The sequence below is a fragment of the Sapajus apella genome, unplaced genomic scaffold (assembly GCF_009761245.1).
Source record: "Sapajus apella isolate SASKATOON/1434 unplaced genomic scaffold, GSC_monkey_1.0 scaffold3, whole genome shotgun sequence".
In the NCBI taxonomy this organism is placed as follows: Eukaryota; Metazoa; Chordata; class Mammalia; order Primates; family Cebidae; genus Sapajus; species Sapajus apella.
This window is the reverse complement of record NW_022436943.1, coordinates 40590845-40735023: the sequence shown is the minus strand read 5'-3', so window position 1 is coordinate 40735023 and position 144179 is coordinate 40590845. Positions and strand designations below refer to the sequence as shown.

Below are 144179 nucleotides of genomic sequence, written 5' to 3'. Positions count from 1 at the left end.
CAGGGTTTTAACAGTTTTGAGTTTTACATTAAGGTCTTTAATTCATCCTGAGTTAATTTTTGTATATGATATAAGGAATGGGTATAGTTTCAATTTTCTGCATAGGGTTAACCAGTTCTCCCAGCACCATTTATTGTATAAAAATTCCTTTACCCATTGCTTGTTTTTGTCAGATTTGTCAAAGATCAGATAGTTGTAGGTGTATGGTCTTAGTTCTGGGTTCTCTTTTCTGTTCTATTGGTCTATGTGTCTGTCTCATACCAGTACCATGCTGTTTTGGTTACTGTAGCTCTGTAGCATATTTTGAAGTTGGGTAGTGTGATGCCTCCAGCTTTGTTCTTTTTGTGTAGAATTGCTTTGGCTATTCAGGTTCATTTTTGGTTCCATATGAACTTAAAATCTTTTTTTCTAGTTCTGTGAAGAATGTCAGTGGTAGTTTAATGGGAATAGCATTGAATCTGTAAACTGCTTTGGGCAAGATGTCCATTTTAACAATATTGATTCTTCCTATCTGTGAGCATGGAATGTTATTGCATTTTTTGTGTCCTCTATGATTTCTTGGAGCAGTGGTTTGTAGTTCTTTTTGTAGAGATCTTTCCATTCCCTTGTTAGCTGTATTCCCAGGCATTTTATTCTTTTTGTGGCAATTGTAAATGGATGTTCTTTCATGATTTGGCTCTCAGCTTGGCTGTTGTTGGCATATAGAAATGTTAGCAATTTTTTCACATTGATTTTGTATCCTAAGACTTTGCTGAAGTTGCTTATCAGCTTAAGAAGCTTTTGGGCTGAGATAATGAGGTTTTCTAGATATAGAATCATGTCATCTGCAGAGATAGTTTGACTTTCTCTCTTCCTATTTGAATGTTCTTTATTTCTTTCTCTTGCCTGATTTCTCTTCCAGAGCTTCCAATACTATGTTGAATAAGAGCGGTGAGAGAAGGCATCCTTGTCTTATACTGGTTCTTAAAGGGAACATTTCTAGTTTTGCCCATTCAGTATAACAATGGCTGTGGGTTTGTCATATATGCCTCCTATTATTTTGAGGTATTTTCCTTGAATACCTAGTTTATTGAGAGTTTTTAACAAGAAGGGATGTTGAATTTTATCAGAAGCCCGTATATTTTCCCCAGATAGTCACTCATCTTCCGTGTTCTTCATTTTCACGGAGCATCTAGAGTAATCTTATGAACTTGTAAATCTGATCTGATCCCTTCTCTTCTCTGCTTAAAACTGCCACCCATTTGCCATTGAAAGCCAAGTGTAATCCATCCGTGTCAACCTCTATGTTCTTACCCAAGCCACTTTCTTCCTGGCTCCCAACCTCAAGTCATACCTCCCACACGTCTTCCCTCCCTTCTTTAAAAGGCCACACTTATGTCCACTCTAGGGCCTTTGTTCTCAACACTTTATTCATGATTTTCCTAGAGTTGTTCAAATATCTGTTCCTTCTTATCTCTTAAGGCTATAGCTTAAATACTATGTTGGCAGAAAACCATTTGTGACTATCCACTCTAAAGTATCCCTCATGGCAGACACTGTTGGCTTTCTACCCAATATTTTATCTTCTCTTGGCTTTCAAATGAACAAAACTGCATCTTTTCACTGGACAGGTCACTACCCAACTTAAAGACTACCTTTCACATCCTCTTGCAGGCATGTAAGACCAACTGACTTAGCTCAAAGTAATGAGATGTGAGAATAAGTGTCCTGTAGGAATACTAGGCAGTCTTCCAGAGCGATGAGTTATTTCCTTGTCCTTATTATTGCCTATCTTGCTGCTTGGAACAGAAATGTGATGGCTAGAATTCTTCAGTCATCTTGAACCATGAGGACAAGGTTGGTAACTTAAGGATGAATTAAAGACTAAGAAGCTGGAAAGATGCAAGATTCCTCATGATCAGGCCTGAGCTTTTCAGCTGTGAAATATTTGTTCAATGAGTTTAAAACATTATTGGGTGTTCTTTTTTCCTATCTCTTTTTCTTGAAGCTCCAATTCTTCACATTATTTCTTCGTTTATTTTTTTCATTGTATTTACCACTATCTCAAATCATCCCATTAATGGATTTGTTCAGTTATGCATCACTTTTCTCCCCTCACTGGAGGACAAGGCTAATATCAGTCATACTCACTATGTTATCTCCAGCCCCTAAAACAGTACCTGATGCAAAACACAGGCATTCAATAACTACTTTGAATTAATGAATAATTTTTCTTTACCTTAGCTTTACTGCAAATAGGAATGTTTACCTTTGAGTCCAATTTTCTTAATGATTTTCTTGTTCTCTATTGGAATGGTTACAGTGAAGAACTCAGCCACTATGACTGTTCAGAATCAATGTAAAAAAGTATTCTAAAGTGGAGTGACTTTATATTTGCTTCATTGAAAGGCCAGGACTCTGTTGGAACCTAGGACCTAAAACTAATGTAGTCATATACTGTCACTGTTATCAATCGGCAGCCAGAAATTAAATGTCTGTATTAAGTTGGTCTTACATCTTTTACAAGGATCAATTTGAGACTTTTTAAATATAGATTCTTAGAGGAGGAAACTGCTAATAAAAATCTACAACAACTGCCTGAAGGTCAATACACATGTACATTTAGGATTTAATCCTGTGCGGCTCTTTTGCAATAATTAATACTATGGGGATTTTTTTCCTTCAAGATAAAATATTTCTGTAACTCTTAATGAGTATACTCTGAAGCTTGTCTACAGTGCAGTCTTTTCAACCCCATAATCATGTAATTCAACTCTTTGTTCACTCAATTTCATTTTTAGTCTTCTGGTGGCAATGAGGGAAGGAATGTGTATTTGTTGATTGTTTCTGAGTCAGAGGCTCTTTAATTGTCTGGATCGCTCTAGCTAATTTGGTTTGGTTTCGGTTTGCCCCCACAAACTATAGGGGCTATTGACAGAGGTGCTTTGGATGTGGATTTGTGAATGTGGCTGGATTCTCAATCTATACCCTTCATTAATATATATTTAGAGGTATATTTATAATAAGATTTGCGAGAGCTAACACTTAGCATGTATTAGGCACTCGTCTAAACCCATTTCATATGCTGTCTAACTCAACCATCTTACCAAGAGGTACTATTTTCATCTCTCATTTTACAAATAAGAAAATTAAGGTAAAGAGAGGTACCTGAAAAAATGCTGGTCAAGGTCATAAGGAAAACAAGTAGCAGAGCTAGGTTTTCAACTCTGGTCTATGCTCTCCATCACCACACTATCATTCCGTCTAAAACTAAAATCTTACTTTGTGAAACACTTTTATATGTGAGAACTTATTTGATTATTAAAAAGCTATGTTCAGGAGAGCAAGACAGACAGTAATGTCTTCATTTTGAGAAATCAGACGTGGAGATACCAAGAAGTCAAATGTTTTACTTATGGTCATAGAAAATTCAGGATCAGTGCCTGTAGTGGGACCAGCAGAAACTTTCCAGCCAGTTAATCTGTGTCAAATGTAGGCTCTGTTCTTACTGGTTGTGTGCTTGGAATGTCATCTTACCTCTTTGAGCTGTAGTTTCATCATCTCATCACCCATACAATGAGATGTAGAGCAGGGTTTCTCCATCTTGGTGCTATTACCATTTGCGCTGGAGATAATTATTTGTTGCGAGGAGCTGTACTGTGTGTTTTAGGAAGTTAAGCAACATTCCTGGCTTCTATTTATTACATGCCAATAGCATAACCTTTTCCACCTTTTCACCCCCAGCTATGACAACCGAAATGTCTCCCAGTATTACCAAATGTCACCTTGGGGGTAAATAGCCCCTAGTTGAAAACCGTTATCTCTGCCTCACAGTGTATTTTCAGGTATTAAAGACAATACATATAAAGTGATGGGTGCATAGTGTGTCCTTTGTGAATGTGAACTAGTAGTAATTATACTTGAGCTCATCTCATTCTTTGACCAGTCTTTTTTCCATATTAATAAGGACAGCACTTTCACAGATTGTTGGAGTCATCAAATGAATCAGTGTATATGAAAACAACTGGTTGTTACTTAAAACTCATGTGCCATATTTGAAGCAAGATTGAACTCTGAAACATAATACATGAATTGAAATGCTTCATTCTTTGCATTGCTCAAGTCAATATTCCATGTTGCACTTGCTTAAAGCAATAGAAAGTCCAGAATATACACACATGTACACACACCCAGCCCCAAGCTAATTCTCTAGTTTACATTATGGGCACAAGTCTTGGCTCTGGACTGAGTACTCTTCTTTTAATTACAATTACAGTGGTTTCTAGTTTATCTATTATTAGAGATTTCAGTTCTATGGAAACCAAAAGCTCTTGATCAGTTTTTCAGATTCACTTCCTATCATAGCTTCCCAAGAGGTGTTTTTACACAGAGCCGTCTATCTGCCTTTGGTCATTGTAGGATTTCAGGCAAAGACTGTTGCAAAGTATTGATCCTGGTCTAGCTATTTCTGGTCTCCTTTCTCTACCAGTAGTTGAACAAAATAAATAAGGACAGTTTGTGTCACAGGGAAAGATGGAAGAGAAGAAGACCTATCTAGCAGCACCTTTTGCTGACAGAGCAATTGGAGACTCCATTCAGCAGCCTAAAAAAGTTTTGAGTAGGTTATTTTTTTTCCCCACAACTTTCTGTTGTAACAGCAGTGTCTCTGTTTGAATACCTTCAAGGCTCTTTTCACTTCCCATTTATTTAACAGACAAAGTCAGAAGGGATCCCCAACTGCACTGGCATCATTCCTTGTGGATTTTCCATTTCTATACTTTGCCGTATGAAGAAACAAATGAAAGCACCCATGCCCAAAACATTTTAATAGTTTGCATCATAGACAAAGAAAACCTTGCCAAGGTGCGGGCATTTCTGGCTTGCCTCTGCTCCTCAACAACCCTCATTTAAAATATTTTTGTATGTTCCCTATTTTATTCCTTACAAATGTCTGTCCCAAATTGGTCCTTTGGTAATTGCAGTCTCTTCCTTTCTGCTGGCTCCTTTTCTCTTATTATCCAGTTGTTTAATTCTAATTACTAGAATGTCACTCACTTCTAACCTTTTGAAATTTAGCCTCCACCTTAATCATCCTACTAAAATTGATCTCTCAAAGGCTATCAGTTAATAGACTCCTACATATAGCCTGAAGTCTGCCGAAACTGAGTCATCCACCATTCCCTTTGCGTGGTATCTTACATCTGCAACTTTTCCTAGAGTGTCAGTACTGTCCACATGCTTATATTGCATTCTAATTCACCAAGACTATCATTAGCTGCCAGGGTTCCTTTGTGCAAATTAGAAAATGACAGCTCCTTCTCTAAGTCAATGGTTCCCAAACTATGGATCCCAGTACTAGCAGTGTCAGTTTCACTTGGGAACTTTGTAGAAATGCAAATTTTCAGCCCTACTTGGACCTACTGAATCAAAAACCTTAGGGGTAGAGACCAGTAATCAGCTTTAACAAGCCCATTGAGTGATTCTGATGGATGCTAAGGAGGGAGAACATTGCTCCAGGTGAATGGTGCCAGAGTTGCCAACAGGAGAGGAAGGTGGGATTTCAGCTTCTGTTGGCACCCCTTAACCAGGCTCCCTCGGTGGAATGGTCCTCCCTTACCTCTGCAGATACATACAGCCTGCCTAATACATTTTACTTATTACTCCAATAGACATTAAAATTAATATTTTAATAGACCCAAGAAGAAAAACTGTAAAAGGATCATCATAAATATTGGAAAGCATTTTCTAAAATGTATACATTTCTTTTTTAAAATAAAAATTTACAGTAAAATGGGAATAAATATTTTCTAAAGACATTACTTTACAATATAGATTCTGAAATAAGTGAAGATAAGACACCACTATATTTTTACCGAGTTTTGAAGATGCTAGCCCTTATCATTAGATAAGAAAAAAGAATGATGTATTAAAATTAAGAATAAAGGGACAAAGTTACTATTTTCAGTTAGTATAATTTTATGTCAGGAAACAAAGATTAATTTTACAAATTAAGTAATGCTACTGGTTACAACATTAGCACATACAAATCAATAGCTTTCCTATGTATAAGCAATAACTATTTGAGGAAAAATTGACAAGCTGTGGTCTGAGCACCAAATCCAGCAAGCTAAGGATGGTTTTTACCATCCTTAATTTTTCTTTTTTTTTTGAGACAAGGGTCTTGCTCTGTTGCCCAGGCTGGAGCGCAGTGGCATGATCCTAGCTTACTGCAGCCTCAAACTCCTGGACTCAAGCAATCTTCCTGCCTCAGACTCCTGAGTAGTGGGGACCATAGACGTATACCTCCAAACCCATTTTTTTGTTGTTGTTTCTTCTTGTTTTGTAGAGACACAGTCTTGTTATGTTGCCTAGGGTGGTCTAGAGCTCTTGGCCTCAAGCAATTTTCCTGCCCCTGGCTTCCAAAGTGCTAGGATTACAGGTGTGAGCTACCGTGCCCAGCCCCTAAGTGGTAGAGTGATTACAAAACACACACACTCACATACGTATGTGACAGAGTCCTGAAAAAACTGCAACATTTACTATCTGGACTTTACAAAAAAAAATGTGCTGACCCCTGATTCAGAGAATATGATGTTCATATTTTGTAACAAAAAGCAATAAGAATATCTAGGTAGAGACGTAAGAAACGCGTACTATCTAAATAAAGAAGACATAAAAATCAGATTGAGGACTAAAAAGAAAACTTGAATAATTGGAAAATAGAAGATTTTTGTTTTTGAGTAAGAAGACCCAATGACATCAGTTCTTTCTAATTACATTTGTAATCCCAACTACTCAGGAGGCTGAGTAGTTTATCTATTTAATCAATAACATTAATTAATTTTGATTTAAATTTTGAGTTAGGCATATTTTATCAAAAAATCATAAAAGCCTGTCTCATGTTTTAAATGTCACAAATATACCAAAATCCAATAAATGTACTGATCCACCTCAGACGTCTCCTCAGACTCCAGATGCATGTGTCCAACTCCCTACTTAATATCTTCAATCAGATGATGAAAGATATTGTAGAAGAACACATCCAAGCAGAGCCCTGACTTTCCCCAAGTAACTCCACCTGCAGCCTTCCTTAACTCATTTAGTGGCAATTCCAATTATCCATTGGTTTAGACCAAAAATATCCTTAGAGTTTTTAAAGGTTTCTTTCTTTTTCTAGTACTCTACATCTAATCAGTCACAAAATACTTCCAATTTTACCTCGAAAATATATTCAGACTCTGTCTACCTCTTATAACCTCCACTGCCATCACTCTGGTCCAAGCTACCAGCATCTCTCTACCTGGATTACAGCTGCAGTCTATCAACTGCTCTCTTGTATCTGCTGCTACCTCACAGTATTCTTTTAAAAGAGCAGTCAGGTCATTTCTATTATTTTTTATTTTAATTTTTTTTTATCATGGGATAGGGAATGAAGTCTTGCTGTCACCCAGGCAGGAGTGTAGTGGGTGCAATCTTGGCTCACTGCAACTTCTACCTCCTGGGTTCAAGCAATCCTCCTGCTTCAGCCTCCCGAGGGCTTGGGATCACAAATGTTCATCACCACGCCCAGCTGATTTTTATATTTTTAGTAAAGACAGGGTTTTACTATGTTGGCCACACTGGTCTTGAACTCCTGGCCTCAAGCAATCCACCTGCCTTAGCTTCCCAAAGTGCTGGGATTACAGGCGTGAGCCACCATGCCCAGCTTCATTTCCTTTAAAACCTAAGGCATATCATGTCACTCTACTGGACAAAATCTTCTCCTAGTTTCCCACATTGGGCAGAGTACAAACCAGCATCTCTGCAATGGCCTTCAATGTCTGACACCATCTGGCCTCCATCCCTCTCTGAACCTGGATCCTGATGCTCTCCCCTCCCACTTTTTCACTTTAGACCCACTGGCATCTTTGTTATTTTTCTAAGAAACAAGGTGCATACTCACATCAACAACTTTGTGCCTCCTCTTTGTTCCACATAAAATATTCATCCCCCAAATAGCTAATTTTGCCTCCTTGAAATCTCCATTCAAATCTCACCTCAGTGATGCCTCACTTAAAACCACGCCTCCAGGGCCCCTGGCACCCTGCTTTCCTTTGCCCTTCTCTAGTTTTCTCCAAGTTCTAATTACCTATAGATTGTCTGTGTCCTCTTCCAAAAATATAGGCTCCACAAATGCAAGGACTTTTTCTGTTTTGTTTTCTACCATATCTCCAGGGCCTAGAATGGTGTATGGCACATGGTAAAATTTTCAATAAATAGTTGCTGAATGAATGAGGAATATGTGGGAAAATTCTGTAAAACAGTATTAAGGAGAATTAGCTTTACCAAACAAGAGGAATTACAAAACTATGCTATATAAAATATTTTGTACGACACAGGAGTATCAGTTTCAATGTAACTGAAGAAAATGAAAAACTGGAACCAAATACAAGTAGAAATTTAGTACATGGTAAATGTGGCATTTTAAGCCAATGGGAAAGAGATGTAAAATTCAAGAAAATGTTTGGGAACAAATTGAAAGAAAAATCAAGCTGGGTCTTTATTTCTCTTTCCAAGATAAACACAAAACTTTGAAAATTTTTGAAAAGAATTTGAAGGCTTTTAAAAGTATATATTCTGGTGGTGATTCAGGCAGAAGCAGGCAGAGAAGCATGGCTGACAGAAAAATAACAACAACAAAAATAAGCCTTCCGGATGTGCAGCAAAGCTTCTAGAGTGGGAATAGAAACACATTCAGAGCTCTCAAAATGAACTGGAGAAATTACCAAGTGTGCAAGAGGGAGAAATTTTGAATTGTCCAGAGGATAAGATAACTAATGAGACCTTATCCATTTCTTTACTGTTTCTTACTTTGACAAGGTCTCACTCTGTCACCCAGGCTGAAGTGTAGTGACATTATCTCAGCTCACTACAGTCTCAACCTCCCAGGCTCAAGCGACCCTCCCACTTCAGCCTCCCAGAGGACTGGGATTACAGGCATGAGCCACCGTGCCTAGCTTTTTTCCAGCTTCATTGAATTATACTTGAGAAGTAAAAAAATTGTATGTACAAGAAGGGTACAATGTGATGTTTTGAGGTATGTATATAGACATTGTGAAATGACTATTGCAATGAAGCTAATTAATATACCACCTCACGTAGTTAAGTAGTGTATGTGTATGTGTGGTAAGAATACTTACAATCAAACTTCTTGAACTCCTGACCTCAGGTGATCCACCCACCTCGGCATCCCAAAGTGCTAGGATTACAGGTGTGAGCCACAGCGCCCGGCCCACAATCAAACTTCTTAGCAAATGTCAAGTATACAGCGTGGTATCATTAGCTACAGTCACCATGCTGTACAGTAGATCACCAGAGCTGATTCATTTCTAATGTCTGAGTCATTTTCCAGTACCAGAGCCTTTGGTCAATAGTTTCATAAAAGGTATATGAGAAGAAGGTCTCATTAAACAGGATTTATATGCAAAGTGGATTTTGACTACATTTAGAACTAATGCTTAGAAATAACTAACCTGAATCGGAAAGCAGTCCTTTCTCTGAAAGAATAACTTTCTTATCTCTGAGCAAAAAAGCTTTGCTAATTAATATCTTAAGGACTGCAGTTTCCCATTTACTGGTCAGCAAAATGAAGTTAATTTTCCATCATTGAGGATGAAGCCATTCAAGGGAAACCACAAATACTCTGGTCTCTGGCCTTCTTGGGAGAATCAAACGAAACAACTGGCTTTCTAGAGAAGTGCTAATGTCAGTAACCGGGGGCTACTATGAAAGTGACAAACAAATCAATTAGCTTGGTGTAGAGCACGACCTTAGGCTCTGAAACAGAGAGACTTCTGAGAACTGCCAGATGAGCCTCCTTCTGTGAAAAGCGGAGTTTTTGGAAAGAGCCAGGCAGGCATAGGTTCTAATTCTGGCTGTGACACTCAATACTTCTGTGGCTGCAGGCAAGTGGCTGCCTATCTACTGGACTTCTGAAAATATTAGACAAAATAGAATATTCAATTAATTAACCTCTATTTATTTAGTGCTTTCTATGCAGCTGACGTGTTTGGTGCTAGGAACACAGGGATGAGCAACAGAAGAGAACTTTGTGGAGAGTTCACATATTCAGATATTTCACAAGTAAACAAATAAATGGTATAATTATGGATGGGGGCTGAAGTCATGAAATAGAGAATAACTGGTTAGGAATAGTAGGGGCACCACCTGACATAGTATAGCTGTAGCTCTGCTTAGCATATTCCAAGCAGAAAAAGCTGTAAGTGGAAAGATGCCCTGAGGAGACAAGAGCTTGCCACATGGAAGGAAACAAGTGTGGCTGGAACATGGGGAATGAGGCACAGAGTGGTGTAAAATGCAGTTATTGAGGCTGACACTGACTGACTCCCATTCCGCCCTTATGGCTCCTGACAATAGCTTTGATTACCTTGCATTAGGCTGGCCATGTGACACAGCTCTAGCCAATGAGATGAGGCATAATTCCCAGTGGAGAGCCTTTCTTTCTGAATTGAAAACAGTATCAAACTCTTACATTTGCCTTTTATGCTTCTTTCTTCTTGCTTGGAGCAGTGATGTAGTATCTGGAGATGCAGCAACCATCTTATGACCATAAAGACAAAAACTCCATGATCAAGAGAGCATAGAAGAAAGACAGAAGGGGCCTGGGTTCTTGGATGAGTCTCTTGATTATCTGCTTGGACTTCCTACTTTAGAAAAAACTATTACACAAGAAAAATTGGTTTCTTCATTTACTGACTCATTTTGTTGAATTTTCTTTTACCTAACACATAACCACTATTCCTAGTTATAGAGGTTAACAGATGACAGACCAAGCATGGCAAGCAGTGTAGAATTTAGGAGTTATAAGTAACCAATTACATTCAATGGCACACTTTAGGTTTTCGATAAATGATTATTGCTACTATTAAAATGGCAATATTTACATATTTGATACTTATTTAGAAAATAAAAATCTTAGGCCAGATTTTCTACAAATATTTCTACTACAAATATTTTTTTTTCTCTAAAGTCTTCTGTATTCTTTTCTCCAAAGCAAAATCTCAGAAAATTACCCGTAATGTACATTGAATCAACACTAGTGCATCATGCTACATTAGGTGCCAATGATTAAACTGACACCATCTGGACTGAAACATGTTGTCTTTGCCTGATGTCAAAAGAGCAAAGACAGCAGAACTCATATTCAGTGTGCTGGAAACTTCTAAGTATCAATCCACAGAAGGCTGCTGAGGTTGAGAAAGTACAATCCTAATAGTCACAAATAACTCAGAGTCCTGGAATTGGCCAGTAAGCCTGAAGGAAGAAACAAACAGCTTACAGTCTCAGGACGTATAACTTCCTAACAGGTGAGAAGTGAAAAATTGGCATCTCTCTTCTGCTCCCCAGAACAGACAATCCTCAAATGGAATGCTGTTTGGGTATTTTAAACTGTCTATTTGGGTATTTTAAGGTACCTTTAACTGTAAGGTACTTTTAACTCAATCCTCAAATGAGAAATGGGATAAAGTGGAAATCTGAACCTCCATAGTTGTAATGTGAGGCCCCTAGCAACTTGCATCAGAATTATCACCAGGCTGTGATATATACAATACAATGTAATATACATATATAATTTGAAGGTTTAGATGCAGTGGCATAGGAGAATATCTGCAGAAGATTGTCTTCCATCTCTCATCTGGTCAAGAATAGCTATAGAAATATTATTTGTAAGTTGTAAGATCCATAAAATAAGTTTACAAAACCTGAAGTTTCTTCATTGGACAGCATAAATATATACATACATATGTATATGCACACAGATATGTATGTTTGTATACCTATTTAATGTATGTATATGTTACATTTACATAGATATAGATACCTACGTGTGTATGTGTATATATGTTCATGAATACATATATTTACAAGTATCATAAATTCACCTCTGTAAATTACCAAAGATGGCGGCAGATGTTGTTTAACATAAGTTTGAGAATAAAATTCTGCTGAGATAAAAGTTATCTGTATAATTAAGTAAAAATCATCATGGCAGTGGGCCCCAAGTCCAAAGAAGGTGAGAAGGGAAGACTCATGGGTAGATAAAGTAAATATGACCGTACCTGGAGTCTAATATCTGGAATTCAAGACTTGGAAAAATCACTTTATCATCTCACCCATGCCCAACCAAGTGGGTTAAAACTTCAAAAACACCCCTCTACCTTGAAATTTCCCTGGAAACACCCTACAATCAATTCACCTGCCAATGAGCCTGATGTGCTGCTTGTACTTAAACCATCACAAGGAAAAGATCCTCCATGTGAAAGCTACAAGGGTGTTGGGGAGAAGGGACAATGACCACCTGTACAGAAGCCACCATGCCTCTTTCTCTGTTCTCCGCCACCTTTAGTTGCCCTGGGGCAAAGCTGTCTAGTGTTGACACACGGTAATTTTGAAAATCAGACTCCAAACAGGCTCCTATGCATTTGTACATAAGGATATATTACACATGTGTTTATACACTTTATGAAATGACTTATTATGAATATGCAGTAAGCATAAGAAACTCACCAAAATCTTGCTTCCTGCTGACTTGCTAGCTAGGAAAGCTGAGCTTTTTGGAAATTTAAAAAGCAAACTAATTTGCAAAATAGATAACAAGGGCTTCCACGTGATTCTCAAGTTTAACTTTCAATTTACAAGGCTTTCATCTGTCCTCACTTTTCATCTGCCCTTCTTATCTTCAACATGATTTGAACCTAAACAGTTCTCTCTGCATGAAGATTCTGAAGAATTGCCTAAAGCCTTCCCAAAAGTACAAAACTGTTTATTTGGGTATTTTAAGGTACTTTTAACTGTAAGACAATGGTCTCTGGACATCTGCCATAGATCATATGGATTAGTGAAATTCATTCAGCTCAGGCATAACCTGAAATATGAATAGTAGCGGTAGTAATGGTAATAGTCACAGTAGTAATAGTTACCATGTTGATCACTTTACATACATTTTCTCACTAAATTATTTTTACATTCTGCAAGATCGTCATTTAAAAGCTGATGAAACTGGCTCAGATTTATCAAACCACATAACTAGTACATGTCAGTGACAGAAATGAACCCAGGTTCATCTCACTTCACACTTCATGCACTTACCTCCCTCTCTACATTGTTTCTAGAGAGACAAATCATGCTAGCTTGCAGGTTGCACAAAAGCTATTGTGGAAACCACTGGACGAAGATTATTGGTGCCTTTACCTACAGATGCTGAAGCCACAGCTCAGAGGGATCCAAGAGTAGACAGACAGGTTGAAACACTGATACAGGAGAACAATACACCCTCCTTGAAGCACAGTGCAGCTAAGACACTTCTGTGGCAGAAAGACACACTGGCATATGTGATAATGAGATAGACTGACTCTAAGCAGGAAGAACTGACAACCACTGGGGAAAAGAGCAAAATAAAGTGACATTTACATCCAGGTGTAGACAGAGATGCTTATCTGGAATGTGGCACAGAGAGGTCAGGTGCCACATGCATAACCTTGAGCATTATCAGCACTCAGATAATTGTAAGTAACAACACACCCACCTAAAGTGTCAACTTCTAGGTGAATTCTTACACATGATGTGTAACAAAGAATGTTGTTCACCGGACCAGGTGGGTTTGTAGAACACAGAATAACCAATCTCTTAAAATTATTTTTAACTAAATAATTTCTGCAGATTTTATGTTAGATTCAATGAATTTCAACTATCAGCTTTGTCTTTAAAAACTACATAATCTTGAGGGAAGGTAGGCACATCAGCAGCTACTGGGATTTAAAACAAAACATGCCACAAGTATTGTCATTCAATATTCTCCAAGACTTGCACATCAGGCTCGTATTGATAAGCTTGGAACTATATCTATTACTGTGTAACACAAGTTGCACAATAGGTTTGCATTCATGCATGCATTCATTTATTCAGCCAATATTTCTTGAGCATCTATTAAATGTCATCACTGTACATATACTTACAGTCCATCTAGGGTGGAGAGAACATTTTAAAAATACAGAAATATATGTTTAATTGCAAATGTGATTAGTGCTACAAAGAAGTCCAGGATGCTATGGGAATTCAATGTAGGGGATCTAAACCATGCCTAATTGTGTGTACTTTAAATTAAGACTCGAATGGGAGTTTTGCTTTTGGTCTGTAAGGAAAAAGGTGAGAATCTTTGAAGGAGAGAAATAGAATATGCAAAGTTCTGGAAGGAGAAAGTTGAGACTTCTGATACATGGAAATGTGGCTGGAGTGTGAAGAGAGGGAAGAGTGGTGTTAGATAGACTGGAAAGATGGATTAAGAGGAAAGCCGCCATCAATCACATTTGGCATTGCAGACTAAGGACACTGAGAGGTCACATGGAGGGTTTTAAGCTCAGGTATGACATAGTAATAATAAGCCAGGTGTTTTTCTGTATTTGTTAACTTTACAATCTGTTACCTCTACAGTCCTCCCTGGTAGGTAAACTGATCACCTCTATCAGATGGGGATGTTCAGCCTTAGAAAATTTCAGTAACTGATGTTGGACAACCAGCTAAAAGCTGAACTGGGATTCACACCAGGCAGTCTGGCTCCAGAACCGAGCTGAGGTGTTACCTGACACTGCCTCTAATGAGCAGCTTTGTGCTTCAGAAGGCAGCAACTTGTTAAACATGTTCCGTACATATTTCTTCAGTTGGATGTCAGTGAACGAGCGTAGAATAGGATTTCAAGAAGAAATCACTGGGCATCTATTTGCCTTGGCTGTGTATAGCTGGTGGAGGCCTTTTGACAATGTGAACATCACAACCAGAAGTACTTTCTGCACCTATTAGACATTTTGCACTTAAAAACCTCTGCAAAAAATGGAAGGCAGTCCATATTTCAGCAGCTTCCATTAAGCTGTCATGTACCTTTCCCACATTTTCTGCCATATGGCAAACCAGATTAATAAGATCTTCCTTACTCGTGATAGTGCACCTCTCTCATCTACCCAGTCATCCTGTATTCTACTCCTGATGTCATAGTGCAATAATTTGAAGGTGAGTTGTACAAGGTCAAGCCCAAATCTTGGGCCCTTCGGTGGTTCTGAATCTTAGCAACTGTAGCCAATGTTTAATAAAGGCTAGAAACATGCTGAGATTTTTGCTTTCCTGGAAAACCACCCACTATGGAAAACTCTTCCGCACCTAACCCCTCAGTGTGAGAAACAAGGAGAATATAATACAAAAAGCTAATTATTTAGTTGTGTTTTATGTATTTTTGTGTATTTCAGTATATGGAAAATTCAGGGAATATAGATGTTGAACTCTACAATAAGTCTATTTTAACTAAGCATTTTAAGCTGTTGAAAGTTTTTTCTAAATCTGTTTTTTAAATGATATATTTGCAATACAAATATAATTTTTCACTCATCCTGCTAAAAATTATATGCATATACACACATGTATACATAAATGCACATGTATACATATGTGCATATATATGGAGATATGTGTGTACATGTGGGCGACGGAAGATCCGCCGAGGAGTCTTGGCCAGCAAGAAGGTCCCGACCTGAAAGAGGGGTTTCACAGAAATAAAGAGAGACAGAAAAGCTGGGGTCTGGAGGACTGAAAAGGCAATGCCTAAACAGCAAATTTATTTTTGTCCAGTGTCTCAATATACACCTTAAGATCATAGGTGTTTAGGTGTTTACATAATCAACAATGGAAAGTTACAAAATATAAGATCATGAAAACAATCTTAAGCATGACATTCAAGGATCATAAAAGTGGGCAGGTGGTATGCTTTATCTGTTTTTACCAAAACACACTTTTGTAAATAACAATACCTAAGAGTCACAAGCTAAGCCATAAAGTCATTATCTAGGGTTCAAGGCAGTCATGCGGATAAGGTTAAGCTTCTTGAAAAACAAAGTCATAAAGGTCATGCAGAGGCCTAGTGGAGACATAATGTCTGACAAAACCACACAACCCTTGCCCAAGCGTCATTGCAGTCAGAAGCAGAAACTTTTGCAACAGTTTCTCAGTCATTTCTCAGTTCCTTCTTTCCCATAGCTCGACTACCTCCAGCAGGAAACTGTGTTTGGGCTCAAGTTCACCGTCCGGTGAGGCCCACACATTAGGGGGTCCTCTCACGGGAGCGTTCCCCACATATACATACATATGCACACATACGTGTGTATATGGAAACATAGTTTCAATTATTCCTCCTACTCTAAGTCACTCATTCTCACCAAACCTCTCCAAAATAGATAAATTCTGTTAGTTTCTTCTGTATCCATCCAGAGATTGATTTTTTTCCTCATTTTTACACAAAAGAGCATGCTATGCACACTATTCTGAAGTTGTTGTTTTTCATATAAGTATTTAGAAAGCTTCTTCACTTTTCTTTAAACTATTTGTCATGTGTAATTATTGAGCATGTGGCTAGAACAACTTTTTTGTCTTTTAATAGCTTTATTGAGATAGTATTCACATCACATAATTCACTCATTTAAATTGTATAATTCAGGCCAGGCACAGTGGTTCAGGTTTGTAATTTCAGCAATCTGGGGGAGGCTGAGGCCAGAGGATTGCTTGACCCAGGAGTACAAGACCAGCCTGGGAAACATACAGAGACCCTTTCTCTACAAAAAATAAAAATAAACAAAATTAGCAAGGCATGATGACATGTACCTATAGTCCTAACTACTCTAGAGGCTGAGACTGGAGGATCTCTTGAGCCCAGGAGTTCAAGACTGCATTGAGCTGTGATCACACCATTACACTCCAGCTTGGCCAACAAAGCAAGATCTCATCTCTAAATTTTAAAATATATATATATATATATAAATTGTACAATTCAATGTTCTTAGTATATTCATAGAATTAGGTTTAATCGCCACAATCCAATTTTAGAATATTTTCACCACCTCCCCAATACTCATTAGTAGTCAGTTCCCATTCACTCCCTCAAACTCCTCTCCTTTAGTCCTAAGAAATACTAATATATTTTTTGTCTCTACAGATTTACCTATTCTTTACATCTAACTTAAATGGAATCAACCCATTTGTAGCCTTTTGTGAATAGCTTCTTTCATTTAATATAATGTTTTCAAGATTCATCCATGTTGTAGCATGTAATAATTCACACATTTGTGTTTGAGCTTCCATAGATTTCATTTTTCTTGGGCTTATACAAAGGAGTGGAATTGCTGGGTCATATGGGTAACTCTGTGTTTAACATTTTGAGAAAATGCCAAATTGTTTTCCAAGGAGACTTTACTATTTTATACTTTCACAAGCAATATATGAGGCTTTCAACTTCTCCACATCTTCATCAACACTTAATATTGTCTCTTTTTTATTATACCCATCCTAGTATATGTGGAATGGTATCTTGTGGTTTTGATTTTCTTTTTCCAAATGACTAATGATTTTGAGTTTCTTTTCATGTACTTATCAGCTTTTTGTATGCCTTACAAGTAATGTCTATTCAAATCCTTTCACTATTTTTAAAATGGGTTATTAGTCTTTTTATTATTAAGTTGTAATAATTTTTATATATCCTAAAGTCCCTTATCAAACACATAATTTGCAAACATTTTATCCCATTCTATTGGTTTTTCTTTTCTCTTGATTGTATCATTTGTGACACAGTTTTTTACTTTGTTGAAGTCAAATTTGTGTATTTTTATTTGTTTGTGTTTTTGGTGTTGTATCTAAGAAATCATTTCCTAACCCGGATTCATGAAAATTTACTCCTATGTTTTCATCTAAGAGTTTTATAGTTTTAACTATAGGTCTTTGATCCATTTTGAGAAAATTTATGTCTTTGATTTATTTTGAGTGAATTTGTATGTATGGTGAATGAAAGAAGTTCAACATCATTCTTTTATGTACATGGATATTCAGTTGACCCTATATCATATTTTGAAAAGACTCTTTCTCCCTTAAATTGGCACCTTTGTTGAAAGTCAATTAACCATAAATGTAAACGTTTATTTTTAGATTCTCAATTCTCTCCCACATTGAGTTATATGTCTTTTTTTTTCCATTTCTTTATTTTATTGCATTTTAGGTTTTGGGGTACATGTGAAGAACATGCAAGATTGTTGCATAGGTACACACGTGACAGTGTGATTTGCTGCCTTCCTTCCCATCACCTACATCTGGCATCTCTCCCCTTGCTATCTCTCCCCAACTCCCCACCCCCCACCGTCCCTCCCCTATATCCCCCCAACTGACCCCAGTGTGTAGTGCTCCCTTCCCTGTGCCCATGTGTTCTCATTGTTCAACACCCGCCTATGAGTGAGAACATGTGGTGTTTGATCTTCTGCTCTTCTGTCAGTTTGCTGAGAATCATGGTTTCCAGATTCATCCATGTCCCTACAAAGGACACAAACTCATCGTTTTTGATGGCTGCATAATATTCCATGGTATATATGTGCCACATTTTCCCTGTCCAGTCTATTATCGATAGGCATTTGGGTTGGCTCCAGGTCTTTGCTATTGTAAACAGTGCTGCAATGAACATTCGTGTGCACGTGTCCTTATAGTAAAACGATTTATAATCCTTTGGATATATACCCAGTAATGGGATTGCTGGGTCAAATGGAATTTCTATTTCTAGGTCCTTGAGGAGCCGCCACACTATCTTCCACAATGGTTGAACGAATTTACACTCCCACCAACAGTGTAAAAGTGTTCCTATTTCTCCACATCCTTTCCAGCATCTGTTATCTCCAGATTTTTTAATGACCACCATTCTAACTGGAGTGAGATGATATCTCAATGTACTTTTGATTTGCATTTCTCTGATGACAAGTGATGATGAGCATTTTTTCATATGTTTGTTGGCCTCATGTATGTCTTCTTTTGTAAAGTATCTGTTCATATCCTTTGCCCACTTTTGAATGGGCTTGTTTGTTTTTTTCTTGTAGATCTGTTTTAGTTCTTTGTAAATTCTGGATATCAGCCCTTTGTCAGATGGGTAAACTGCAAAAATTTTTTCCCGTTCTGTCGGTTGCCAATTCACTCTAATGACTGTTTCTTTTGCCATGCAGAAGCTGTGGAGTTTGATTAGGTCCCATTTGTCTATTTTGGCTTCCGTTGTCAATGCTTTTGGTGTTTTGATCATGAAGTCCTTGCCTACTCCTATGTCCTGAATGGTTTTGTCTAGATTTTCTTCTAGGGTTTTTATGGTGTTAGGTCTTATGTTTAAGTCTTTAATCCATGTGGAGTTAATTTTAGTGCAAGGTGTCAGGAAGGGGTCCAGTTTCTGCTTTCTGCACATGGCTAGCCAGTTTTCCCAACACCATTTATTAAACAGGGAATCCTTCCCCATTGCTTGTTTTTGTCTGGTTTGTCAAAGATCAGATGGTTGTAGATATGTTGTGTTGCCTCCGAGACCTCTGTTCTGTTCCATTGGTCTATGTCTCTGTTTTGGTACCAGTACCATGCTGTTTTGATTACTGTAGCCTTGTAGTATAGTTTGAAGTCCAGTAGTGTGATGTCTCCTGCTTTGTTCTTTTTGTTTAGAATTGACTTGGCTATGCAGGCTCTCTTTTGGTTCCATATGAAGTTTAAGGTGGTTTTTTCCAGTTCTGTGAAGAAGGTCATTGGTAGCTTGATGGGGATAGTGTTGAATCTGTAAATTACTTTGGGCAGTATGGCCATTTTCACGATATTGATTCTTCCTAACCATGAACATAGAATGTTTCTCCATCTGTTTGTGTCCTCTCTTATTTCATTGAGCAGTGGCTTGTAGTTCTCCTTGAAGAGGTCCTTTACGTTCCTTGTTAGTTGTATTCCTAGGTATTTTATTCTCTTTGTGGCAATTGTGAATGGCAGTTCATTCTTGATTTGGCTCTCTTTAAGCCTGTTATTGGTGGATAGGAATGCGTGTGATTTTTGCACATTGATTTTGTATCCTGAGACTTTGCTGAAGTTGCTTATCAGTTTGAGGAGATTTTGGGCTGAGACGATGGGGTCTTCTAGATATACAATCATGTCGCCTGCAAATAGAGACAATTTGACTTCCTCCTTTCCTTTTTGAGTACTTTTTATTTCTTTTTCTTGCCTGATTACTCTGGCTAGAAATTCTAGTACTATATTGAATAGGAGTGGTGAGAGAGGGCATCCTTATCTAGTGCCAGATTTCAAGGGAAATGCTTCCACTTTTTGCCCATTCAGTATGATATTGGCTGTTGGTTTGTCATAAATAGCTTTTATTATTTTGAGATGCGTTCCGTCAATACCTAGCTTATTGAGGGTTTTCAGCATAAAGGGCTGTTGAATTTTGTCAAAGGCCTTCTCTGCATCAATTGAGATAATCATGTGGTTTTTGTCTTTGGTTCTGTTTATATGATGAATTACATTTATAGACCTTGCGTATGTTGAACCAGACTTGCATTCCCAGGATGAAGCCTACTTGATCATGGTGGATAAGCTTTTCGATGTGCTGTTGCAATCGACTTGTCAGTATTTTATTGAAGATTTTTGCATCTATGTTCATCATGGATATTGGCCTGAAGTTTTCTTTTCTTGTTGAGTCTCTGCCAGGTTTTGGAATCAGGATGATGTTGGTCTCATAAAATGATTTGGGAATAATTCCCTCTTTTTGTATTGTTTGGAATAGTTTCAGAAGAAATGGTACCAGCTCCTCTTTGTATGTCTGGTAGAATTCGGCTGTGAACCCGTCTGGACCTGGGCTTTTTTTGGGTGGTAAGCTCTTAATTGCTGCCTCAACTTCAGAACTTATGGGTCTGTTCAGGGTTTCGGCTTCTTCCTGGTTTAGGCTTGGGAGGAGGCAAGTGTCCAGGAATTTATCCATTTCTTCCAGGTTTACTAGCTTATGTGCATAGAGTTGTTTGTAATAATTTCTGATGATGGTTTGAATTTCTGTGGAATCTGTGGTGATATCCCCTTGATCATTTTTTATTGCATCAATTTGGTTATTCTCTTTTTCTTTTTTATTAATCTTGCTAGTGCTCTATTTTGTTGATCTTTTCAAAAAACCAGCTCCTGAATTTATTGATTTTTTGAAGGGTTTTTTGTGTCTCTATCTCCTTCAGTTCTGCTCTGATCTTAGCTATTTCTTGTCTTCTGCTAGGTTTTGAGTTTTTTTGATCTTGCTCCTCTAGCTCTTTCAATTTTGACAATAGGGTGTCAATTTTTTATCTCTCCTTGCTTCTCATGTGGGCACTCATTGCTATATATTTTCCTCTAGAGACTGCTTTAAATTTGTCTCAGAGATTCTGGTATGTTGTGTCTTCATTCTTGTTGGTTTCGAAGAACATCTTTATTTCTGTCTTCATTTCATTGTTTATCCAGTCAACATTCAAGAGCAAGTTGTTCAGTTTCCATGAGGCTGTGCGGTTCTGGGTTAGTTTTTGAATTCTGAGTTCTAACTTGATTGCACTGTGGTCTGAGAGACTGTTTGTTATGATTTCCGTTCGTTTGCATTTGCTGAGGAGTGATTTACTCCCAATTATGTGGTCAATTTTAGAGTAGGTGTGATGTGGTGCTGAGAAGAATGTATATTCTGTGGATTTGGGGTGGAGAGTTCTGTAAATGTCTATTAGGTTTGCTTGGTCCAGGTCTGAGTTCAAGTCCTGGATATCCTTGCTAATTTTCTGTCTGGTTGATCTGTCTAATATTGACAATGGGGTGTTAAAGTCTCCCACTATAACTGTGTGGGAGTCTAGGTCTCTTTGTAAGTCATTAAGAACTTGCCTTATGTATCTGGGTGCTCCTGTATTGGGTGCATATATATTTAGGATCATTAGCTCTTCTTGTTGCATTGATCCTTTTACCATTATGTAATATCCATTTTTGTCTGTTTTGATCTTTGTTGCTTTAAAGTCTAATTTATCAGAGATGAGAATTGCAACTCCTGCTTTTTTTTGCTCTCCATTTGCTTGGTAAATCTTCCTCCATCCTTTAATTTTGAGCCTTTGTGTATCCTTGCATGTGAGATGGGTTTCCTGGATACAGCACACCGATGGGTTTTCACTTTTTATCCAATTTGCCAGCCTGTGTCTTTTGATTGGATCATTTAGTCCATTTACATTTAGGGTTAATATTGTTATGTGTGCATTTGATACTGCCATTTTGGTGCTAGCTGGCTGTTTTGCCCATTAGTTGATGCAGATTCTTCATTGTTTTGATTCTCTTTATCATTTGGCATGTTTTTGGAGTGGCTGGTACTGGTTGTTCCTTTATATGTGTAGAGCCACTTTCAGGAGCTCTTGTAAAGCTGTACTGGTGGTGACGAAAACTCTGAGTACTTGCATGTTCACAAAGGATTTTATTTTTCCTTCACTTATGAAGCTTAGTTTGGCTGGATAGGAGATTCTGGGTTGAAAGTTCTTTTCTTTAAGGATGTTGAATATTGGCCCCCACTCTCTTCTGGCTTGTAGTGTTTCTGCTGAGAGATCTGCTGTGAGTCTGATGGTCTTCCCTTTGTGGGTAACCCGACCTTTCTCTCTGGCTGCCCTTAGTATTTTCTCCTTCATTTCGACCCTGGTGAATCTGACGATTATGTGCCTTGGAGTTGTTCTTCTTGACGAATATCTTTGTGGTGTTCTCTGTATTTCCTGGACTTGAATATTTGCCTGCCTTGCTAGGTTGGGGAAGTTTTCCCGGATAATATCCTGTAGAGTATTTTCCAGCTTGGATTCATTCTCTTCCTCGCATTCAGGTACGCCTATCAAACGTAGATTATGTCTTTTCACATAGTCCCACAATTCTTGGAGACTTTGTTCATTCCTTTTTACCCTTTTTTCTCTATTCTTGCCTTCCCATTTTATTTCATTGAGTTGATCTTCGGCCTCTGATATCCTCTCTTCTCCTTGGTCAATTTGGCTGTTGATACTTGTGCATGCTTCACGAAGTTCTCGTGTTGTGTTTTTCAGCTCCATCAATTCACTTATATTCCTTTCTATTTTGTCCATTCTCGTTAGCATTTCATCAAATCTTTTTTCAAGGTTCTTAGTTTCTTTGCATTGGGTTAGAACATGTTCTTTTAGTTCACAGAACTTTCTTACTACCCACCTTCTGAAGTCTGATTCTGTCATTTCATCACACTCGTTCTCCATCCAACCTTGTTCCCTTGCTGATGAGGAGTCGTGATCCCTTGTAGGAGGAGAAGTGTTCTGGTTTCGGGTGTTTTCATCCTTTTTGCGCTGGTTTCTTCCCATCTTTATGGATTTGTCCACCTGTCGTCTTTGTAGTTCCTGGCTTTCAGATTGGGTCTCTGAGTGGACGTTCTGTTTGTCGATGATGAGGTTATTTCTGTTTCTTGGTTTTCCTTCTGACAGTCTGGCCCCTCTGCTGTAGGTCTGCTGAGGTCCACTCCAGGTCCTGCCTGCCTGGGGATCACCTGCAGCAGCTGCAGAACAGTAAGGGTTGTTACCAGTTTTCTTCTGCTATCTTTATCCCAGAAGGATACCCGCCAAATGTCAGTCTGATCTCTCCTTTATGAGGTGGCTCTTTGGATATACAGGGGTCCGGGATCTGCTTGAGGAGACAGTCTGTTCTTTATAGGAGCTCAAATGCTGAGCTGTGAGATCCGTTGTTCATTCAAAGCTGCTGGGCAGGTACGTTGAGGTCTGCTGCAGCAGAACTCATAAACCGCTTTTTGTTCCCAGGTGCTCTGTCCCTGGGATTTAGGGCTTTATTTATGAGCTTCCATTATGCTGCTGCCTTTTTTTTTTTTCCTTCAGAGCTGCCCTGCCCAGCAAGGAGACAGCCTAGTCACTGTCTGCCCGTAGAGGTTTTGCTGAGCTGCTGTGGGCTCTGCCCAGCTGCCAAGTGAACTTCCCTGCAGTCCTGTTTATATGGGTGTAGTTAGAACTGCCTGAGCAATGGTGGCTTGCCTCTGTATTGGCAGAGTCTCTCTGTAGTGGCGGGTTGCCTTGGCAATGGCGGGCTGCCTCGGCAATGGCGGGTTGCTTTGGCCACAGTGGGCTGCCTCAGCATTGGCTGACTACCTCCGTAGTGGTGGGCTGCCTCGGTAATGGCGGATGCCCCTCCTCCACAGAGCTGGACAGTCCTGGATTCAGCTGCGCTTACTGTGAACCTCTCCATCCAGAGAGTTTCTGATTGCTCTTCTTTTGTGGGGGTGGGACCAGCCGAGCCTGACTGCCTGGCTCCCTGCCTCAGAGCCTTTTTTTTTTTTTTTAAGTTGGTGTTCCAGTTGCCTGTTGAAGAGGCACCGGGATCTGTGTGTTTTCCCTTGCAGCGACTCACTGCGCTGGCTTAAACAGAGGCACTGAGATTCATGGCTCTCTTTTTGCCCTGGAATCTACTGTCCTGGTTCCTGTTTAGTCCCCTTTTTAAACAGATGAATGGGCAACTTCCTGTGGCTCCAATCGCCAGCCAAAAGGGCACCCGGACCAGTGTATTTTGTACGGAGAACCACTGGGCCAGGGCGCTGACAAACAGCCATGCGGGGCAAAGCAGCGGCATGGCCGACACAGCCGTGCTGGCTGAAACAGCTGCGCTGGCGACCAGTGGAGCTCCTCCACCTGGGAATTTCCTAGTCTGTGGGCAATAAAAATGCGGGATCCACTCACCCTCTGCACTTTCACTGGGAGCTACAATCCTGAGCTGTTCCTAAATGGCCATCTTGGATCCACCATTATATATGTCTATTTTTAATGCTAGTTCTATACTGTCTTAATTACTATTTTCTGGTAGTAAGTTTTAAAATTAGAAAGTGAGAGTCTTCTTACTTTATTTTTCTTTGTTAAGATTGTTTTTGTTATTCTGGGCCCCTTTCATATGAATTTGGAATTGGCTTGTCAGTGTCTGGAAAAAAAAAAAATAAGCCAGGTGGGATGTTGTCAGGGATGGCATTGAGCCTGTAAATCAACTTTCAGAATAAGCCTTCTAAACAAAAGTAAGTCTTCTGGTCCATTTACTTAGTCTTCTGTCTCTATTTACTTAGATTTTTAATTGCTATCAACAGTGTTTTTATTTTTCACTGCATAAGTCTTACCCCTGTTTTCTTTATTTCTAAATATTTTATTCTTTTTGACGCTATCATAAATAGAATTGTTTCTTAATTTCATTTTTGAATTATTCATTGCTAGTCATAGAATTACTGTTAACTTTTGTATATTGAGCTTATATACTGTAAACTTATTGAACTCATTAATTAGCTCCAATACATTTTCAGTTAATTTCTTAGGATTGCTATATATGAGAGATCATGCCATTTATAAAGAGAGAGAGTTGTAATTCTCCATTTCTAATCTGTACATCTGTAATTTCTTTTTTGCCTGATTTATTTCCTTGGCTAAAATGCACAGTGAAATGTTTATTAGAAATGATGAAAGCAAACATTCTTGCCTTGATCCTGATCTTAAGAAGGAAGCATTCAGTCCCTCACCATTAACTATGATGTTAGCTATCAGTTTTTCATTAGATATAATTTATCAGGTTGAAGAATTTACCTTCTATTTCTAGTTTGTTTAACATTTTTTTGATCAAGAAAGGTTGTTTGATTTTATGAAATATTTTATCTGTAAATATTTGGCAAAGTCAAACACTCTTTCATGATTAAAAAAAGTTTTTCGAGGTAATCATGTGGGTGTGTCCTTAATTGTATTAATATAGTGCATTATACAAATTGACTTTTGGATGTTAAACTAATTTTACATTCTTGGGATAAATTCCACATGATCATGGTTTATATAATTCTTCTCATACATTGCTGGATTTGGTTTGCCTCTCTTCCTATTTTTAGAGCTGTATATCATTCCAGTGTATGAATAGTTTACTTGTCCACTTCCATATTGATAGACATTGGAGTTTTTTAATTGGTTACTGTTTGCAAAGAATGCTGCAATGAGTCAGCCCATATGTATGTCATTTCAGAAGTAGAATTGTTATTATCAAAGAACTATTTTGATATATATTGTTTAAAATCCTCTGTAGAGCTGGAATCCATTTATATTCCTGCAAGCATGCATGAAATTGATCATTTGATCACAAGTTTGGCAATTGAGTGGTATCAAAATTTTGGATACATATCTTTTTAATAACTCCACATTAGTAACCATGAGCACGTTTTCACCTTTTGGGAGCCATTTTCAGGGTCTACTGTTTTCAGTGTCTATTCCTAGGCCTTGCTTATTTTTTAATGAGGATACTGATGTTTTATAATAGATTTAGTCATAAAAACTCTTTTTTAAGTTAGAGAAAATGCAACTTGGCTTATTTTTTTACTTATCCTTTTGCTATGCAGGATTTTAAAAAATATTATCAGGTAAAATTTAGAGATTCTTATATATGGTTTTTGATTACTAGCAATAAATAGAAAGGTCTGTTTCATGGCAAGGCAATAAGAATTTCCATTGTCTTTTTCCTAGAACATTTATGCTTTTATTTATTACATGTAAGTAATTGATCCATTTGAAGTATATCCTGAAGTAAGATGTAAAAAGGATTTACAATGAACTTTTTCTAATTTTTTTTTGGTCTATCAAACTTATTGTTTTTATTTATTTGAAATGTCCCATTTTACATACCATAGTTGCACATTAATGTGAATTAGTATCTACATAATAAAGTCACACATTAATAGTTTTAGATTTTTCTTTTCTCTTCCACTGGATTGTCTTCCTGTTAATGTGTCAGCACCATGCTTCTTTTCTCATTGACTCTTCAAAATGCACTCTATTTTTAAATACTATAATAGATTGATTCCTCAAAACCACTTTAAATGTTTTTCCTATTCCTGGATGTATTTATTTGCTTATATTGCTATATGACCCTAAAAACAGTCTATCTGGTTTTTGCAAGTGATACTTTTGTCAGGTTAGCATATATTTATAAATTAGCTTGGGTAATCTTGACATTCTTCCTGATGTAGACTGTTTTCAAGTCATAGTATCTATCAAATTTTTCAATTATTTTTGATGTTCTATGATGTTGTATCTTTTTCTTCATATATGTCTTGCATATTCCTAACTGTTTTTTTCTAGGTATTTTATCTCTTTTGTTGCTATTATTTATGTTAATAAGATTTTTAATCATATCTAATAATTTATTCTAGCTTTAATATATAAAAACACCAATCTAATAATTTTGCAGTATGTTTTTCTGAAAACTTGCATTGTTTTCAATCGTTTTTAGTTGATTATCTTTGGTTTCCAAGGTATATACATTTTCTTTGGTTTCCAAGGTCTATACATAATCATTATCTTCTGGAAATAGTGGTAGTTTTACCTCTTTCTAATTTTTAAAATTATTTGTCTTAAATATTTGGGTTAAATTATATCTACACAAGTCTAAATAATTGTGTATTTCTGTGCTTATATAAAAAGTGAATTTCTTGTAGGTAACAGTTGGGTCTTTTATATCCAGTGTGATAATTTTTGCCTTCTAAATTGAGTTTTTAGGCCATTTACATTTAATGTGATTTGGATTTGATTACATTTAAATCCATCATCTTGTTTATTTGTTTGCATTTGTTCTATATGTACTTTGTGTCCTCTTGTTCATTTTTCTGCTTTCATTTGGGCTAAATGAATATTTTCTAATGATTTCATTTCATCACTTGTTGATATATTAGCTACAACTCTGTTGTATTATTTTATTGGTTGTTAGGACTTAGGCTATACATCTTTAACTGATCACAGTCTATCTTCAAGTGATAGTCTTCCACATCACATGTAGTATAAACATACTGTGGCAATTTACTGCTATTCTTTTATTCTGATATTTCAGCTATTGTTGCCTTTTGTTTATGTCTGTATATAGTCAACCATCTTTCAAAAGGAATTTAATAAGAAGAAATGTCTGCTTTTTATTTTCTAACTACCATTTTTAGTGTGCTTCATTATCTTTTGGCTTTTTGTCTCATTATTTTTCTCCTGCATGAATAACTTTAAAAATATATGTCTCGTAGTACAGGTCTACTTGTGATTAATTCCTTCAGCCTTATTATATTTGAAATGTTTTATTTTGTCTTTTTTAAAAGATATTATCACTGGGTAAAAAAGTACAGGCTGACAGAAAACTTTTTTTCATTACTTTAAAAATGTTTTTCTGGCCGGGCACAGTGTCTCATGCCTGTAATCTCAGCACTTTGGGAGACCAAGACAGGCACATTACCTGAGCCAGGGAGTCGAGACCAGCCTGGCCAACATGAGAAAACCCCATCTCTACTAAAAATACAAAAAATCAACTGGGTGTGGTTGCACATGCCTATAGTCCCAGCTACTCGGGAGGCTGTGCCAGGAAAATCGTTTGAACCTGGGAGCTGGAGGTTGCAGTGAGCCAAGATTGTGCTGTTGCATCCCAGCCTAGACAACAAGAGCAAACCTCTGCCTAAAAAAAAAAAAAAAAAAAAAAGTTTTCTAATGTCTTCTAGCTTGCATTGTTTCAAATGAGAAATACAATATTACACTTGTCTCTGTTCCTCTGTGGGCAATGTGTTTTTTCTCTTGATACTTTTAAGATGGTTTTTTTTTATCATTGGGTTAAACAATTTGATTGTGGTAAGTTTTGATATAATTTTCTTCATATTTTGTGATTGGCATTTGTTGAGCTTCTTGGACCTGGGGAGTTCATTGTTTGAAAAATATTTTGGCTGATATGTTCACAAATATTCAGTGTGCCTTATCACCCCTATTCTCTCCCTTAAGTACTCCAGTTACACACACATTTGACCACATCAAGTTGCCCCACAGTGTAATAGTGCTCCATTCCTCTTTTTCCAGTCCTTTTTCTCTCTGTTTCATTTTAGATAGTTTCTACTGCTATATCTTCAAATAAACCACTTTTAATTTGCAATGTCTGTTCAGCTGACAATCTCATCCAGTGCATTTTTCATTTTAGACACAGTTTTCATGTCTACAAGTTTGATTTTAGTCTTTTAAAAAAAATCTCTTGTTTCTGCTTTACATGCCCAACCTAGCTCCTCATAATAGCTGTTTCAATCTCCTTTATTAATTAGATTCCTTTAAAAGAATTTTATCCTTTTGGGTCTTGGTTTTTAGCTTTGTTTGGCTGAACACCATTTAGTCTATGGTTGATTTTCTCTGCTGTTGAATAAAGACTCATTTTTACTACTCTAAGTAAAGTCTCCTAACTTACAAGGTTTTCCAGTCTCAGTGTTGGGAACAGGCACTATTTCCAGCCTTGTTTGAGTTAGGAATGATTCCCTTTTATTCTCTCAGTTGGTCCTTTCCAGAATTAATTAGTGTTCCCACTCACAGACACTCATCACTCCTCAGCTGAGGACTGGAGGAGGTCTTTCTGCAGAGCTCTGGCTCTCTCTCTGTGCATCTCTCTCACCTCTAATACCATGTTCTGTGAACTCTACCTAGTGTGGCATCCTCAGACTCTTAGCTTTATCTCTTCCACTCAGGGAGACTGCCAGACTGTCTGCAATTCCCTACCCTGTGACACAGCATGGGCACTTTTTCGACACAATAAACTAGGGAAATTATTGGGCTCACTATTTTGTTCCCTGACTCCTGGGAATTACTGCCCTTTGACTGATGTTCAAGGTCTTGAGGGTCATCCCTTCATTGATTTTGTCCTCATTTTATTTGTTTGACATGATGGTCTCTGGTAGTCCATTTTGGCTAGAAGTAAAAGTCTTAGATCTGCTTTTTGTGTTCTGGTCCTCTCTCTGTGCATCTTCATTTTTTCACATGCATCTTCTGCTCAGTACTAGCTAATGTTGAAAACTTTATGCATATACTTGAATCAATATTACATCCATCTCCTGGAATGACTGAAAATGGAACATAATGGTTTTAACTTTCCTAGTCTACTTGTTTTTCCTGATAACCTAAAAGAAAATGTGAAAAATGTTGACATTCTCAAAGCATTTCAGTTTCTGTTTCAACAATAGCTAACAGCATGCACAAATCCTAGATACTCATTCAAGTAGAATAAATTGGGACATATTTAATGCCAATAAGTTTCTTAGGCCATTTGATGCTTCCAGGTCATCATATCAGGGGCTGCATTTACAATTCTATAGCTAGCAAACCTTGATAATAGTTTGAGTACTGTTCAACAACAGGGAACATTTTCTCTGAAGTTTTGTGGCCATTATAATCACCATTATTATTGGTATGATTGACCTTCTCTAATGAGGCAAAATGCACTATGCCTTCAGGTAGTGGGTTCAAGAGACAGAATGCAAAAAGCATAATGTGACTTTACCTTCTTTATTATTAGTCTGTTCACTCCAGCCCCAACTCTTCACCTCAACTTCTATTACTACTTAGGAATTTTGCTCTTTTGGTGCCAAATGAGGGAGTTGGAGACCTACTCTTGCCATCCAAATTTATTCATATATTCATGTAGCCACAATAGAAAATGGGCTAGAGGAAGAGTATAGAATAAAGTTTTAAAGCACATGATTTGGAACAACACAAATCAGAATTTGAATCTTAGTTTTATTACTATTTATTAGATTTAGGCAAGTCACTTAAACTCTCTGAACTATTTTCCATCTGTAACATGGAGGTTATCACAATACATCATTGTTTTGTTGAGGGTTAAATAAGTATGTGAATTTAATTTCCCAGCTCAGTGCCTGACATCTTGCCAAAGACTGCTACTACTATTATTATTATGTTAATTAATAATATATTGCAATTATAATTATCATTTCTACTATCATTATTGATATGTTAATAATATATTGCAATTATAATTATCATTTATAATGAGAAAAGGTTAGGACTGTCTATATATATACACCCTCCAACAGCATTACTTGTCTCCTGTCCAAGACTTCTACAGGGATGTGCCAAGCTCAATATTTATTGCCATTTTGATTATTTAATATTCACTGAGCACTGAGAGAGTGCAGCATTTTTGGGAACACAAAGGGAGGCAGGGGCAGCCTCTCCCACTCTGAGTAGAGAAGGAAACCTGGAGCTGGATGGATGTGTGGCTGAGAACAGCACAGCCAAAAAAGACTATCTGAACCAGTGCAACCAGGGCTCCCAGGAAATCTGTGGGGCCTCTGACTAAACTTAGTTATTTGGCTTCTAATTAACTTAACATTAAAATTCTCCAAGCCATCCCATCTAAGATGCTAATTTCTCCTAAAGAGGTGTGTAATGTATAGGCACCCACATCAATCAAGCTGCTCTTTTCTTCTGCCTCATCTCACTTCTGTCAGCTAATATTGATCCGTTGGAAAACAGAGACCTTCCCCTTAAAATAAAGTAAAACCTTAATTCGAATAAACACCACTGCCAAACCCTCACTTTAACAGCCCTGAACACAGCTGGGGACTTAAGGCCTTGCCAGTCGAATAATAATTCTACTGGAAAAATGCCAAACTCTCTTTCTTTTTAGAGAAAAAGGCCAAGCACTGCTTCTAGAATTGCCCAGTCCTTGACCTCCTAACCTTCCAAAAATTTCCTGAAGGCCAAGGGTGTTCTAAATTCTGGACATAACATTAGTACAGAGGCTGTCTCCTCCAACAGGTTGGTGAGTGACAGGGTTCAGTTCTAAGTCACAGAATGCATCCTATAATTGCTTTCTTTGCTTCATTTATTGTTTCAGCCCAGACAAATGGTATTCAGGGAAGCCTAAGGGTATCCACTTTCCCACAGAGAACTGAGGAAGACCTTCTTGTTAAAACTCTATATTATAAGCTGGGCGCGGTGGCTCATGCCTGTAATCCCAGCACTTTGGGAGGCCGAGGCAGGTGGATCACGAGGTCAAGAGATTGAGACCATCCTGGTCAACATGGTGAAACCCCGTCTCTACTAAAACTACAAAAAATTAGCTGGGCATGGTGGCGCTTGCCTGTAATCCCAGTGACTCAGGAGGCTGAGGCAGGAGAATTGCCTGAACCCAGGAGGCGGAGGTTGCGGTGAGCCGAGATCGTGCCATTGCACTCCAGCCTGGGTAACAAGAGCGAAACTCTGTCTCAATAAATAAATAAATAAATAAATAAATAAAACTCTATATTATAAATTTGACCCGTTTCACCTACATTGCTGAGGGAAATTTCAGAGCAGACCCCCTGCCTCATTTTTCATGGAATTATCTTTACTTTCCCAGATACAGTGCCAGGAACACAGAAGGTGCTTGGTCCAATGTCTGCTAAATTCGGTACAACCAAAAGAACCATTTCTCAGCTTTCATGCATTTTTATTTGCAAATTTAGCTCCACTGATATTTATCTCCAAACCTCATGGTCAGGAGTATTACAGGAAGGTATCAAGAAGCAATCCTGCACAACCAGGCAAGCAAATAGTCAATGTGTGTATGAATGTGTATGTTCTAGACATGTTGGAAGTTGGGGAGGAAGGAGGAGTATCTGTAGTACCATGAAAAGAGGTAAATCTATTGTAAAATTTCTACCATATATTACAGGAAGTTCTCAATAAGCAGTTCTGCACAATCAGACAAGCCAATAGTCAATGTGTGTATGAATGTGTATGTTCTAGATATGTTGGACGTTGGATAGGGGAGGAGGGCTATCTGTAGTCCCACGAAAAGAGGCAAATCTATTGCAAAATTTGTACAATATATTGCTATATAGGAATCATTTTCATTAATAATGATACTAACTGCTGATTATATGATGGCTGATGGTTCACAAAAGGCTTTTGCCTATCGTATCTCATTTGATCTTCGTAACAATTGAAGGAAGTAAGAAGGATTATGATTCTTATTCCTGTTATATCCGTGGGGAAGGAGAGCTCCTAGAGTCAGCTGTGAGCAGCTTACAGTGACAGAATTGACCATGTTGACACCTCTCCTGCCACACTCCCTATCACCTATTCTCAGCTCCTCCTGATGCTTCACTTTCTTAAGGGCTCAATCTGGGATCACTGAACCCACTCTTGTATTTTAAAAATTGACATATTGCATGATTATTTATTCAACAAATTTACCCAGTGATTACTTAGTAGGCATCATAATGGGTTTTGGGGGAAGAGAAAACATTAAATAAGATAAAGATCATTGTTTTTGCAGAACTCAAAGTCTACTTGAAGAAGTCAAAATTGTAAATATTTTTGTGTGATGCGATAAGTCCCTACAAAGTGTTCAATAAACGAAGAAGAGAGAAGGATAAACTTCTCTGAGAGTGGAAGTCAGAGAAGCTTCAGAAAGGGTTTATCTTTGTCGGGGCTTTAAAGGATGGATAAGAGTTTCAAGGCAGAGAAGAAAAAGGAAGAGAAGGGAGGGTATTTAAAGAAAGGGAAATGAGCACAGGCATAGTCATGAACAAATACCGCCTACTTGTGAAAAGATGAGCAGCTTAGTGTGTTACATTATAGGCTATTTGGGAAAAGTGGTAATAGATGAGACTACAGAATAAAATCAGGTCAGATGGCTCCATACTGAGAAATCTAGTTCCTAAACCTGTGTGTTATATATATTTTCAGGATTTAATTTTTTAAAGACAAGTTTGTAAATAAGCATTGCACCTAAGTACTTGGTCAATACCAAGTACCAAGTACATCAATATTTGATATGCCTTTCCTGGAGGAAGGCCAAGTTTGTTCTAAGACAGGTGTAGATAGGATATGGGCCTGGAGATCAATAATGGAGATTGTCTGGGTGCCGTGACTATTTCTTGGTGGCTGCATGAAGAAAAGGGACAGCTCCTGCAGACCCAGTGAAGTAAGCCATGTCTTAAAAGAAAAAAAAAAAAAAAAAAACAAGTATGGGTCTAATTTATTATAATCTTATTTAAATGTTGGTGATGGCAGGTAGCAGAAAGACTCCAAGGAACAGATGTGTCTCAAGAGTGTGGCGATGCGATGGACTAATTCTCGAGCCTCTCCCCTCTCCACCTGATGATTCTCCTATATTCACTGTGGGTTATATTTCTCTGTGTACTGCTTTGCAGTGTGTGTGTGTGTGTGTGTGTGTGTGTATGGATGATAAATATTAAATACCAAATAAATATGTGAAGCACTTCTTTACAAAGGATTTTGGGGTGCTTGGTAAATCTTTGATGAATTTATTAGAAAATATATTTTGCCAAAATAATACAAACCTAACTAAAGAATTGCAGCATGCCAAGCTTCAGCTATGGTTCTTCTTCTTTTCAGTAGAGAGCTTTGTGCTTACCGTAAGATTCTAGCTCCTTCTCATGGCCTACAGGGCTTTTGCCCAGTCCAGCCCAGATCACCCCTCTTCCTCCAGCCTTGCTTGCTACACTCAGTACATCTCCTTCCTTTCTTTTCCTCAAGGCTGCCAGGTTCTTCCTACCTGGGCCCTCTGTCCAAGCTATCCTTCCTTCTCCTTCTCTACTTTGCACAGCTGGCTCAGTACAAATGTCACGTCTTCATAAGGGTCATGCAGATGTAGCTGCCTCACTCTAGCCCTTTCCCAATTATACCACATCCATTGGCTTCATTTCTATCTTACCACGTATCGCTATCTGGACATGCCTTATTTTGGTCTTTGTTTTTTGTCCTTATCTCCCACTATAATGTGTCATTATCACCTGGATTCCTATGTTCACCACAAGGCCTGGCACAAAATAGTCACCCATTAAATGCTCATTAAATAAAAAAGTGAATGAAAAAGCAAAAGTAGTTTTGGAGAGAGTTAAATTCTGCCTCCATAGGCATCAATATTTCAAATAGCTCAATTTCTACTTGACTTTTCCGGCTATGGAAAGAAACAGCCATATATTATTTCACTTTAATCATATTATTTTAATATCCTTCATCCAAGTAACTTGTGAATCAATTTTATTACTTCACCCCTAACTCCTGATCCTTTACTCCACCCTGTTCTCCTCTTCATGCTCCTATTTTCCCAATCTATTCTATTTTTGTGAGTGACAGGGAAGGAATTTAAGCTTAGCTCATCATCCGGGATAATGCCCTACCATACCAGGTACCACACTAAGCACTTTTAAAATATCTCTGGACGTGATTGATTTTAAACACCTTCTAAATATTGCCAGACCCTACACATTTGCGTTATAAGTGTCCCACCTACCTACATCCTTTAAAAAAAAAAAAAAAAAGCTCCTTTTTCCTTCTATCTTTTCACCTATTTATTTCTACCAGTTCCTTAAAATAGTTGTATCTCCAATAGAATGGATCTAATTTTAAAGGTCCTCTGATATATGCCAGAACAATTTTTATGGCATATTTTGATCACTTGATTCTTCAAATAGTCCATCAATCTTTCTTTTTAAGTTAAGAACGCATGCCTTCTATGACACCATCAGTGCTTTCTAAGTTAAGAACGCATGCCTTCTGACACCATCAGTGAGGTTTTAAAAGCAGGGATTTATTTCAGAGAAAAAGAAATCTTAATGCTCTCAGTCCACATTATATACCAGCCATTGTGCTGAGAGCAGCACATTAGTTATCTAATGATTACAACAACCTTGTGATATAGGTGTCGTTTTCCCCATTTTATTGTAAGGAAACTGAATCCTGCTTCACAATGTGGCCAAAACCATGCAGCTAGAAAGATGATGTACTGGATTAGAAGCAGAGGCTGAGTCAATCTAGGGTTAGAGGTTAGACACAGATGTCTAGTGTTGACAATGAAACATCTGAAAAAATTAAAATGCTTCACTATCTTGCTGGTAACTATTGAGGTCTGCTATATGAAGGTGTGTTACTGCAGGTAATGTAATAATACTACTCTCTGCTGGGCCCTGTGCTAAGGGTTATTATTCAAAGTTAAGTCGAAACTAATACTTTAAGGAGGGAAACGTAGAAAAACAGAACAGACAAGACACAAAGTGACAAAAGCAAGAACATAAAAAGGTGATTGCTTGAAAGGCAGCACTGAAGATGGAATGATTGGCATTGGGTAGAATATTGGGAAAAGCTTTCTTGACTAGGGACCTCTGAGTGGATTCTCAAAAAATGATAACAGAATTTATTGAGAACTTACTATAAGCAGTGAATTGCATGAAGTGTTTTACATGCAGCTTCTCATTTAATCCTCACAATACTCTAAAATGGGTATTTTTATTTCCTTCACTGAGAGAAAGACTGAGACAGGTTGACAAGGTTGCTGGTGCTCAGACAGCCACTGTATTAAACAAGGTGCAATGAGATCACATCAATTATTTTATATTTATATTTTACATGTAAAAGCCAGATATTGAAGAAATGAAAAGCAAAAAGAGAATGCAAAATAACAGAAATAGAATTGCAGAAAGCACTTAACCCTCCTAGGGCTTAGGGAATTAATAGAACTCAGAAGCTTGAAGAAGTAAACCCCAAGCTAAAACGGAGCTAAAACACTGAAGCCAAAACACTGCCCTCTGAGGAGGAGATGCTGATTAATTGATGCCAATATCTTAGCCTGGGGGGAGACACAATGGAATTGGGATCTAGACCTCTAAGGAAAGAGTACAGCAACCTGGTGCTTTTCTCTGATGGGAGGTGATGAGGCTGGTTCTTTGAGTTTGGGGTAAAGTATTACTGGGTTGACACTGTTGAGAGAGGATCAAGCAGGAAACAAAACAAGAAGAAAGTCCCCTTTTCCTTTCTCTAGGCTTCTGATCTCCCTCTAGGGCCTCCTAACAAGGAGCAGCCAGCAAAGGAGAAATGCAGTGAACACAGTCCCTGCCCCCAGCATCATGAAGCCAAGAATACCAGAGAGAGTTGGGGGTTGAGAGACAGTAGCTTAAAAACTGGCACAACCAGGCAATCTTACTCTCATTGTGATCTTTTCACTCTCCTAGATGATGATTTCACTCTTGCTCCTTTTGTTTTACATCACTAATACCTCCTCTTTCATTGTCATGCTTCCTACTTGACTTAAAAAAATGAAGCAATCAGAAGAGAATGCCAGATTGCCTCCATCATACCTAGCCAACTACCAGCAGAATTCTGTTATTGTAAAAGTTCTGTGTTGTATATAAATGCCTCCATCTAAAACCAGGTGCATTACTTGTGCACTAGATTCCATCATTTCTTGCTTCCTCATGTATACCACTTCAGCAATTGTCTCCTCTCTCTGTGAATTGGTGGTAGTTAATACACGTCAGGAATCCGTGTGTTTCTCTATATTTCCCAGCTTCCCTTGAGTTAGGTTGGGGCTATGTGATTAGTCTTGGTCAATGGACTCCAAGCAGAAGTGAAAAGCATGTATTTTAAAAGGCACTGTAACAAGTTTAAGATGTGGCTTCTCTGCTCTCTCTCCCTGCTATCTCACAGGCTAAATGTTCCAGATGGCACAATTACAAGATGGAAGGGACTTCATCACAATAAACACCTGTGTACTTGTGTGGCCTTGAAAAAATGATGACTTTTGTAACTGCAGCCCAGACTTCTCTCCCAGGATGAGAATACTATTTTTGTAACTCTAGCCCACATTCATATAAACAACTGCCTATTTGACATCTTTACTTGCTTGCTTAATAACTCAAGTTGCCTAATACCAAACTCCTAATCCTGCCCCATGTTATAGGCATCCTCCCCTCTAACCTTTCCTGGCTCTGCTTCTGAGATCTATTCCAGTACTCCTAACAGTCCAAGCCTAACACAACCACTCACATCATTCCGCAATATTTACCATTGTACAATGCAGTAAGTGGCATCTCAGTAATGAGAGAAGGAAAATGAAGCGAAATACCTACCAACTTCTGGAATAAACAGGAAAATTTCATCAGGAAATGTAAATTATTCCATGATTTGATTACATCTGAACAGTATCTTTATGAAATATATTTGTCAAGAGAGAAGAAATGCAGGTGTGTTGACTTCCTAAAGGTAATGCCTACCATATCAGTATTGACTTTTTCAGGATCCTTAGGATTTAGCAATTTAGTAATTTTTTAATCTCAAATATTAATAAAAGTCTTCTGGACAAATAAAAACTTATCTAAGCAATATTGTACTCCCTGATGTTGTTTTGACTTGCAGTTGATTGTTGAATAAATTTTGAATTAATGAACTAAAAGTCTCAGGATATAGGATTTGAGGGTTTTTTTTCCAAAATTTATATATTGCAATATCTGTACTATTGTGCAAATGTTTATTCTCAGATAAAATATTCTATTGTTGAAGGATAAGTGATAAATTCTACAGTGTTTAAGAGCTACCAAGATGAAGGGAGAAGAGAAGGAGGAGGAATAGGAAAGCAAGGAGGATAAGGAAAAGAATAAAAATAATTATATGTTCTCATCAGCTATGTTTGATCACAGTGCTCCCCTGAGAACTTTCTTATTAGAACATGAAAAGTTATCTAATCTAAGATCTTGAAAGATCCTCTCCACAGCTTTATCTTTATAAAGGATTAGAAATTGAATGGAAAGGGAATGTGATTCTTGTTTATAAATTCAGAGCTTACTGAGCCAGGGAAATCTGAACTCTCGTTTCCTCACCCAAGTTGATACAAGGTGCTGAACTTTATGAGAAGGTGGAAACCAGAAAAAAAGACTTTATCTTTCTGGGCCATTAATTATTCATAGAAAATATTGCTGTAAAGAAATGCCAATACAGAGTATTCTTACTTTTCTGACCATGGACTTTTACCATGTCAGAGGCAATTTTGGAGAGGAGAATAAGGCAGTAACAGAAATTCTTGTTCATCATTGTATATGCCCAATAAAGCTCCCCTTCATCTCCATGAAAATGGAAGAGGAGTTAGGAACAAACCAGAGTATTGGTTCATTAAATCTTTACTGGCTCCCATTTGAAGAATGCAATTTAACTTCAAAGGAGACCCTAAATTCACATCTGATCCTAATTCCATTGTACAGGTTAACTCACCATGGTTTACAATATCTTTAGTACAGCTGGTGCCCTTTCTTCTGCAATACCCCAAAACACTCCTAAACTCTACAGATCCAGGGAAATAATGTTTGGTAGTACTATTAGACTGTGTATAACCACCATATGGTTTTAAAGTAGGATAATTATGTTTTTAACAAATGGGCACCCCTTTGAAGAAGGGAAATATATGGCAATTATAGTGATACATTGTTTCCAGGACATGATTGACACTGCTGAAAGGGCTGCAATTCAGCTTGACATCACATCACTTCCTGGCTTTAAGGTTAGAGAAGCACAAGTTTGTTTTTTACAACTGTCAAGGGCTCCTACCACCTCTGACCATCATCTCCTTCCCCCCTTGGGGTTTTATGCCCATGACCAGGATGATTTCAAAAGCACTCCTGATTCTAACACATTATCTTCCATCTCTCTTAGACAAATATGCTCCCCAAATGTGTTATTTCTTCCAACAAACGATTGAGAGTGAAAGAGTGTATTCTCATTATAGTCCTCACTGGTGTCATGAAAAACATATCCTGTCATGATTTTGGTGATAAAAAGATGATGACTTAACCCAAACTCTCTCTCTCTCTCTTGATTTTGTTTTAAACAACACACACTAACATTTTAAAATAGAATTTAAACAGGTGCTCAGTAACAGAATGACAAACGTTAAGTGTGAAATCAGAAAGTTAAAAAACTAAACCGCAGATGGTCACCTTTTTATTTTTTTTAACATCCGCCTGCGCTGGACTGTTAAGTGGCCTCATCACTGTCAAGCCAAGCAGGATTTGTAAAACTTGGGACGTATGTATTCAAAGATGACATTTGCTCGATGCCTTTAATGATTTCTGTAATTAGTCATTTAAACAGATTGCCCTGTGATCCAAAACAGGGGATACAAAGAGATGAGCTGAGAAAATCATTTCCTGGAGGCACTTTAGAGCTAATTGTGGAAAACGAGGATTGTCTCTTTTGTAAGGCTCTCTGGATCATATTTCGTTGGGTTGGGTTGGAGCTGGAGAGCAACATTCTTTAGTAATCTGTAAAATGTATACGCCCAGGAGGTGTTTTTCTTTTTGACACCACAGTGTTAAAAGACTTTGTTGGGTCACAAAATGTAACAGTTACTAAGTGATCCAAATTTGCCATAGGCAGCTTAGAAACCAGAGAAGGAAATGCACCTGGTCAGAGAAAGTTGAGGCTACCTGATAGAGAAAAGCCAAGGACGTGATATTTCACAGGAATAGAGTAAGACTTGGGAGACCTATGACTTTGCCTTCATTGAACTGGACAGTTGTACTTTTTGTTAATAAATGTCCTTGGAGTGACAATTCTGCTCTTCAAAGATAAAAGTGGAAGCTTTCAGAGACAGTCAGAAAGGGATTCAACTATTTTAATTAATTCATTACTCCCACTAGGTAACAGCCTCTCAGTAAATGCCTTCATCTCAACAAGCCTCCATTGCTTTCTCAGAGAAACAGCTGTTTAATTTTCACCAATAATTTTGCCACTCTCATGGAACTGTGTTGATAACCCAAATTTCTTAAAAGTTGAGATGATTTAAAATTCTGTGCTCACTCATGTTTGTATATCATAAAAAAAACAATATGTACTGAACGCTAACTACATGCTATGCACAGCTCCAACCTTTATAAGTGTACTAATTTATTAAACTCTCACTCATTTGAATAGGGAGGTTTTACTGATCAGGAAATAGAGGATCAGAGCATTAAAGTAACTAGCTCGAGGTCACAGAGCCAATAAAGGGAAGAGCTAAGATTCAAACTCAGGCAATCTAGCTTCAGAACTGATGCTTAATGTGTAAACATTGTTTCTTTCCTGTCCTTCAACATTCCCATTTCCCATCTGTAACCAAACATATGGAATGCATAAATTTCTTTTATGGGTCCTAACATCACCATAGAGCCCTAGATAAATCTTAAGTGGGTGCTGGGTGATGGTGAAGTATATTAAAAATGAAGGGTGGTGATAAAGTTGACCTGATTTCACTACTCAGAGGAATAGAGTGTTGCTGTGAAAGACATAAAAGATCATTAACATTTTGACGGCTGGAGAGAATACAGTGCCATGAAGTAAAGAATTCAACTACATTATTCCACTAACTTCTGGTGGCCTGGAGCTCTGACCACACCAGGGGAAGAGTAAGGGAAGAGTCAGAACTTCAGAATTGATGGATGGTGCATAAAGCCCCTTAGCAACATCTGCTTTTCCGTCTCAAAATCCTTAAAATCTCCATTGGAGATTGTCTTGCATTTTGCCACAAAACATCTACTGTTTGGATTTTTCAATCTAGCTGACTTAAAAAGCAGAATTTCAGGTAAACAACAGAAACATCCTGGGGCCATGGGCCAATTCCTTTGGTTGATATGCAAATCTCCCTCCCAGTGACCTATGACTTTGTGAATTCTTCAGTGAATTTCTGACATAAAATCAAATCTAAACATTATTTTCAAAAGGAAGCAGAAGCAAAAAATTACTCTAAAATTTGCGTGTTTGCCAAGTCACCTGATCTTTAGGGCCTTGTCCTGTGCAAAATAGGGAAAAGCAAAACCATTCAGTGGTCCTTGAGACAGGAAAAACAATTTGGCATAAACCATTCTTTCCATTTTGAGAACCCAGTGTGGCAGGAGACGTTGGGAACCTCAGCGGCTCTAATCCTGGTTGCCTAAACATGCTCATGGAGGTGGGGGATGAGTATATTTGTCTCAACTGAGCAGGGAAGGCTCAGCAGAATGCTAAGTAGCTATTTCAGTGGTGCTGATTGATTTACAGTGATGGCACAGATGTGACCTCCTCAGTCAAAGTCAGTGTTTTCTTGGCTCTCAAATTTCAGAAGGAAATACAAATATAAATGATAAATAATGACAAGCCCCAGATATAAGCCTCAGAGTCATTGCCTCCACAATTATTAATGCCTGCTAGGTTTCTAGCACCCTGCTAGAGACTGACAACAACATAAAAATCACCTAAGACCTATCTCCTGTTCTCTATACTATTCATAATCATAAAGTTGCAAAAAGTATATAGTTTTAAAAAATCATAAAACAGTTTTTGTTGCACCATGAATTTTGCTTTTCCAACTAAGAGTTAACAGACACACATAAGTGTGCCTTGCACATAGCCTTCCTCTTGTCTTGAATGTCCTTCTCTTCTTCGTCTGCCTGGAAAGCCTTCATATTTAATTCAAAGTCCAGCATGGCTGTCACCTCAATGACATGAAATCTCACTGGCCATGCCCATCCAGCAATATCCATCACTTTCCTTTTATACCCGAATACATCATTGCAATTCAGGATACTATTGTAGCTGCCTGTGTATGTGTCTAGCTGTCCCACTCAACGACCTCCTGTGGTTGACAATCTTCTACACCATAGCTCATCTTTAGAAGTATCTCTGGGTAAATTTTTTTAAAAAAATGCAGAAGTCCAGGTTCCAATCCAAACCCATTGACATAGGATTTCCAGAATTTTGGCCTGCACATCTTTAGTTTACTCTCCACGGATAGTGTTGAGTTGCTACCAGGACATAGAAGCACTTGGTGCATTTGATTCTTCCTTATAGTTCTGATGCTAGGCACAATGTCTAGCACAAAGCAGTGCTCAGATCATGCTCATGGACTGAATGAATTGGTTTCATCTGCTTTATTCCTTCTTGCAGGTAAATATCTAAATTATCTGTGGCAACAACTTGGTGGGGTCAACTCGAATGCTTTTGTCGGCTGTTCTTGAAGATTTCTGAGTCTCTGCCACATTCTTTGGCTGTTGCTGGTGTTTAAGCACTCCAGTAGGTGAAAATATTTCCTTTTGAACAGTGATTATGTAAAGTTTTGAAGTAAACAGGTTAGAATTTAGAAATGAGAGGGATTTATTGCCAAAATGTGACAATAAAAATTAGTTGTACCTGCCTCTCTGTATATTCATACATATGTCCAATTAAGAGTAGGAAAAAAAATTACATTATAGCTTGGTGAGAGAACCAAGTTCTAATGGGATGTTAGCATACAGAGTCACTTTTATTCCTGAGTTGACTCTCTTTATTTTTTGTTTTTCGTGTTTTGGGAAAATTTTTTGACTATTTGTCCCTTCCACTGATTTCTGGTAAGACTTTCCTGAGTTCAAATTTACCTATGTGTTCTCAAGAGACATTATTGGAAGGGAGATGAATTTTGATTTGCCAATAGTTACAAACAGCTGTTAGTTTGGCTCCACTCAGGAATAATCTATATACACGTTCCTGTAATTAACATAGCTACTGATCAGTATATAATCCAATTGACTGATGGATCTCAGTGCCTCTTCCTTCATGGTGGATGGAGCTAAATAAATAGATAAAATGCGCATTGTGCCATAACATGACTTCCTTAAATTTCTTCCTTTGATTCCTTATTTTCTGTGATGTAGAAACTGCATAGCAGTATGTTTGGAGGTGGCCTGTCAAATATGAGAAGCTGACAGTGTGACTGAGCTAGTCACGGGGGTCTTCACAGAAAAGGCAGTCTGGGTCCTGGTCCACTGGAGATTCCAACTGAATGGTGAGTGAGTGTATCATAAAGCTTTTGCTGAGGGCTCTAGCAATTTCTCTCCGAACCATCTGGCTGTCCCGGCTGGCTGCTGTTGATAAAGAACCACAGGGAGATTAGCACTGATTGCACACACATGGGTGACTGCTGTGACTCCAACTTCAAGTACTTTGTCTTTGACCTTCCGGGGTAGGGAAGAGGCAGGGCACTCAGAGGAAGCCAGGTTGGCACTGATAATCAGCGACGTTCACACAGACAAGGCAGGGGAAACTCTAGTGCAGCAAAGTGCCCTGTCACTATGGGAACTCTTTCTGTCCACTGTTATCTCAGGAGTCTGTCATTGCTAGGAGCTTTGGATAGAAAGAGAAACAAGCCCTGGAAAAAGCCAAGACAGAACTATTATTTCTTATACAGCCCTGCTCACCAGCTCCCAGGGATCTCTGGGTTTCAGGCCTTGTAAGTAATCAGAATTTATATCAAGGATAGTGACAGGAACCAGGAAGCATTTAGAGCTCCCCACAGACCTTTCTTAGAGAAGCAACCTCACTACCATTTTTTTTCCTGTCACAAATGCTATCAGCAGGCTGTAAAGTCCCCTCCATGGCAACCTGAGTGTTTACTAGATTCTTCCATTTGCAGTGAAATATTGGCATAGTGAATGATGTAAATTCCCTAAAGTCAGATCTGAGTCCCTTCGAGAAGATGAGGATGTCTGAGAAAGCACAGTTTTCAAATGACTGTCACTGGTGTTCCTGCCCCCTGTCCCTAAGTAACTTCTTGAGTCATTTTTTAGCAGTCTAATGTATTATCCTTGGCCTGAGCTTTCTCTTGAGGCAGTAAATGCCCTCCCACTGCCTATCCTCCCAGCTCTAGGATATATCGGAGACAAAATTAACTTCTTGAAGAAGTAATTTTTACTATAAGTCTAATATTATAAGAATTATCTCACATGGCTACAGAATTTCTAACCATACAGTGTGGGACACACCACAATTCCTATTAGCACTTCCATTAGCTTGTTAGAAATTTAAGAGTGGGGCCTGTGTTTCTTTCATCTTTCTACTTTCAGTGCTAGGAAAAACATCTTATATAGGAGATACTCAATTAAGATTAAGTTTTTCATTCATTCCTACTATTTGACTGATAGGGCACCAAGCCAAACAGATGAAGTTGAATTTTCAGAGTCCCAGGCGTTGAGGTTGGGGTCACATTTTAGCCCTTTGTTCTGTCTGTCCTCTGCCCTCTGTAGTCAGTCCCAAGGTTGTCAGTTGGGTATCATTGTTGCTATGACAACATCAATAAGTGGGTTGGTTTCAAAGGCCCTTGGGAATAGAAAACACTTTATAGTGTTTCAACAGGCAACAGACAATAAGGGCAGCTCTACAAAAAGGAGGGAAATTACTGACTTTACAAGACAAAGACTGAATTTTTTCCAGGGTGTTTACAAAACTCACTGACCTGTAGCAACATGAGCTGAGAGAATTACTTGATTCGTTGTTAGAGACCAGATATGCAGGCTGTGCACAGACACCACTCCATCGACTGCTAAAATAAGCTCTTTCACGCCATTGTAATTCAGGCTCTTTGGCACACCTGACAAAAGGTAAGAGATGGAGGCTGTAGTTATTCAACGAAATACAGCTCATTGAGTTACCTAAACAAGTGGCAGAATCCTCACCAAAATTTCCACATGCTCATCTGTGCTGGTTTCTTACTTCAAATGTTTACAAATAAGATTTACCTGAGTGCTTCAAAGTTTACCATCAATCAAAAGTTCCCACTCAGAATGCTAGCAGAATTTACTATGCAGTAATCAACAACAGTAATTATCCTTAGTTTTTATGGCATATTATTAAACTAACTATGCCTTTCCCAACTATCTTTATATACACTCTGAAAAGCAAAATGAAGTAATAACATGAAATTTGACATCAAGTAATCATGAGTTAGCATCCTGATGACAACATTTGTCAGTTTACCCAAATCCCAGATCTCTGATCCTCAGCACATCTGTAGTAAAATAAGGGTGATAAGAACAACACATAGATCACAGAGACCTTTGAGGAGCAATTCAGAAAATATTTAATCATTATGAACGGCAATGTTGTACAAATGTTAGTTACCCAACAGGTCATTTAGTGAACTGGGCTAATAGAGGATCTTAACATTATATAATACTCTTATTTGGTTTGTAAGTTTTCCATTATTTTAGCTACATTGGAGGATGCTGTAGCAGAGATATCTAAGTACAGCCCTTTTTTAGCCTCTACTTCAGTTATGTACAAACAACACAAATACCTGGGGTGTTAATTAAAAATAAATATACTATGACTCCATTCCAGACCTAAAGGAAATTTCCATGAATGAAGTTCTGAAATCTAGAGTCTTTCAGAGTGGTTTTCAACCTTGGATGCACATTAGTATTACCAGAGGAGATTTTGGAAATCCTGATGACCAAGTTATACCTAAGACCAATTAAATCAGAATTTCTGTGGATAGGCCCAATGTCAGTGCTCATTTGGTGATTCTATCAGGCAGCCAAGATTGAGAACCACTGCACTAACATTCATGAGACACTGCACAGCTCTGCTTTGCAGTGGTTCTCAAGCCTGACTACATGTTTTTAAAAATACCAAAGCCAGCCCCAAACCCAGACAATTAAATCAGAATCTCTGGGTGATAAGTTTGCATGTTTGTCCTTGCCAATGTCTCATGTTGTATTTTAATCCTCAGTGCTGGAGATGGGGCCTGGTGGGAGGTGTTTGGGTCATGGGGCTGATCCCTCATGGCTTGGTGCTGTCTTTGCAATAATGAGTGAGTTCTTGCAAGATCTGGTCATTTAAAAATGTGTGACACTTCCCTGCCCTTGCTCCATTCTCATCATGTGATGTGCCTGCTCCCTCTTTGCCTTCTGTCATTATTAGAAGCTTCTTGAGGCCTCCCCAGAATTCCTGTACAGCCTGCAGAACCATGAGCCAATTAAATCTCTTTACAAGATACCCCATCTCAGGTATTTCTTTATAGCAATGTGAGAACAGCCTGATACACTGGATATGGAAGGCCTGAGCATAAGTATTTTTTAAAAGCTTCCCAGAGGATTGTAATGAGCAGCTAGAGCTGAGAACCATCTACTTAGAGAAATGAGGAATCCTTAACCCTCCTTTTTAAAAATTTAACCCATTTATGTCTGAGATTGCAATATTTTGAATTTTTACAATCAGACCTTGGCAATGACCTTGAGCAGTAGGATATAAATAACTCCCACATGCTTAGCATTCCAATAATGGAACACTAGGCATAAATAACCTTGCTCATGGGGGATTTCCTCCTTGGATTTAACTCAAAATTCTCTACAGTATGAGCTGAGTTTTTACTCCTACCTCATACTGTTTGGGGAAGTAACAAAGAGCTAGTCGTCACACTATTTTATTCTATGAGTGGCAAAAGACCTAGGCTCCTAGAAGCAGATGAAAGAAGTTCTTGTCTCAAATGAACCACACAATTGGAATAAAGTCATGGGTAAAATTGTTATAGTAATAATAACAAACTTTTATTGAGGACTCACTATGTATAAGGTTTGTGCTAAGTACTTTACTTATAGCAATTATCTCATTTAATAGTCCTAAAAACTTTAGGAGCTAGCTATTAAGGTTACAATTCTTATTTAACTATAGGAGAGGAATTGGGGTCAGTTAGATTAAGGAACATGGCTAAGGCCACACAGAGAAGTGGCAGAATCAGTGATATCAGATCCCAGCATCTGTGCTCTAAGTATAAGGTGTTATGCAAATATTAGAGTCTAGGAATTGCAATCAAAATCTCATTTATTATTCCTAATGTGTATCTTCTCTTTGGGGAATTTCTGTTGACCAACTGAAGACCCGCTGTCATTCATCTAGGACCTTTGAAATTAAGTCATGATCCTACTACCCTTTTTTTCTCTTGTCTCCATCTCATTACTATTACAGAGAACACAGGTCCACCATGACTTATTTTATTATAAGAACTAATGTTGCTGCTGGGTGTGGTGGCTCATGGCTGTAATCCCAGCACTTTGGGAGGCCAAGGCAAGTGGATCACCTGAGGTCAGGAGTTCGAAACCAGCCTGGCCAACATGGAGAAACCCTGTCTCTACTAAAAATAGAAAAATTAGCTGGGTATGGTGGCACATGCCTGTAATCCCAGCTGCTAGGGAGGCTGAGGCAGGAGAATCACTTGAACCCAGGAGGCAGAGGTTGCATTGAGTCAAGATTGCGCCATTGCACTTGGGCCTGGGCAACATGAGCAAAACTCCATCTTGGAAAAAAAAAAAAAATGAAAGAAATAATGTTGCCAGCTAAGAGGCATGGCCCCACTGGCCTCAATGCTCCATCACATCTAGAACTTTCTTTTACTTGGGGAAGAGTCTGGAAAAATATTAATGCATCCAAGAAAATATCTAAAATCATGTTTAATAAATAACATCCTAGACTTGTAAGCGTATTTTAAAAACCACTGAACACCATTCATAATTAAACAATTGCATTTGAAATCAATAAGATACAATATTTCACCTATCAGTAGAAAAGAATGAACAGTTTGATAATACTCAGTGGTGATGATGATGTAAGGAAAGTGGCACTTTCATATGCTGTTGGAGGGAAAGAAATTGATACTGTATCTTTGGTAGAAATGGTAATATCTATCAAATTTTGAAATGCATGTGATACGGTTTGGCTGTGTCCCCACCCAAATCTCACCTTTAATTGTAATAATCCCCATGTGTCAAGGGGCCAGGTGAAGATAATTGAATCATGGGAGCAGTTCCTCCATACTGTTCTCATGGTAGTGAGTAAGTCTCATGAGGTCTGATGGTTTTATAAATGGGAGTTCCCCTGCATAAGCTCTCTTGTCTGCTGCCATGTAAGGTGTGACTTTGCTCCCCCTTTGCCTTCTGCCACGATTGTGAGGCCTCCCCAGCCATGTGAAACTGTGAGTCCATTAAACCTCTGGTTCTTTATAATTACTCAGTCTTAGGTACATCTTTATGAACAGTACAAAAACAGACAAATACAGCATGTAAGGTTTGAAACAGCAATATCACTTCTAGGAATTATTCCACAAATATATAAGTGCTAAAAATATATATGTACAAGAGTGGTAATTACATCATTGTTTGTAATGTCCAGCACAAGCAAGTATTTCCATGCTGTGGAGTAACTGCAGCTGTGAAAAAGAATGGGGTATATCTATATGTGTGTTAATACAAAAGATCTCCAAGTGAAAAATGTCAGGTGTAGAGAAAAATGTGAATCAATATGTAATCCACTTTTATAAAAAAAAGATACATGTATACATCACATACACATATACATGTATATATATGCAAATGCACAAATATCTTTGAAAAAATAAATATCAACTTATTAATAGGTATTACCCCTGAAGAATGGGACTGAGAAATCCAAGATGAAAATATGAGGAGACTTTTTAAAATTATTTCATACTTTTTATATTATTTTTAAATTTTTCCAAGTATTATACTAATATAATTTGAAAACCTAATTTAAAAAGTAAGTGTCTTCCAGAAAGGAGTTATCTGCCAGTTTCTATAATTAGCTAAGATAGCCCAGTCTCTGCACTTTTCCTGAAGTAAAATAAGAAAGATAATCACCAGGGAAAAGTTGTAGTGAGACCAAAAAAAAAAAAAAAAAAAAAAAAGTGGCATATAAGTCATTTCCAATTGTACACCAGCTTGTCTTTTATCTTCCTCTAAGTCAATAACTTCCATAATAGCAACAACAGCTGCAGCTTAGCACTTGTTCCTCAGGAAAGAAAATGGATGCTTCTGTGACTTGACAAACCAAATATTCTCATGTTTAGAGCCAGAAAATTCACTGTTACTCTGTGACATTTGACTCCATTATCCATTTCATTGTTGTTAACACTCTCATCTTTCAACAATTATAGTGCCCACCGAGAACAAACCCTTAAATGTATACTTAGCAGTGAACGCTGATGAAGTGTGAGCTGTCACCGAAGGCAATTGCACTCTGAGACCAGATATACCTTATGTCAAAATGTGCTGGACAAAAAAAAAAAAATTCAGCTAATGTCAGGATATTTCAATCATCTGGATGTTTGATGTGATGTAAACCTCAAGCTCTGACTGAATTTACAGGTGCCATTCCCAGGGCCAGCATGTAGGAATCCCTTCAGTGGTACAAAAAAATTAGTCCAGTGGTTCCTGAAGTATTATACTGGGACCAGCAGCACCAGCGTCTTGTTAGAAATTCAAATTCTTGCCCCTCCTACTCCTCCATAATACTGACTCAAGAACTGTGGGAGTGGGCTCAGTTATCTGTGTTTTAATAAACCCTCCAAGAGATTCTGATGCCACTGAAGTTTGAGAACTGTTGGGTTAATCCAATAAGTATTTTAGGCAAGTTCTTCATAATACCTATTTTCCTAGAATATAGGATAGAAAATAATATCATTTGTTAATTACAAATGATCAGTGTAGCAATGATAAATCACCTTGTAAATGTAATCAATTACCTTAAGTCTATAATATACCTCAGTTTTACATTTTAAACATTTTTAAATTGACATGATAATTGTACGTATGTATGGGACGCAGTGCTGTTGCCATACAGATAATGTATAGTGATCAGATTAGGGAAATTAACAAATTCATCATCTCATACATCTATCATTTCATTGTGTTGGGAACATTTAACATCTTCCTTCTAGCTGTTTGAAACTATATATTATTGTTATCTATATTCTTGTCATCCTACGGTGCTACAGAGCACTAGAGCTTATTCCTCCTACCTCACTAGAGCTTCACATCCTTTAACAACTCTCCCTATCCTTCTCTTCCTCTTCCCCTTCCCCTTCCCCTTCCCTGCCTCTGCTATCTGTTCTACTTTTTACTTCTATGGGAACAATTTTTTTTTTTTTTAGCTTCCACATATCAGTCAAAACATGTGGTGTTTAACTTTCATTTCCTGGCTCATTTTCCTTAGCATGATGTCCTCCAGTTCCGTCCATGTTGCTGAAAATAAGACAATTTCATTCATTTTTATCGCTGAATAGTATTCCATTGTGTATATATACTGCCCTTTCTTGATCCATTCATCTATTGTTGGACACCTAGATTGCACTCCCACACTCTCCCTTTGACACTCCGCTCAAATCTTCTTTGGTTATTTGTTGCCATGGTCCTTTCTTGTTAGGGGGACTAGTCCCAGACATCTCTAGTGAGCCATCTTGCTGATATCACTCTCTGACATACTTTAATATTCTAAGATAATGTCAATGGGAGTCAGTAGTTCTCCCATTCCAAACACCACTGAATAGTTCTTCTAGTAATGAAAATAGATTTATTCTGATCAAGACTCTCTTATCTGGCCCTTCTGAGGCCATCAGCATCAACGGCTGACCAGGGCTATGGCCACAGTCTATAACCAAGAATTGGGAATTTCTTGGGGTGCAGATACATATGCAGTACAGTGTTCAACTCTACAATGTAGCTTCATATTTCCTATATTCTAGTCAACCCAAAATACTAGCTGAGAGTTTATATTTACGGAGCTCCTACTGTGTTCTAGACATAATGCCATTTATCTCATCTAATCCTCCTAACAGCACTGTATTGTGGATGTGATATTCCCATTTTTGAGTTGAGAAATTGAAGTTCAGAGGAGATTGAGGTCACACAGCTAGAAACTTGCATGACTAGCATTTAAACTGAGGTGGGTCTGATACAAAGACTTTGCTTTTTCAACTGTATGATGTGTCTCTCTGAGCTCACTCTTCTAGTAAGCATGTAGCCTAGAAAGGGCAGAAACCCGTAGTTTCTCAACCATTTTATGCCAAATGAAAAGAAAGTCACTAACTGCCAAATGGGAGAGAAGAGGCAGGCAGTAAGCTTTAGGCCTAAGGACGACTTTCTTTGCAGTGAGGGTTATGTCATCTATCCCTGGAGAGTTGGAAGACTCAAAGAGCCAGACAAAAATTTCAGAGGCCCAGGAAAGTAGTCGAGGATAATGAAAATGAGGCTGTAGATGATGAGGTTAATAACATAAGATCCTGCTCAGGGTTAAGAGTCGGCCTCAGCAAAGCGTCTGGGATCACCCTGCTTCCAGCCACGTTAAGATCTCTAATAAAAGGCCCACACCTCTTCTTTGTAGCACTTCCCACTATTGTATGTCGTGTCATTTTTTGAATAAACTCTTTCTCCCCTTATTAAAGTATTATACCCATAAGGACAGAGCTTTTATTTTATTTATTTTATTTTCTTGAGGCAGGGTCTTACTCTGTCACCTAGGCTGGAGTACTGTGGGACCATCTCAGCTCACTGCAGCCTCTGCCTCCCAGGCTCAAGCAATCCTCCCACCTCAGCCTCCTGACTAGCTGAGACTACAGGCATGTGCCACAATGCCCAGCTAATATTTTCATATTTTTTGTAGAGATGAGGTTTTGTCATGTTGCCCAGGTTGGTCTCAAACTCCCAGAGTCAAGCAATCATCCCGCCTCAGTCTCCCAAACTGTAACTCCTGGTATTACAGTCATGAGCCACTGAGTCCAGCCTATATTTTATTTTACTATACTTTAAGAGATGGGGTCTCACTGTGTTGCCCAGGCTGTTGGGCAGTGGCTATTCACAGGCACAGTCCCACTTCTGATCAAGAGCTTTGACCTGCTCTGTCTCTGATCTGTGTCAGCTCACCCTTCCTTAGACAACCTAGTGGTACCCTGTTCCCAGGAGGCCATATTGATGTTGAACTTAGTGCAGACACCTGAACCTCATAGCACACTACGGCCCAGAACTTCAGAAGAGAGCTATGTTCTGCTTTGCTCGTTTCTGTAACTCTAGCTCTGAGCACACTATCCAGCACAGAGTTGAGGCTCAGTAAACACTTGCTGGGCAAATAAATAAAGGGTGACCCTGGTGTTCTTCCACTCTGAGATACAATTTGATAAAAATGTTCAGTTCTAATGCAGCCTGAGGGGTAAGTTTATGTAATTTTTCGTTGGTCTTTTCCAGGTATACTTAAGAAATAATTTATATTTTCCCAGTATCTCCTCATGATGTTTGTACTTACTGTTTTCACACTGTGAGATAGTTCATAACAGTTGCTAGAGCAAAAATAGAAGCCAGTTATTTTTATTTGTTCCCATATGAAAAAAAGAAAATGTTTGTTTTCACAAAAATTCCTTATCACTTTAAATTTTTCCCATAATACAAATTAACAGTGAACATGCCTTTCCTCTGTGATTCTAGGGAAGAGAAAATATTGACTCTGGGAGTAATAATAAAATCACTCCTACCTTCCATGAGTAAGATGGAGAAGTCCTTTAAGATAGTGATGGTGCTGGCCAAAACCAGGATGGAAAAGATAAATGTGCAGATTGGGTCGGCTATTTTATAGTCTGGCTAGAAAAGACAGGGATTTTGGTTAACTGAATTCATACCTCTCTTCCAGAAAGTCTGACTAATAAACTAAGTAAACCTCCCTGTCTTTCCTTCTCCATGACTCATTCACCCTTTCAACATGTGCCATCCAACTCAGAGACAAGACTTGGTTTCTGAAGACTCAATCCTTTCTTTTAGCTTTAAACTACCAGCATATAAAGAAGTGAGACTACAAGACATGCTCTCCCCATAATTTAAGAACTAAAAGGAAGAATATTCTTAAGTTGTCTCTCAGGAGTCCTGATTTAACTTCTTACAAATTAATAAAAGCATGGAGTATGTGATGAAAGTATGTACAAATATGCCCACAAGATCCAATGACTTTTTGGCCTTAATTATAATGAGCAGAAGAAAGGATATTATTTGTTCAGGAATTGCATATGGCCAACATACAGCTGGACTATGCTCTTGGTTGACTGGGGTGAGTTTATTTCTTTGCCTCTCCAGTGTTGCACATACTCAAGGCTGGCATCTTTGATGCAGTCTTAAGGGTGTGAACAAAAGTGTCATCCTTGCTCAGTCTCCTCACTGTAACCCTTAGCCTCAGAGTGAAACGTCTGCCTTTCTACCCTTGATGAAATTCTATGCCATAGAAAAGTTTGTGCCCTACTATTTTTAAGAAATTCATCATCAACTCAACTTTTGTAAGTGGACTCTCAAACTCCACTTACCCTTACAATTTTGAACTAGTTTTGCCTTAGACTTAAAGCTTTCAGCGATCATTTTGCTCAGCTGAATTTAGATATGTCTTTGTAATTTTTATTTACATGTTTTCACTTTTTTAGGAAAAGCAGCAAGCCTTTGCAAATTGAATAATTGTGATGCAAATAGGCAGAACTAAATGCTCTTCTCCATTCTCTGCCCGCCAACCCACCTCTGTTATCAGTATTACCAGGTAGAGATCTATAGTGAATATTTATTTGTTTAGGGTCAGAGGCTTACCAGGGATTCATTCCAACTTTTCATTAGCACCTTGGCTTTTGGGGGAGAGGTTACCTCTCCCCCACTGTGGGCAATACAGGTGGAACAATAAATCAGGTACTCTAACCTCCCTCCAGCCAAGCAGCAGATACAAGACACAACCTAGGTTGATTGGACTCACATTCACAGAAATATCAATCTTCAGAAGTGACATAAACAGCAAAAACATTTGTTGAGACACATATACTTCAGCATGGCGTCTAGGACAGAAGTTGGATCGTTTCTAAACTCTAAATACCAAAATTTGCCCTTATTTCTACTTTGATATCTGTCTAGGAGTACATCCAGTCGATTTTGGACAATAAATATACTTTTTGCTAGAGTGAGCCAGAGATGTTTCCTATTGCTTATAACCCAAGAACCCTAAGGTGTTCAGTTTCGTTGCTGTTCATCTTAACACCATGGTTGAGTGTTTGTTTGCTTGCTTTAGCTTTGCAAAGTAGTTTGTATAGGTAAACATAGGATGTCCATTCTCTTTTAAGTTAAGTACTATGATGGTGGGTAAACTCAAACAAGCTCACCTTAAAGTAGATAATCAGTGCACTAATGAGCACACTGATACTCTGAAATAGATCTCCGAGGGCATGAACAAAAGCAGCTCTGACGCTGGCATTGCCTTGCACTTCCTTGTGATTGTGGCCAAGGCATCTCTGGTGCAAAACCACAGTTAGTCTGAAAGAGAGAACAATGTTCTTGGCACACATGAGATTAGTCTTAAAAATGTAGGCAGCATATTGAAAGAGCTGGCAATAACATGCATTATCCAAAATGATGGATAGTTAAAATATTTATCCTTTAAAAAGAACTATTTTTGACTAATGTTTAAATACACGTCATAGAATTTTAATACTTTTATACAAAAGAAAACTACAAAGATGCACCCTGTTTACTCATTCATCCTCCTAATGTTTCTCTTTTCACATTGAAACTGGAAAGCATCACTTCTTAGATGAAAATCAAGCATTTGACAATAAAGAGAGGAAATCTCCTTTATTGAAGGTCTACTAACTGTCAGGCACTGAGTTGGCTTACAGCCAAGCTTCATCAGGAGCTTAATTAAAAGTATTGGTTTCAAATGCCAAAAAAAAAACACAGGAAGGAATAAATAAAATAAGAAGTAGTGTATTTTATTGAGGTTGTATTTTATTTTGCTTAATTTTGTGCATTTTCTTAAGAATTTGAAATTTGAATGATTTCTTAATGTCCAACGATGAGAGTATTGTGCTCATGTATAAAAAGCTATTTAGCCAGAAGTAGAAATATATTAACATATTAAAATGATCTTGGATTTGTACACACATATATATATATATATATATACATATATACATATATACAATATATTGCAAAGCCAAGCATCGCTTCTCTGAGTCAAAGTGATCAGCAGTAGACACTACAAATTATGTACCTAATTCTGTTTATCTATAACTTTAAGAGGTATTAGACTAGAGATAAAATTAGAACATTTTCACTGACAGATAACAGAGTGTTTTGCCTTCCTGAACTTTTTGTAAACATTTTGGAACAAAAGTTTAAAAATAGCAACATATTGTTCAATACCATGTATCCCATTCTGTTTTCAGGTAGAGTGTCTGTTAAATCTCAGGCCATCACCACAAAGTGGAATGACCACTAGCCATCAAGATCTGATCACTACAGAATGTACAGTTTTCAGATGTTCAGTGTTTGGGTAGAAATTTACTCTCAACTAAGAGTTACCATTTAAGGTTCTTTAGACAGCCTGATATGGCTGACAGATCATAGACCTTCATCTGATCTGCCATGTGTGTTCATCATGTTGTCATTCATTTTTTTTCACATCTTATTGACAAAAAGAGAGAGAGACAAAAAACTTCTGTACTCACTCATATGCAGACACTTGTAAAAGCTTGGGCCCTAAAGGTCAGTGAAAACAGATGTGGTCACTCCCCAATGTAGTTTTAAATGTGCCGGAGAAGGTAAAGATTACACACACACACGCACACACACACACACACACACACAGATATAAATAGAAAAATCTAATTTCAGTAAGTCCACCAAGAACTGGTACTATGAGTGATACAACAGAGGAGTCTGATTTAGTTAGAAAGACATAGCAGCTGAGTTTAATTCAAAAGCTTAAGCTACAGTTAAATATGCTGAGGGGAGGAAATGTTTCATGCAGTGAAAACTTAGCAGGCAATAGCCTTAAGGCTCTATTTATAACCTTCATCCTAGAATCTCTTCGCAACTCCTATTGGAACTTTCTGTCCTGATTTTGGGTCTCCAAGGAATAGATTTATTCCTGAGTCACAGTTCTGATATCTCTATATTCAGACAATACAGCATCTAGCAGCATTTGAAACCTGTAGTCCCAATTCTTGGACAAAATATTATAGTCACTTAGCATCTTTATTCATAAATAACTATCTACTTGCACAAAGAAGGCAGAGCTTTCCAACTGCCTTGACTTTCTGAGTGTAAAAAGCACCTACAATGTTAAGGTCAATGTTTAAAAGCAGTTACAAGAAAATTTGGATGATATCTGTTTAGAAAATCAAACCTGATCTTTGAGGCCCCAGATTAATGTGATAGTTGGGTAGGTTTTTAGCCTTCATCTTTGTGTAGCATCAAGACAATCTGTGTGACATATGACTCTCAGGAAATTAATACTTTTATTCTTCCTTTTGCCTCAAGATCATATTGTTCTCTCTATGCAAAGATGACATTATTGACCTGTAGTCAGCAGAATGTGTGCACTGGCATATTTGTCTTCTAGAGGTGATAGATTTACATTGATCTACTCACACTTTTTCTCCCAGTGCCAATGTGAAACACATTTTCAAGTTAACTGGCAGAAGATGGGGATCTAGTTAGTGACAGCAGATCAAACACCATTCTTCTAATTATTTAGCTCAGAGATTTTGCACAATGGTTCACAAATTGAGAGGTGATTAAGACAGATGTCAAGAGTCAAGGCTATTAGAATGACCTGAGGACTTTTTCTAAAGTGTACATGCTCAGCTATTCTTGAATTCCAGACATTCCATTGTGCCTCCTCTTAAAATCCACTTTTTAAAACTTCATTGTACAATCACGATATTCTTCACCTTCATGTAAAAATCTACCTTGTAGCATATATCAAGTAGAATTGCAAGATAGACAGCCAGATGATAAATAGATGCTACTGAGTTTCCTATTGCTTCTGTAACAAATTACCATGATGCTTTAGCAACTTAGAACAACACAGACTTATTATAGTTCTGGAAGTCAGAAGTCTAAGTGGGTCTCTGGAACTGCATCCTTTCTGGAGGTTCTAGAAGGGAATTCATGTTCCTGTCTTTTCCAGTTTCTGGAAGCCACCTGGGTCCAGACAACTTTCTCCATTTTCAACATCAGAAATATAGTGTCTTTCTTCCTCTCTGATCTCCTTTCTCTGTCTTATAAGGATGCTTGCCATTATGTGGGCCCACCAGGATAATCCAGGATAATCTCCCATTTTAATATCCTTCATCACATTTGCACAGCTCCTTTTGCCATGTGATTAAACATATTCAGAAGTTCCAGGGGTTAGGATGTTTAAATCTTTGTAGGGGAGTGGGTCATTATTATGTCTACCAGCATAGGTAGATGGGTAGGTAGGTAGGTATGAAGGTAGGTAGGTAGGTAGATAGATATATAGATAGAGTTTTAAGTAGAATTGCCCAGAGTTAGACCCTCAAATGGGAAGGAGAAATTTGACTCGAGATCAAAGTCCAGGCCTCAAAACCCCATTGCTGAGCAATCCAGTAGTTCATTTTGGGAAAGGTAGACTCATTTGGCAAAGAACATGTGCTCTTCTCCTGTAAGAATGATTTAAGACTGCCTAGATAAAAGAATGGACCAAATGGTTGAAACTAAAGGGAGAATTTAGCTAACACAGCACAAGGAAGAATTTTCATGCAGTCACAATGCTGCAAAGATAAAATAGACTGTTTTTTAGGGAAATAAATTTCCTTTTATAAGTTCTATTAAAATATATGAAACCAATAGCCATTTTATGGAAATGTTGCTAAAGAGAATGCAAAAGTAAAATGAGGACTGAAATAAATACATTTTAGAGTCCGTTCCAACCCAGCTCACTGGGAGCCATCATCTGCTCACCTCACAGGAATGGAACAGAAGTAAGTCACACCCCATGTGGAACCATCAACATGCACAAGAGCAGAATGTAAAGGAGCTCAATTCTGGGTCTGTGAATCTGGATTAAAATCCTGGCTCCATACTACTTAATCGGCAGTGTATTTAACCTCTCTGAGCTTCAGCTTCCTAATCTATAATATAGGGGAGTTGTGAACATTAACTTGGTAATGTATATCCAAACATCCTAGCCCTGTCTCTGGCACACCAGAAGCTTTCAAAACATGGTAGCTAGCAGAAGCCAATATTAAAACACACTTTAGCTTAAAAGAAAACAGTCAACATTATTTTCAATCTTGAGCCATTCAAACACTCTGTCAGGTCTCTACCATCTTCTCATGTACTGAGTTTTTACAAAAAGTCTTTGTCCAGATAGTTACAGGTGAGCCTCATGGGCACTGTGCAGGGAACAGGGGCTGACTTACACAATGTTGGCTGCCACTGCACAGCTGGAAACGATGATCATCACGGTCGCCTGGATCTGGTAATCGGGATACAGCAGGCGCTCACATGCCAGGTATACCAGCACACCAGTCACCACCCAGATGCATAGGATGGAGAGCAGGGCACCAAGGATCTCTAGGGATTCAAACACACACAGAAACCCACACATAGATAACTCCATCACCTACACCCCCAAGACTCATAAGACTCTTTGCCACTCCCTACAAAAAGAGGCTTCACACTAGTTCACTCAGTGATTCATAAAGTAAAAGTATGGATGGTTTTTAAAACTAAGAGAAGGAATTTTAATATTGCATTCATGAAACACCAGCATCTGAGTCATTATGCTCCATCTTACTAAGTAATTTCCAGCAAATTTTTAGAACATATTAATTGCTGCCTGCCCCCACTGTTTTCCTTGGGGATCTTAATTTAAACAGGTGCTAAAATGATTGAAACTTATTAGGAGATAAAATAATGAGACATAGAGAGTAAAATGTGTTTAGAAACTCTTAATTTCACCATAAAACATTTACAACCTGCCAGTGCTAGCACCTTCAATGGAATAAAATAGTGAAAAGGGAAAGCTTCAGAGAGTACTTGAAGAAAATGAGTTTTATTTGCCAATGCAACACATGATAAACACAGAGGTGAGCTCAGAGGTTTACTAACACTCTGACTGCATTTTAAGAGCAATAGTAAGAAAAACAAGCATCAGAATGGAAATGTTGACATCAGTATGTAAAGATAAAATGGTGTTCAATCTGCCCACTGAGGAAAGTTCATTTGCTCACTCAGAAGTTCTTTAACACCTCACTCTGACCTTTAATTCAAACTCGTACATAGATTCTAAAACCCAAAATGGTCTAGAAACATTCTGTGAGTCAGTGATCAGGTACAATCCATCATTTAGTCCTTCCCCACATTAAGCTAATCCCAGAGATTATTTCCTTTTAAAGCGGGGCTTTGTAATGTATTACTACCCAGTGTGTGGCAATTATTTCCCTGACTTCAGCCATTTATAGACAACCATCATAACGTTTTCCATATCCACATGCTACCTGTCTTATTAGCTGCTCAATGTTTTTTTCAAATAAATTCACTTTTTACACTTAGCTTCTTCACAAACAATGTTATCCATGAAATTACATATTTGATGTGCTAGTTTATTTTGTAATGTGTATCAGGATGTGTAATTATTGTCTATGTGACACTTAAAATTATCTGACTAATCAACTGTGAAACATTTCTCACACTATGAGAAATGCTGATGCAAATATTTAAGGCATGAGCTCAAGTGTCAGATGTACATGGCCTGCCAGTGACCGGCTATGTGACTTTAGACAAGTCACTTAACCTATTTGAGCCTGAATTTTCTTATCTATGTGCATTATAATAATAGAATATATGTATAACAAGTTGCCATTTGTTATAGGTTGAATTGTGTTTCCCCCAAATTTATATGTTAAAGTACTAATCTTTGGCAGGGCACGGTGACTCACACCTGTAATCCTAGCACTGAAGCAGGTGAATTGCCTGAGGTCAGGAGTTCAAGACAGTCTGGCCAACATGGTGAAACCTTGTCTCTACTACAAATACAAAAAAATTAGCCGGGCGTGGTGGTATATGCCTGTAATCCCAGCTACTCCGGAGGCTGAGGCAGGGGGATTGCTTGAACCAGGAAAGGGGAGGTTGCAGTGAGCCGAGGTAGTGCCACTGCATGCACTCCAACCTAGGTGACAGAGCAAGATTCTATAGAAGAAGAAGGAGAAGGAGAAGAAGAAAGGGAGGAGGAGGAGGAGGGGGAAGGAGGAAGAAGGAAGAGGAAGAAGGAGAAGGAAGGAAAGAAAGAGAGAGAGAGAAAGAAAGAAAAAGAAAAAGAAAGAAAGAAGGAAAAGAAAAGAAAGAAAGGAATAAAGAAAGAAATAAAGGAGAGAGAGAGAGAGAAAGAAAGAGGGAGGAAGGAAGGAAGGAAGGAGAGGAAGAAGAAGATGGAGGAGGAGGAGAAGGAAGAAGAAAAAGAGGAAGGGGAGGGGGAGAGGAAGGAAGAAGAAGGAGTAGGAGGAGGAGGAGGAGGAGGGGAACTAATCTTCAGTTCTTCAGATTGTGACCTTATTTGGAAATAGGATTATTGCAGATGAAGTTCTTTTAGATGAGGTCATACTGGAGTAGGATGGGTCCAATATGGTTGGTGTCCTTATATAAAGTGGAAACCTGAACCCAGACATACAAATGGAGAAAATGCCATATAAAGATTAAAGCAGAGATCTATAAGCCAAGGAATGACAAAGTTTGCCAGAAAACCACCAGAAGCTAAGGGAGAGGCCTGGAACTGATTTCCCCTCACAGACCTCAGAAGGAACCAATCCTGCTGACTCCCTTGTTGCAGACTTCTGTTTTTCATAACTATCAGACAATGTCTGTTGTTTAAACAAAACTTTATTCAAATTTGTGTAATGTCATGTATTATAACCCAGTGTGTGGCAATTATTTCCCAGACTTCAGTCATTTATAGACAACCTTCATAATTTGTTATAAAAATAAATAATGTACCCAATAATGTACCCCCCAAAATAATGTACCCAATTTGTAGTACATTATTAAGGCAGCCCTAGGAACCTAATACAACATATAGCAAACACTCAAGGAATTGTTATTTTATGAGTCTCCTGAGGCTACTTAAAACTCACCTTTGCAGAGGTTTGAGGACCAGGCCCAAGAATTTCTAGTTAGCCGGAAATGAAGATTGACTTGTGGCTGTCAGGTACTGTGCTTCCTACCCATGAAAATCCAAATCCACTTTCATAAAATGGAGCATGTCTAACTCAAAACCCATGGTCAGGAAGCACGGTGGGAAAACAGCTGCAGGGGTAAAGCTCAATACCAAGGGCAAGAGTCAGGAGTCAAATCTCAGGACAGAACGAAGAGTCAGAAACCCAAAAGTAACTAATTAGAACAGGAGACCCGTGAGGATCGTTGGTAAATGCTACCATGATTATTTAAAAAAAAAAAAAAAATTTAGCTAAGCTGGGATCATTGGGTTGGCCAGATTAAGGGTGTGTTGGATATGAATGTGTTAGACTCACCTCTATATTTATAGAGGTGCCATTTAATATGGTAGCCACCAATCATGTATTGCTGTTTAAAATGAAATGAAGTAAATTTAAAAATCTCATTCTTCAGTAGCACTAGCTGCATTTAAAGTGCATGGTAGCTACATTATACTGTGTATTATAGAATATTGCCCTTGCAGCAGAGAGTTGTATTAACAGCTCAGGGTCTGCCATGGCCATGATGCCGAAGTACAAGCAGTGATCTAAATTCTGCGTTCACCCTGTTTTCACACCATCCTACGTTTACAAAACTGCTTTGACAAATGGCATCAGAAAGGGTCAAGTACATGTAAAACTTCATACAGACAAATAATGGGTTCTTAGCCAGAGGTTCATGTTTTTCAAGTGTAACTGTTGGACTAGCAAAAGCATTCTCGGATCACATGGTCACTAGCTCTCTTTACTGCTGTTTATTGCCTCATCTCCTGAATGTTAAAGGAAAGCAAGTCAAAACACCTGTGATGATCAACTGTTTCGTATGAAATTAGGACTTCCTGCCATTCTAAACTTGAAAAACCACAGTCCACAGGTGTCAGTCTACAAGCTGTGATCTGTGTCTAGCAGCTCTTTCAGTGAAGGCTGGCCACCCTTGCTCAGCTCTCTTTCCTCTTCACTGATATTCTCAACCGCTGTGAAAACGTTGGAATTGTGGGCACAAAATATTCAGCCAGAAGCCCTAGCTAATAGAATAACACAGAGAGGGAGAATTGAAGTTGCAGAGTGTGGGATTGTGGGGGCGGATAAGGGAGGGATTGTAAAAATGAGTCAAAGTAAAAACCCTCATCAATACATAGGTGATGGGTTGGTAGATGCAAAAACCACAATGGCACACGTTGACCTATGTAACAAAACTATGCTCCAGAACTTATTAAAATTTAGATTTAAAAAAGCATGCAGCCAAGTGATTACGTACCAAATTTAGAGACCTCCAAGTTGTTTACTTATGCTACCTCATTATTTCTGTCTGCTTTAGTGCATACACGTTATTTGAAATCGCCATAATTATTAGTTGAGAAGGCTGTAATTTGCACTAGACTTCTTCTCTCCTTTTCTTCATCAGAATGTTGTCCATTGTTGTGAAATTATTTAAGGACGAACATATGAACCACATTCAATAAATGGCAGGCAAGGCTCAAGCACATGTTTCAGCATGTTTGCTTTCATCCTTTTACAAGAATCAGTTGAGCAATAAAGAATGAACACACACACACACACACACACACACACACACGTTATGGTGACCTTGGCTACTTCCTAGGCAAGAGTAAGCAGCTACTGAGTGAAGAAACCAGCTGCAAGAAAGGAGAAAAAGTAAACTTTTATCCTCTCCTCTTCCTTCTCCTCCTTCTTTTTTGCATTATTATTGATTGAGTAAGATATTCAGCTGAATCATTCACTGAATGGCTGAATGCAATGTGTGAGCAGGAAAGCCTATATTCTATTTCTGAATCCCCTATCAGAAGTTCTTCAATCTCTATAACTGTCTTGGATGCTCTGTGCCTCATTTTGCAATATGGCAGAAGCTTTAACCTTATCCTCTCTTCCAGGGATACAGAGTAATTTAATGAATTGTGTCATGTCTGTCACCATGTGCAGAATCCCTGATGCTGGGGTGGTTGCCGAAGTGATATACGTGTTCCTGTTGTCCTACAGATAGCACCATTAATCTGTCTGTTACCTGAATTCATACTGAAAACACACATTCCCATATACACGGTTGTTTTATCCTGTGCGTTAGAAATGTTCTCTAAGGGATTTTACAACAAAGTTTTGCTTTGTATCTTCCATTTTTACCCTTGGGATGACTTTGCAGCACCCTCCTGGTGTTATTGCTCACTCTGTGAACTGTACCTGCTCGGTGCCATCCAAACGTCAGCCGCTTAGAGGGAGGCTTCGATGACAACCACAGGGAGAAGAGACTGAGCAGGAAACTGGTCAGGTCAATTAAGAGGTGGGCAGCATCTGTGATGACGGCAAGACTCCCAGCAATGTGTCCACCTAGAGAATGCAAAATGGTACACTGTGTTAAGGCCCCAGAATGCAACTAGAATCAGACATGCTAACCGTCATGGGTGAAAATGCCACAGACTCACAAAACTTTAGAGGAGAAAGAGATCTTAAAGGTGATTTAGTTCACTACTTCTGAGACTCAGAAAGTAGATATGATTTGAACATGTAAAAGTGAATTTCAAAGGAGAAGTCATTCCTGGGGTAGCAAAGACAGAAATTAGAAAGTATGGGGCAGCACATCTGGAGAACACCTTAGACAGAGGTATAAGGATTCAAAAGAGGAGAATACAAGAGGATCAGGCTGAAGCAGTGTGGGCCAGATTCAAAGATTCCCATAACCAGAATGAGGACATGGACTTTGGTTTACAAACTAGATGTTGCGATCTGGCCCACAGGTGTGTTTTTATTTGACTTATAATTTGATCATCATCTTTACCCTTTCCTTTTTCTCTATTAATTTATATTATCCATCTGAGCTTAAAACCCCTGTAATAAATAATAGGGAGCAGAAAGGAGAAAGGGCACATACCTTCCAATGGCCGTCTTGAGTGCCACAATCCAATAAAGCATGGGGATGCGATCTGAGCCATGAGAATACTGCCTTGCTTTCCTCTCTACTTGATGTACCCCCTCTATTTCCCTCTAATTTTTTGAGAAAAGACCTCCAGCCTCCAAAATAGAAGTTAAAGAAAACCTTGCCCTTTCCTCCCCAGACATGGTTTGTTGTTTGAGAGCAACAACCTTTATTGCTTTTACTACATCTTCCCAGCAAAGGGCTTTTGCTGACTGATTAGCTCTCCCTGCAGCTGTTTATTGCCTCATGTACCACAAAATAGCAGAGACTGTCAGCCATCAGCCCCGCCATCATGAGACTCACCTTGTCTCGCCTAATGATTTTTTTAAATTACATAGATGGCTCATAATTGCGATAATCCCCACAGGCCATTGGCTCTAGCTGTAGTTAATAACTGGTTTGTCAGGGTTTAATGGGCTGAAGCAAAGTAATCTTCAAGCTTGTTACTGAACAGTCAGTGCAAAAATCAGAATGATTCATTAGCCAAAAAGCAACATTTTGCTAACAAATCAGCTGTCCTTCCAATTATCCTCTAATGTTGCTCTATCTGCCAAACTTGGCCCTGATGATAAAACTGTATTAATAAGGCATTATTTCTTGCCTGGAGAATAGTTCCATGCAGATAAGCAGTATGCTGCAATCACAGCAATGAGTGATGGTGATTCTACATGCTGGGCTGAAATACAGCCTAAGTCAAGGAAATGAAATCAGTCTTACAGAGTCTCAGCTGAGGCAGGAGGCACCTGAGAAAGAAAAAGGGCTTGCTTTGGAAGAAGCATGTTACTATGGAGGCTTAGAAACTGAGAACCATTTTGCAACCATCAGAGCTACTTATGAGAGCCATCCAGAAAACTGTGGTCAATCACTGATGAATAGAGCAAACTGCTTGCAAGAGGTAGTTTGTGACTAATCTTGCATTTGCTTCTGAAAGCATGGCATATTATTGACAATTAATTCAATTATCCAGCCAATATTTATTGAGCCCTTACCGTGCATGGTACCAGGGATTGGGTATACAAAGATAAACAAATCACAGCCTGTCGTCAGTGATTTTCTTGTTTAACACTCCCTGTACCAGAAACAAGTTAATGGGCTAAGGGATCAGAGAGCTGTTCTCACTGGGAGGAGTGAGAAACTTTTCACAAAGAGAAGGGTAAGAATTAGCAAAAAGAGAAGGATTTCTCAGGAAGAGATAAAAGCATGGACAAAAAATAGAGAAGTGAGAGAACATAGCACCTTTCAGGAAAAGCTGAAGGTATGGAGTGCTGGAGGAAAAATGGGAAATGAGACTGGGAAGGCAGGCTGGAAACACATGTGTGGGGTATTATATGTCGGGTTTGAATGTGATTCTATGACTAACGGGATTTACTTACTATTTTTAGGCAAAGCTGTGGCATGTTGAGATCTGTATTTAAGAGAGAAGTCTTTGCCAGCAATATGAAGGATGACTTCGGAGGGAGGAGGAGCTAGAGGTTAAGACTCAACAGTGTTAGCCAAGGGAAACTATGATAAAGACATGAACTAAGGCAGTAGCAGTCATAATTCTGGAATGCTTGGCAAGATGTGGAGAGCAGTACACTTATAACCAGATAAGAGACATACAGAAAAGACTCCATCCTGGAGACTTTACTTAAGGCCTGTGTGGTGAGGTGACAGCAAGAGAACAGAGGAACTGTGGGGCGTGGGTCTCACAAACCACCTCTGATTGAGATGGTGTTAATTCCCCATGCGGGTTTCCATGGAGAACAGAGACTTACTGGCAGCAATGAAAGAAGTAACTCTTTATCTGACAATGTTAGCCGTGTGTCCCATTGCTGGGCTACACAGTTGTATGCTATTAATTCACATTTTAAAAATTCTTTAATTACTTTGTGAATAGTATTATGATACTATAGCATATGTTGTGTTAAAAACCCATTGAGTTATTCAATAAGTACAACAGGTCCTCAAATAACATCATTTCATTCAACTTCCTTTGTTTATAACGTTGATAAGTAAATGAAATGGATTCCTGACCAGGGCCGCTGTCTGTGTGGAGTTTGCATGTTCTCCCCATGTCTGCATGGGCTTTCTCTGAGTACTAGGGTTTTTCTCCCACATGCCAAGGCTGTGCACATAAGGTTCACTGGCACGTCTACATGGTCCTGGTGGAATGAGTGTGGGTGTGGCTGTACCCTGTGATGGGAGGCTTCCTGTTCAGGGCTGTTTCCCACCTTGAGCCCTGAGCTGCTGGGACAGGCTCCAGCTATGAAACTGGAATAAGTGTGTTCAAAAAAGATGAATGAAAACAAATGATTGTAAAATAAATATATGTAAGGTAAATGGTCATCATACGGACGCCCAACAAAAAGGACATGGTATGAAAGTGCTCAGCAAGCCCAGCTCATTTTATCTTTTTGGGTTTGAACTGTGTGGCGGCAGGAGGCACTCCTGACAATTTCCACTTTGCAAACATTTATTCCTTGATGTAACCACCACCATTATAACCACCCTCACTCACTGATGAACCCCATACGGCATAATTATCTCACTTGTGTTTATCATCTTTCTTAGATGTCTGTACACCTCATGTTTAATTCAGTGTTTAATAATCGAAGTGTTTGGGCCTTTATTTAGAAGTTTGAGGGTGTTTTGTGACCAGTACGGCATGGAAACTTAACTCGTTTCTCTCAATTGGCCTATGGTAAAACTGGTTTTTGTTATATGTCGTTTCATTGAGTGTCAAAGTTTCCAAGAATCTCTCCACAATGTTAAGTGAGGACTTACTGTGTTTAAAATATATTACAGTTCTCGCGGCCATGATCTGACATTTCTTAAAATGTTAATACCAGGACCTACAAAAATGTAAGGGTCTTAAGTTACTGAAACCCCCTGGCTGTAGAACAAGGTAAGTGCCCTCATCAATAAAACTTGTATCACACCACCCAGCAATATCTTTCTCTTAGTAAAAGAGAAGTTTTTCACTCAGATACTTACCGTCTTCCCCAGCCTGCTCCCTGCTCTGAATTCCTGTCTGATAACCTAGTGTTTTCTCTGTTCTTGCTCAACTCTGAATAGTCCTGCTTCAGCTGTCTCCCCTAACCACTCTCAACTTCTTCCAGCAAAGGCCATACCTGAGGTTATTTTTCTTCTGCGTTCTCAGCATCTGAGCATGTATCCATTCAAATAGAGACAGATGTTTACGTCTGCAACATAACCCCTCTTTTTGGCCTTTCTACAATTAGGAATTTTCACAAGCAATCAGAAAGAGTCCCAGTTCAACAGGTTCAAAGGTCCCTTAAGAGTTATCCTTCTTTAGTTCCTTCTCCAAACTGCTCTATACTCTGTTGCAAATTATCTTCCTAAACACAACTCTATGACCTGCTTCTCCCTCATCCGAAGTGTCAGTTACTCCCCAAGGTCTATGAATGAATCCTATCCCCCAGCTGAGCCTCAGCTCTTCTTGACCCAACTACCATTCTAGTTATGTTCTTCATTAATCACATTTTACCTTACACCCCTGCCTTGGATAGGCTTTTGCAGTTGTAAGTCATAAATGCCTAACCCAGACTAGCTTAAACAATAACAATAACAATAATATATCAGTATATTGGCTCATATAACTGAGAACAAATCTGGATGGGATTGGATCAGATGCAGCCCTGTCCTAAGGTTCAAAAAATATTCTTGGGGTCCTGCTCTGTCTCTTGCTATTGCTATTGATTGTCCAGTTGAAGAAAGACTTTTCCTCCACTTCAGCAATAAAGGTAGCACTCTAAAAGCTCCAGACCTGTATCACTTCAGCTCAGTTTTTATAAAGGAAAGAGAGAAACCTTTTTTCCATCCTCCTTATATAAAGACCCAGAGACTCTGATCTGTCCAGCTTGATATCTCACATCCATCCCAGCCTAAGAGCATGAGGTTCTCAGACCAGGAGGACCAAAATTGAAACCAGAGAAAAGAATATGAAAAAGCTTCTGAACAGAAAATGCCAGTCTACTACAGACAGTGGCTCCCAAATTTCTAGGAATATGGATTTCCTGTCCTGTTTCAAACCCACCCACTCGGAATCTTTCAAGGCAAGCCCTGATAAATATGTATCTCCTGGATCATGGCAGTAAGTAGTATGCTGTTCCTTCAGGCTACTCCATCTACCTTTTGGCCATCTCTCAATTCCTGTCCAGTTTTCCAGGCCTTGCTCAAACCCCATCTCCTGCAGGAGGACCTCTCAGATTTTCAAAAGTGATCTGAGAGTAAAAATTGCTTTCTCTAACATAGGTACAAGTGGCTTTGGGGAGGAGGCGAGCTATGGATCAGGGTCTTGACTAATGGCCAGTATTTTGATGAGTATGGAGAACGAAGAGAAAGCTTTTCTAGTCAAAGAAAGAAAGCATAAGAATGTAAAGTGCAAAGATTATTTTGTAGAGAATGAATAAATAAATTTGGCTGAAACAGGGTAGCCAGGGAAATAGCAAGACAAGAATATTGATAGTTTTGCCACCAGATTATGCAACGTCTTGAAAGCCGAAATAAGAATTTTTTATTTTGTCCAGGATGCTAAAGCTTTTCAATATATTGATCTCTTTTCACTTGAGGCAAGCAGTTAGGGTGTAGTACAGTGGGAGCTTCTGAAGCAGTCTCTTCCACAAACACCCTTGTCAGTTTATCCCAGTGCTCAGAAAAATGTGCTATGCTTGTCACAAGGGGGAAAAGGTTATAAACCCTGAATGAAGCAAAGGGGAGCCAATTAAAAAAAAAAAAAAGGTTGTTTTTTTAGATACAGTCTCACTTTATCTCCCAGGCTGGAGTGCAGTGGCGCAATCTCGGCTCACTGGAACCTTTGCTTCCTGGGTTCCTGCACAATTTTTGTGCTTCAGACTCCCACGTAGATGAGATTACAGGCATGTGCCACCACATCCAGCTAATTTTTATATTTTTAGTAGAGATGGGGTTTTGCCATGTTTGCCAGGCTGGTCTCAAAACACTCATCACAGTTTCCAACACGTAGTGAGCATTAAATAAATAATAGCTATTATCATAATGCCAAAAATGCAAAGATCATATTATGTCTGGAAATCTCTTAATATAATACACCTCAACCATGTGTCAAAAAGCTTTAAAAAACAATACATTTAAAATAAAAGGTATTTGATTAAAAGTCAACATTCATCCTTGATTCTTTGTTAGTTATTACAAAACTGAAACAAAGAGACGTTTCATTAACATAATTCAAAACACTTAAACCTTCAAGAAGCATTTTGCTTAACAGCCAATTGATCAAACATAGATTTGATTTAGCATAACATATTGTTTAACATGATAAAAACATGAAACATACAAAAGAGATATAAGTATTGAAATGAGGAGAAATATGTTTTCTGCACAAGAGAGGGTGATGTCCTGGGATGGGGAAGATGCATGAGAAGGGAAAAGGAAAATGCACTGAAATATATTTAGAATTGACAATAATTCAAATACATAATTGAGTAAAAAAAGATACAAAAATCAAAACTTCAGAATACAAAAAGTAACTATCTAGAGAATAAAACATGAAAAATGGTGGACTTCACTCACCCCTGCAAAGAATAAGCCAAACACACATAATAATCAGAAATAGCTCTTGCAAGAAATAGACTGTCCGTGTATTAAGATGAATACTGTAAAACCTTGATGAGACATGTAAAATATTTGGATAAATGGAGAAACATAACATATTCCTGGAGGGAAAGCTGAATACTTAAAGATATTGTGTTCCAAATTAACTTAAATATTAATAAAATCATAATTGTATGGGGGAGAACTGAACAGAACAATTCTCATGTTTAATCAGGATAATAAACAGAGATGAATAGCTTTGCCTTTTCTTTGTTAAATTAAAAATCATGAGTAGGAAACAACAGATATTATAACATATAAATCTACAGTAATTATGTCCTTGACAGAGACCAGAAACACAGATCAGTGAAACACCTTAGAAACAGACTCTGCTATTTATAAAGTTTTAATAAATGATTAAAGAAATATTAAAAATCAATGGGGAAAATAATTATTTCATAAATGATGCTGAAAACTGTTTTCACTATTTAGAAAAAAATTCAGTTTTTAGAGCACATGGTGTATCTAACATCACATTAATTTAAAAATTAAATGCAAAAATTAACAAACAAGCTGTCTTCACAGTAGATGAAAAAAGATTGTTAAGCACTAAAATGGTAAAAGAGTAGTAAAAGAAATGAGCTCAAAATGAAAAGTTTGAAACAGCTACCTGTATGAAATTTAAAACTTCTCTAAGTCAAAACAAACATTGAAAGGTTAAACAGCAAACTGGAAAAGCACTTATAATTAATAAAACAAAGGTCTAATATCCTAATATATAAAGAGCTCCCAGAGATCAATATAGAGAATTTAAAAATTTTTAAAAAAACAAATGAGTAACAGACATTAAGAGGCAAGAAGGAAATGCATTAACAGAGGGAAATATGGATCACTAATAAGCATGCAAAAAATGGCCTAACAGTAACAATTAGAGAAATAAATATTAAAATAAAATATTCATCTATACATTAGCAAAGCTTTTTAGAGATTAAAATAAATTGTAGTTAAGATTTGGAGTCAGAATCATTCTCATGTAGAGCTGGTTGACATGAATTGTTCAGCTTTCTGAGCAGCACTCTGGCAATATGAATCAAGTCGTAAAAATATTCATGTCCTTCAACCAATTATTTCCACTTTCAGGAATCTCTTTGAAGGGCTTAACCAGAAAGGCAGGCAGAGTTCTCTTTAAGATTTTGCATTGCAGCATTGTCCAGAAGCAGGAAAAAAACTCCCTAAATTTCTAACAATAGAGAAATGGTTATGTAAATTAAAGTGGAGCATATTAGAGAATATTATTCAGGCATAAAAATGTTTTTGAAGAGTATTTGATGGTATGGTCAAAAGCATTCAGTGTGCTCTCAGTTATGTTTGAAAAATAAAACGTGTGAGCTATGAATAGAAAATGCCTGTACAAAATACTCCAGAAAGTTATTGAAGGCTATTGCTTGAATATGGAATAGTGATTAATTTTATTTTGTTTCCTTCTATTTTTCAACTTATCTACAGTGAACATATTGTTATCTTATACTTACAGAAAATATTAATTCTTTCTTTAGAAGAACTTAGGTAACCCTCCCATAATGATGCAGTTTTGTTTGCTTGTTTAATCAAAAAAGTCTGCAGAAAGACTCACCTACGACCTCTGCAATCATGAAAATGAAGCATATTGCTGAAGCAGCACAGAGTTTCCACTTGGCATAGGCGTGCTCATTCACCCTGTTCTCTGTGTGCCTAGAGTCACTGTGGCAATGGTACATGCCTCCTGACTCCAGCTCCTCTGGTCTCTCTCTGGGAAACTGATCTTTATTCACTGGTTTCTGTTGAAGTTCCACACTATGGATGAGTTTGACAGAAGCAAGAAATGAACATAGTTAGAAACAAGCAGCTCACTGACCACCCTGCCCATACTTGGAACCACTATTAGGACATTGCCTAACTTGCTAGGAAGTGTTAATTTGCAACTCCTTCTACAAGAAAATGTCAAGTGTAAGAAGCAAGCAAGAAATTTCCTTCTAAACCCCAACTACTAAAGTTTTAGTTTTATTCAGTCAAACTCTTATTCAGTCAATACACCACCAATGATTAATTAAGAGACAGCAAAGGAATAGGAGAAAAGAAGCAGACTGATTTTAAAAGGATTTCTTCCCAGTTATTTCACTCTTAAAAGACATTGGACACTGTGTTACAGAAAAATAAAATAAATCAGGGTACATTGTACAATATGTGTATATGACCCAGACTGAGGATTCAAATACACCTCAGTGTCATTGATAGATCATAGCACTTTTTCCTGCTGAGACTGTATGTACTCTGAGACCTTCTTACCACCACTCTGCAGACGGTGGCAACCAATTAATCAATGTTATCATGAGAGTTGAAACCTACTTATACTTCCCAAAGCAGGCAGGGAGTATCAGTTCTGCTCAAATATAAAGCATGATCTAGAGTCACTCATAGAATTTCACAGATGGAAAGGTAGACATTTGTTCCAACCCCTTTTTTTTGTTGTTGTTGTTTTAAACAACTTTTATTGATGCATAATAAATGTACCGAATTTGGGGTGGTGATAATTTAATACATTCAAATGATTTTAAAGATCAAACCAGTATACTTGAGATGTCCATCACCTTAAATATTTGTATTTTCTTCATTTTAGAAATATTTCAGTTATTCTTTTCTGGCTATTTTGAACTATATGATAGATAATTGCAAGCTATGTAGCCACCTCACAGATCTGTCAAACACTACATCTTTTTCTTCTCTCAAATAATTTATTTGTACCCATTAATCATCCTTCCTTTATACCTTCCTCCTCTCTACGCTTCTCGGCCTCTTGTAACCACCAATCTACTCTCTATCTTCATGAGTGCCACTTTTTTGGCTCCCATATATAAGCGAGAACATGTGATATTTGTCTTTCTGTGCTTGGCTTATTTCACTTAACTGCAACCCCGTATTTCTTGGCTGAGGTAACCTAAGGTTCGGGGAGTTTAAGTAATTGACTGAGGTCAAATATCCAGGAAATGGTGGAGTGGGGATCCCAAGCCCACTGTTTATTCTGTCATGCCTAAAACCAATTTTAGGTGTCCTGATGGTGGGGCAGGAAGGCAAATGTCAATCTCCATGGATCTTGAACTAATCAGATTTTTAAATTTTTAAAAATATACTCATGTACAAAATAAGAGTCTTAGAATTAAGAACTTTGCATTCCTGGCTTTGAAAGGTAAAAAACAAAGAAACAAACAAACAAAACTAGCAATATATTTCCCTTTATTTCATTTAGGCTGTCACCATTCAGAATTAAAATTCTGATGGTTTGAGCTTAGATGACAATTATTATTCAGACTCTATTTATTATTATATTTGATTTTTCTGAATAAAATAATATATATTCATCATAGAAAATCTGGAATCACAAAAAATCACAAAGCATAGGGAAAAATAACTGGTAATCTTATCTCTAAGGGACAGTTATTATTGATATTTTATTGTGTAGCTTTGTAATATATGAATACACTTTTTTAATAGAGTCCCTATTAATTAGGATGCTTTGGGTTACAAGTGTGGAAAACAAGACTCTTGCTAGGATAATTAAAAAGTAAGAATTATTGGTTTTGCAACTGAAAACATCTACAGGGGCAAGATTTCAGATACTCTTTGACCAGGTCTCCAGATTCATTTCTCTGTGGTTCTCAGCTATTCTTCAACCTTACCCTGGTCTTCCTCATGGTAGTTGGATGGTTGTCAAAGGTAATCAGACTATGTACTTCTTTTTTAATATATATGTAGAGAGCATATCCCATATCAAACTGCTAATCAAGAGCCTTGATGTGCATATGGATTTAGCTAAATGAGAAACAACCACTATACCCAGGAGAATATGGACGAGCTGATTGACATCAGCATTGCCACACTCAGAAGACTGGCAAAACCCAGCCATGCTGACTCCTAGAGCTGAGAATAGGGAACATTCTACCTAAACCACATGGCTGCTCCTTAGTGGGGAAGTGCTAGAATGGATGTGAATAAGGTGATTGTATCACAAGAGGATCCTACCAAAGATACAGCTTCTGAACCTGATTCCTAGCTATAAATATTGTTAATATTTTCTCAATTTATAAAATTTTTATATCATTATGTTTAAAATATTAAGGGCATTATTTATTTAATATAACTATATCATAGCATAATTAACTGATTTTTTATTGTTGGACAACTCATTCTTTTCCAACTATTTGCTCATATAAGCACTACTATGATTACATCCTTATAGTTACTCTTCACTAAATATATTATCTCCTTAAACTGGAATCTCAAAGGGGAAATTACTTGGTCAAAAGGTACCTACATTTCTAAGGAATTTGATATATATATTGCCAAGTTGGCTTTGGAATATACATCAAGGCCAATTTACATCATTGTTTTTTACCAATGATGTGAATAGCACTCAAGATTTTGAGTAGTTTTGAATAATCTTCTTAGGTGGAATAAGAACAATTTGGAAAGTAGCAAATAAAGTATTTATATTTTAAATGAGTAGATTTTTGCCTTTGTTACATAACAATATTCTAACAACAAATAACCATAGAATTTGGTAGAGTGGGTCCCCAGTGGACATCAACTCAGAGGAGCCTGAGTGCTAACATGAACACATTGCTGAGATTTACTCTTTCCTTGGACTGAGAAGCCAGCATAAGCAAAGCAGGCTCACCAGTTGTTCTGGAACTACCTGATGTGCTGTGGTCATATGAAGCAATGATTTATTTTATGGTTTTAATGAATCTTATGACCAGGGAAAGCCAAGTAGTCAGTGATCAGGAGAGAGAATTTATCCTGGAGCAACTTAGAAGCCAGATGAAGACAAGAATCAAACTTGGGGGTAAGGCCCTTGGCAATGCCACAAGGAGGAAAGTGTGAAAATGTGGGCAAATTTTACTTTTGTGTGTGCCTCCCTGTCTTGGATTATAAGATTAGCGAATATGGATATGCTTTTAGCTGAGACTGCTCCTTGAAGCACTAAGCCAGAAATCCAAAACTGGGCTTCATAAGGTCCGTTGAAATTGTATACGTTGTGTTCGTGTGTGTGCATGTCTGTGTGTGTTATGTGTGCGTTTTATGGGTAAGGCAAGAGTACAGTCTTCACTTGGCTACTAAAAGAGTCTGTGACTTCCAAGAAGGTAAAAACCAAAGTTAAGATACATTCCTTATCATCTCATTAAAGCAAAGTTATCTAAGTGTCTCTAGATGCAGAACAGACTCTTGATCTGAACAATGATGTGAATTTTAAGTATTATTTTAAGAACAAAGTTATAAAAAGAAAATGCTATGATGCAACAAACAAGCCCACTGAAATGTGAATTTACTGTTAATGCACAAATCCCAAAAGATTCCCATGCATTCAAATATGGCCAAAGCTTTAAAAATTAGGAATAATAAGCCAAAGAAATTTACTGTAGCATCAAAGAGAAAAAAGATGGAGAAACAGAGATGCAAAAATATGGAAATATTAGAAAATTTGATGTCAATATCTAGAACTTTGATTTCATCTCCAAAAATAGGATTTAGAAAATGGGACTTTATTTTTGCAATCTTGGAGAAACTTTGATTTTTTAATTTTGTTTTTGTTTAGTGGTACAAGTTACATTCCTTTGCTTCTATTTCCAAAATAATGTTGGTAAAATTTTTATTTTTTACCCTCTTATTTCAAGTGTTGAGTACATAAAATCACGGTGCTTTTATACTTTCATATCACTTTTCCCAAGAACCTCAAATTGCTATTCTACTTAGAAGGGGAGAGAAAAACCTCAGTCCCACCATGAATTTCTAATATTTCATTAATACATCATTAAATATTTATTGCATACCTACAAAGGTCCTGCATCATCAGAAGTGTTAATGAGACCATGTTGTATGAGACAAAGTTTCTTCTCTAAAGAACTTGTATTTTAGTAGAGGGAAACAAAGAATGAATGAATTAGTAGTAACAGAGGCTATATAGTATGATGGATGGTAAGCAGGAAAGGGAAGATGAACTGCCTTAAATGGGGTGGGAAGGGAAGACACCTCTACGGAGGTGATATCTCAGCGGCAAGTTATAGAATTACCAGGAAAAAAACTATGTGAGTGAAGGCTATCAGAAGTAGAGGGCATTTGCTGGAGCAAAAGCCCAAAGGCAAGAAAGATTTTCTTGTTCAAGCACTTGTCTCGAACAGCAAAAAACTACATAGGTTGTCCTGTGGCATAAAGAAAGCATGAAATGGAAAGAGGTCAAAAAAGTAGACAGGGGTCAGATTTTGCAGAACACGGCAGGCCATCATGAAGAGTTTGATTTAATTCAAGGTCTAAAAGGAAAAATGTGGCAGGTTTTGAGCTGGGAAGTAATATTACATGGTTCACATTTCTAAAATGATCACTTTGGGTACTGCCTGGAAGACTAGAGTGTGGAGGATCAAAACATAGAAACCCTTAGGAGGTGGCTATAGCCAACACATAGGTGACTTGGATCCATGTGGTGACAATAAAAATGGAAAGAAGTAGACATATTTGAGGGACATTTGGGAGGTGGAGTCAACAGGACTTGCAAATCAATAGCATTAGTTAAGGGAGAATAATAGAGAAAGATGACTGATTGGTTTCTGGTTAGAGTAAGGAAGAGAAGGGCATGCCAGTTTCTGAGTTGGGGCTGAGTGGCAGGCAATGCAGTACAGAGGCTGAGAGCTTGGGCTCTGGCAACCCACCACCTCAGCTGAACTCCCAGCCTTACCACTGACTAGTCATCTGACTGTATGAAAGTTACTTAACCTCTCCGTGCCTCAGTTTCCTCATCTGAAAATGGGAATAATGATAGCATCTCTGTCATTGGCTGGTTGAGAGATTTTTAGCTAATTGATATAAACCACTTCAAATTGTGACTGGGACAAGATAAGTGCACAAATTTTTTAATTATTTTGCTATATTCATTAACCACATTACATTATTATTGTTCTTTAGGAAGGATAAAGTAGGCTATACTGCAAAACAACTTTCAGGATAAACATTTTTATAACAAGACTTAGATAAAAAAAAGCAAACCAATTTTTTGTTTCTCTTTTGCCCACATCTACTATTCCAGATTTTACTCCAGTGACATCAGCTTTGTATGAATTGACCCTGGAGATTGACTGTCCATTCCTAGACAGAAGATAAATATCAAAGAGAGAAAGAATATTCCTGTAATCCCTTAGCAGTTCTTCACTTCTGTTTTCCTGCTTCACCATTCTCCCTGTCTGCCCTAGAAATAATCCTGTATGCTCCATCCCTGACACCCTGTCTTGAATATAGTAGATGTTCAGTACATATTCTTGAGATTATATTTCACCAGTGTTTATGAAATAGATGAGTGATGTGAAAGTAATAGTTAGAAGGGTGAGAACTACAAATGTTTACAGAATCAAATGTCATGTTTTGTCCTAGACAAGCATTCAATCACCCACCCTGTTTTAAGCAACTTCATTAAGCTATAATTTGTGTACTTTGGGAGGCCAAGGCAGGCAAATCACTTGAGGTCAGGAATTCAAAACCAGCCTACCCTGCATGGTGAAACCCCATCTCTACCAAAAATACACAAAAATTAGCCAGGTATGGGGTGGGTGCCTGTAATCTTAGCTACTGGGGAGGCCAAGGCAGGAGAATCACTTGAACTCAGGAGACAAAGGTTGCAATGAGCTGCGATCATGCCACTGTACTCCAGCCTGGGCAACAGACCAAGACTCTGTCTCAGAAAAAAAAAAAAAAAAGATATAATTTGTAATATCATGGAAATGATCTATTTAATCTGTATAAATTAATGGTTTTCAGTATATTCACACAGTTGCGAAACCATTACCAAAAAAGAAACCCCATATTCATTAGCAGTAATTTCCCATTCTCCTTACACCCACTCCCAGGCAACCATTAATCTACTTTCTGTCTTTACAGACTTGCCTATTCGAGACATTTCCTATAAACAGAATCATATAATATGCGGACTTTTGTGAATAGCTTCTCTCATTTAGCATCATGCTTTCAGGGTTTATCCATGTTGTAGCAAATATCAGCATGTCGTCAGTACTACCTTTTATTTCCAAATGATATTTCATTGTGTGGATACACACAATTTTACACAGTCAGTTGATGGATATTGGGTTGTTTCTTTTTTGTTGTTTTTGACTATTCTGAATAATGCTGCTATGGAAATATGTATAAAAGTGTTTTGTAGAAGTGTTTTCACTTCTCTTCCAATCTGGCAATGGAATTCCTGAGTCATAAGATAACTTTATGTTTGACATTTTGTGGAACTACTGGACTGTTTTTCAAAGCACAGTACAGTGTATGAGAGTTCCTATTTCTCCAAATCCGTGCTAACACTTATTATTGTTTTTTTTATTATAGCCATCCTAGTGGGTATGAAGCAGCATCTCATTGTGGTTTTGATTTACATTTCCCTAATAACTAATGATATTGAGCGCATTTCATATGCTTATTACACATTTGCATGTTTTCTTGGAGAAATGTCTATCAATATTCTTTACATATTTTAATTGATTTATTTCTATATTTTTATTAATTATAACAGTTAGTTTATATATTCTTATACACATCCCTTGTCATATATGTAATTTGTAAATATTTTATCTCAATATGTGCCTTATCTTTTTATTTTCCTGTATTATTTACAGAACAAAATATCTTGATGTTCTCCAATGTATATAATTTTTCTTTTATCACTTATGCTTTGGGTGTCATGCAAGTAAACCATGTCCTAACCTAAGGTCACATGTTTTCATTTAAGGGTTGTATAGTTTTTGCTCTTATATTTGGGTCTGTAATCCATTTTTTTAGTGAATTTTTATAGTATGGTGTCAGAAAGGTCTACAAATTAATTCTTCTGCTTATATATCCAGTTGTCCTAGCAATAGTTGTTGAAGGCAATTTTCTTTAACCATCGAATTGTCTTGGATCTTTGTTGAAAAACAATTGACCACACATATAAGAACTTATTTCTGCACTGTGAATTCTATCCCATTGCTCTATATGTCTATGTTTATGCCAGTATCACACTTTTGTGATTACTATAGCTTTGTATTAACTTTTGAAATCAGGAAGTGTAAGTCCTCCAAAGTTACTCTTTTTCAAGATTCTTTTGCCTTTACTAGGCTCCTACTGGTTCCATATAAATTATGGGACTAGCTTAACTTCTTCAAAAAGTCAGTCAGGATTTTAGTAGTAATTGCATCAAATTTCCATGTAAATTCTGAGAATAATGTCATCTTAGCAATATTAAGTTTTCTAATCCACAAACATGGGATATGTTTTCATCGATTTATATCTTTTAGTCTTCCTTAATGTTTCTAATTTTGTAATTTTTAGTGTAAAAACTTTGCACTTAATTTGTTAAATTTATTCTAAAATATATTATTATTTTTATACTATGGTAAATGAAGTTGATTTCTTAATTTCATTTTCAGATTTTTCATTGCTACTGTATAAAAATACAATTACTGTTTGTATATTGATTTTTTTTACTGTGACCTTACCAAACTTGTTTATTAGTTCTAAAAATTTTTAATGGATCTTTTGGAACTTTCTACATATAAGATAATGTCATTTGAAAACAATGATAATATTAATTCTTTCTTTCTGATCTGAATGTCTTTTATTTTGTTGTCATTCCCAGTTGTTCTGGCTAGAACATATAGTACCATGTTGAGTAGAACTCATGAGAGTCGACATTTTTATCTTGTACCTGATATTGGGGGAAAGCTTTCAGACTTTCACAATAATTATGATAAAAGACTACACATTGGTTCAGTGTATACTGCTCAAGTAATGGGTACACCAAAATCTCAGAAATCACCACTAAAGAGCTTATCCATGTAATCAAACACCACCTATTCCCCAAAAATCTATTGAAAAGGAAATTATGATATGAGCTGTAGGTTTTTCATAGATGCTTTTGAAGAAGTTTTATTCTATTTCTAGTTTAGCAGGTGTTTATATAATTAAAGGGTGGTGTTGAATTTTGTCCATTTCTTTTACTGCATCTGGTGAGATGATCATGTGGGCTTTGTTCTGTATCCTATTAATATGTTGTATCATTGTGATTGTATTTCAGATGTTAAATTAAGCTTGCATTACTCAGATAAATCCCATTTTATCACTGTTAATAATTAACTTTTATATGTTGCTGGATTCAGTTTACTTGTATTTTTTGAGGATTATTGCATCTATGCATAAGGGATATTGTTCTGTAGTTTTATTTTCTTGTGTATTTCCTCCTTTTTTTACTGTCAGCAGAATATTGACCTCATAGAATGAGTTAGGAAGTGTATTTACATCTCTTCTATTTTTCGGAAGAATTTGTGATGAGTTAATATTAATTCTATTTTAAATTTTGGTAGAAATCACCAGTGAAGACATCTGGACTTGGGCTTTTTTGGGCAAGGTTTTTTGAAATTTATTAATAATTCAATATCTTATTAGATATTCTATTTCTTCTTAAGTTCATGTGGTAGTTGGTGTCTATGAATTTATTCATTTCATCTGTTATATAAATTTTATTTTTTGTAGTTTACTATTAAATCAGTTAATAGAAGAAAGGAGAACAAATTGTTTGTCTTTTATAATTACCCACATTATTACCTTTATTGGTGCTATTTTTTTTAGTATTGATTCAACTTAATATCTGGCATCATTTATTTTAATATTCCTTCTTTTACCATTTCTTTCTTTACTGTTTTTTGTAAAGTATATCGAGCAACAACTTACCTTAGATTTCATTTGTCTTTATTTAACCTTTGTTTTAGGAAGATAGTTTAGGTGAATATAAGATTGTTAGTTAATAGAGATTTCTTTTTCTTTTACCACTTTAAATGTCATCTCACCTCCTTTGCTTCTGGTAGAAGTTGGCTGTTTCTGATTGGGATGCTCTCATATATAAGTCTTCTTTTTCTTTCTTGCTGCTTTCAAGGTTTTTTATTTGTGTTTTGCTTTTAAAGTTTTACTATAATGTGTGAAGGTGTAAATATATTTGCTTGATTCTTCTTAGAGTTTGTTGTCCATTATGAAAGTTTAGATTAATATTCAACAAACTTCAGAAGTTTGGGGCCATTATTTCTTTGACTATTTTTCTGCTCCTTTTTCTCTCTCCTTCTGGCCCTCTTATTATGCATATGTTAATATATTTAACAACCTACCAAATTTCTCTGAAGCTCTGTTGATTTTACTTCATTCTATTTTCTCTTTTCTTCATGCTGCATAATATCTTCCAATCTATTTTCAAGTTCAGTGATTCTTTCTTCTTCCAGCTTCTATGAGTAGAGGTCTACTGTTGAACCCCGCTAGTGAAATTTTAATTTCACTTATTGTATTTTTCAGCTTCAGAATTTTCATTTGGTTCTTTTTTTAAAAAAAAAAATAATAATCTATAACTCTTCATTGATATCCTCAATTTTATGAGACATTTTAAATCTTACCTATCTTTAATTCTTTGTTCTTTGATTTTCTTTAATTCTTTTAATGTATTTATAATCACTGTTTTGAAATATTTGAATTCTATGTCCAACACCTGGACTGTTTCTACCGACTGCTGTTGTTCATCATGTATAGGTTATTCTTTCCTTTTTTATATATATCTCAAAAAATGTTGTTGCATTCTGGGAGTTTTATATAATATATTGTAGCAATTCTGGATACTGATCTCCCGTGTGTTTTTTGTTCTTGTCTACTTACTTGATGTTTTATTTGTTTGGTGACCTGGCTTTTCTAGTGGACATTATTTCCTCTGACTTTCCCTGCATGTGGAGCCTCTGTTGCCATTCCTCAGAGGATTCATCATTGGATAGATGCACAGTCATTCTTATCCTCTACAATTTCCAAAGGATAATAATCACTTTAGTTGTGTTCACTTTGACTGTTTCTTTCCACTGTCTCACTGTTAAGTGATTGTTCTGCTTGTATTGGTATCACACTCAGATTTTGGCCTTCTTAATTGTTTGCTGAACTGTTGCTCTACTGTTTTCAATAAAACTCTGAGGTATGAAATGACCAACAATCTGATCCAATTAAATTTGGTTTCTTTATGAATTACTCTGCTTCAGCTACTATAATAATATTTCACAGAATGGGTGGCTAAAACCACAGAAATGTGTTTCCTCACAGTCCTGGAGGATGGAAGTCCATGATCAAGATACTAGCAAATTCACAGGTGAGGGTTTTCTTTCTGCCTAATAGATGTCTGCCTTTTCGTTACTTCCTCACACAGTCTTTCCTTAGTGTATACTCACAAAAAAGGAGAGAGAGTGAGCTATCTAGAGTCTCTTCTTATAAAAACATTAATTCTGTCAGATCAGGACCCCACTCTTATAACCTCAATTAACCTCAATTACTTTCTAGGAGGCCCCATCTCCAAATGCAGCCACACTGGGCATTTGTGCTTCAACATGTAATTGTGGTGGACATAAACATTCGATCTATAACAGGCTTCTTTACAGGGGTAATATTTGAGGCCAAATTTTGTGGCTAGTGCCAAATCCAGGAGGGCATTTCTTCCCTGTGTTTTTTCTGCCTGTCTTGTTTAACTTCTAGCTGGTCTGCCACTAACTCGTTGCTATCATGAAGCAACAAGCCTACTCCTAATTGCTCACCAGAAAAATCTTCACTGTTTTCAAGTGTCCCTATGCTTGAAATGCCCCCATGCTCTCTTAGAAATAAAATTTCACTTGTGTATCATCAGTCTTCTAAGGGAAAGATACATAGCCTCTATACTTATGGGCTGCCTCTCCCATGAGTGGTACCTTTACACCACTGCACCAGAGCAGGCAGAAGAGACAGTGACCTACTTCTCCTGGAGCACTACTCTTGCTCCACAAGTGGAGCACTGAATGTGGATAGTAGTCCCTAGTCTTTTTTACTTGTGCCTCCTGGAATATATCCTATGCACTATGAGTGATCCAGGGATATTCAGGACCTTGCTGCTCCTGGGCCAGAGATTATACCCTATGAGAGGAGGCTGGGTGGAGGAAGGAAACCATAGTCCTCTTGGCCATGTCTACAATGAATAGAATTTCTGCAACCTGAAGTTGGGGCAATATGAGATTCCAACAGCCTTTTGCTCCAGAGGTGAACTATGATCTTCAACTAGAAGCTGGGAGGAGAGAAAGCCCTGTCTTTTGACTACATCTACTCAGAGTTGAGCTCCCATCATACTGTGCTTGGGGAAGAGGAGAGGTTAATGGAGCAGATCCTGGCTCAAATGCCATAGACTCACTTCTTACTGAGATTTAGTTTTCTTGAATAAATAATTCTTAATTTTCTGCATGCCCTTAAGACAACTTCTAGAGATTTTCATATTTTTAAAAATAATTTTCACCTGTTACATAGTTGTTGAAAAGGTTCTAGCACTATACCTCTACCATCTGTCCCTGCCCTTACTTCCTCTGCACTTCTTCAACATGTGACTTAGGAAAAAGAGAAGCTTGATCCCTCCCATCTAGAACCAACTTTTTTTTTCTACAATGAACCCAAAGTACACATAATCCAATCAATATAACAAGACTTGGAGGGAATGCAGAGGGTGAAAAATATGATTCATGGCACCTACTAGGTCCAATATTACTACTTCCTGTGGTAAAATGTCTGTAAAGATTACCTCCAGCAATTCCTGTCATCCTATATACACATGCAATCAAGAGGTGAAATCTATTTCCTCACCCATGAAATCTGAGACTTGGGACTTGCTTTAACCCATAAATTGTGATAAAAATGATACTGTGCCAGTTCTGGGCTTAAGCTATCTGAGAACAGTCAGCTTCCACTATTACTCCCTTGCTACCCTGGACTGCCATGTAAGGAATTCCAGGCTAATCAGATAAAGTGAGACACCATACAGAGAGATAAGCCGTGGGAAGAAGAATTAAGACCCCTGCCCCAGGCAAAAGCCAACACTAAGATCTCAGTCTTGTGAGTGAAGCCACCTTAAGACTTCTAGCCTAGCCCAGATATCAGCAGAATGCAGCCTTCCATTCCAGCTAATCCCACATTGAATGCTGCCCAAATCCTGACCCAGAGAATCATAATAAAACAGTTGTTGTTTAAGCCACTACCTTTTGGGGTAGCTTGTTTATCTATTGCACAGCAATAGATAAATGAAACACTCCACTTGTGGAATTCGATAATAAAGTTTTCTTCTGATTAAGTTTTGTAACAGCTGGTAACAATTTAAATAGAAAGCCAATAAGTGGGGAAAAAAAAAAAAAGAGGAAGAAGAAGAAAAGAGGAGAAATAACAGGGGACAAAGTTATCTATGATTAATAGGGACAGAACAAAATAAATGAGATAGACTGGGATAGGTAAGGAAAAAAGTGATTAAGTGAGGGGATTCAGGGACATGTGACCTAAGGAAGAAATAGATTAAGGATTCAGGAGCCCACATGGTGGACGTATGTGTACAGGAGATGTAGAGGGAAAAGGGGAACAACAAATTAACAAGCAGGGGACCTGGGCCCATAGCCCAATTCTGTTGTAATTAGCCACCTGCCCTCAAGACAGGCATTATTCTAACCTCAAGAAAGGCATTTGTTCTATCTGGCATTGAGTTTCCTACATAGTCAAATGAGGGATAGAGATAAATAATCTCTTGCAGATTTAATTTCTTTCCCTTGACAAGAAAATACAAATGACTTTGACAATTCTTATAAACACTGTGTCCTGAAAACCACACCCATTTATGGGGTGAATGAGACTTTGTAACTCTAAGCGGCTGGCTTATTTGTGCAATAGCCTATGTTGATAGTCTATGTTAATGAGAAGGAAAATATTACTATTTCAATAATTTAGAGATGCTGTATTGATAGTGTCTGTAGGGTTAACAATTTCTTATCCAAGATTTCTGCCTGACTTGCCATGAGGCTTTGTTTTTTATGTTAATAACCTCAATAAATCATATCTAATATTTTCTAAGAAAAATATTCAAATGTGAGACTGCTAGATTCTTTGTTTCAAGCCAAGTCATAAACATCCTTTTTATAAAATCTCTTTGCTGTTGTTAAAATATTTGATGCTATCAAACATAGTATCACCACTCCTTAGAATATTAATTTGGCTTTGTGAAACAAGAACATTACACGTATTATTAATGGGTGAGTGTTCTCTTAAATTCTTCTAACATGAATTCTTTTCAGATTTTTATTAGCTTATTTATATTCACTGAATATGTTTCTTTTTTGAACCCCATTCAGATTCAACTCCTCAAACAAACCAAGCTCACATTCTTATCTATGTGAAAGTATATTCTCTGTCCAATTATCTCAGTCTGGAAACTTTCCTTAAACCTACTTCTATGTAGGTTATCCCTAACCCTACTTTAATTCCTTTTATTTTTCAGCTCTTAGCCTATTACTTCTGAAAAAGCTTCCTTTGATTCCAAAGTCCAGTTATTCTCGTTGAACGCCCTCAGTATGACACGATTACACTCTGTTATAATTGTCTTGTTCTAATACGTATTTCACATTAGACTAAGTTTCAAGAGGACAAAGATATGAGGCTAGATATTTTTTTCTTTCTCATTATAAGTCCCACACTTAGCACAGGTGTGTTCAGTCAATGATTGTTAACCAAGTGAAAAATGAATGAACGTATTGCATGTGACACTGTGGGAGATATAAAAAAGAAATGGAATACTTTGTAGAACATTAAGATCAACTGTATTTATTATAGGTATGTATGTTAGTAATGATATTTTATGAGTAAGAAAACAATTCATTTTAAGATCAATACAACCACAATTTTGCCATATAGTTGAAGTCTTAATTTTTTCTAAATATAATGTAATAAAATTTACTGTCTATCTTAAAATTGAGAATAATTGAGAAAGGAAAAGTAAACACATTAGATTAGATAGGTCTGTTTGCTGGAAGAAACACTACAGATGAAAAGCACATCAATAAAATGTGTTCTTTATGCACTTAGGAAATTTAAGGAATCAAATCAACTATATAAAGTATTGAATTTTTCAGAATATAAAATACATGTCAGTCAACAACTTACAAAATGTTTCAAAGTGCCTCCAAGTTGCAGAGTAAAAGTTTACAGTTCAGAAACAACGAGGTATAGGAATTAATTAGATATTCAAGAGAGAAAATTGTGAAGCAGACACAGACATCTATTACCTTTCTAGTGTGAAAGCGTACATCTTGGCGGCTTTATCGTTCACAAGATACGTTCTTTCAAGAAACTCCATGATGGCCAGGATCAGAATTGCTGCTGTTATTGTTGAACTTACTGCCCAGCTTTGGAAGCAAAGCAGCACTGCAATTATTTATGCACTTTCTAAAGAAAAGAATTAAAAGTCTCCAGAAATTAAAATAATGAGCTTCCTACATCAGTGTTGTTGGTAGGTCTTCTAAAATTATAACCTCCTTGGAATTTTACCTGGCTTCATTGTTTTCACCTACAAAAACTGCTTTTCTAGGGAGACTTGCTGGTGGCATTATATGAAGTGTGCATGTCTTTCACATGCTATCGGACTCAATTGTGCTTTCTAAGAGGTCGAGGAGCTCAAGAGTTTGCTACTAATTGCTGATGTAGGGTTTTGACCTTCAGAGCACACCTCGGTGAGCTGCAAACAGCTGCTCTTCTGTACACTCATCTGTTTTTTTCTTTTTCTCTCCCTCCTCCTTTTTCTGGACTCTTTATCAGCCTAAAAGTATTTCTTTGGAATTTAGTTCTAAGATGACCTCTAAACAGCTATCAGAATTTACTTGTCTCTCCTAGGACTATTTTGGGATTTCACTATTGAAACAGAGGACAAGGGTCAATAGTTTCCGAAACCAGTAATCTGAAAACAGTTCTTGGTACAGCAGCTTTGAAATCCTTTTGACCGGCAAGAGGACAGATTCTGCTTCTACATAAATAACAGCCTTCCAAAATACAAGAACCAGAGTGAGCTTTGTTCTCCCTGGCCAGGGTACCCTCTCCTAAGGATCAAGGATTCACCCAAGGAAACCCTATCAGGCATGCCAGTTCCAACTCTCAGGAATGAAGCCTCTGAGTTTCTCCTGGGAGACCTCCAACTCCTCAACTCCTAGGAATCAGCATTTTCCTTCATTACAAAGCACTTTGCTTCCAAAATAAGAGAAAGAACTATAGCCTTATGGCAAAAGCCTGGACAAACAGTAGGCATTTGTGTGTGGGCAAAGGTTTTAAGACCTATACACACATACACAAGGGCACAGAGGGAGGGGGTTGCGTAGACTGCAGAAGTAGAGGAAACCCCAGACCACTAGTTTCTTGTCGCCTTTTCCTTCCATAAGCACTAGCCTTCTAGTGAGAAAACTCAGAGTAGTTAAGTCCCAGAATAACTCAGTGGCCCAGTGTCACAGGAAGTTGCCCATCATACTGAGCTGAGATCTCCCACAATGGCCTAATAAAATAATATTGTCCTCTAAAAGGAGGATGGGGTTCAATGCCAATTGTCATAGGCAGTGACAGAAGTCACCTTTGGTTCAGAATGAGAATATTAGGTCTCCTATCACATCTGTGGTATAGCTATAGCTCTTATTATCTTAAGATTTTAAACACTCCCATCTATGGCATAAATTTTAATGTATTCTCATATGACTCCACTCTTTCACTAATCCTTAACTTTGCTCACACAGTTGGGAGCCCCTAAGAGGCTCTGAGAGAGCCTTTTCCTTGAAAGTGAAGACATTGACATCCTGGGTCTACTGTTAGCAGAATAAAAACCGATGTATTTTTTCTCATATGTTCTCACTCTTAACTTTACAAAGTAATTGGTTATTCTGTGGAGGCAGAAGTAGAAAACCAGAAAAGAATAATTAATCCACCTGTGTGACACAGTCCCATGCATCACAGCTTGAATCATTTGTGAATAGTTTCTAGCACATATGAGAGAAATAGAATTCAAGTGAATGAATATTAAAAAATGAGAAAACTACTTCAAATCAGTCTGAAATTCATTAAGGGTACAAAAAAGAGATAATATTTTTAAATCAGGAAGAAGAATATTTGGCTATAGATATCAACAGGAAATCAACAATCTGGAAGTTTGAGATTCCTCAGTGTGAACTTTGCCCCTAGTACAAATATGGATATACAGATCTATACGTGTCTATTTATGATTCTGTGAGTGTGAAAGATACATGCCAGGTGGTTACCGTGGATTGCCTGTGGGTCAAGCATCAAGTGAGAGTAGGATGGGGTTGATGTAGGACAGGGAAAAGTGGAGATGGGAAAAGAGAGAATGAGAGACCCAAGTAAAACAAAAAATACTGCTACCCCCTGCCAAAAATGTATCCTATGATCTCTTCTATTTATCCGTAAGATGAACTATATAGGTCCTATGTGGTCTAATATCAGCAATTTTATATGGTTCAACTTAAATATATATGTGCACATATATAGATACCTAAAATATGTGTGTGGATATGTATGTAGCTTTTACTAATAAAATGTACATATTTATAAAGTATTGGGAAATTAACCATGATTTTCATCAAAGATTTATGAATTCCAAAAGTTACTCTTGAAGATGATTACCATAAAGCAAATCTTCCGGTGTGAGTAGCATAAGAGCGGGGAATAGTAGATTACAGCAAATGAAATTATGTTTAAAAAGTAAGTTTTGCTGCTATAAATTTAGATGCAGATAAATTATGATCAAAAATTACATGTTATTTAATGTAAAATATGCATCTGCTGATCACCTTATCCTCTTACAGGTTCATTTTAACTGCACCATCATTCCCTCTCTCAAATATTTTATCAGCACAATATTTATGAAAAATCTCCCTTCCCCTCTGACTAACCTTCACTCTACTTTGGCATACACTGTCCACAAGGGCCAACCGCCTAATTAGGCTCCACGAGCAGCAGAGAATATATATTTGAAAAGCAACTTGGATCAAAAAGGAAAATCCCATCCCCTGTTGACATTGGTTTTAGTGGGCATTACGATGCTCATTTCAGTTTCCTAGCCAACCGGCTTCCAAACCATTCTGAATTACATGTTGTCCTCTCCGCCCACTCTCCTTCACGAGCTTGGAGTAACTGAATGGGCAACACACAATCTATACCAGCTACCTGTGGAAATAAATATTCTGTCAGCCACAAGAACATCACCAACATAACTGAAGAACTGGTTTGACTTTTCAGTGCTAGCTATTGTCAGCAAAAATTTCCTAATAGTATGTTACAAACAGTAGCTAATACTTGTGCAAAAATAATTTCACAAGGGCCTTAAACATTGTTGGATATTTCACTTGCAGAAAGAATGCACATATTTATACAAAGCTACCATCATTATCCCTAGACACTAGAGTACCAAGTACTTACAATTTGTGTTACCCATATTTAAACTCATATTTCAGAAATGCTTCATATTGCCAATGTTTGGATGCAACCATCTTCTTTAAATCAGACAGAGAAATGTGCATTTTTAAATAATAAATGTGGACTTTCATTATGTTTTGCTTTTTCCTGATTGTGTGGCGAGGCAGTATGGTGAAGCTGTTTAACATTTGGGCTTTCAAGCTGGGAAGACACTTTGAGTTTCCGTTTGACCACTTTCTTAGATGTGTGACTTTGAACACGTTGCCTGACCACTGTGTTTTTTCACTTTCTTACCTGTAAAATGGGAGTATTAATTGAATGCATCTTACAGAGTTCTTGTGAAAAGGAAAAGAAATAATATGTATAAAATTTCTTAGCATAGTCTCCAGTTTTATATAATGTGAGTTTCTACACACTGGGCTATGTCTAAGAAAAATGTTTTGGCTGTTGCTGAGAAATTGGCCTCAGCCTTAACAGAAGGCTAAGAATTACCTATGAATGAAGCATCCATCAAGGAAATAAAGGTTATTTTAAAGGAAGATCTGGGGACTTCAGCTATCAGCTCTATGACTGAGTAGATTTCTCAAACCCTCTGGACTCTACTTTCTCAAATTAGATTGATGTCTGCCTCATACTACCCCCTCACCAGCAGAGTGCTATTCAGAATGATCTTCACTATGAAGCTGTCTTCCACAACAGGGGAGGAAATTCAAACTCAACCAGCGTAATCACCCACTAAAGATTCTGGACTTATGCATTCTCACATAACTATAAAGATCTTATTATTTCCAAGTTGGGTAGTATTTCCTTAGCAAGGTAGCTTTATGGTTATTACTACAGTGTGAGTATTTCAGAAGTTTCATCTAGAAATGTGAAAACGACATAAGAAATTTAATTGGATTGTATTTTAGAGAGCATTATGAAAATTTTATTTTAATCTAAAGCAAACATGTATAAAACACAAACCATTTCCAATATTTTACACATTACTTGAAAATGGACTGAAAGCCATATGACTTTTATTTCCTTCTTGATAAATTAGGACCATATAATTTTTTTACTATTTCTATTTTTAAAGAGATTGAGCTGTAGAAATGTTCTGGTGAAAACGCAATTTGTATTTGTTAAGAATAGAAAGACTTGATAAAATATTGATACTAAAAGAATAAAAGAAATATTTTATTATGTCTCAGATGCAAATAAATGATAGATAAATGAACATTATGTTGTTGGGGAGAAATATTGGCGGTAGGTGGTTGAAGTGTTTATGAAGTGTATATTTCTTCAATTCTTCTCCATATACCACACTTCTTTTTCAATGCACTCTGCAAATCTGAACTAATTCACACTTAAAAGTACCCTCTAGGTGAGACATGGCTGGTTATGTCTTAATAACTCCGAAACAATGGTCTTTTGGCTTCATAGTCTCACAACTATATGTCTTTTTAATTTTATTTATATAAAAAAGCAAGAGAAGATTACAAAGAATGAATCCATTATTTTGAGGCATTAGAATAGAAAAAGTAGATAAAAAATATGCTTTGTAATATTCCAACTCCTTGGTCTACAAATGCACAGAGCATCACTGAAAACTGAAATACCAAATGCTCAGGTTTAATAACAATAATAATAGAGCCCTCTTGTCATTTTCTGAAATGCCAGTATTTAATTTTCATGAGCACTGTTTATTTTTTTCAGTGATAGGTTTTAGGGACTCATAGTTCATCTTTGGGAGATGGATTTTCACAGATAATCCCCAGATGAATACCAAGAGAGCAAAGGCAAAGCTCATCTTCTCCTCCAAATCTCCTGGCCTGGATTTATTTGACTCCTGGCTGACAATACTGCCTCTCAGGAGATAGCCCAGGAGACAAGACAAAGCTGCCTCAAAGCTTTTCCCTGAAAGACTGAACCATTGCTTTTCACATTGAATCCAAAATGCATCAAGGGATGGCAGCTGCCTTTCCAGCTTGGAAGCATAACCACAAGGTGTTACAACTAATTCATCTCTTCTTTTGGTATTAGTGAATTTGTTCCAGTAAGTCTACAATTTAAAATGCTGCTAATCCAATTGTAGCAAATCTCACCACTATGATCAGGAGATGAGTTATTTGAATCTGCATCCAATGAAGACAAATGAAGCATCATATCACCTTTTGCAACCTTAAATTCTTGACCAAGTGACCCAGATATTGATCACTGAGCCAATAACAGGGGCTTCCATTTTCTTTGTAGTCAGCTAACTCCAGAAGAGAAAAATATGTTTATTTAATTATAGCAAGCAAACACAAGACATTATTGAAAACATATTTAGCAACAGATTTTTAAAAGCATTATATACCTAGGATAATATTCCTCTATACCATTCAGAATCTAAAACAAAGAATATTATTCTCTGAGCCTTCACCAGAAATGTAATACATTATCATTCACGAAATAAAAATTTCATTTAAACTTTCATATTAAACTGTTAAAAAATAATATCATGACACAATTACAATGTTTTCCCATTTTAGGTGTTACATATATAACAAAAATCAACATGACAAACAATATGAAGTTTTTCATAAGAGTTGTTAGAATGGAATTTGGAATAATCTGCATGTCCTAGTCACAAGTTAGTTTCCAAGAAACCTAGTGAATAATGAACTGAGACATGCCTTAAACTTTTCCTATGGAAGGAAACAAAAGTAGAAATCAATTCTATGATTGACATGATGTCCCAGTGGATACTAATTTTCCATCACTTCTTAGAACCATCATTATATGGATGTTGCTGACAACAAATGAAGAACATTTATTTTTAATCCACTTTATACCATACAGTCATTTCTCCTAATCTTTTAATAAACACCAGACTCCCAACTAAAGTGAGCTACACTGACTAGTCCTGAAGTCTGAGCACAATGGATTCACTGTCTGCTCAAACACATCCTTTGCAGTGCTAACTGGCCAGATGAAAAACCCTGGAGCATTCTACTTTTATCCAACGTATTCATTAGCCACTAATTGAAACTCCTTGCTGGGTAAATGTGATTATCTAATTGCTACCCAACAGTGTATTAAATTCTGCTTTGAGAATAGTTCTTCTCAGGACTACCACACTTGACACCGAATCCAGCCCAGGCACCCTAAATTTTAACTCATGTTGCTGCTGAAACAAACATATTTTCATGCTGAATACATTCAGTTGGTATACTTAGAGGCTGTGAGTTTGAATTCTCTCCCTCTCACTGATTTTCAGTGTATCACTGAATATATTTGCTTCTTTCTGCTCCAATTTCCTAACCAGAAAAAAAGTGAGTGACTCCACTGTGAAATCTCAGAAGGCTCTTGTCAGTAAAAATAATCCTCTTCCTCCTTCAAATTAAAGGAAACACTTTCCAAGTATTTTGTTGTGTACACTATTTACACTAAGGATTAAGAAGTCATTTCTTGCTAAAATAAATAAAATGTGCTACCCATTAAATGCCAGCTAAATAAAACGTTTAACTTTTTTTTAATTTAAAAAGTAACACGTGCTCAGCAAGGTGTTTTAAAATTCAAGAGATTAGGTAATGGACAGCAAGTCTTCTTACTCTAGGCAACAACTTGGGGAACATATAATTTTCTAAAAGAATATTCTGAATGTCTTTATGAAATTCTTTGTGCATTTATGAGCATACACACACACACACACACACACACACACACACACACACACATACTTTTTTAAACCAAATTTGCAGTCTCGTGACTACTAAGGTAGCATCAGTAATGAAGCATCAATAATGAGACCATTTCCTTTCCTGTGGCTACTGATAGGAAACTCCCAGGCCAGTCCTCTGCCTCCTGGACTGGGAAGGTGTGATGCTTGTGGCCGCTGTTCCATAATGCCCTCATGAGTCCGCAAGTGCATTCCCACTTCTCACTCACCTCTTGTTTACTAGCAGATTGAACCGGCTAGGCTACAGTTCACAAAAGTGGTTTTTCACTGGGAGAAAACTGAAAGAAGAAAGCAAGGAGCCCTAGGAGATAACTCAGGTAATTGCTCAACCCAATAATCGCCACATCCTCTTCTGTACATGCCTTAACAAAATTCCTACTTCTAATGGCTAAGTGCTAAACTGATGTTATACTCAAGCAATTTAGACAGATGTAACTTCTGCTCTCTGAGAATTTATATAAGAGAGAATAGCCTTTGAAAAGAAATGCATTTGGTACCAGGTAATATACATCTCATTGCAAGCTTGTAATATGTCACACAGCATTGCCAACATTTTATCCTTAAACTATACAAATTCATTCACAAAACCAAAATAAAGAGTGAGGAAGGAAAAAAGTGAATACCTCCAGGCCAGTTACCTTCAGTATCAACACTAAAAATTAAAAATGCCTATCTTAGCCCTTGGGATTATTAGATCTGACTCTCAGTCAAAAACAACATCACACATCACACATCATCTGATAATTTCTCATGGCTTTCATACTCTCTAGAGCCTGGAATTACAGATACAAACTTACAATATTATGCTGAATAGTTGGCCAACTTAAAATGAAACATTTACTTAGTCACGTAAATTAAAACATTTTCCTGTCTTTCAGGAAAATATCACAAGAAGGTGAATCTTTTTCTGCTTAGATTGAAGGCAATGTTATCTTTGTTGCTCTACGCTGCAGATCTCTTTCATGAAGAGTTTTAGTTATTGCTCTTCAGCACAGTGTTTACAAACACTCAGCAGCTGATTATTCAGTAGATGAGAGGAAATGGGAAGATTACCAAATAAAAAGTAATTTAAAACATTATGAAATGTGAAAAGGCTAATTATAAGTGTGAACTGCCCATCATTTTTCCCTAAGAACTTCCACATGAGACTCCTTTTTCCTAGGTTTCAAAAATAATTTGGTACACATACCAATTAGGCTTTAGAGATGTTTAGCTAAAATGAATGTATTTATATACCTGTGGATAATCTCATAAACAAAAACCCAAAGACAGGTCCAGTGGCCTGTCTTCTAGAGAGAAGTATGGTGTGTAATTGACTGTAGATAGTTTCCACTGAACTAGCTGCTTTGTTTTTAACATTGGCACTCAAGAGTAAGCTTCAGTTGCCTGGAAATGGCGCTACAGACAACTCCAGTCCTGTCGCCTTTGCTTTGAACATGTGCTCTCCCGCTGGCTGTGGACATGATTGCTGCATTCTCATCCTGCCAGACATCACCTCCTCAGACAGCCCGTCTCAAATGCCCCTGTGAGAAGCACAGTGAGCTCAGCCATTTCTAGTTTCTTCTTTCCACACTGCGCTCTTCATTCCTTTCAGCGCCCTTATTGCTATCTCTCTTCCCTCTTTAATTTTGTTTGTTTGTTCCTCATCTCATCTACTCCTATGAGAATATAAACTGTCAGAGGCCAGGGGCTTTGGCTATTTTCACCCTGTTGTTTCACCAGTTCTTCATAAATGGTATCCAGCATATCATGGGTGAAGAATGTATTTGTTATAAATCGATAAATGGATGGACGGATGGATGGATGGATGGGTGATGGATGGAATGTACTGATGAGAAAGCCATTACATAGAGAGCGATTCAGAGTAAAGCCTTTGAAGTCAGGTAGACTTGGGTTCCATTCACCAAACGGGTTATCAAAATCTTTCAGAACCTGTTTCCTTATGGGGATAAATGATTTTTCTCTAATCCCAATTTCTCTAAAATAGTTATAAAAATTAAATGCAGTAATTTAAAGTGAATTTTGTATATGAAGTTCATACTAATTGCTTAATAAAGACTATTCATAGTAATACTTCATACATAAAACCAGTCTGTTACCATTTAGGCAATTCTGCCTCATCAAATAAAAAAGAAAATCACAAAGTATTTTCAGATCTAGTTGTCAAGTCAACTAACATGGAGAAAAAGCTATACTAGATTGGACTTTTCTGCCATAAAAAATCATAATATTTGGAGTTGGCAAGAATATTAAGCTTGAAATTGCACTGCGAACTGGCAGGTTTTTGTTTCATCTGTGCTTCTTTGAGTAGGGGAACACAGCTAGACAGAGGGGAAGATCACTGAAGCTGATGCATTCTAGAAGAAAAAAAACTCCGACATTCACTAGATCAATTATGATACACCCAGATCCTATTATTATGGATCCTATTTTAATATTTCTTTACTAAAACTTGCAGAATATATTTTATTCTAGTGCTATTTAAAGTACATTTGTACTGTATATATGCATTCTTAAATATATGTGGAGAGAGCCAATTTATTATGAGACATGAGGAGTTCTACATTATTTCTCATTGGTGCAAAACTAATTGGCTTTTCTCAGTCATTGCACAAATATTTATTTTTCCATTTTATCATTCTTGTAATCACAGCTGAAATTAGGAAAGGGCACAACCACCTGGCAAAATCTGGAGCAGGAAGCTTTCATTTCCAAGCGTCCTAGCCACATTGATTTTCCAACCTCAAGAGATGCTGCTGATAGAGGTCCTGACAGTGCCACTCATGCTAGTAGCACAAGTTTCCCATATACATATCCATTCACAAAAATATTTGGTGAATTTTTCTCTTGAGCTAAAAAGACATTCCTAACATGTTACTGCTGTGTGAGGCTCAAGAAGTAGAACTGGAAATTAGTGGCATAAACTACTGATTCCTCTGCTGACAACATTAAAGTCATATAAATCTGGGCTGGTGTGAAATGGGGAATAGTAAAAGAATGGAGTAAATGAAAATAACCAAAACCCACAAGACAAAACTACATTTCCAAATTTGGAGACTAGATTCAAGAATCTCAAATGCAATAATGGCAACACCAAAACTTATTCTGATAAAAATCCCGTGTATATTCTGATTAAACGCTCTGGAGATCGCTTGCTCAGTTTGTTAGTTTTTAACCCTCATCCCAAGATGCCTATCAAATTATTTTCCCAAATAAAAAGAGTTCTTTCACTAAAAAGAAACTCTGATGTTAGAGTTTTGGCATCTCAATCTTTTTTATTGTTGATGTTTTCCCTCATTTCATTAGATGTTATGTATGTAACAATCTTTACTGATTTTTTTATTTCAACTTTTATTTTAGATACAAGGGGTAAATGTGCAGGTATGTTCTGGGCACAGGGAGGACTTCTCTGCCCTTTTTTGATTTTTTTTTTTCTGGGCACAAGGGAAGACTTTTCTGTCCTTTTGAGATTGGAAATTGGATATGGTCATGTTGATAATTCTGCCCAGTGGGTTGAGAGTGAAAGTCACATGAACTACTTTCTGGTTGAGGTATTTACATGCCAATGTGAGATCCCACAGCACTGGTTTTGTCTGCGGTGGCAGACATGAAAGCCTCTGTAGAAATTGAGCCTGCATGAGCCCACGTGCCAGAATGGTAACAATGAATCAGCAGAGCCCATCTACTGACCTGCATTGGGCTTGTAACATGAGGGGAAGCAAATCTTTGTAGCTGTAAACATCTGAGATCTGTTACTCATTTGTGCAGCATCAACTAGCCTCTGACTAATACAGTATTCTTATTGTAAAAGTGTGGCACTATCCTTTACTCCCCTCTCCTTATAATTAAAGATTCATCTCTCTAGACCAATTGTTACAGTCACAGGAATGAGCACATAAAACAGGTTCTATATTTTCACTGTATTATGTCTGAGTCTTAATGCATGAAAAGGCACTACTTTTGGAGAATGTGCTCCTGGGAATCAGTTGGTTGTTACTCGCGTCTGCACCCTTCCCTAGCTTTGCCTCTCCTTGAACATCTCCTGTCAAGAGCCTATCATGTTGAAATTAACCAGACACTTCCTTCTCAAACATATAATAAGAATGTGCACACAAAGGGTGAGAAATGAGAGGTTTCCCCACAGCAAGTTAACATGCCAACTGCACTAGCCACTACCCAATGCAAGCTCTTTGCTCAGTTTCCTCATCAATAGTTTCCAAAATCGTCAGTGTCCTTTCAGTCATTTAAAAATGAATTGGGAAATTAAAATAAGCATCTATAACTATGTTGTATAGCAGATCTTAATGTGAAGTACATTAAGAATGACATATTGTGTAATAAAATTAAAATGTGGTGATATTGTATAACTGTGTCAATTTACTAAAAGTCATTGAATTATTCACTTAAATGAACTTTATTGAGGTGAATTATACCGTGAAAAAGCTGTTGAAAATGACAAAGTAAAATATGTAATTGCTATAAACTATAATTTTAAAAATCAAATATTGCTTTACATTATGTAACTTTTATATTACCCTTCACATAAAAGATATCTTATAAACTTTTATTTCAGCATTTCAAGAAGTGTGATCATTTTCCCAGGGTATCAATGCCTAATAATGAAATTCGTTCAAGTTTCTAATTAATGCTACATTTAAAGATTCCTTCATGCTATTTTAATATTGATAGCTTGTTTATGTAAATGTCATTCATTAGTCTCATTCTGATGTCTGTTTGTGCATTGCATAAGATCAGCTAGATTACATTTTTAAAACATGAAGGCATCTGGTCAGGGAATAGACCTTTAATCTCTGTGTCATCTGAGTAAATGAGAAGATTGAAATGTAGACACATTCTGTCTATCTGTTGCCATTATTAAAACTTAGGCCCAGAAGAAGATGGTTAGTTTCCCAATGTCAAGGAGCAAATGATGAAAGTAAAGGAGATGAAGCCTGACCTGCAATCTGCCCTCTAAGATGATGCAGAAGATGGAGAAACTTCCCATTAATTCATTCAACTAATATTCATTACATGCCTGGTCCATGCCAAGCAATGGGCTCAGTGATAAAAGTGCAACAGTGAATAAGTCCAACAGGTTCCTCTCCAATGGAGTGAATATCCTAATAATATAAAGGAGTGCCCAATGAATTTTAAAAACAAGCTCCATCATGATTTGGGAAGCAATTGACTCAAGGATTTCTAAACAGAGGAGCAGAGTCCGTGGAGGGGAAAGGAGACTGTGGTCCTCTGTGGAAGAAAGGCAGAGTCTGGTCTTCAACAAGGACGCCAAAGACACAACAAAGCTCTGGGATGCTTGCCAGAAAAGAGACGTAGACTTTGATAAGGGAGTCTTCACCAAAGCACCCAGGTCCTACTGAAAGAGAGTAAGACAATGCTTAAAATTGCCTGCTTCAACTATGGGTTCATCTGGGGCCACAACAAATGTCAGCACTCAGAAGAAGAGTGCTTGTAGATGGTAAGCCCAGCTCTTGGAAGCAGTGAAGAGAACAGACAAGGAGAGGGAGAGATTGAATGGTTAAGAGTACAAGCCCTGGAGGTGGAAGGCCTGGGTTTGAATCCCAGTTCTGCCATTCATGAGCTAGATAACTTTGGGAAAGTGATTTAATCAGTTTTCTTATGTGTAAAACGTGGACAATTATAATGGTATCTAACTTACTGGATTGTTGTAATTATTAAGTGAGATAATGTACGAATAGTGATTAGGATAGTGACTAACACTTCACAAGCTCTCAAGACATGTCACCTATTATTAAACGTTCCAGCTGTAAGCAGGTCTCTTAATATCAATTTCTCACATAGGATCCTACTATAAAGCAATTAGCATAAAGTCTGCAGGCCATACAAAGGCCAGTCTTATCACTGTTTCTAAGCCTCAGTTACTAATTAGTAATTAGCTTAAGTATCAACACCCAAAAAAGCAACATTTCATAAAAATGGCCACTCTAATATCCTGGTTTGCATTTTAGTTCAATTCTACATATTACAGAGGATACTGACACACTACATTTTATATGTTTCTTTATTGTGAAAAACATGAGACCTACTCTGTTAATAAATTTTTCTAAGTGTATAGTATTGTTAAGCACAATGTTTAGATCTTCAGAACTTTTCCATGTTGCTGAACTGAAACTGCATACCCACTCCACAGCAACTCACCATTTCCCCCTAATCCCCTATCCCTGGCAACTGTCATTCTACTTTTGCTTCTGAGTTTGACTATTTTAGACACCTCGTATAAATGGAATCATGCAGTATTTGTCCTTCTGTGACTGACTTACTTCACTTAGAACATCTTCAAGGTTCATTCATGTTGCAGTGTAGGTAGGTGCTACAGTCTAAATGTGTGTCCCTCCAATTCATGTTTAAATCTAATCACAATGTGATAGTATTAGGAGGTGGCGTCTTTGGGAGCTCATTTAGTTCATAAGGGCAGAGTCCTCTTGAATGAGATTAGCGTCCTTATAAAAGAGGCACCAGAGAGAATCATGTGAGGATGCAGCAAGAAGGCACCATCTGGGAACCAGAAAGTGGGCCCTCCCCAGACGCTGAATTTGCCAGGGTCATGATCTTGGATTCCCACCCTCTAGAATTGTGAGAAATAGATTTCTGTTATGTATAAGCAGCCTGGTTTATGGTGTTTTGTTATATTAGTCTGAATGGACTAAGACAGCAGGATGCCCTTCCTTTTTAGGATTGAGTAATAATACATTATATGTTTACATCATGTTTTTATTATCCATTCATCCGTTAATGAATGTTTAGGCTACTTCCATATCATGGCTATTGTGAAAAATGCTTCAGTAAATATGGGAATGCGAGTATCTCTTTGAGATGCTGATTTCTATTATTTGGGCTAAATACTTAGAAGTATGATTGCTGGATCACCATAGTTCTATTTGTAATTTATTAAGGAACCTTCATATTATTAGTTTCCATAGTGGCTGCACCACACTGTACATTCCCACTGACTGTGAGTAAGTGTTCCAATTTCTCCACAACCTCAGTGACACCTCCTTCTTGTTTGTGTGTGTGTTTATTTGTTTTTGATGGCCATTCTAACATTCAGGTTTTTTTGATGCATTTTCTGATGAGTAGTGATATTAGGCATCATTTCATATACCTATTGGCCGTTTGAATGTATTTTTTTTAGAGAAATGTCTATTCAAATCTTTTGCCCATTTTTTAACCAAGTTATTTCAGGGTCAAGGGTTTTAGTTTTTTGTTGACTTTTGTGTAGAAGTTCCCTATATATTTTTGATATTAACCCCATATCAGATACATGGTTTGCAAATACTTTCCTTGATTATGTAGGTAGCCTTTTTCATTCTGTTGATTGTGTGCCCTGTTGTGCAGAAGATTTTTAATTTGAGGTAGTCTCACCTGTCCATTTTAGCTTCTGTTGTCTATACGTTTGGTGTCATATCAAACAAATCATTGCCAAGACCAATACTGTGAAGTTTTCCCCTATGGTTTCTTCCAGCAGCTCTACCGTTTCAGATCTTCTGTTTAAATTTTTAACCCATTTTGAGTTGATTTTTGTGTATGGTTTAAAATAAGGGTGCAATTTCATTCTTTTGCATGTTGTAATTGAGTTTTCTCAACATCATTTGTTGAAGAGACTGTCCCTTCCTCATCATGTTTTTTTGGCAACCTTGCCAAAGATCATTTAACTATATATGTGTGGGTTTACTTCTTGGATCTCTATTCTGTTCCATCAGTTTATATAGCTATATTTATGTAAGTACTATACTGTTTTAATTACTACAGATACGAAATATGTTTTAAAAGCGGAATGTGTGATATCTTCATTTTTATTCTTTTTCAAGATTACTTTTTTGGGGGGTAATTTATGTTTCCATACAAATTATAGTATTGTTTTTTCTATCTCTGCAAAAAATGCCATTGTAATCTTGACAGAAATTGCATTGAATTTGTGAGTCATTTTGGGTAGTGTGCACATTTGAACAATATTAAGTCTTCCAATTCATGAACACAAGATGTGTTTTTGTTTACTCATGTCTTTTCTTTCATCTATGTTTTGTTGTTTTCAGCACATAAGTCTTTTGCCTCTTTGGTTTAGTCCTAAGAATTTTATTCTTGATGCTGTTGTACATGTGATTGTTTTCTTAATTTCTTTTTCTCATAGTTCATTGTCAGTGTATAGATGTATAGAAATGCAACTGATTTTTATATGTTGATTGTATATCCCACAATTTTACTGAATTTATTTTTTAAAACACCTTATATTTTACCTTAATATGGCATTGCTATACTATAGCTTCTACCATCTCCAAAAACTCTCTATCTCCTGCAAAGGTTTTAAGGATAAGATGTCATATGATATTAGCCATGCAGAATAAAACTTAAGCTTAATGGTCATGCATACAGCCAGATGATATGATATGGGAGTACGGTGGGCAGGGGAGGTTGTGGCACAAAAGAAGAGTAACTGAAACAGTGATCACGTGGAATAATTCCTAGGAGAATGTAGTCTTCTCTCATTCCCCTTGACTTCCTCTCGGACTAACATGGGTGTGGCAAATGGGGAGGATACTTCAGCAGCCAGAACCCTGAATTGGCCAGCAGTCTTCTTTTCTCTTTCCTTTAGAAACTATAGCTAAATTATTAAGATGGGGGAGGGGAGAAGAGCAATATGACTTGACTCCCCAGAATTCTAGCCCAAGGTAGGTTTCCAGTATTTCCCTAACACAAAATAGATGAACTAAGGGGGTTCAAGGCAACAGCCAAAGCTAGGAGTTGCTTTGTGAACATAATGGATCTCTGAGATGATTGCTCACTGCTACCCTCACAGTATCTCAGGATCACACTTAAGTTTCTCTTAGCCTACAAGTAGAGCCTATCTGGAACCTTTTCCAGAACACTATTTCTAATGTAAGCAATCAAAAGTTGGATTGTCATTTTCAAATTAGGACTCTATATTTCTTACCATGGGAGCCAAACAAAAGGGGGCTGACTTAGTTGACTTCTACCCAGTCCAAATCCCCACAGACATTAGGCCTATCTCAGAAGCCCATAGGAATTTGCCTTATTTCCAACACCACATCTGTGAGTGAGTTTCGATGTTAACTGAATTATATACACTATTTTCTTTCTATAATTTTGCCAGAATTTTACCATCACCAGAAAGTAATACAGATGAATGACCCAAATTGTTGTTCAGTTAATAAAAGACCAGATTGATAAGTAATTTTTCACATAAAAAGATAATAATGATATCTTTCAAGTGAGGAGGTATGCTTACAAAAGGAACTAGATGTGTTTAAAGACACACTTGGAATGGCTGATATTTTTAATATATTTGTGCAAAAAATAAAAGAAGCCTGCTGTAAAATGTATTACCAAATACGCATTAGGCTGCTGTAAATTTTCAAGGTCTGAAAATATGACTTATCTGGCTTGGCAATGCATTAAGAATGCTCCGTGGTTTAAAAAAAATGAGCTATTGATCTTAGAAGATTTTAATTTAGATTAGTTCACTTAAAAGTGTAATAAACGGCAGAGCTCACATGTTGAATCACTAAGGCAACAATTATTTTAAGAATATCAGTCATCTGTGCTTCCAATTTAATCAAATCTCTTTAAAGAGTTTTTAGACAGTGTTTGAAATAACCATATAACCTGTCTGTGAAAAGGTGTTTTGAGTTGCATGTCAAAAGTTGAAGAGAAATTAGAAAGACAACTTGCAGTTTTAAAAGACCAATGATGAAAGATGGGCAGTTGCTTTTATTTTATCTGTAAGCATCTGTTATTTTTGCAAGGCTTTTGTTTTTCTTCTTCTTGTTTTTTTTTTTGAGGCAGAGAGAAGGTATTTCATCTGAACTGGAAAAGTAACCCAAAATGTTTCTGAGTTAAATTTGCAATAGCCAAGTCTTTAAGAATTTAGGACAAGAGTAATCACATAATTTTGGTGACCTCTAACAAATGAATTCTTGGTCATGTCCATAAGGAAAAGCCAAATATAATTTAAAAAAAAAAAAAGAAGAGACAGTCCTTGCTGTTAGCCTTAACTTGCAATTTTACCTTAGAAGTCAAATCTTTTGTCTGAAAGGGCTTTTTATCTCTGACCTTTTCAGATTTTAAAGAAGATTTCATCATATTGGTTTGTGAGATGCTCATAGCTCCCTGCTGAGATGAAGACAGGCCTTCCTCCCTAGAGCTAGAATCACAAGCCCTCCCTTAAGTCCTATAAAATTCATTTAGAGTCGTCTTTCCTGACGTCTGTACATAAAGCAGTGTAAATTATTATAATATAAATTACATCTGGGGGATTCATCAAATTCTATTTCACTGTTCAATAATTAAAAGTTGAAAACCTCTCCATAGCTTTATTGAACTCTCTAACAAGACTAAAATTTTGTTATAAAGCATCTTCCTTCCCAACAGTGGAAGCCCTTGGTGCATTCTGCAGAAATAAGTTTAGTAATTAATAAATCGCATCCTCTGGGATCTGACTCTGTGGCTGAAGCTCTTAATGAGGTGATGTTACATATTCAGAACTCCAAAATTATCCACATATTTAGAGTATATGAATTTATATATACTGCCTTTGCTTTTTTGTTCATAAAATGGGGATGACAATAATATCTCTTACACAGGGTCGTTGCAAGGATTAAATAAGTTAATAGAAGTAAGTGCTCAGAAAAGAGCCTGGCACACAGAAAATACTACAGTATCAGCTATTGTTTTAACTGTTAGTGGTTTTGCATTATTCAAAAGACCTCTTTTGTTTCATATAATGAGAAAATATTCTAAAGATGGGCCCTTCCTAGGAAAGGTAAAAATGCTGATAGCTACGAATTATTTTTCATTACCTTTTGAGTCTCAGGCATTTCTGGAGGGCTACAGCATTCACTTTTAAGAATGTAGAAGCCACAAGGTGGTAGGAAGAAGAAACAGTACTCTAAAACATTAAGACTGTATATATAGATGGAGTAGTTGCAAGACTTCTAAGAAGGGCTCTTGCCCAAATACTGGCCTGCTATAACCCTGACTCGCGCTTCCACTCACTTACATGAAACCATTGCTCCTATTCAAATGCACATTCTTGGAGAACAAACAAATTAAGTCACTGTCTCCTATGGACACTTGAGTGTAAGCTAAACCATCATAACTTACCTGAGAAGAGATTTTGGTGGTAGCAAGAAGAAGGAGAGTAACTTCAAAAACAGGCAGGTTACGTACCAGTTTGGGAGGCGTGCTGGGAGTAATGTGTAATGAGTAGTTCTAATTCTAAGTCTTTATATGCCTAATTCCGGGCAGCCCTGAAAGTAGTACCCATAATTGCACCACTCATGCATTCTGATATGTTTTTTGGAGGAGAATAGAAAGAGTACAACTTACAGCTAAGATACTTAGAATTGCCTTTATTCTGTCTTGCATTTCATCTGAGCCATTGCCTTATGAACAGGAGTCACACAATATGCCATTCCTAGCTTCAGTAATGATAAATGATAATTATACAGAATTTCAGTTGTCCATGACGTCAGTATTGGTTTTAGTATTTAAGTTTAGTTTAATCATATTCTGAACCTTCCTATGAATTGGGTATTTTTTAAAATCAAAACATGAAAATCACCATTCTTTCACTTCTAATCAATGCCCTCCAGTGCCATGCCATCACACTCAGAACAAAATTTAAACGCCTTGCCATCACTGCCTACCTGTAAGGCCTGATGGATTTGTCAGGCCCTAGGTCATCCCACCTTGCTCAAATACAACAAACTCCAACCACACTGGTCCTATTGACATTTCTTGTTTTTATCTGAGTCTTTGCCAAAGTCTTCAAGAAAGCTCTTACAGAAGTTTGGTATGGGAGCTCTTCTCCCCTCCATAAAAATATCTGTGAACCTTCCTTAAACCACTCATAATATAAGCACATAACCAACACACAATATAAGCAAAAGCAATATGCTTACTCTGCAAATGCAGCTTCCAGCCAAGCCCCAAAACTCCCCTTCCTGCCAGCCCACCCTCAAGCACCTCCTGTATGAAAAATCTGGAATGACCATTGCCTTTCCATCTGCACTTCCTGTCTATGGAATAAGCCGCCCAGATCTCAGGACAGCTGGCCCCTCCTCATTGATTAGGTCTCAGTTCATATGCCACAGCCTCAATGAGCCCTTATCCACCCACTGTGCAGAACGTGGCTCCTAATTCTTCACTCTCATCTTCAGGCCTCTAACTTTTGAACTGTTTTGCATTTATTGCTAACTGAAACTCACCTATTTCACTAATTTGCTTGACTGGTACATGACTTTCTCACCCAAAAGGAATCTCACTGAGGAAAAAAATGTGTTTGTCTTCCGAAGGCACTCAATACTTACTTGTGGAGAGAAATAAAATTATGATAATGAAAGAATAATTGTAAAGAGAATACTTACTGCTGCTAATCAAATGCAAAATTGGTGAAGAACTTGGGGCTGTAACCAAGGGAGTTCAAAATGGCAGTAAGGCAACAGAAGAAGTACCGCAAAAAGGAAAAAAGCCAGTTGGCACAGAAGATTGATGGGAGAAAAGAGGATCAGAATGGCAGACAGGGATGATGCTTGACAAAGACAACCTTTTGCTATTTTCACAACTTTACATCACATACCAACTAGAGCAGTTCCTCCTGCTGGTTTTCTATTTAAGAAAACAGAAAAGATTGTGTGAAAACTGTGGCTCACACCTGTAATCCCAATAGTTTGGAAGGCCAAGACAGAAGGGTAGCTTGAGGCCAGGAGTTCAAGAGCAGCCTGGTCAACAGAGTGAGACCCTCATCTCTACAAAAAAATAAAAATAAAAACTAAAATTATAAAAAATAAAATAAAGTTTAAAAATTAGCCACATATGGTGGTGCAAGCTTGTAGTCCCAGCTATTCAGGCGGCTGAGATAGGAGGATCACTTGAGCCCAGGTGTTTGAGCCTATAGTGAGCTATGATCACTGTAGCCACCATGCTAGAGCTTGGGTGACAGAGCAAGATCCTGTCTCTGAGAAAGAAAGAGAGGGAGAGAGGGAGAAAGAGAGAGAGAGAGAGAAAGGAGACAGGAGAAAGACAGAGAAGGTGATTATCTAATAGAGCCTAAAGTATAATTCAGATCTCTACATTCCCATTTCTGAGGCTGCTCCCAGCCTCTGTGATTCTGGAGGTTGAAATTAGCCATTTTTACACCACTATGGAATATTCTATGGCTGGGGAAGCATAACCTACAAAAGAGTGGCTTTCTGAACACCCACACTTTTTCTCTCAGTAGACCCCAGTCTCTCTCTTTTTTTTTTTTTTTTTTTTTTGAGACAGAATCTTGCTCTGTCACCCAGACTGGAGTGCAATGGCACAATCTCTGCTCACTGCAACCTCCACCTCCTGGATTCAAGCAATTCTTTTGCCTCAGCCTCCTGAGTAGCTGGGATTACAGGTGCGCACCACCACGACTAGCTAATTTTTTTATTTTTAATAGAGAGGGGTTTTCTTCACGTTGATCAGGCTGGTCTTGAACTCCTGACCTCGTGACCTACCCGCCTTGGCCTCCGAAAATGCTGGAATTACAAGCATGAGCCACCTAGCCTGGCCTCTAGACTCTTAAGTCTCACTTAGCTGAGAATCTGCTGAATGACCAGAAGTAGGAAATCCAGAGCCTTTGGCTTACTAAACAGCCAATTAATTCACATTATCATATGAAACAGTTTTAATAGGAGGGCTAGGGATTTAAACCTCATGAGGGTCAGCTTAACCTTTGAGGGGGGCATTCACTCTGGTGATTACCCCAGGGCTTAAGTGTTCAGTAAGAAAACTTAATTTCTCCAGATTGATTTTCTGTTCTCTATCATCACCAAATTGTTGCTACTTCACCAAGTTTATTCCATTGGTGTTCAAATTCTGTGTTGTGGAATCTGAATAGCAGCCAGAGGGGCAATATGGAAGAGGATATATAGACAGGAGGGTAAGGCTTCAGTGATGGTCCTTGTCAATTGAACATGTGCATTTTTTTTCACTAAATTCCTAACCTCATTTTATCTAATAATTATTCCTAAACGTAGAACAGCCCTTTCCTGGAGAAACAATATAAATGTTTGGAGTGAAAAGGAGCTTCTCTTTTAAGTGCTGCATATCTGAATTCTCTATCTTGATGGCTAAGACAAAGCATTTGTTTGTACCCGAAGCCAGATCATCATTTTCCAGTAATCTAGTGATACTCATCTCCAACACCTGAGAGGTCTCATGACCCAACTGCCCTGTGAGTTTGCTAAAGAAGCAGATGATGAAAATATAACCTTTAAAGAATCTGTTGTGTTCTTGTTTCACAAATCTTCTGGTTGTTTTTTGTTTTTTGTTTTTGAGACAGAGTCTTGCTCTGTTGCGAGGCACTAGGCTGGAGTGCAGTGGCACGATCTCGGCTCACTGCAACCGCCGCCTCCCAGGTTCAAGCAATTCTACTGCCTCAGCCTCCTGAGTAGCTGGGACCACAGGTACGCGCCACCACACCCAGATAATTTTGTAATTTTAGTAGAGATGGGGTTTCGCTATGTTGGCCAGGATGGTCTCGATATGTTGACCTCATGATCTGCCCGCCTTGGCCTCCCAGAGTGCTGGGATTACAGGCATGAGCCACCGCACCCGGCCTCTTCTGTGTTTTATAAATCTACCCATGTCTTCTATTGTGTGAATCACACTCAGCGCATCTACATTATTGTATCATGAATTAACAGTTATTTTGTGTATTATCTCACTATCTTAAACACTACTTGAGGGCAGGAACCAAGCCTGCCACACCCCAAAGCTTTTCCAACTAGACTAGCCCTCATTAAGTTTTATTGAAATTAGTTAAATACATAAAATGTCTACCACAACAGCTTCTGTATAACGAGAGCTAACAAGCACTGGAAACTCTCTGCATGCTGGCACCTACGCAAGCCTGTTACTCACATCTCTGAGTGGTAGAGGTAAGAATGCCTTAACACAGAATCACAATGCAGGCAATTGTTAAATCAGAATAAAATTCCAGTTCCTGGGCAATGCAGCCAGGCTTAGTATACAGAAGCTTCTTCAAAGCTTAAATGTTACAATAGCAATACCTTGCTTTTGGATGACACTAACACTTCTGAAACTATTTTCTCATCTGATCTTCATAATAGCACATGAGGGAGGAAGGGCAGATATTATTATCTCTATTTTGAAGATAGTACATTGAGTTATAACATAGAAAAATGACTTGATCCATTCTGTTACAAGCATCAGAGCAGAAAGCTGGCAACCAATATCAGTCAGGTGTCTAAACCACTAATTTGTTATTTTCCCACTAAACTCACCATGACATAAGTCTTCTTAGAGCTGTGCTTCTCAGACTTTCATGTGCATACAGATTGCCTAGGGATCTTGTTAACATGCTGGTTAAAAGTTGATTCCGTTTGTCTGCGTTTTTCTGACAAACTCCTAGGAAATACTTACTGAAGCTGTTGGTCCCCACACCACAGTTTGAGTAGCAAGATATAGAAGGCAGTGACTATGGCTACCATCTTTATATCTCAGTGCTTGGCACACAGTAGGTGCTCAATAAGTAGATGTTGACTGAATAAAAGAACTGTCATGCTTGACCCACGTTTTGTATCTGCAGTGCTGAGCAAATAGTAAGATAGTCAAGAAATAAGTAGTGAATTAATGAAATAATCAGCAGTCAATGAAACAAAAAGTGCTGACTCCACAGAACTGTATGTGATCACTCTTGAAGGAGAAACAAAGAATTTGCAGAGCAGGAGAGTCCTTGGGGTACATCCCAGCATTTGCCCTGGGCTAGCTGTTGAGTCTGTAATAACACATTTTTCTTATGCAATTGCATCCATCAGAGAATATTCATGACCCTACAAGTAATACGATAACTTTTGTCCAAGTACTTTTTATGCTTTGAAGACATTGTCTTCCTAATACTTCCTGCCAATGCTCAATGAAGTAAACCAATTTCAGCGTTCTCATTTTTGCTCTGGAAAAAGAAGGCTGAGTTGTCCCAGTCTCTCTGGCAGAGCTGAAATTAGAGCAGGGACTTTCTGCCTCCCAGCTCAGACCTTGACACTCAACTGAGTCTCAAGAGGTTTTTCATTTACACCAACTCCTTTATCTGTACACACTCCCTGTGTGGTGAATTGGTGCAGGCTGTACTTCAAACAAAATATGTAACTATTCTGAACTGAGTTATGAAATAAAGGGCTTTATTAAGAGTAAGGGATGAAAACAACAGAGCTTAATTAAAATTCTCAGAATGGCTGGTGAGATAGAACAATTCAACCCACATGAAACCATTTTCCAAGAATCTTGTCTTGCAAGGTATGGAGCACAAGACACTCCAACACTTTAAACCTATCTCAGGAAAGCATAAAAGCACCTGTCCTTTATAAATGAACCCATGAAGTGGGATCTTCACAACCTCGTAGTAGTAATTAAAGTTTTCAAAAAATGGGGTTGGAGGAGAGAAAACAATAACTGAAATAGAGAGGGAAGAAATGTCAATCCTCTTTTGTGCAGAGGGACATAGTTCAGATGCTGCTGCGTGTCTCCCTGTCCCTGCAGCCTTCTTCTTATATGACCTGGGGTCACTTGGCTCCCACCTGAGGCACAGTCTGGCCCTGTTTTCTGGACATTTCCAGATATTAAACAAGAAAGACATTCTGAAATTGAGAATCAACCCTCCAATTATAAAAAGGAAGAAGAAAATGCCTCTACCAGGAGCAGACCTGGTTTTATGCACAAACCATGTAATCAGGTATTTAGTTTCCCTCCGTCTCTCAGCTCTGCATTCCTCCAGGTTGACTTTGTGACATTAAGAATGGGTTCCCTTCGAGGCGGCAAGATGGCCTGCAGCCCCTCAGACCTACGCTGTAGTAGCTTAGCAGCCCCGTGGAAAGACAGTGCCTCTTTACCAGTAGTTTGAAAAAAAAAAAAAAAAAGTCTCATAATGCACTCTGATTAGTTTACTTCGAACGTCCAAGGCTAAACTAATCTCCACAGCCAGGGAACATGGTGCTCTAGGCAGCCAGGCCTGGTTGGATACGCACGCCCTCATGCCTGGAAAGTGGAGCCCCACGGAAGCACAGCAACCAATAATTTGGAAAACTGTAGTGACCCAAAGGAAAGGTAGGGTGCTCTTACTTTTTTTTTTCTTTGTTGTGAGATGGAGTTTTGCTCTTGCTGCCCCAGCTGAAGTGCAATGGCATGATCTCAGCTCACTGCAACCTCTGCCTTCCAGGTTCAAGCAATCCTCCTGCCTCAGTGTCCCTAGTAGCTGGGATTACAGGCATGCACCACCACACCTGGCTAATTTTGTATTTTTTTAGTAGAGACAGAGTTTCTCCGTATTGGTCAGGCTGGTCTCAAACTCCTGACCTCAGGTGATCCGCCCAGCTCTGCCTCCCAAAATGCTGAGATTATAGGTTTGAGCCACCATTCCCGGACTGGGTGCTTTTACTAAAAGAAGAAAGAAGGGATGGGGATAAGGCAAATAAGAGTGGTCTACTGCTAACGTCTGCTCTTACCTTTTGTCTGAATTCCAATAACTAGGTTTCTCCTTGCTTCCAAAACACAGTTCCTAACCTGAACCCCATTTTTGACAACTAGCTCCCTACGTTTTCTTATCTCTGGATCCTATCTTGGGAACTTGCCAGAAAACAACAATAAACATAGTTACCAGTGTTTATTAAATATTTAGCTTGTGCCAGGATTTGTGCTAATTGTGTTATCTATTTTTTCTAATTGTATTATCACAAACACCTACAAAGATGTGTTTTATCATAATTTCATTTGTAGTTGAGACACCTGAGACTCAAAATTAGGTAGCTTTCCTAAGAGAACATGACAGTTACGGAAGAACCAGGATATAAAAGTCTGTTTGATTTCAAATTCTAAACCATTAATCACTATGCCATGTTGCCCGCTACGTTTTCATGGACTTGCCTACAATTAATGCTGGCATGTTTTAAGGCGAATCACCTGACGGCTTCTAATCTTGGTGTCCTCTGTAAAGCAAGAAAGAGGATGCCTTCCTCATTTTCCTATCTCATCTCTTGGGGCGATTGTGAGGATTCAATGAGTCAATATGCATTTAGCATTATGATTAGGATTATTCTTTATAAAGCAAGCAAAATGACAGATGTGAATATGAATTTGGATATACACATATGCATACACCACACCAGTTCCCACTGTCGCTCACTTCTAGCTCTGCCGAGGGCAGACCCTTCTCAGCCTATTCCTCGATCCTCTCAGAGACCCTGGGGCTCAGGACACTTTATCTCCCTAAAAAGAGAAGCTCCGTCGTGTGCCCCTGCATGCCCTGGCATCCAGCCAGCTCCTGCAGATCCTTCGCTCGCAGCACGTCACAGTCCTGCCCTACAAGTTTGACAGCCACCCCTGGGAGGACATCTTGCCCTTCTCTTCTCTGGGCCACCATCCCCTACTCACGACATCATGACACATGGTGACCTTATGTCATTTCCCTGGCTCTTTTTATCTTCTTGGCACTTACACCCACAGGGCTGGAAGGAATTCCTCAGCTCTGTCAATCAGAATGACCAAGTGACATAAAGCACGATGTTAGACTACCATTCAACCTATTTGATGGCTTTTTTTTTAAAGTAATGTTGCTGAGTCCCTATAAAATTCAGAATAGTGGAAAGAATTTGAACAAGCCTCAATACAACTCTCTGGGGTTCACGCCAAACATCAATAGCAGCCACAGCTCTGTCACCTTCTTACAGAAGGATTTTTTGAATCAACATGTTTTTATTCTAATACTCTGTCCAGATATATCTATCTTACAAGGTGTAATGAAGATAAAAACAAGTCAGAAATTCTTCATTAAGTTAACAAAATGCTTTGCACTTCAGTTTAGTTTTTCAAAACAGAGAGGGCTTGGAAAAGTCAATAAAGAAAGCGTAATTCTAAGCACCTTAATCACTATAAATGCTGAGCCGGCTCTTCTGTGAAGCCAGCCATTTCCTGATTAGTATCCAGGGTGGTAATTCCTCTTAGATCATCCTCTCAAAAGAATGTCTTCTTTGAATTCTCAGCATTTGTCCTTAACAGCACTAAGGCTCTTTGTTAAAGAGTTTTTACCTTGGGAGACAAAGTTGAAAAGCCTATGAGTCTGTTGAGATAGCAATTTTTCAACTTAATAACATAATGTCTTCAACAGACGTAAATACAGATGTTGCAGTTTAAATGTGTGTTTCAGCCTTGTCTGATAAGGGACCAGTCATTAAATACAAGAGAACAAACAACTTTCTAGCCAAAATATACACAGAGCTCTTAAGAATTTATAAAATCTGATTAGTTCCTTCTCTTGTTTTTTACTATTGGCAGTGGATGGATTTAAAAGGTGACTGGAACACTTCTTCCTGACCTCAGTGATCAGAGATATGATGGATGTCTAGGAAGATTTTCTCAGAGGCTGAAAGTTAAGAACTTTGCTCCTACTGTTCATCATTGTCCCTTTCGTATTCAAGCCATTTAATCTCACTGAGCCTCAACTTTTTCATTTATAAAATGGAGATCATTTTAACTTTTCTCTGGAAGGCAGCTGTTGCCTGCTCATCACTGTTTCCTGCTTTTCTGGTAACATCTTACTTTTCTTCGAAGAATCATGCCAGTCCCATTCTAATAACTTTTAAATGGGGCTGTCCCAACACATGTTGTCTTCAAGGCTAGGTGCATGACACAGGCCTGGCCAATCAGTGTGTTCAATTTTGGCCAGTGTAATTGGTCCGGTTATGAGTATACGATGCAGAGCAATCCAGTAAAACTCAACCTCATGACTTTTACTGGAACCATCAGTCAAAACGCCTTCTTTTTCTGTGGGGTTTCCAGGCTAGAAGGAAGGTTAGAGCCCTGGGATGCCACCTCATGAGAAAAGCCTGACAGAGAGCAAAACTAGCACAAAGGAAAGAAAGTATTCCAATAAAAGGGTGACACTGAAACCTGAAATGTGAGTTTGTTGAATCCTCAAATAGCCAAGAGCTTCTAGGACAAGATCATACACAGTTAGGTCCTCAATAACCATTTGTTAGTGGAATAGATAAAGATATTTTAGAAACTGTGTTGCTCAACTCTGAAATGCTGCTCTGTGTCATGAATATTGGTTAATTTTCTTTGTAGAGTGGAGCCATTAGGACTAGAGCTCCAGGCTTCTTTATCCAACTCCACAGTTCCCAGCAACATGTGAGGTTCTATCTGCCACTAAGAAGCCATGTGAGTGAAGCAGGCTATATACCTTGGCTTCTTCATCCATGAACATGGTGTAATGATGGTTTTCTCATCTTTTTTTAGGAGGGTTGTAAGAATCTGAGACAGTGAGAGGGAAAAGATTGTTTTGCATTTATTAGTTCAGGTTGGGCATTGGAGTCATCTCTTCTGAGTACTTGCTAAGCCAGCACTGGAAAGGCACTCTGTGGAGCCGCTTCTGGAAAGAGGTTCTGGACAAATAAAATTAGAAAAGTCTGAATTAAGCATATGAGAAATGTTATGGCCATTGGTATATATCACTGTAAACACCATTCTGCTTATTCTTGTCATGAAGGGGCATTTGATTTTTAATCCATCCACTTAAATATTGGCTGTTTCTATTGACTTCCCAACCAGCAGTCCTTGTGCAGGCAGAACTCCCATTTAATTTAATAAAAGTATTGGGAAGAGACTGATATTGTATTCATCCCGCTGATAATTATCTTACATTTTTAAATTTTCCCCACAAGTGCCCCACAGCTTGTTAAAGGACAAACACAATTTACTCATTGAAATAAAATATTATACAAGTATCAAATGATATTGATAAATATTAAACAATAAACTTTCCCAGAATTATTTCCCTAAAAAATTGGGGACCTTATAACAGAATAATAAAGGTGATTAGAATGAAAGAGAGGCCATTTGGATTGATTCAGTTTTGCTACATTTATTATAATTTATGATGCTTTGCCTTAAAAGTAAAATAATTACCCAACCTCAAATTACTTTCTTTATATTGTGGCTGATTTTGTAATGGCTGACCTTTATCCCATAGATTTTTCAGTGTTAGTTATTACTGTTTTTTACCTGAGAGATTTGGGGGAGATATGTTTATGGCTCAAATATCCAATCTAAATGTGGCTCTCTAGTAGCAATGGATGGATGACTCACCTCTTATAGGAATACTGGAACTTGGATCATCTTGTCAATCACAGATAGTGTATTAGATGTCTGCCCCAAATAATAAAGCTCTGCACCAAGAGATAGTATCATCTTCTTCCCTTAAATAGCAATCCTCATTTCTATCTGGTATAAGAATTTCATCTTCACTAATTGATCAGTGTGACAGAAAATCTGTTGTTGGCAAAGCATATTTAAAATTATGTTATTCAATCATTCTCATCTCAGAGACACTTTCCATCTGCTCCTCAAATTCAATGCCCATTGCAAAGCACAGGTCCATTTTATGCAGCAACTGATTGACATTATTTTTAAATTTTACTTAGTCTAAAAAGAAGAGAAGCAAACGTTCCTCTGAGTGCTTCATGGGCTATATTTAATACTCTGATAGTAATATTAAATGCAGAGTCAATATGACATTCTGTTTTGTTATAGTGCAAAATATATTCAAGCTTATTTTAATAAGGACGATATGTTGACAAAGGCACACTGTCAGTATAAATGTGTTTATTTTACACAGTGGAAATGAACAAAGAAAGTTCACTCGAATAAGAAAGTAGATAAATGGTCCTGTGAGAAACTCTTAGGATGCCCTTCTCAATCTGTTTTTGTCAGCTAGATATTTATTGAGAAAGATGCTATGGCAAAAATTGCATCATGGGGCCAAGTGACATTTTTCTCCAAAGAAAAGACTGACGATTCAATGCTATGCAGATAGAATGGTTTTCCTTCTCCAATAATGCATATGGGGGTCAGGCAAGACTAGAGCGAACATCCCTTTAGCATCACTGCAGATGTGATAGGTGTTTCATAAGCCAACTAGCTACCGAAAGAAAATGCCAGATCATTCTGCCATGGTAGAGGCAAGATGTAATCATTCTGAAACCATGTGCAAGTTTGAGTTCTATTTTCAGAGGCATTTGTTAATTAGAGTCAAAGTGGGCTGGGGATTCCAGGTGGAAAATCAAATGGCCTAATTGTATGGGGATGTAGAACAGGGCAGGGAAGTAAACACTGAATTGACAGGCAGCCAATCGAAGTTCTGGATCCTACACTACTTCTAACAAGCTCTAATCCTCAGCAGCTCATTTGACCTCTGAGTCCTCATCCACAAAAGAACAACTCTCAAATCCTTTCTTGCTCGAAGTTCCTTCTTATTCTAACAATCTCTGAAACAATAATGAAAATCTAGTTTATCCCTGTATCTTAGTAAAAGAAACTCAAGAATTTATTAGGTTGATGCAAACATAATTGTGGTTTTTGCCATTACTTTTAATGATAAAAACCACAATTACTTTTGTACCACAATTGCATATGGGAAATTATATTTCCCAATACAGTAGTCTCATTTAGATATTTAAACGTAAACCTAAATTAATTATAATTAAACAAAAATAAAAATCTACTTCCTCAGTCATACTAAGTATACCCCTAGTGTTGGATAACCACATGTGGCTAGTGGCTACTGTTAAGTCGTGCAGATTATAAACTTTCATTATCCCAGAAAGCACTAATTTATAAAACCATTTTCCTCTCCCTAGAGCTTGGTGGCCTTCTAAAAATGTTTGCGGAATGAGTAAGTGAGAAAATGAGAGATTAATAAAGCCAATATTATTACCAGTCCAATGAAGAGCTGCAACTGAAAAAAATAATCTGACAAAGTATGATGTATATTGAAAATGAAAAGAAACTCTATTCTATTCTTGGTGAAGATAGACCTGGACAGCTATGTATAGATCTGCTCTCTGCAATTTAACTGAAATAAACTAGAAATGGAGAAGAAATAGGGACAAGCACCTGTAATGTACAGTTTTATGTGTCAACTTGGGTAGGCTATAATATCCAGTTATTTAATCAAACATTAATCTATGTGCTGCTGTGAAGGCATTTTGTAGATGTGTTTAACATCTAAAATAAGCTCACATTAAGTAAGAGATTACCCTCAATAATGTGGGTGGGCCTCACTGAATCAATTGAAAGTTCTGAGAGCAAAAACTAAGGTTGGCCAGGGAAGACGAAATTTGACCTCAAAACTGCACCATAGAAATCCTGACTAAGTTTCCAGCCTGCTGGCTTGTCTTAAAAATTTCAGATATACCAGGCCCCAATCATATGAAGCAATTCCTTAAAATAAATCATATACATGTATACATTAATATACACACTCATATAAGAACACACATATTTGTACATATGTGTGTGTGTGTTTGTATATGTTCTATTGGTTTTGTTTCTCTTGAGAACCTTCGCTGATAGATTTTATTACCAAGAAGTAGGGTGCTATTGTGAAAAAGAAAAACATAAAAATATGGAAGTGGCCTTGGAACTAAATAATGGATAGAGGCTGGAAGAGTTTTTAGGTGCATGATAGAAAAATCTTAGATTGCTTTGAAGATACTCTTGTAGAAATGTCAGAGGTGTTTGAACTAGAGCAACTCCATCTTTAATAAGGGCTGGGTAAATTGAGACTGAGACCTACTGGGCTGCATTCCCAGGAGGTTAGACATTCTATCTAAGTCATAGAATGAGATAGGAAGTTGGCACAAGGTACAGATCACAAAGACCTTGCTGATGAAACAGCCTGCACTAAAGAAGCCAGCCAAAACCCACCAAAACCAAGATGGTGACAAAAGTGACCTCTGGTTGTCCTCACTGCTCATTATACACTAATTATAGTATGTTACATGCCAAAAGACACTCCCACCAGTGCCATGATGGTTTACAGATGCCACAACCACATCAGGAAGTTACCCTATTTGGCCTAAAAATGGAAGGAACCCCCAGTTCCAGGAATTCCCTACTCCTTTCCCAGAAACGTCATGAGTAATCCACACATTGTGTAGCTTATAATCAAGAAATAACCATAAAAATAACCAACCAACAGTTCTTGGGGCTGCTCTGCCAACAGAGTAGCCATTCTTTATTCCTACACTTTCTTACTAAATTGCTTTCACTTTACTCTATGGATGTGCCTCAAATTCTTTCTTTTATGAGACCCAAGAACCCTCTCTTGGGGTCTGGGTCAGGACCCCTTTCCAGTAACAGAAATAGGGACACTGATGGCAATTCTGATGAGATCTCAGAAGAAGTAAAGAGAGAGGGCTGTAGAGAAATTTCTGTCGTTTTAGAGAACACATATTGTCATGAACAGAATGTTACTGGAATTATGAACATTAAAGGTGCTTTGCTGAGGTTTCAGATGGAAATGAAGAACTGGAGGAAAGGTGATCCTTGTTAGAAAGTGGAATACATTTGACTGAAATGTAGTCTGTTGTTGAGTAGATAGCAGAACTTGTGAGCAATAAACTTGGATATTTAACTGAGGTTCCCAAGCAGAGTGTGGCCTGGTTGCTCCTTGCTGCCTATAATAAAATGTGAAAGGAAAGAAATAGAGAAAGAAACTGTTAGGCAAAAAATAAACCAGAATCAAATGATCTGGAAAATTGTCAGCCTTGTCACATTGCAAAAATATGAGAAAGCAAGTTCTAGAAGAGAACCCCAAGGGTATATAGTTGGACACTCATTTGTTGAAGAGATTAGGCATATGACTTATGCATTTAATCAGCCATGTCAGCAAAAGCCAGGAATAGAGATGGGATATCCAGGAGGAATGTGTGAAGAAACTTTTTGTCTAATGGCATAGATCCCCATGATGTCCACAGAGGACTGTTAAGGGTTTTGAGAACGTTATGTGACTAAAAGCTATAGCTTTGAGTAAAGGGGACAGAGATGGGGTGAAGTGAAAGAAAGGACTAAAAGCTATACCTTGGAGTAAAGGGAACAGAGAAGGGATGAAGTGAAAGAAAGGTGTTGGACTTCTGGGATTCTACAGGCAGAAAACTGGCTGATAGAGCAACTCAGCTGAAAAAACATGGTACCCGTGGCTGGGCGTGGTGGCCCACACCTGTAATCCTAGCAGTTTGGGAGGCTGAGGCTGGCAGATTTCTTGAGGCCAGGAGTTCGAGACCAGTCTGGCCACCATGGCAAAACCCTCTACTAAAAACACAAAAAATTAGTCGGCCATGGAGTTGCATGCCTATAGTCTCAGCTACTCAGAAAGGTGAGGCAAGAGGATCGCTTGAACCTGGGAGGTGAAGGTTGCAGTGAGCCAAGATCCCATCATTGCATTCCAGCCTGGAAAACAGCATGAGACCCTGTTTCAAACAAACAAACAAACAAACAAATATGTTACCCTTAAAGCAAAAGGAAAAATGACTGAGGGCACTGAGGATAGAGTGACAGGCTGAAAGGACAGAGCTGCCACTCATGTGGGCCAAGAAGAGAGGGCAATGCCTCAGGCCCTTGGAGCATCAAGACACAGAGAATTATCCTCAGTCCTTGAAACTCTGTTTGTCTTGCTGGGTTTCAAACGTGCTTGGGACTCATCACCCCTTTTTTCTTCCCAGTTTCTCCCTTTTATAATGAAAATTTTCTACCCTGTGCCTGTCCCATCATCGTATTCTAGACATAGATAACTTGTTTTCTGGTTTGGCAGGTGCACTGCTAGAGAGGAATTTTACTTTGAGATGGACCCTACTCAGAGTCTCACGCACACCTGATTTAAATTATTTAGAAGAGGAGATGTGGACTTTTCTAGTTAATTATATTTAATGAGATTTGGAACTTCTTAGAGTTGATGCTGGAATGACTAAAGACTTTTGGGGATGTTAGGATGGAGGGAATGTATTTTGCATGTAGGAAAGACATGAACTTTTGGGAGCCAGAGAGTGGACTACACTGAATTGAGTAGTGTCTCCCAAAAATTCTTGTCCACTTGGAATCTGGAACTGTTTCCTATTTGGAAATAAGATCTTGGAATCTGTAATCAAGCTGAGATGAATTATGTACTGTATTGGGATGAGCTCTAAGTCTAATGATTGGTGTGCTTATGAGAAGACAGAAATTTGGATACAGAGACCCACAGACACCCAGGGAAGAAAGCCATGTGAAGATGAAGAAGAAATAGGGATCATGCTATCAAAACCAAAGGAATGCCCAGGATTGCCAGAAACTAGAAGAAGCAAAGGGTCTTTCCTAGAGCCTGTCTCTGTTGACAACTTGACTTCAGACTTCTAAAATCCAGAACTGGGAGAGAATAGATTTCGGTTTCTTTGGGCTACCCAGTTTGTAGCGATTTATTATGGTAGCCCTGTAAACTAATAAATACAACACCCAAGGTAACCAGGGTGATGAGAGATAAATGCTAAATGAAACTTGACTAGCAACATTAGATCTTTTTAAAGTCAGAAGGCTGAATGGTAACTAATAAAAGAATCATGTAATATAAATTTATAGAATAATAAATTATTTAGGCAACGCATTCATTTAATTTAAAAGACATATCTTAGAACAGGAAATAGGTATATTGAAGACAAATGAATTAAAGCAGAGAATCACTTCATACGACAAAATACTAAACTTATGGAAAACTTTGTATCAAAAGGAAGTGCAAGCTAAAATTCATGTAAATTGAAGGGGCTTACATGAATTTATTGGAGACAGATCTTCTAAAAAGATTAGAAGAATGTTTTTAAAAACATCAATATGATTTTTTTTAAATCCTACAAGTTGAAATCCAGCCTGAAATCCTATGGCTCAACAGTGACATAACACCTGTGTAGAACTTAGTATAGAATGTCTGTGTTCTCAGATACCATACGTATTACTCAGGGTTCTCTAGAGGGGCAGAACTAATAGGATAGGTGTGTATATAAAGGAAAGCTTATTAAGCAGTATTAACTCATACAATCACAAGGTGAGCTCCCACAATAGGCCATGTACAAGCTAAGAAGCAAGGAAGTCAGTCCAAGTCCCAAAGCTGAAGAATATGGAGTCCGATGTTCAAGGGTAGGAAGCATCCAGAAGGGGAGAAAGATGTGGGCCAGAAGGCTAAACCAGTCTGGGCTTTCCACATTCTTCTGCTTGCTTTCATTCTGGCTGTTCTGGCAGCTGATTTTAGATGATGCCCCTGCAGATTGACAGTGGGTCTGCCTTTCCCAGTCCACTGACTCAAATGTTAATCTCCTTTGGTAACACCCTCGCAGACACACAATACTTTTCATTATTCAATCCAATCAAGTTGACATGCACTATTAACTATCACACCATATATCCAAATGAAAGAAAATGTTCCTTTCAAACTCTATTACTCTAAAATTGCATTTTTCCAGTGTGTTCAGTGACTGATAATAGGCAGTAGGTAAATACATGTGAGCCAATCTGAGTTAAATGTGTTTCCTGACTATTGGGCTTTACTGTTGGTCTTAAATATGCTTATTACACTAAGACACTCTAAGAGGGAGCTGGTGTGTCCAACGACCCCAAAATTGTCTATCCAATGAATCCCTTTTAATTGAGCATGTTTTTGGTGTGCAAGATAAAAACTCAGATATGAGGCCCTGGAAAGATGCACTGGTCTTTACTTGGAGGTCCCCACCAAAGGCAGTCAATACTTTATCTTATCTTTCTGTCCTGGGGGCCATATGGCTTCATGGGTAGGGGAAGGGGTAGAATAATATTTGTTTTTAATTGAAAAGAGAGCATAATACAAAGTCTAAGGTTAAAACTTATCTGGTAGTTTATAGTATTCATTCATCATCCATCCATCCACTGTTTGATTTATCCATTCTCTTAAATCCTGCTGTACATAGAAAATTAGGTTTGAACTTGTTTATACTCCTAAATAGTGGTATGCTTAGTTCTAGTAAAAGACACTACCAAGCATAATAGAAACATTAAGAAGGGTTGAGAGAAGAGTTACATTCATGTATTAGAACACTGGAAAATGAGGGCTCTGCGTAACAGTTTCATGTAATTAACCGAATTATTCCAACTGGAGAAACAAGAAAAAAAAAGCCTAAATGCGTATAGGTTTCTTCAGCCATTCCCTGAACAAATATTGATAATACCTACTCTACAAAGGCAGTGAGCTATTTTAGATCTTAGAGATTGAACTGAAGTCTGAAGCAGAAGAAATGAACTTAACAATTATAAGAGTAGAAGCAATTGTTATTATTTTGTATTCATACAAAACGGATGCCAATATGGGTTGGAGGGTAGGGGAAGGGGTGAAAAGGTACAGTGCGTTTTTACAGATGTGGTATCTTTTGACTACCTGGCTCACCTCTTGTTCTCATTACTTTCTAGGACTGTGACCTTCAGAAAGTCATTCAAGCTCTAAACCTCACTTCCCTTATCTGTAAAATGGACGTATAACAATAGTACCTACCTCACAGGGTTGTAGTCAAGATTAAATGAAATACAGTATATAAAGCACTTAGTTCAATGTATAGCTCCAAAACAAATAATAAATGTCATCACATTTCATGGTACAGTACCCAGAGTATATTTTATCAATAAACACTCAGGGTATCAATAACCCTGAGTAACATACCTGGTTAGTGTATGTTCATTCTTCTAAAAGAGACTGATGATGTTTAGTGAGCAGAAATTTTATTTATAATTATTTAGGTAAAAGCCCAACCATTTGAATATTCTATAAGCTGGTGGTTCTCCTACAGGCACCTGTCTATTTTTGCCATAAAGCTTTCTTTCAGATGCCCCAATTAATGGCTTGTGGTCACCAGATATTTTCTTGCTTTTTGGTTTAACTTTCATAGACTTCAAATGAGAAGCTGCTACCTCTAGATCTCCTATTGTATAAGCTAAACTATATTTTCTCTAACTAAAATGTCTATTTCTTATTAAGTAAAGCAGCATTGAGACTGGAGGGCTTGGGTTCTGGAGTGAGACATGTTGTGATATTTGTCAGTTGCTAACCACTCACAGCCTCATTTTAAAACAAGGAAAGGTGACATTGTAGCTAAGACATGAGACTCGAATAACAATAAGAAGCCAGCCATTCAGAGATCTTGGGTGGGAGGGAGAAAAGGTGGACAATGACAAATCCAGAAACAGTAGGTGCAAGTACCCTCAGGACACAACAAAGATTGTTCACAAAAAAGTGAGAGAGAGAGAGAGAGAGAGAGAGAGAGAGAGAGAGAGAATGGTTTGGCTATAGGCATTCCACAGCTGAAAGTTTATGAGGAAAGATATATATCTTATACTTTGTATTAAGCTGCTCCAACTTCTAGCATGCTGACATAATTTGCTGAAAAATTGATTCTCTCTCTGCTAGAATTCATTCCTACATTTAACCTATTTTCTTATATTTTTAACCATATGCAATCATTTTCCACTAAACCTCTGTGTACCCAAGTAATCTCACTCCCCACTTGATGTCTCTGGTTTCTAGCATTGTAACAGAAAACTATCATGACAGTCCCACAATAGCATTATATGTTATCACCTTTTTCCCCAGAAGCTAATTGTTCACCCCATTCACTGCTCTGCTGAACTTCCTCCAATTCATCTCTGTCTTTTTGTTGCTGAGCTAACAAAATGGAATAGCCTTTTCTCTAAGAACAGTATTACCAAAGAACAGACGGAGAATCTCCCCTGCATGTTTTACTTGGCATTTTTTTGTGCCTTTTCCCAAACAGTCTGTTTATTTTCTGTTACCTGATCCCATCACACAATCTAGTCTGCTTTTCTGCCCACTGCTCCTATGCCATTCTTGCAGCCAGCTTTCCAGGATTTGTCTTTCTCACTTAGTGTCTGTTTCTGAAATTCTCTCTCCACGTGGTGGTGCACTTTTTTGAGTTGAATCTCAATTTCAACTCTACCCATAGTTTCTGTCATGTTATGTCTGGAAGCGTTTCTCAATTATTTTTGTCTTCAGCAGTGTTTTAGGGAATCCAACCAACAATGCACACCTAATCCTAAATGAATAGAATCAGAAATTCTTAACTGTGAGCTTCCTAGAGCAAAAATCTATTGGAAAGGCAGCTTTTCCTGAGAATAGGTGAAGGCCAGAGGCAGATCGTATTGAGATGAACAAGACTCCAGGTGTGTTGGTATATGGGCCAGAGGCCTGGATTTAGGCTGTGACTCCACATTTCATGTGTCCTTGAGCCAGCCGTTCCTCCTCTCTGGTGCTTAGTTTTATCTTCTATGAAACAAGGACTGAAGCTATTCCTGGTCTTCAAACATCTTTTTAGCACTGGAAATTTTCTCAACACACACTTATATGGAGCACCAGTTGAATTTATTGGACAAAAATGGCACTTTTGGAATTTGGAATTGAGGACTACTCAGTCCATCCATCTGCTGATCCCCTGGATAGTCTTCTGTGGGTCCCTGGGAACCTTCAAAATACAATTTACAAACTCTTGGACTGGGTGACTCTGTAAGCCCCTTTCCACTCTCTGGACCTGTAAGTAGTGGGTAGTAGCTGGGAAAAAGAATTGTGCATAAATGAATACAAGAAAGGAATTAAAAGAAAGAGGAGGAAGAGGCAAACTAGCATGAGTTGAGTGTCTACTACATCCAGGCATTGATAAGATTGAGAGGGGTACACAGGCCTTCACGAACAGCAGATTCATGTGTATCCCCAACAGAAGTGTCTATCATCAGCGTATATCTCTACCTACAGATAAACCAAACATTTCTGACATGAAACCAGAATTATATCTTAAATATAATTAAGTATTCATATCTTTTCTTCTTTTATTACAATAGGCCATCCATCCTTCCCCACAGAGCATTACTGAGCATTCATGGTCGATGCAGCATATTCAGTAGCAGTTTATCTCAGACACGCATCTGTGGAGAGGCGGAAGCTACACGCATTTCTGAGAATCTGGTTTTATATGAAGACAAAGGTTAAAGTAGGACAGATGAATGATACTCTACCAAAGATTTTGAGTAGAGTGTTCTTAACATGCCCATTCTTCCACTAAGAGCAGGACAAAGGCAGGGGAGTTTTCTGATTTATCCCGATTGATCAGGATGCATGTTCTTGGCCTTATATGTATGATACACTATTGAAATAACCGGAGAAACCCTCATCCCACCAAGCATATATTCATAGAAAAATGAGACCACTGTTAGCTTAAATTCTGTTTTCTCAGAGAGGTCTTGATTGACTAGATGCTCCAATTTTAAGTTAGATCTTTCTGTTTTTTTTCTCTTTTTTACACAGTTACTTAGCTTCACAGAACTTATATAATTTTTAAATTATATGTTTATTGATTTAATATCTCTGTGCCTCTTCCAGTCTGCATGCTCCATGAAGGCAAAAATGGGGATGACTTTATTCATTTATTTTCTGCCTCCCCTCTAGAATATAAGCCTCTTAAAGATAGGGGTATGGTCATTATTCTTAGCATCTCTAGCTCCAGTGGCAGTAATGAGACAAAGAATGTCAGGTGGCCCAGTACTCCTTGATTTTGTGTGTGAGTGGGAAGTAGGGAGAGGTGCAGGCTTCAAGGACAAGTAGAATTTGGAGTTAAAATGTTGCTAAGAAAAATCTGACAGTGCTCACATGACAATATTTCATTTCCTTACTCTTTGCTCCATCTTTGCAGTTAGATCCACTCTTCCTAAGAGAAATGACTTTTCCCTTATAATAATATTATTAATAATGATGAGAGTTTAAACTGATGTCTGTTATTTATTCACCAGATACTAAGTATCAAATATTATCCTAAGCATTTACACCATTAATTTAATAACTTTTCTGCACGCTCCCAGGAGGCCAGAACAGTATCTGAGTCTGATTTACAAATGTAGAATAGGAGATTTCCTTGACCCAAATGTTAAATGAATCTTAAGTCAGAGGCAGACTCAAGTCATTACATGCATCTACTTTCTCCTAGCCCATATAGAACCAATTGTGTTCCATTTATCAAGAAAGGTGGGCATGTGAGACTTGGAACAGCAAGTAGACTTCATGCTTCACTGCAACTCCAATCATCTGGAAGCAAATATCTGGACATTTTGTAAGAATTGTTTATCTAAGCTCAGCGAGAACAAGTGCCTCTATTGATTAGCAGCAATGTTTACCACATACATGGATGAGGAGCGGCGGGGGTCATTCAATGTACTCATCAAACCTAGCCCTTCTGCAGAGAAAATGAGTTCTTCTTAATGCCCATGGAAAGAGCAAAGTTCAAACCCCATCAGTGCATAAGAGAGACTATAACATCAAGACTGTCTTTCTCCTTTCCAGAATTCCTGGCCAGAACTACAGCCACAGAACTACAGCTGGTGTGAGAAAAAGACGATGAAAAGGTGAGACCAAGAATGTGCAAATGAGGAGTTGAGAGCTGTTCCTCTCTCAACAGCAGCTCAGTGCTTCAGCCCATTATATTCTCTGGAAAAATTTCCCTGAACCCTTATCTAACTGGGTCTCACTTCCTGTTCTGTGACATTACAGGTTTTTATAGATTTACTCCATAGTACTAAACACAGTTTGTAATGATGTCAGTTTATGACCAGTTGAAACATTTATGTGCCTCCAACTAAGCTCTAGGCTGAGCTCCACAAAGGCTGAAACTATCTGTTTTGCCTCATTCACATCCAGTTCCCCCCTCACTGCCTAGCAAGTAGAAGCCCCCAACAAATGTTGCATACCTAACTAAAGGAATGAACAAGGCAATGGATTTTGGGGAAGCTTCATCGAGAGGTTTTGACCATCTCCCTATTCCTAAAGATATTGTTTGTACAGGTTGTTGTTGCTTTTTGTTTAATTCAATTTGTGATTAACTCAGTTTGGGAGATGAGCAAAGCAGAATGAATGACAACTTTGTTTATGTGAAGGAAGTCCCATTTTAAGAAAAAAAAATTTTGAAATATGATTTTTTTTTTTTGCAAAAAATCCTGTCCTCAAGTTTTAGTTCCTAGAGTTACTAAAAGTTAGTAACACTACTAACAATAGTTACTAACTAGTAATATGTTACTATTATTACTAACTGGTAATACTAGTAACACTAATAGAACAAAGAGTTGAGTGAATAAAACTAACTAGTAATGATGACAGTGGTGGCCCATCTAGAGCAGCTGCTGTAGGACACCAGCTACAGCGGGGAAAGGGCAGCCAAGGTGTGTGCCACATGGAGCAAGCTGGGGCGGGGAGCAGGCAGGAGCCTGCCCTCCCCGGACAGCTGCAGCCACCTAAGCCACGGCTATGGACCACGACCTGGGCATCTGTGCACTCTTGGGGGTCCTGGGAAGGCCCTGCCTGCCCCTAAGGCTCAGAACTGTCTGCTCCTGCTGCCTGGCCTGCCCCGGCACCCCTCCAATCTCGGAGCAAGGTTGGGGCCACGCCCGGGTGCTGTCGCAGCCTGGTCAAGTGTGCGCACACTCAGGGCAGCAGTGCCATGCCAGCCCCCTGCCACCTCCACCCCCTCTGGATTTTGGGTGCCAACAAGCACAGGAGAGAGGCTGAGGTGGGGCTGAGGGCAGCTCGGCACTGGCCTGCAGGTGCCCCACCTCTCGAACAGCCTGGACGCCGTGAACCGCAGCAAGAGGCAGACAGGCTCCTGGGTGGAAGGCACAGGTACCAGGTGAAGCCCCACCTTCAAGCCAGGGAGGACCTGAAGCCTTGGGGCCAGGCTGCTGGTCCCACAAACCAGAGTGGGAACTTGTGGTGCCTTTTCCAGGCCCCACCCGTGGTCACTTATGGACCAGTCGGCACAATGGGATTCTTGGGGTGTCGTTCACCAGGCCAACTTGGCAGAATGAGTCCAGAGGGTCCAAGCAAAACTCAGGCAAAGGCACCACGGGCCACAGAGGTTTCTGGCTGGTGAAGCGGCACCCCAAGAATCCCATGACAGTAACTCTAGTTAGTAGTGTTACTAACAAGTTAATGTTACTAATTAGCATTACTAGTTAGTTTTATTCACTAGTAACACTAACTAGTAGAACAAACTTTTGAGTGAATAATAAAAATAGGCCCTCACTAGCAATGACCAGGCCTCAAAAGTATACAAACCAATATAAGTTTCTGCATCTGATGAAGCGACTTTTGTGTGGAGTATGGGCAGGGGGAAAAGGACAAATGAGGAGACATGGGAGAGAAATACTTAGAAGAACCAACCCAGTAAGATGAATGCGTACCCATTCTTACTAAGTCTTATCTTAGATTTGGCTTAAGTAAGGTAAGATTTAGTTAGAATGGGCACACATTCATCTTACTTGGTTGAAGTTTCAAACCCCATCTCAACTCCGAGGATTTTCTTTTTTTAAAGGTTGCTGAAGTTGTGGGTCCAGAAACTGTCAAGCCATGGTCTGAAAGAAGCCACAGACATGGTTATCACCAGCTACTTTCATTCTAAGAGAAGGATACCTGGACCATGAGAGTATCTTACCTCATGGCCAAGGGCGGAAGATTAGGGAGGAGAGGCAGTTGACTACTTCAAGAAAGCAAGATCCTGTCCTTTTTTAAGACCCTAGTATTAAGGGCTAAATTCTATCAGCCCCTGGTAAGTAGTGAGACAGGCTAATAGCCATATCTTAGATTCTTAGCTGACGCAGGAGATATCTGACATTCCTCCAAGTGGAATACAAGCTATACTATGAGCACAGAAGAACCCAGAATAAGTCATGCAGCCCATGAAAGACACTGATTGCTCAAGTAAGTTGACTCTCACTCCAGTCTCAAGGAGGCATGGCACAGCTTTTACCTGCACAAAGTGGACGTTTGCTCAGGCAGCATCTCTGTGAGCCTTATCTCAGTGTCTCCCTGGGCCAAACAAGACAAGGAGCCTCCCAAGTTTGCACCAGGTCTCTCTGTAAGGTGTCTTGCCTGTGTCTCCCCATCTCTGCTTCTTGCATTCTACTTTGTAGTCTCAGCTGGCTTTCTCTACCTATCTCTTTTGGTATCTCTCTAATCTATCTCTTTAAGTCTAGGCACTAGTGGGCACTCAGGAAATCTTTGTTGGATGAATGTTCACATCATTAGTTTAGTAATTAGGGCTAGCTAAAAAATTTGCCAGGCCCAGTCCAAAATGAAAATATGGAATCTCTCCTTCAAAAGACAGGAAAAAGGGGGCTGTTGAAGGCAGTAAGATCAAATGGTTTTTTTTTTTTTTCTTCCACAACTTCTCTCTTACCTCATCATTGTGTTTTTTAATTTGCTGTTCAATGTGTTCTAAGTAAAGAAAAAATAAAAATTTAAATTTTATTAGCATTAATTTTGCCATTTATCTTTATATCATGCAATGACAATTTGAAATGCAAATATAAGAACATTTTGCTCATATGAGGAGTCATTGAAATTACTGAAAATTATTTTGCTCTTATGAGGAGTCACTGAAAATACAATTTGTATTGCATAACTTGTATAAGCATTTGTATATTGTTTTTTACTGACACAGTTGAAATGCTGCACAAAACTAACTCAACAGTTTTTATGTCACTCCTTGTTACAATTCTACCAACACTCTCTCCCTTCTTCTTACTGATGATTAACGATGAGTAAAGAAAAAGGAGGGTGCATTGTCCTATCTTTCCATTCCTTCCGTGTCATCATTTTCAGCTTAATACAGGGAAGTATGTGAGTAAGAAAAGACATAATGGGATTCCTTGGTCTTTTATGTTTGTTTGAACACCATTGCCTGTCCCTAAGAATTATAGTGAGGACCCTGTGTGCATTTTCTCTAATGCTGTGTATGTGCACAGTGTATTAGCAATTGGATCAGCCCTGAAACTGACATCAAAGTCTAGGCCAACTGAATTGTTTTCACATAGCCCACATAAATACCTTCATTTTCTTAGCTTATAAGATTGTGTCTTATAAGGTAAGCCACATATATATTGTGGCTAGCGATAAACTGAAGAAAGACAAAGAGGGAAATACACAACAAGGGATTTCTGAGGCCAGTTTTTATTCATCTATTTCTAGTCCCAAGGGTTTAAAGCAGATTAAACACAAACAAAGTTCCTGACCGTTGTGGCTCTATGGGGTCCACAGGGTTCATTTCCCTTACCACCAAGATAATTCAATTCAACAAATATTATTGAATTTTACCATATGCTTGTTGTGACAATGCCAAGACCAGCTACAGAGGCAGGGAAGATACTGAAAGCTGCCTGGAGATCAAGCTTTTCTTCCTGGGAAACACAGATATTTAGCAAAATGGAATGAAGGGCTTCTGAAAGATGAAAAAACAGATTCTGGACAGGAGACTAGAGAGATCCTGTATAGGAATATGTCCCCATCTTCAGTGTATGCACAATTACACAATTCCTCACCCTGAAACTGGTTGTGTTCATGCCCCTTACAAGATAAATTACAGCAAGAAAGGGAACCTAGGGGCAGATTAAGAGAGCCTTGGCTTTCTGCTTCTTGTACTCATTGAAGTTAGGGATGTTACATCAGGAAGAGCTGGCAAGAGATTCTAGAAGGACTTCTATGATTTTGCTTCAGGAGCAGGTACTGAGATGAAGTGGCTCTGCCAATCTAAGTGCAAAAAAAAAAAAAGATGTTTTTAGATTAATGGTAAACCTAATCTTGATGTGTCTGTGTTCTAAGAGTGAATACAAAAATAAAAAAATGGTTTATTCATCCGTTTATTCCAGACATATTTTATGAACACCTATTTTATATGTCAGGCACTGAACTGGGCGTTGCAAAAACAAAAAACCCAATAAGACATTGGTTTTTCCCAGAGGATACTCTTAGTCTAGTAGGTGAGACATTTACATAAAAAGCAAATAAAATGCCATGTGACAAATGTAGAGAGCTAGTTATGGCTACTATGGGACAGCTTACGGGCTGGCAACAAACCCAGTGCTCAGGAATTCAGTAGCTCTGCTATGAAATGAATGTGCCTTCCTTAAATTCATATGCTCAAATCCTAATCCCCAATGTGATGGGATTAGGAGGTGAAGCCTTTGGTATGTGCTTAGATCATAAGGACAGAACCCTTATTAATGGGATTAGTGCCCTTATTAACAAACCCCAAGTAGCTTTCTTTCCCTTTCTTCCATGTGAGGACCCAGCAAGAATATGGCCACCTAGGAGCCAGGTAAAACATGTTTATTACCTAAAGGTGTTGAAAGCTTTCTGGCATTAATTTAAGCACAATTTTTTTAAATTGTGCTCACTAGATAACAAATCCACCAGTGCTTTGATCCAGGACTTTCAGTCTCCAGAACTGTGAGAAAAAAACTTCTTTTTTTATGTTACCCAGTCTATGATAGTTTTTACAGCAGCCCAAACTGACAAAGACAAGCAAGCTCCTTGCACAGAAAGGCTCCTTAAAAAATATTTAGTAAATGCACGAATGAGTGAGTAAATGAAAACGAGACATCCTAGAGTAGCTAGTAGATAAAGCTAGTCTTAAAAATTTATTAGGCATTATCAAGATTGTTTCAGGAGGAAAGAAAAAGTGCAAAATCTCAAGTGCAGAAGGCAGCAAGGCATGTCCAGGAAAATCCAAAGAGATAAGTGTGGCCAGACTGTAGGGTGTGCAAAAGGGAGCAGTGAGCAATGTGCATGAGGAAGTAAGCAAGAGTCAGTTATGGAGGAGCTTCCTAAGTCATACTGGCGTATGAGACTTTACAGAAAGGGCAATGTGGAGCCCCTAAAACAGTAGAAGGAGGAAAACGGTGTGATTGGTTTGTGTATTAGGAAGCTAATTCTGGCTGCAGTGTTAACTATAGATTGCAGACAGCTAGTCTATGAATACAGTGATGCTAGCTGAGCCTTGCCATAATCCAGATTGTCATCAGCAATAATGACCACTGATGGAGGTGGTAGTGGAGATGGAGAGAAGTGAAAATGTTCAAGGGATATTAAAAAGTACAAACATAAGGGTTCTGATGATTGGGTATTGGAATGTGAACAAAGCAAGAGTCAGATTTCAGATTTGGGCAGGTAGTCAATGGTGGCACCATTTTCTGAAATAAGAATCCACCATTGCCCCTCAAAAAAGAATCTGGTTTAAGGAGATGGGAGATGCTGGGAATATGATGGATTTGAGGTTGCTAAGGAAAATGCATGCTGAACTACTGAGTATTTTGTCAGTTATATAAGTCAAGAGCTATGGAATTTGGGGCTAGAAAAATATTTAGATAATTTCATATATATTTAAAGTTGTGTAATTAGAAAAGCCCACCTAGGTGGATTGGACAGCAAAAACCAAAGAGGCTAGCAAATAGAATACCGACACAAATACAATGGAGCAAATGAAAATCTGAAAGGAAATAAAGAGGAAGTTTACCCAAAGAGTGTAATGTCACAGAAACCAAGGAAGAGAGTATTTCAAGGAGGAAGACAACAACAAGGTGAAATATGCAGTGAGGACAAGTAGGATAAGAATGTATACATGTTCAAGTGGATTTGGGAGGAAGAAGATCACACATCACCTTGGTCAGAGGACTTTTAGCTCATTACCTGGAGTGGCATGCATGGATACACCCATGTGCTACCTCCAGCACTGGGTGCAATATCCGGGTCCATCTACCAACCAGCATCATCTAATAGTCAGCCAAATATGAGCTCTGCCTCCAACATCTGAGCTTGGCAGGATCCCACCACCATCTGTGAAATCATAGGGTCTATGTGCACACTGGGCACTTGGAAAAACATGTGTATTACCTAAAGGTGTTGAAAGCTTTCTGGAGTTTACTTAAGCATAATTTTTTAATTGTCTTTTCAGTAGCTAGCAGACAGGAGAACAAATTTGTCTTAAACATCCTGAGTTTATAGGCTTCCCAGTCCTCGGCAGCTGCAACTGGCAAATGTAGTTTCTAGAAATGGGAGATGAGGGAGATTGCCTGCTTTTCACTGTTGGAAGTTGAGAGGCAGCGATGGAAAACTTACAAAGTGGCATCTCTCAGCAGATATTTCAGTTGTTAATATGCATGGTTGGAAGGTTGCAGCTTTCTAATTTGAGAGAGGTCTGTCAATATTAATACCGGACTCCAGGAATAAGCGGGGAAACCTGGGCATCTGTGTTATACTGAATATTCACACACTTTCAGAGTTTCTTCTAATTCATAAGATCAGTTTTCTATGTTTCTTTTCCTTCACATTTATATAGTAGGGGCGAATGTTGCACATGAAACAATCATAGGGTCAAGGGGTCTTCGCAGCTAAGCCTTTAGGTATCAGCTACCCGTGCAATTTTTCTCACCTTCCCAGCTTCTTTCTTGGCTTTCTGGATCTCTGCCTTATGCTTTCTCTCTGTCCATTTCTCTTTCTCTCTCCATCCATTCTCTCTCTCTTCTTACCTTGTTCCTCCTCCCTTTCCCCTTCCCTCCCTCCATTCAATCTTCCCTTTTTTCCTCCCATTCTTTCCCATTTAACACATTTACCTTTCCTCCTCTCTGTTCATCTCTCTCTCTCCCCAGCCCCCACTTTCTTCCTTTCCTCGCTGTCTCCCCATCTCCCCTTCAGGGTAAGATAGCTACACAGGAAGAAGTGGAAGACAAAGTCATACTTAACACTGTTTATATAAAGTCTAAAATGCATATTAAAAACTTCTTAGACCTGGAACCAGGAAACATTGAAAAGAAACAATAGATCTGCCTAAGAAATGTGGAACAATAAACCACCTACTCTGTTATGAGAGAGTGCAGTGGACATTGAGCCAGAGAAAACTATCATCAATTGCTAAGAGTGGCATATAATGAGGTAGAAATGTCAAAAGTCCCTGAATCAAAAAAAATTCTAAGATCAGAGTTCCCAAAACTCATAGAAAGTACCAAATACAGCAAGACAAATAAGATCTGTGAATAACGCAGGGAAAATATAGAAGATGAGAAAAGAAAAAGATGAAGCCAGCTTGAAAGGTAATATGATGTCATACAGGCTTAGCTAGAGTCGCTTGAACAGAACAAAAAAAGGAAGATGAGCTAAGGAATTAAAAATGATGAGCCACCTCAAATGAAGGCCGAGAGAGGAAATCATAACCCAAGACAGACATTTGTGTGGTCATTGGTGTCTACACTAGTTAATTAAATACCTAACTGTCATCTGCTTCATAATTTAACCTCCTCCATGGGCAGAAAGTTCTGGCTATGAAATGGGTTCTTGTTTCCTACTAATGTAAATTACCACTGTGACCACAACACAGCTTCTTAGAGCCCAGACAAAGCTGAACGCCCAATCATGTGCTTTTTTTTTTCCTTCAAAGCTACCATATCCATGGATTGCATGTCTGTAAAATCCCATTATGGCCCCAGATTTTCTATGTTAGAATATGTTTTCCGTAGAGTTTACCTCTAAATGTTGAACCTGAAGAGGGAGATAGATAGCCATGTGAAACTCCTATATACATACAGCCAGCAGCAAAGAAAGATAAAATATTGGTGGGGACAATCAATTTGTGTCTAAGATGGTTTGCAGTTAACAGCTCTTGGCACTCGTTTTGATACTTTATTTTCTCCCTGATCTATCTATGAAGGTTAGATTTTATTGGAGTGATTCTAATTCCTCACAATTTGTCCATGCCGTCTTGGTGAGTAGAGTGTACTTTCCAGCCACTTGACTTTAAGCCTAATTAAGTGACTTATGTTGGCCAACACAATGTTAGTAGATGTGGCATAAATAAAAATGTGAACGGTGCTTGCACAGTTGAACTTCCTGTCTTGTGTTTCTGTCCTTATAGATAAAAATACACCTTGGTAGCTGCTGGATTGAGGCAAATGAGAGACACATGGAGCTCATCTAGATCCAACTCTACAGCTTGAAGCTAAGCCTACCTTAGCCAAGTCTACACCAGTTTGACTTCGGTCGATTCATAGATGTTTGAGCCAGAGGTAAGGTGCTTGTTGCTGGAAGCCAGTTAAACTTTGAAGTCTTTTTGAAAAATATGTTGTCATTGCAGACATAGCTGCACATAATCTTCCACACTGTGGGAAGTCAAATTAAGCATGCTTAGACTTTAGAGCAGAATCCCATTATTAGTGTAGTGGCAAAAATGTTACAAGTGGCATAGCCCCCCAGTTTCCTTCTCCTAGCCCTCTGCCTAAGAACTAGAGTACTTAGTTTTGAAGTGGAGCCCTAATGGGAGTGTCCATCTCTCACCAGGGTTAAGCCTCTTGGCCCTTACTGAGCACTCAGAGTTGTTAGTTCCCTGGAAGATATGAAAGAGCTTCACTGGCTCTGGAGTTCTCAGTCAATAACCAACTGTAACAGACCTACCCTTCCAACAAAATCTTGATTCAGGAAATTGAGTGTCTGCTTATAGTTAATGCTCTATTTTTTTATATCTAATAGGAGAAACATTTTCAAAAGAGCCATGACCTGACTCAGTTAATGTGCAAGGAAAGGCAAGCAGGTCCAGACTTTTCAGTTTATCCATCATCCCTTATCCAAAATTTCCAACTCTCTTGGAATTATTTTGTTCTTCATACTTGCCCAACAAATATCTCACTCTTGTTTTGGACCTTCTTTTGTAGTTATCTCACATAAGCTCCTTTTGACTAAGGTCACGTATTTGGAATCAGACTACCCAAGTTCAACTCCTGGGTCTACCATTTATTAGCTTGTATTACTTTGGGCAAGATAATTAAATTCTCCAGGTTTAAGTTCCCCCATTATAACATAATAATAGTTATTATCTGCTAGGGTTGTCTTGAGAATTAAATGAGATAATTCATAAGAACCCTTTAACACAGTGCCAGCCACATAATGAAGGCATAGTAAGAGAAAAGTATTACACTGTTGATAATACTTGTCTAGGCAGGGCTCTTAGATTTTTCTCTGTATCCCTTACTGTGCAATTCATCTGTCCCCTAACATTCTAAGATTGTTTTAGAGTGAGTTGCTTCAGAGTTGAATAATTATAATGGTATATTCTCACATTTATAAACAACTTGGAATTCCATTTAGTGTTGACATTGACAAGGAAATGTCTATGAGTAATTTCTGCAATTTTTTATTCATTATGGAGAGACAAAATGGGTATAATGGTGAGAAGAATTAGGTAGGAGGTCTGGAAAGAGATTGAGTTTAAATGCTTACTATGCTGAGTAATAATGGTAATGAATAATGGTATGATCTTAAGAAATCTAAGCTTTAGTTTTTCCCATCTTAAAGACAAAGTTGTCATTAGTATTTCATAATGTAGGGTAGTATATAAACTTCCTGGCATGTAGCAACTGCTCAATAAATAGAAGTTATAGTTTTTTCTAAACTTGATAAAGAGCCAAGGGAAAAATAAAGATTTTGCAGCTAAAGCCATTTCTTTTTCTCTGTTATGTACCTATCTATTCCAGAAACAGAATTAATTCCCTAAACCTCATCAAAGGAAGGATTTGAACACTAAAAAAAAATAATCAATCTCTTTGGGTTTGTTATTGCTTGTTTTCACATACCTCAGAGGCATTAATACAAACCTTTATAATGTCATCAGAAAGAAGAGAAGTCAAACACTCCTTAATAATTGCAAGGTTATTATTTTGCAAGGAATCGAGTCAAAATTCCATTGACATGAGGACTGTAACTTTTTCATTACTCCTTAAGGCAAGATGTCCTTGAATTAAGTAGTTCATGTAGAAACTTGTTACAAGTCCTTAGCGGAGAGACTGTACTGGAAATATAGGATCTACTTAAGGGTTTGAGCTTCCCCACCCACTTACTTTAGAGTGACAATTCACACCTATAAAAACACAAAAGTACAGGGGTTTGTTAAACACTAGAAGACCCAAAGAGCCAAGACTTATGCCTGTAAAAGTGGTGCTTCCTAAGGGGAAGACATGGAATTTCTCAGAGAATACAGCCTGTCTTGACCAAGGGACTGTACAAGGAAGATTAGGAGGTAACTACTGGGGTAAAAGAGGGACAGTTGCATCTTTCTGGAACACTCTAATAAAACTGTAAGTTTTACTAACTTCTTCTTTCATATGATAGAAGCGTCAAATTTGATACTTAAAGTCGTAATATCCCGTAAGTACTGCTCAGGAACACCTGTTTAGTCCTACTACAAAACTTGAAGAAAAGGTCTCCTTTCCTAATGCTGTACCAGTCCTCTCCTCACAGATGACTTGGGAAAGAAATTCTGTTGGCCAGATTCCACAAGTATAAGATGATAAGAGACCAACTTCTTTATTCCTCTGCTCTTCATTTGTCCTCCCACCTCAATTGCTTTGGGAAAATAACATAGTCTGGAACAGAAAAAAAGGAGCCTTGTTGTACTTCATTTGCCTGAAGAGACTACTTTCAGAGAAAATTATAGTCAAAATTATTTCAAGTTTTAGGGCCATACTGAATATATAAGGGTGCTATTGCTTAATCTCTGTGCTCTTATCTTGGTGTGGCAAAGCTCATTGGGGCTATATTGAAAGTAGCCTGAAACCAATTGGTCAGATGCTGCTGGCAGGAGGAGCCCCCAGGGGGATCAAGGACATGGATGACACAGTGAGTGTAATTATTAGTCAAGATAGGCTAGGTTAGGCGTTAGTGGCAAATTATCTCAGTGGCTTAGTACAATAAAGGCTTATTGCTTATCCATGTGGCATGTCTACTGCAGGTCCACAAGGCCTCTGTTCCACTCACAGATCCAGATTTTAACATTCTTTGCCATCTCATAGCTAATGATCTAAACATCAGCAGAAGGAAGGTGTCTTGGGTCAGGCTACCTGGAAAACAGATCAAGTTAAAGATTTCTGTGCAGAAAGGTTTTTAGGGAGGGAACTCTGATTGACATCTGCCAGGGAGAGAGCAAAAACAGCTGAGCAGACAACTGTTGAACTGTTACTACTGGTAACAACAAAGGTCTTGGCCAACCCAGCAGGGAATGCTGGAGTTCAAAATGGTTCTCCACAGGCGTTTCACCTTAAGGCAAGGGATTGGGCCTTTATTATCCCCTATCAACCAGTCCTTTGATTGGCTTGACCCCAGAGAGAGGTTATAACCTTGAGTAAAGTGTCTCTGTCTACTGAGGATAATTCGAGGAGAGCAACTAAGCTGAGAGTTGTCAGCAATGGGAGGAATCAGAGGCTCAGTCCTGAAAAGCAGGTCTGAGCAGGATAAAATAGCATCCACTACAAAGGGGAAAGTGCATGCACTTTTCACTGCCTCCACTTGGGAGAGAGACATGCCATTTTCTGCTCTCATTTCAATGACCAAAAGGAGTCACATGATTCTATCTAATTTCAAAGAATCTGGGAAGTGTGGGGAAAGTAACTGGACTATTTGGGAAGGATCATTATTTCTGCCACAATGGAGAAGAGATGTCCCTTTGGAGCTACTCATTTCTGTTTTCAGTGGTGTAATGTCTTTTAGTCATGGTCATGATACAGGTTCTGTTTTGCATTTGGCATCCAATGACTTTGTCATCCCATGTCTGGTTTCTGCCTGCTTTTCCTGAAGATTGCTTAGCCTCCTTTCCTTCCATCTACAAGATCAGATCCTTCTCCCAAGCTCTTGTCCTAGTCTTGTCTAGGCATCAAGTCAAACTTCCTAGTGCTTTTTTTTTCTCTTCTGGAGGTCCAGTTCAAACAAAACCAAAACCAAAAGTAAAACAGGCCCGTTCTCTAGTCCTGACTGAACACTTCTTATACCATAGTTTCTCCCAAACTAAGGCTTTTCTCCATCAGTCCTCTCTGTTAATCAGAGTACTGAACTCTGCATTATCCTAGTAGGTCCTATTACATGACATTCACTTCTTTTCAAATTGTCTACCCTTATCCTTCACATTATCATGATCAATATCCTTATCTGGACAACTGCCAGCTGCCTTTTGTTCGATCTTCTAGACTGTTCTCTCTAACCACCCACCTGGTTGAATTTCTGGTACCTGAAAACCCTGAAGCGCTGGGACTAAGCCAAGACCACTAAACTGAGATAAAAAGAAAGAACTACCTTCTCAGCCTTAAAATTCTTTGAAAGTACATTTTCTGTGATCAGCTATTTTTTTTCTCTTTTAATCATTTGGCTCTTTCTTGCTGTCAGTGTACATACACATCACTTTTCATCATTAGGGAGTCATCACATACTTCATCGAGACAGTACTCTGTATTTCAAAGACCTAGACCAATTATAATTAAAGCAAGGTATAGATCACTGCATACATGGTATTAGTCTTTGGACACTCAGTAGCTATTGACCTACTTTAATAATTGACTGAGACTATTGATTCTTTAAATATAACTACATGTTTCTATCTTAGTGGAACCAATTACAGTTTATAAGTCTATTGAAGAATAGCTGACTTCTCAAAATTTGACTTATTCTATCTCAGGGACTCAGAAGATAACTAATGACAGCTAAATGACTTCTGACCCATGTCTGAGTGAGGCTAGGCTGCTACCTGAGTCCAACTTCAACATTCTGTGACAATTTGCAGTGAAATAGTACCTAGAGGAGGAGAGAGAGCTTGAGAAAAGCAGAAAATGCTGATGAAACAAGCCATTGTTGTGAATTGGCAATTACTGCCTATTTAGTCCAGACTTCACAAACAGACAGCTGGCTACGGACACATATTTTTGTTATTAGGTGACAATTTTTGAAATTGGAAGATTTTACTTAAAAATTTGTATTCCAAGTGTGAACTGAAAAGGCGGACCTGACAAGACCAAGTCCTCCTTCCTTGTGGCAGTAATTCATGGGGGCCAAATAGTGGAGGGTCCCCTTCAAATGGACAAGAGGATGCCCATTCTCCAGATCACCAGAGCCCCACTATTTCCCTTTGTTAGAGACGGAATTGCATTCCTCCAAAATTCATATGTTGAAGTCCTAGTCCCAACATAACTGTATTTGGAAATAGAGATTTTAAAGAGGCAATTAAGGTTAAATGAGGCCATTAGGGTAGGGACCTAATCCAGTCTGACTAATGCCCTCTCAAAAAAGAGGAAGTGATGGTAAGGGTGCTTGCACACAGAGAAAGTCATGGGAGAACACAGTGAGAAGATAGCCAGCTGCAAGCCGAGGAGGGAGGCTGCAGGGAAAACCAAACCCACCCACACTTTGATCTTGGGCTTCCAACTTCCAGAACTGTAATATTTCTATTTAAGCTCCCCAGTCTGTGGTATTTTGTTATGGCAGCCTTGGCAGGCTAATATATCCACTGTGTCCTCAACATCTATCACCATGCCTGTGCTTTAGGGTTTTTCTCCTATACCCTGATCCTTTCACTCATTACCTGCCTGAGTACAGAATGAATTTGAGTTTGTCACCCATGGTATCACTTTCACCAACAATAAGCTGCAGATTGCTCTGCAGTTTAAAAAAAAATGACTTTGGAGAAACATATTAAGGTAGATAAAATGAAACCAGATTAAATATTTAGGTGAAAACAGTTTCTACTAAGGTAGATATTTTTTACCCTAAACAGACCACCATGAACAAAATTTTAGCAGTAAATTAGTCCAGTCACTGTGGGGAGCAGTCTGTAGATTTCTCAAAGTACTAAGTATTGAACTACCATTTGACCCAGCAATCCCATTACTAGGTATAAACTCAAAGGGAAAGAAATTATCCTTGCAAGAGGATGCATGTACCCCTGTGTTCACTGCAACACTATTCACAACAGCAAAATCATGGAATCAACCCAGGTGCCCAACAATGGTGAATTGGATGAAAAAAATGTAATGCATCTATACCATGACATACTATGCAGCCATAAAAAAGAATGAAATCATATTCTTTGCAGCAACATGGATGCAGCTGGAGGCCATTATCCTAAGCAAATATATGCAGAAACAGAAAAATAAAATAAATAAATAAATAAAAATAAATCATATATATACGATCAATCGTACCCCAAACTGCACCATCACGTGGTATACCTTTGTAACAAACCTACACATGTACCCCCAATCTAAAACAAAAGCTGAAAAAGAAAAAATAATTGAAAAATAAAAGTTATGCACCAAATGTTACCAACCGTTATTTCAAGAAAGCGGAAATCTGAGTTGTTTTAATATTCACTTTTGCTTCTATATGTTCTACTTTTTTCTATAATGGCCACGCATTATTTGTAAAACGGAAGTAAAAATGAACCTTAAAAAACAGATTTTTAAAAAAAAATTGTACCAAATGTCAGGTTAAGAAGAATACGGTGGTTAAGATCACTGATTGTGAAGCAAAAAGAAAAGAACATTCTGAGTTCGCTCCTTGTCTGTGCTCCATTTCCTTACTCTAAAATGAAGACAGTGATGTACGGATGCATACAATATACACCAAGTGCAGAGTACAGGGCCTGGAACAAATACAACTGAAGTAATGAGACATATTTGTTCCATTGGGATTCTAGGATACTTTGAGCTACACATAACAAAAATTTCAGTTCAAGTTATCCTAAGCAATAAAGAATTGACTCAATTTAACAACTGGGAATTCAAAATTATGGTGTGTTTTGCAGTTGACTTGCCCTCGTAGCCCCAGTTGTCTGTTTTTCAATAGCTGTTTTAGATCTGTTTCTTACTATAGACCCACTCCATCCTCAGGCGGGTAGCTAAATGGCTGCTGCAGTGCTGGGCTTCACAATGTGGAAACACATGTATTTTCCTATACCTGCATCCTTTTCCAGAAGTACCCACCAGCTTACCTTTATACCCCATTGAATCAAATGCCCATGCCATTTCCTTGTTGTTAGAGAAGTGTCATGATCTGATTGGCTTAGCCATGGGTTCCTAAACCCATCATTATAAAGGAGAATAGTACAATGAAGATTAAAATAATCAAATGTCACTTCTAGAGTTCTGATTGGTTAGGTTACCCTGAGACACATGGGCTACTTGGTGGAAGTGTGAGATATGTGAACAAAATAAAGACCCTTTTACGGCATACGAGAAAAGCTGTGTAGACAACCAACAATGACTACTATATGAATATTTTCATTAGTAAAAGAAAGAGAATTCAGCCTGGGTGCAGTGGTTCATGCCTGTAATCCCAGCACTTTGGGAGGCCGAGGCAGGCAGATCACCTCAGGTCAGGAGTTCGAGACCAGCCTGGCCAACATGATGAAACCCCATCTCTACTAAAAATACAAAAATTAGCCAGGCATGGTGGCACGTGCCTGTAACCCCAGCTACTCAGAAGACTGAGGCAGGAAAATAACTTGAACGCAGGAGGCGAATGTTGTAGTGAGCTGAGATCACACCACTGCACTCCAGCCTGGGACAAAGAGCCAGACCATGTATCAAAAAAAAAAGAGAGGAAGGAGGGAGGGAAGGAGAAAGGAAAGGAAAGGAAAGGAAAGGAAAGGAAAGGAAAGGAAAGGAAAGGAAAGGAAAGGAAAGGAAAAAGAGAATTTAGGCCTGACACATTGGCTCATACCTGTAATCCCAGCACTTTTGGAGGCTAAGGCAGGTGGATCACTTGAGCCCAGGAATTCACATTTTAGAATGATGAAAAGAATCAGAAGCTTGAAGTGCAAAAACATTGAAATTTCCAAGACCTTCCCTTTGTCACTATGAGCAAGAGCCCTGACGTTGGTATTCTTAACAAGCTCCTCAGGGGATTCTGAGGCATAACCTTTATAGGGCGAATAGACTGCCAGTGAAGTCTATATTCAGTTAGCAGAGCTCAGACAGGGGTAACCTGGGAGGATATCCCAGGATGCATGAGTGTAAACAGGTGGTCTATCAAATGCTACATTTGCCAATAACTTTGCAGAATTCAAAAACATCTCAGCAGGTCTTCAAAAGTTTTATAATTACCTATGTCAGCCAAGAAGATTTAGAGAAATAGAACATACCCTACCAAGAGTTGTCACAAGAGATCTTGCCTTCTTCTTTTAATCCTGAAATATTCCTTCCAAAGACATTTTCCTAACATCAAGACACCTTTGTTAATTGCTGCTACACTTTATTAATTTAGTTCATCAATCAGTGAATCAGTCAACAAATATAATTAATTCCTTCTCTTTGCCAGGCACTTTAATAGGTGCTGCCAAAAAAAAAAAAAAATGACTATTTGACCCTTCTCTTTGAAGAAATCAGAGTCCAGTGGAGACAGATAAATAAGGTAATGATTTAAAAAGAGTGGATTCGTAGTTTAGTTTAAAGAAACAGAAGAAAGAGAAGATGAACCCCAACTTAAAAACTGGAATAGGTGTGTCTTGGAGAAAATAATACTCCCTGTGGTTAATAATAGCCTGGCTCTTCCTGGAAGTCCCCAGTCCACTTTTTCTCCCTCTTTCTTTAGGTAATCAGAGTACAAGACAAGGGGGTATGATGACTGTGGCAGAGAGCTCTGTAATTTTCTACATTCATCTTGATGAGTAACTATTTTTCAAAATTCACTGCAGTTTAAATTTCTGAGGCCAAGAAAAGTCAGAAGGAACCAATATCTGGTTACCTTTGGTTATCTTGCCTTCCCAAAGGGAAAAGCTGTAGCTCTTCAATTTCAGTAAATACAGAAAGAAAAACAGACTTCTCCTCCTGAGACATTTATTTAACCAAAAATATTTGGAAGATGGTGTTACCTTGATGCTTTGATAGGAAATGCTTGGAATAAATTTTATTGTCATATCTGTCATGATAGAATAAAATTGAACAGCAGCTAGAAGCTAAGGAACTCTAGTTGATGGTGGTACAGAAATTTTTTCTACTATTTTATAACTTTGTTAAGTCTGAAATTATTTCAGAATTAAATTTTTTTTAAATGCCAAGGAAAGAGAAGAACAGAGAGGAAGAAGGAACCAGGATTTCACCAGGGTAGGAAGAAGAGCAAAAGGAAGTAATGAAACAGGAAATGTTAGGTAAAGGTAGAGGGAGACATAAACCCATGTGGTATATCCGAGTAACTACAAGTAGTTCAAAAGGCTGGAATATGAGATATCTGAGGCAGAGGGGACAGGAAAGAGACTAGACAAATGTGGAACAAAGGAGGCCATATCATAGAGGAACTTGTACACCATATCAAGGTTTTTTGCTCACATGTTATAGGATTTCCAACCCCACTGAAGGATTTGGAACATGAAAGTGACTTGATTACATTTGCATTTTACAAAGGTCATAGGTGTCAATATGAAGAATGGATTAGAGAAAGGTGAAGCTGAAGATGAGAAAACCAATAAAAAGTTGATTTAAACAGTCCAATAAAAGACTATGTAGAAAGAGAAAATCGTAAACCCACCCAAACTTTGATTTGAACTTGATTAAAATTGCAGTTGAAGCCACAAAGCACATAACGCAATGACATTTTATGAAAACTCTCAAAAGGAAGGAAAGTTGTTGGCATGAGAGTCTTTGAGACTGCAAAGCACGAGGCTAGACATCTATGCTCCATTTTAAGAATAGGGAAAAAGCTAAGAAATATTTGCAAGCTCATTTCCACAAAAGAATGATGAACAAATAATTAGTCAGGTATATTGAAAAGTTAAACTTATAGTACTTCATATATTATTGTTATAAACTTGAGATTCTTCCCAGTTAGCTAAAAGAGGGACAAGGATTTCCTATAATATTTTGCTTTCTAACCGGAAAGATACTGTTTCATCCTATGAAATATAATTCTTAATTTTAAGGTTACTGCAAGCTTCTTTACTACTTTTGTGATCATATGTTTTTGATCACTATTTTTTGTTATAGGAAGTTGTGTTTGCTAGATTATATTTGTTATAGAAATCAAGTTTATTCCCTACAATTGAACACTAACTTACTTCTGTAAATTTTCCACTACATGATAGGCATGAATTCAGTTGCTGGTTGGAGAGTATTGATTGTTGCTGTTGGTTTTCTCCCTATAGACCTGTTTTAGAAAAGCACCAATGCATAATTCCAAGACGTTCATTCTAAAACATGTACTGTTTGTTTCTCCCACAATGACAAGGGTCCTCACCTAGAACACAGATGATAATGGAGAGAAACAAATAGAATCAAGCAATGTTATAGAGGCAGATAAATTGATCTTACTCATTTAATGAGATATGAAGATGGAAAAGAGTAAAGCAAGAACTATTTGTAGAGTAGAAAGATGTATTAGCCACGTGCAGTGGCTCACACCTGTAATCCCAGCACTTTGGGAGGCCGAGGCGGGCAGATCACTTGTGATCTGGAGTTCGAGACCAGCATGGCTAACATGATGAAACCGCATCTCTACTGAAAATACAAAAATTAGCCGGGCTTGGTGGCGCACACCTGTAATCCCAACTACTCAGGAGACTGAGTCCCAAGAATTGCTTGAACCTGGGCAGAAGTTCCAGTGAGCTGTGATCACACCACTGCACTCCAGTTTTAAGTGACAAGAAATATAGCGGTGTCATTAATCATGGTATCATAGAAAGAGCAGTTTCAAAAGATGACGAGCATCACTTAAGACGTATTGAACTGATGTGCCTTTAATGACATTTAAGGAGATATTGAGCAGATCATTGAAAATATGGATCTGAGTTCAAGAGGGAGACTGGGATTAGTGATAAACATTTAAATATTATCAGTGTGTTAGTGATAGTGGTGGCTATGACATCAGTGCCCCCTGAAATAAGGATTCTATACATCTGATTAGCGTGTAGCAATTTTCAAAGTACATTTGCCATATAATATCTCATCTGAGCTAAGTAAGTCAAAAGTAGTTATTTCCATTTTGTAGATGAAAACACTAAGAACTAGACAAGATAA

General features: G+C 38.0%; 1 protein-coding gene and 1 long non-coding RNA gene across 2 annotated transcripts; one reads left to right on the top strand and one right to left on the bottom strand.

The window, feature by feature from the left end:
- Nucleotides 1-42398: 42398 nt before the first annotated feature.
- Nucleotides 42399-138346, top strand: LOC116532866. The gene is made up of 4 exons (XR_004260986.1): nt 42399-42503; nt 43121-43251; nt 124888-124949; nt 133277-138346. It is a non-coding gene; the product is annotated as an uncharacterized LOC116532866 (long non-coding RNA).
- Nucleotides 42561-86319, bottom strand: SLC30A8 (solute carrier family 30 member 8). The gene is made up of 8 exons (XM_032252455.1): nt 85741-86319; nt 71190-71389; nt 63250-63396; nt 58267-58420; nt 54202-54352; nt 52555-52660; nt 44698-44832; nt 42561-43330 (listed from the first exon to the last, which is right to left on the bottom strand). The coding sequence occupies exons 1-8, from the start codon at nt 85809-85811 to the stop codon at nt 43185-43187; spliced, it is 1110 nt and encodes a 369-aa protein (XP_032108346.1). The 5' UTR covers nt 85812-86319; the 3' UTR covers nt 42561-43184.
- Nucleotides 138347-144179: the final 5833 nt, after the last annotated feature.

Excerpts from the sequence above, each read along its gene's own strand:
- SLC30A8 (XM_032252455.1), bottom strand. The coding sequence starts at position 85,811 with ATGGAGTTTCTTGAAAGAACGTATCTTGTGAACGATAAAGCCGCCAAG. Across the intron at positions 58,421-63,249 it reads GTTTGGATGGCACCGAGCAG|AGATCCTTGGTGCCCTGCTC; the intron begins GTACAGTTCACA and ends TTGAATCCCTAG. Across the intron at positions 44,833-52,554 it reads CTCCATCTTACTCATGGAAG|GTGTGCCAAAGAGCCTGAAT; the intron begins GTAGGAGTGATT and ends ACCTTTTGTCAG.